General features: G+C 37.4%; 2 protein-coding genes across 8 annotated transcripts; one reads left to right on the top strand and one right to left on the bottom strand.

Moving 5' to 3' along the window:
* The first annotated feature begins 57,082 nt into the window (after window positions 1-57,082).
* On the top strand, window positions 57,083-106,539 carry PFKP (phosphofructokinase, platelet). Of its 5 annotated transcripts, XM_074868057.1 has the most exons (23): window positions 57,083-57,502; window positions 66,307-66,380; window positions 73,232-73,309; window positions 75,579-75,768; window positions 78,283-78,448; window positions 79,192-79,236; window positions 79,337-79,445; window positions 79,877-79,972; window positions 81,405-81,497; window positions 81,852-81,977; window positions 82,562-82,626; window positions 84,792-84,861; window positions 88,326-88,472; window positions 89,343-89,413; window positions 89,865-89,952; window positions 90,867-91,019; window positions 96,705-96,857; window positions 100,572-100,736; window positions 101,882-101,943; window positions 102,960-103,071; window positions 104,569-104,668; window positions 105,322-105,427; window positions 106,006-106,539. In XM_074868057.1, the coding sequence occupies exons 1-23, from the start codon at window positions 57,418-57,420 to the stop codon at window positions 106,157-106,159; spliced, it is 2,508 nt and encodes an 835-aa protein (XP_074724158.1). In that variant the 5' UTR covers window positions 57,083-57,417; the 3' UTR covers window positions 106,160-106,539. The 5 variants fall into 5 exon arrangements, 4 of the variants coding, with proteins under 4 accessions (XP_074724158.1, XP_074724134.1, XP_074724124.1 ...); XM_074868033.1 differs by lacking the exon at window positions 90,867-91,019; XM_074868023.1 differs by lacking the exon at window positions 96,705-96,857 and having other exon boundaries at window positions 57,085-57,502.
* A 671-nt stretch (window positions 106,540-107,210) lies between these two features.
* On the bottom strand, window positions 107,211-137,568 carry PITRM1 (pitrilysin metallopeptidase 1). 3 transcript variants are annotated; one of them, XM_074867998.1, is made up of 27 exons: window positions 137,445-137,568; window positions 136,979-137,081; window positions 136,024-136,130; window positions 134,939-135,090; window positions 134,394-134,508; window positions 134,185-134,281; window positions 133,620-133,780; window positions 132,219-132,345; window positions 131,381-131,469; window positions 130,689-130,817; window positions 128,861-128,974; window positions 128,341-128,437; window positions 121,835-121,969; window positions 119,735-119,873; window positions 118,502-118,618; window positions 117,229-117,361; window positions 116,424-116,544; window positions 115,574-115,650; window positions 115,085-115,250; window positions 114,860-114,960; window positions 113,794-113,914; window positions 112,920-112,991; window positions 112,013-112,125; window positions 111,335-111,460; window positions 109,948-110,093; window positions 108,252-108,354; window positions 107,211-107,642 (listed from the first exon to the last, which is right to left on the bottom strand). In XM_074867998.1, the coding sequence occupies exons 1-27, from the start codon at window positions 137,489-137,491 to the stop codon at window positions 107,549-107,551; spliced, it is 3,102 nt and encodes a 1,033-aa protein (XP_074724099.1). In that variant the 5' UTR covers window positions 137,492-137,568; the 3' UTR covers window positions 107,211-107,548. The 3 variants fall into 3 exon arrangements, 2 of the variants coding, with proteins under 2 accessions (XP_074724099.1, XP_074724107.1); XR_012628880.1 differs by lacking the exon at window positions 109,948-110,093; XM_074868006.1 differs by lacking the exons at window positions 134,394-134,508; window positions 134,939-135,090.
* Window positions 137,569-144,179: the final 6,611 nt, after the last annotated feature.

The following is a 144,179-nucleotide window of genomic DNA, read 5'->3' as shown; positions in this document are numbered from 1 at the left end:
AGGTACAGGGTTCAGCATGTGGAGAGATTAAAGCCTTGTGCAATCACTGCCAAGAGACTGCATGTCATTTCACATCAATTGGCATGATGAATCTTTTACATAATGTGAATCACAGTCTAATTGTGAGTTTGATTGCATCTACTGTTGTTCTGATCACACAACCTCAGCACATAGAGGCGAAAAGGGAACTAAGCTATTGTACAGAGTTAAAGGAAGAAAGAAAAGCTGTGTAGCATGAAATGAAAGTGACATCTCACAGGATATATATTACTAAAAGTTGCTGAGCAATTTAACAGCTACATGTAATATATATATTGACATCATCAAAAAAGGCAATTAGAGGAGCATGTCTTCCACCAATAGAAATATATCATTTCTGAAATCAGCAGGCTGCTGCCAGAAAACTCAGACTGGAAGCCTTGTTGCCAGTGAAGATGCATTTAAGACAATAAACTCTCCATTAGCTGCAATACAGGCAAACTGTAGCTAACACAGGATTCTCACAAGAGCTGGCAGATAAAAATGGTACAGTGTGCTTCCAAGATATTTCTAAAGATCTGGTTCAGTCATGGATTTGTCATAAATCATATTGCAAACTAAGGCAAAAATCAATCCCCTATGGAAATGATATTGCTTCTATCACCATAGTAGCTGAGACATAAAAAATCTCTAAAGCATTTATTTCCCAAAACAATTACAACTTTATAAAAGTAAAATAGAATATAATTTATTTAAGGAATTTGTCCTGGGCACTACAGGAAATCTACAGAATAGCAAGTGATGTTATCCAGATGGTCAGGTAGTAATTTAATACTCTAGTTACTGGATAGGTGCTGGAATCTAGCCCCTACTTGCTTGTCAGTGAACCATCTGGATATGGGATACAGGGCATTATTACATTCAATACAGAACTATTCTATTCTCAGTCTCACGGGAAGAAGATCTACCATCTAGGACTACCCAAACTTTTACCAGGGTCAAAAAGAGGTATGATCATCACAACTGAAATGGTGACACTTTTTTCAGATTTTAGGTAGGATGCTTCACATCCAAAAGCATTTCAAGGTTAGTCTTTGGATGACAGTCTATATAGACTAGATGAAAATTAATTGTGGTTAGTACTGATTAGCTCACCTTCATAGACCTTAAAGCATGAAAAAATAGTGAAGAAATTACTGGGTTTGCCCAGTCAATTGCTATAGTATCTAGCTCACTGTTATAGTATTTATTAAAGATTTGCCTAAATCCTTCTCTGTATTTGCATGGAACCCCAAAATCTACAGAACCCAGATTTGGGAATGACAGGAGAGTCAGCAAGACCTTGTAGGGGAACATCTTACAAATCTTCATGAGGTGGGCAAGAGGCATGCCCTGGAGAGCTGTGACCATAATCCTGCTTTTCCTTGAGAGAAATTAACAAAATGGCAAAATAGCATCAAAATTGGCTTTCACAAGAACATGTTTCTGATTTTATTATGAATTATAACATTCAAGAAGGAATTCTCAGTCCCACAAGAGCATTATTGAGACTAAATTTGGCTGTTACCCTCTTCTCTTTTAAATACATTATATGTTTGAGGCAACAGCATTTTTTTTTTTTTTTATGTATCTCTTGGGGGTTTTCTACAAGGCAACTCACTTTTTCTCTTAAAGTCATTACAGCTAAAAAACTAGGGAGTCATTTCAAGCTTGGATTACGTGTAGGTGGTTGGTTATGGGTTTATGTTGCTTCAGTTTGATTTTAGATGAATGTGTAACGCACTTGAAATATTTCTAAAACAAATGGATATCAATAGAAATAAATACAAGTCAAGAGCTGGCATATTAGTTGACATAAATCATAACTCCAGTGATGGAACTATGCCATTATACCTCTGCTAGACAACTGTTCTGAGGATCCTGGAAATAAACTAGCCCTCAGTGCAAAACTTTGCTATGTCAGCAAATTTTTCTTTTATAAAGATTTGATAGCTTAGCTTTACAATCTCTAAATGTTTATGGGGTCAATAAAGGTATTTGCACTAAATTTATATTTTTTTAAAAAAAGAAACTCTGATCTAGGATCTTTCTGATAGAAACCTCTTCTAGGAATCTTTCTAGCCTACATTTTAAGGTTTTTGATGTGCTGACAGTCAACCATACTACCTTGCTCTTAACACTTTCTGACCCACGACAGGGTATAATTCAGTGTAATTAAGTTGTGTAAATCTGAATATAGAATTACCATTCTTCCTTGGGGATTTGGAGTCTATTAGTTAACAGGAAATTAAAACTAGCACATCTCAGTTGTCACTACAGTGCACATTGATGTTTACTTGGGAACTATTCGGCAAGAAAAAGTACACTGAGCTATATTCACTGTTTAGAATCCAAATATTTAGCCGATGGAACATACAAAGTCTTGAAGATAATTAGTTTCTGAACTCTCTTTTTCTGATGTACTTCAAGAGAGGTCAGAAATAAATCTGATTACAGTGAGGTCCCCTTCTCAATTATCGTACTATGAGGACTTCTTAAAACAGAGGAAAATACATTAAAAAATCGCAGGATTTGGTGAATACAAAAGTCAGAATTTGGTCATGTAGACAGAGAGAAGAAAAAATTCTGGAACTGGGTGATAAGAATGCCATATGAATTTCCCCTTACTTGATATCACAGATAACAAGTGCCAGCTTGGGTACTGTGGTTTAGAGATACGAAAAGAATGTGGTTAAGGAAAAAAACATTGCTGGTAATGTGGATTTCAACAGACCAACAGCATTGTTCCTCAGTAATTTCATTGTCTCTTGAAAGGATTCAGTATCATGATGAGAACTGAAAGCACAGTCTTTTATCATGAACAGAATAGGCTAATAGGTAGCATAAAAATATAGGTCTGCCAAAAGTAATGACCTGAACTTCCAGATTTTAAGAAAGCTCACATTTCCCTGAGGCAGCCTCCACTCTCCTCACACTAATGAAAAACTTCACTACAAAAGACTCAGAGAATCATAGAAGTATACCCTACAGAGCCTTATCATTCAGAAAGATAATTTCTACAAAAGATATTATTACTTGTAAATACCATTTGACTTGTCAGGTATTGAAGGAAGATTCATACCTCCAGCTGTAAACAAAGGGCACTCATTAATTAGTTTCCTAACACAAAAATACAATGAGATGGAAAGACAAGTCAGTGGCTCATGCCAGACACCCAGGTAACAAATCATAGAGCTGGACACATCTTGAACCATTCTTGCTGGTATAAAAGCCATGGAGCTCCTGAGAGGTAGCCAGTCAACCCAGACAGGCTCATTACTGCAAGTAGCATTAAATTAAACAGTGGCATAAAGAGCCACATGATATCTGAAAGTCTAACACATTGATAAGCTGATTACTTAAGCAAAATACTGCAGAGGGCTCTGTGTGCCAGTGTGCATGCATTTAAAGTACTACACATGCACAGGTCACTCAGATACTGCATTAAATTCAATAAATTAAACATGAATCGTTGGGCACGTTAAATGAATTGCAACCCATAATCATCTGAGTAGCAACAAGGCATTCATTTAAACTGACCTAGATGGATTGTTTAAAGAGTTATTAAATATAATGGGAATACAAATTACAAGTTAGAATCTCTGGAACTCTTTTCTGGTTGAAGGCGTTTTTATAAGAAGTCAGTAACTGAAACTATGCATATGTCTGATATTTTGGGACCTCCTTCACTAGATACTGGTTTATTGGGGCAGTTTATATGCAAATAAGATAATGTGAGACTGTAAATAGTGTACCTGTGTGATGGTCCACTCTGAAATCCTGTCCCTTGTCTGGGATAATAGGGTGGTAGAATACAGAATAGTATTGAAGATGAATATACAAAACAGTCAGTTGTGTCATGTATCTCCAGAATTTCAAAGCAGCCATATTAGGCATGACTAAGTGAAGAAGAAAAGGTTTATTTGAACTTACTCTGGAATGCACAGCAGTTACTTATATTTGCTTTATCTTCTTACTCAGAATGATTTCATGGTCCAGAAAGAAAAGCACTGTTCCTTTAGTCAAAAGATTTAGGGTGGAATTCATCTGACTAAATGTAGATATCTGCTCTTTATCTGAGTCACCCCAGTCTCCGTGTATAATCAGTAGATATCTAGTCACTATAGACTATGAAGTCTAAAACTGAATTCCTCTAACTCTAAAATAGACACTTTAAATACATCAGATGGATTGAATCCTAAAAAGGTCTATTTCTCTACAATTAATATAAAGGGAGGTTCAGAAATAGCTGTCTATGTGACATATGTCTAAGGAAGATGAGGTGACTACAATTCCTAGAATTTGCTCTTGGCTTTCCTGCTAACCTGCTGTATGGCTCTGGAAGTCTAAATGCTAAATAAAAAACCCAAGAATGTTATTTTAGACTTCATAACTCTATTGATGACATCTATTAGGCAATATCTGTACCTTTCAGACATATATATTTACTCACAGTGACTCCACCTTCCATTTTTTTGTACCTGTGTTCTGCCTCCCATTCTGGCTGTTTTATGTATTTACGTGTAGTCTTTAAACAAGAACTGACACGTTTCCATACAGGATGTAATGGGACAGATATGCCTCTTGGCATAACACTATACAGGTAGTTAAAAATGAATTTTAAGTGTCACTGGCATCATCTGAGGTTAGAAAATTTTTCTTATCAGCTAATGTGAATAGGCCATGAGATTTAAAAACAAAACAAAAAAAAGAACAAATCGTTCTTCACAGTGGTATAACAGAAAAATTCAATGCCTCACAGTATATCCCCAGCTGCACTAGGGAGGTGACAGTGAATATGAATTTCATGGGCAGATTACCTGAAGATAACAAAAATAGGAATAATATAAAAATCCTGCCTAAGCTTACACTTGGAAAAGCATATTCTGAAAAGGATTTCTAAATTTATAAAAAAATCCCCCAAACCCAGAGTGGAAAAACAGGGGATATTTTAAATGGAACTATAACCTTTTTTAATAGAAGCTTAATTTAGTCACCAATTAATAGCTGGTCACTAGTAATACTGTCCAGAAAATTTGAACATTCAAGAGGCAGAATACCACTCTAAGGTGTAACTGATAGGCCTGGATTATAGCACAAAGGTATTATATCTTAAAAGAGATTAAGAAGTGTTTAGTTTTAATTAATTTGCAAGAAAGTAAATAAAATATGAATTATTAAATTTAGGAGAGTTACCTGAAATTGAATATTGCAAATATAAAAGACAAAAGGACTGACTGAGGATCACTGAAGGAGCATATCTCTAAATTGGTTACTTTTTCATTTCTGTGACACCTTACAAGAATGTTTTTACTTTTATAAATTCAATGAAAGGCCAAATTAATCTCCAATGAAAAATCCCTGAATAAAAGAGAAATCAGTTTTGTTACAGAGCAACAAATAAAAGAGAGGGATGTTTAGTTAATTTTCAAAACTTCCTACAGTTTTTCATTACTAAAACAATTTACATTATTAATGTTTTAGAATTCAAATATAAAAATATTCGTAGAATCATAGAATCACAGAATCATTCCGCCCCCCCTGCCATGGGCAGGGACACCTTCCACTAGACCAGGTTGCTCAAAGCCCCATCCAACCTGGCCTTGAACACTTCCAAGGAGGGAGGATCTGGGGAACCTGTGCCAGTGTCTCACCACCCTCACATTAAAGAATTTCTTCCTTATATCTAATCTAAATCTACCCTCTTTTAGTGTAAAACCATTATTCCTTTTCCTATCACTACAGACCCTGGTAAAAAGTCTCTCTCCATCTTATAAGTAATGACAAGCTGCAACAAGGTCTCTCCAGAGCCTTCTCTTAATTAATAATAGAGAGGATTATAAAAAAAAAAAGTTATTCAGAAAGGTATTCAGAAAGGTTACCAAAAACAAGCATGGTGGGAGATGAAATGTTGTGTCAGTAACTGTAATGTTGCACATTTAAGGCAAGAATAAGTTTGACTATTTGAATGCACTATAAGTTATTATTTAACAGAAGCCAGACAAGCTAATGAGCTATGTGTCACTGCATGACCTCAGTCAAGTTCAATGTCCATGCAAGCTAATGAAGCAATATTACACAATAAAAAATGAAATAAAGATTATTATAATGTCATTATAGTTCATCATTCTTTCATCAAAGTGACCAGGATTTCACCAGATGAATCCATTCTATATCCCTAGCACTAATGCACAAGGAATAAATATTTTTTGCATCAAGGTTGCATAGCACAGCTTGGTAAACAGCTTGTTTACCAAATAACATCCCATTTAAGTCAATTCTAAAACTTTTATTACCCAAAGTAAATTACTGCAGGTCTCCAAAATAGCCTATACTGTAGTCACCGTTCATGGCAGGATATTATTCTGAGCAAATTCTATGTTGCTGCGAAATTAGATTGGACTTACCCAAGCCAGATAGTTTAACGCTATCTTGGGTGCTTTTTTATTACAATATAGTCATCCTGAGTGGTACAGCTCGCAGATTTAGACATCTAAATTTAGATGTTTACATGCAAGCTAAGCTCCCATTACAATCAATAGAGATCTAATCAGATAAATTTAGTGAAACCTAGAGATCTATTCAGTTGACCCTGAAATAGACAGTTAGTTTTGGACAATTATTTTAGGCTACCCATAGAATTTTCCTCAGCATAATATGAGCATAGGCATTGCCTGTGCAACACAGTCTCAGGACCCTTAGTTGGGTGATCCCTAATGTAACTCCAATACTATCACTCTGTTATCTAGGCTTCAAAATTTCAGTCTTCATGGATTGAAATGCTTCTCTCTTAATTTATACCCTTGATTTGATTGCCATATAGAGCACTAGAAAGAATCAAGCATGCAATAGTTATTCATTTCAATCTCAATTTGAAATCTCAGACTTGAAGCTCAGTTTATGCACGATATCAAGAGAAAGGCAAACAAAAAGTGGGGAAGTATAACACTCTTTCCTGACTGAATGTATCACTAGATGAGACATAGTCTCCTAAAAAATTTGGTGTATAAACCAAAGCCTGACATTTAAGCTAGTCCTTTACTCTCCTGGCTGTAGAAAACACTGTAAATTCCCTCAGTCTTTCACAGTAGACCAGGCTGCCCAGAAATTACTTTCAAGGTACCAGACTGGTCACAGCAAACAGTAATACATCTGCATGTGTTTGGCTGACTAAGTTCTTATTGTACGGAAGGAAACTAAGAGATGGAAGAATAGTTAAATGGAATTAGAAGTTAAATTGATAGGAAAGGAAATGTATTCATAATCCAAAACAAAGATTTCATGACTTGCTCAGAACCCTCAAACTGCAATATCATCTTCTCCCTTCACATCTTTTTTTGGCCTAGGAAAATGATGCAGAGATAATGGAAGTCATGGTCACAGTAGTAATGTTATTAATACATCCTGCTGTATGTGGGACTTAGTGTAGGTCTACCACAACTGATCACCAGTGTGTATATTCTACCTTCTGCATTACACATGTATAGATGTTGCTATAACAATTCTTTACCATCCTCTTGATCCATTAGACTTTCCAATAAATAGTGTCTTCTCTTGTGAGAAACTTCTGTCTCTTTCTACCTTCTCTGACACCTCTCCAGCTGTCAGCGTAGTAGCACATGTACCATGGTCAGCATACCATGGGCAAATTCTCTGTACAAATCTGTACTCTCTGGAAGACTGTGCAGATATCTATAGATATGTAGCATCATCTATTGCACAATACAAAGTCTGAACTGGCAAAGCTATATCAATGCATACTCCAGACAGATAAAAAAGTTACCTAGTAGCTTTAAAAGAGTCTCTATGATGTGGCTTATGGATGGTATGTGAATCTTTTGATCTACTTGCTCATTTTAAATAAATGACGGCATGAAATTCAAGTTTCTATGAAACCAGTGGCATAGAACTTTGTAGACACTGATAGGTGAATTAACTTCTACATTTTAACTGTCAGGAAAATTTGGAATGGCTATCTGGTAGTTAGGGAGATTAAGTAATTTTAAAAATTTCAGTCTGGAGAAAAGCCCCTACTAACCTATAGCAAGAGTTTCAGAATTTATCCCAAATAGAGTGTAACATATTAGAAAATTTTAATACCATGAAAACCACTTTTATGTGAAATTTGAGAGGGAATAATTAACTATTTTCTATTAAAATTTATCATTCTCTGGTATTACATTTATATGTTACTGTTTAAAATAATGCATATTTTTCTTATATAAATATACCTATAAATAATTTCTAGGTTGATAATTTATTACAGATAGTACATTTCACAGAATCACAGTATAGTTGAGGTTGGTAGAGACCTCTCATGAGTGTGTAGTCACTGCTACTCACCAGAGGGTCAGCCAGAGCAGGTCCCTCAGGATCATGTCTGGACAGCTTTTGACCATCTCCAAGGATGGAGACTCCACAACGTCCCTGGGGACCCTGTGCTAGTACTTGCTCACCTTCAGAGTGAAAAAGTGTGTCCTGATGTTCAGAGAGAACCTCTTGTGTGTCAGCTGATGCCCATTGCCTCTGGTCCTGTCACTGGGCCTGGCTCCATCTTCTTTTACACCCTGCCTTTCGGTATATACGTACATTGATAAGATCCCCCTGAGTCTTCTTTACTGAATGGAATTCTGCTTAATATTAGCATCTAAAAGTTATACTTCTAGACTGTGGTGGTGTGCTTTGCTCTCCCCCTACCTGACCTGTATTTCCCATAATGCTGCTCAAGTGATAACCACCCCTGGCAGTCGTAATGGATGCGTTTGGTTGTGATGGCTGCACCTGGCTCAAAGTGGATTTGAGGGAGACAGGTAACAACACAGTAGCCAAGGGCTGATTTGAGCAGTGCGCCCACCTAACCACAGGTCAATGTCCATCTCAAGCCAAATTTAGAAGAAACATCTGTAGTCGGTATGTAAATATAAGTCAATTATCCTACTCCACAAATAGTGGACAGCCCAGGGCCTGTTGAGCTCTCCTGCATGACACTGGGCTGCACACCAGGATCTCCCCTTGATCAGGGACGCCTCTCAAGGTTAGTCCTTGAGGCTGAGACAGTCCTTGCCACAACAGATACTTAGTAAGTGACTAATAACATGCTAAACTTTGAAATCCAACTAAGTGATATAAAGGATTGATTGTGCACATATAATCATTTAGACATAAACCGTTGACCACATCTGGGACTAAGTCTGGAACCAGATGCACCTAAATTCCCCTCTGAGGTGTAAAAAATACAAGGGGCTCCTTTCTGAACTTCATGACTCAACAGGAAGGTCTTCCTGACAGTTTTGTCTGATACTGTCCTCTATGCAGTAAATGTCAACTGTACTTTGTCATCAAATCCTGCTAAACTACTGTCGCATTTAGGATCACACTTTGTTAAATTGCTGGTTTGTATCAATAAACATATTGCTACTTCTCTCTTACAAGTGAAGTGTGTCACTTGCCTGTGACAGTCTAAGCAAGCTGTGTAGACGCTGAGTACTTAGGCCTCCTTTTCCCTGTTAATGTATTTCCTCAGCAGGGCAAAAGCTAAAAAGCTGAAATGAGAAACTAAACAGGAAATAGTGACTGAGCAGTTTATACAGGCTTGCAGCATTTAGGAATGGTAAATGCCTGTCAATATTAATTTTGGCAGAAAATAATTTCATTCCTAGAAATGCAATAACTTTATAATAAGATCAGTTTAAAAGAAACCAATTTTGATAGCAGATTTGAAGGCTGCTGGAACTAACAGACCACAATCCATTTTCAATAAGCATGGGGATAAAAAATCTTACTTTCCTAGAATTTCTTTCTAGATACTGCAAGAAAATTAGTTAGAGAAGTGACAAGTTATCAAGTGATTATAAGTTAGCAGGTGATTATCAGGTGAAGAGTTTTACCCAGTTAAGTCCAATGCACATTTCTCTGATTATGTTTGAAGCAGCAGATTGTGCATATGATTGCCTGCCAATGATTCCACTGGCAGAAGGATCAAGTCCTAATTTGCTTCAGAGGTCTGCCAACAGGATGACAATCTAGCCTTGTGTTTTAGCATTGGCTAGAAAATTAACCTGCCACTAGAGAAAGGTATTTGACTAGCTGTGTATGAATCATTTACAATGCATTTTAAGCCACATTTATATATATATTATATACTTTATCTCCCTGATTCATTCCTCCAATTTCTCTTTGTTAGAAATCATGGCAGCATTTTGCCTCCATCAGGGAGAGCAGGTGAACAGCTCCAGCCATTCTGTGCACCTCCATTAATGCTAAATCAGCTCTCATGAATTGTGCATGAGATCAAATATGTTATAGTCATTAACTCTGGCAAAAAGTAAAAAAGCTTCTTTAGACAAGACTTTCCTTTACCATGTTAGGCCAGAAATAAAAACTACAGAAGGTAGTGAATCAGACCTTAAAGATTTTTTCCTTTTACTTGTACTAAATAAGAAACATTTTTAAATTAGGAAACATCATTTGTAGGATAAAGGAAGAAAAGATGGAACAGTGACGTATAAGCACTACCTGCAATTAGTTTAATATATAATTCGCTTGGATGTCCATGATCCACAACAGTAACTGAAGATTTAGAGTACATTTACATACATTACAGGAAGAATAAGCCTCATAACCTACATTCATTTCCTTAGTCCACTAATTGTTTTTTCTCCCTGAAAAATTTTAATGTTGCCATTAAATGAAATCAGTACAGTGAAATCAGTACGGTGGCCGTTCCTAGTTTTCTCTTCGGGGCCATAAACTGCTATAGCTCGGTTAAGTGCTTCCCTCTAGTGGCCACATATATCACATACACCGAATGTTTAAAAGCAGGGGGTATGAATTCAGTTAGGGTAATTTTCGGTGGTGGTTACATACTCATTTTCCTCAATATCTCAGACTGAGGCTCCTGAAGATAACACGATCAGTTTCATAGATTAAATACTTCACTCACCCAATTGTAATGTAATATTTTCCCCCCTCTCGTATCTCAGTTATATCAAAATTTAACCACTATTCATCTCTTCTCTGTTTTTTTTTTACTCCATTTTATTTTAGTGACGCCAGACAGACAGATTACATCTTCTCCCTTAATTCTTCTATGCTAAGTTTGTAGAGATCATTTAGTATGCAGTTATAGATACAATTAACATCATAGGCACCTTTATATAGCACAGTTCAGTGGTCAGGTTATTAAACAGCCATGCTAACCAAAGTAGTGGACTGATTTTCATTTCTCCTGATTGAATATCCCCCCAGGGAAATCTGTATTATTCAGTTTCAGAAAAAAAAAAAAAATAAAAGAGACTTGTTTAGATTTATTGAATCAACGTGTAATGATTAATTTTGAATCGGTTACATAACAAAATTATATGCTCTATATTGGCAGTTCATTTTATCTGAATTTTAGTTGGAAGTTCCATGTCCCACTTTTTCCTATGTTTATTTACATCTTTTATTGAGCATCATGCAACTCAATGGTATCTGTGTGCATTATTTCAGCTATCATTCTCCAGAAAGACTGCCATCAGAACAGTCTGGAAGCACGGTTAATAGCAGCTCAAAGGCAGTTTGCTGACAGAGCAATGTAATTGATTCACGTATTTTGCAACTGTTTTCTCGAATAGACTTAAAATTAAATGCATTAGCTGAGTTCAACAAGTTGAAAAATATTCTGAATCAGATCAACAAAGTCAAAGCAAATTATTACATCTACCTTTTCCTTTTAGAAAACAAAAAGTATCTGGAAATTAATACTTTTTCCCTAGCAGAAAATTTCAACTGTGTATAATTATAATTTTCAATTGCAAAATTTGCTTTGGCAAAATACACTTGTGCACTTGAATACCACAATCCTCTCGGTAGCCATATATATTATGACCTCTTTTATGTTAATGATTATTTAGCCCCCTAGGAGTTCTCAGCCAGCATACTGAGGTTCTTTAGATCATAGTGTTCCTTCATAGTCATAGTCTACAGATACCAAGTTTGTGATGAACGCATGTGTGGATGTGTGTGTGAGAAAGAGAGAGAGAATGTCTTTGAAAATGTGACTTGCCTTTAGGTAACACATTTCTGTCTTATTGGCCTTTCCTGTTTCTTTGTGCACTTGTCTGGGAATTTTATGAAGCCAGTATTTTCCTGTACTTGCTGAAATAGTGAAGTTTCAGAGCTTCATAAACCATAAATGTTATTGCAACTGAAAAATGGTAAAAATGGGTATAAGAGGCAAGGAATTTAAAGTCCCAGTCCAAGTACCTAAGTTTTATCCACTCAAGGATATGATGCTGTGAGAGATGGAGGGAATAAGGGGAAAAGAGAGTTTACAACTTTAGGAAAGATTTTGCTTCTCAGTGATTCAACTGAGTTTCAGAAATACCACTGCAGGCCTAAGAGGATTCAGAACCGAATTTTTGCAGGACTAGTTTCAGTTACTTTTATAAACATTATCTTTCTATCTACAGCACAGTGCAAGGTGTGCTGGATGAAGAGCTATAAGAAAACTACTATTTTCCTATGTTTTGTGTGGTTTTGGGGTTTTTTTAAAGCATCACTTGTTTCTTCCTCACTTCAGAAAGTGAGGCTTATGTTACTCTACCATGTGCCAGTGCATCTGTCCATGTGGCAGTCCTCTGATAATCATTTCAAGCTAATTTCAGCTAATACAGGAAAAGAGACCTAAAAGATATGAAGAAATCACAAGCATGAAAAATCAGTGGCTTGAAAAGGAGAAGAGAAAAATTTAATATCCTTATAGAAGGAAAGACTTCTATGTACCAACATATGAAATCATGAACACAAAATAAATCTTCAAACAATCTACACGTGCAACCCAGGTCTAATGACAGTATGTATGCCTAGACAGTGGCTAGACAGTAGCTATGTGGGCAACTAGATATATGGCAGAAACTCAAGGTACTCTAGAACACTGGCAAGAAAGTGATAAGTGTCATGGAAGAGCTCAGAGTAATTATGAAAAAGAAAATGCAAAAATTTGTAAAAGATCATGTTTCCTTAAATCTGGTGCTTATGGAACAACTCATTAGCAATTTGCTAATTTCAGAGGAAAGCTCAGTGAAAGACCTGGCTTCTAGTGTCATTCATACTGCTTTCTTAACTGAACAAAATTGGGTTTTTTTCCACAGTCTTGAGAAAAAAATTAGGAATGTACCAAACCAAGTCTCATTAAGGCCGTTATACAAGAATAGATTTGACAGCAGTTACTTTTATTATCCTTTGTATGGAGCTGTGAAATTTCATTCCCCTAGCTGCATCCATGCAATCAAGGGCAGGAGAAAGCACAAGAACTACAGCTCCTCTGAAAATGAAAAGAACAAAGGAGAGGTGTCTGTGTGTGTGGGAAGAAGAGATTTAGTGTTTAACATGGGATGTAGAATCCTGGTTCAGTTTCCACATGACTTTGGACAAGTCAAAAGTCTCTAGTTATCTATTTCGTTTAGAATGGCATCTAGTTACACTCCTGCAGTATCTTTGAGGAGCCATGATTAAGATACCCATCCCTAAAATCAGAATAATAGCATTTCTCTCCATCACAGGAATTATGTTTTAAAAAATGTATGATGATGAAGCAATCAGGTACTGCTGTAATCAGTACCTCAAATTGTATTTGGGGTGGCTGACGTAGACACTCCAGAGGCAAGTAACAAAGAACTGTGAAAGATGTTCTCTGTAGAAAATTATTTTTTAAAGCTACTGTTGGGTTTCCTCAGGCAGGAGGTGATCTGAGTCTCAGTCTCAGACTATACATGCTTACAAAGAAAGCCATTAAAGCCCAGTTTCCTGTTAAGTGTTTCATTTCCTATGTCCCCTTCTAGTTACAGTAGCTCAAGTAACCTAACTCCAGTTCTCCCAAGCTTTACTGACATCTACACAAAGCACCACCTTTCTTCTCTGCCCTGCTGGCATCTACACACAGAGACTGGTTCAGAGCTGTGCACACATCGAATGCCTGACAAGCACACGTGGGCAGGCTAAGGAGGACACATATTTTTGTACCTCCTATATAATCCTTTCCTCACTGGGTATTATTGGATTTGTCACTTGTCATGTTTCTGAAGTTCTAACCTTCAGGTTGAAATTCAAAAGATAATAGGGGAAGGTCTTTGTAGCCCAGCAACCCCATGAATATATCACTGCCATTGCTAGTAACAGGCTACAGGCCTTGACCTGTCTTTTCAAGGTCCCAGGACTGAGGCTTAGCAGACTTTCTTTGAACCTGGCCTGCCTGGACTTTTGTTTTAGCTTTTTCTACGTGAATTTTTCTATGTTATGCTTAATTAGATTTATTTTTGCTTATCTTCCAATGGTACAACCATAGCTTTTCTATAGACAGAGTAACAAGTAATTCCTCTGTGTAGAGTGAAATATTTACCACTCCAGTATAATAATGTAGTGGTAGAGCAGCACGGGGATGGTAGTATAGCACTGAGAACACAGGATACAGCGTAGAGGAGTACAGGCATGGGGGTGGTAAGAAAGAGGCCACAGGGCAGCACTGAAGACCTTAGGCTTGTAGACCATTCATCAGTGGTCAGTTAAAGAAATGGACACACAGAGCGGGACAAAACTGGTTTTAGGGGTCAAAAAGAGAGCAAGGAAAAAGCATCTAATATCTGTAAAACAGTTTATATACAAAATTTGGATGCCATATGATGTTGTAGGCATTAACAAAGAACAGTGTGCAAATCTGTGTCAGAAAACATGAAAACAGCCCAAAATGAACCCAGAGTGAAGAAGAAATCATCAGCATGATACTTCCTTGACAAAGGGGAAGAAACCCCACCACCACCATCACTCCTCCCAGCAAAGAACGTGGGACACTGAACCTTTCTGCAACCCCCTGCTTCCTGCCTTCTTTCTGAGAAAGACTGCACTCACTGATCCAGGCAGAGGGGCAGTGGATGGGTATGCATAACAATTTACAGCATATTATTACTACTGAGAGCTATTTGTAGTAATATTCTTTATTTTCTTCCCTTTTTTCTGCATTAATTAGATATAACAGTTCATTGAGATTTCAATTATATCAACAGTAAATTCTTGGCTTTACTTATAAGGTGTGTTTCTTTCTTGCATTACAAGATTTTGAATTTAGCAGAGTGACAGACAAACAAGTACAATGATTACATAAATGCTCTTTCTTTAGATGCCAGGCTTGGAATTGAAGTCCAATTGCATCAACAGAGTAGAACCCACTCTCTTCTATCTTCTCTTTCTTTTTCTTGATCTTGATACAACTCTGTGCTGCTTAAGTCTTTTGTAAAAAATTACAAGAGCTAAGCCTTCCTTTCACAGCATCAGTGTAGATACTTTCACATCAATAATCTAAATAGCAGTATTAATTCAGCAACAGAATAAGAAGCTGGTAGGTTATTATAATTTATTTAAAACTGAATTAAGGAAGATTTACTTCAGAACGTAAGAGAATAGTTGAGATTGGAACAGATTAGATGTGGAGGTTGTAAAAAAGTTTTGTAATTTCAGCATTTTAATTATAAATTAACCAGGCTACTATGAATGAATAGTTCAAATGGAGTCAAGCCCGAGTTGGGGCAGTGGGATGGAATAGATGGGCTCTTCAATCCTCTTCCTGCTGTATTTTCTCAGAAATTCTATACATAATGCATTAACATGTATTTCCTAGTTCACACTTTTCCTTTATTGTCGTGTCTCAGACTAAGCCTAGAAGTTTTTTTGTTTTGTGGCACAGAACGCAAAAGAACATGCAGAACCACAGTGCCAGATACAGAAAATATCTCACTGAGTGAAAAGCAGTAGCTAAAGCTTCTGTGAATGCCTAAATCAATCAACTACCCCTGGATGTACAATTTCTTCATTTCATTTCATAGGACCTGATGGACTGTAGAATTTCTGTGATTTCTTTGAGACTCTGTGCAAAGAGAAAGAATTTAGTCAGGGAGTTTCTTCTGCAGTGTATGTATGGCTGAAATGCACAATGTAAGGTTATCTGGATTGTAAGGATATCTGATTCAGAAAGGTAGTTAGTTAATGGCTATTCAGCATAAGAGACAAAGACAAGGAACAGAAAAAGTTATAAATCGAAGACAGAGGTACACAAACCCTAAAGAGCAACAGATAACCAAGACAATAGCAAGGACCAGAACTCTCACTGACCAATGGGCCATTTGGCATCCATCTGCTCAGCTGCTAGAAGGGTCAGCTAAGACTTTGTAACTGATACGAAGGCAAACACCATGATCAGGGTGTCATAGAAAAGACCAAATGTCTTATGGGATATTTGAGGAGGCTTTTGGGACTGTATGAGACTTATTATGGGGTATTTTGAGGAGATTGTAGAAATGTACAGATCTTACTGTGGGATGTTTAGGGAAAAGGACAAAGGTAGAGTCAGGGATCAAGGTAGATTGGGGAGGAGCAGGCATGGAAAATTGAAGAAGAGGAGGGACTAAAAGAGGGCAGGTCACAAGTAAGCAGGCTGCAGGTCAGTACTGTTTTGTGGCCAAACTCTGTACCTGGCTTTTCCATTGAACTCCATTTCTACCTATTTGCTGTGCAAGCATGCTCTCTGTTCTGTGTGCGTGTGTGCATGTGTATGCTTGTGTGTGCGTGTGCACATGCTTGGCTATTGAACTGCAGGCTTGAACACCTATCAAATATAAGGTCAGCATCTGAACAGACCCAAGGACTGAGCGGTTGACAGCATGAATGAAAGAATTTCAGTGATGGATCCAGTATGTTTAGGATTTAACTGTACTGGTGAAACAACAAAAAGCAGCCTCAAAATGTCTGAGCATCCTATAGGTCTCACATTAGTCTTTTCCTGCACTGAACATAAGTACCAGTGTAGTCAAAATACAGTATACAAAGAAGCTTGTAGAGTTACTAAAATTACACATAAATCAGTAGAAAGATGTTATATACTTCAGGTTTAGGGCAATATCTTTAGTGTCTCCACAGGCTCTGCTTTGATCTGATTAAAAAAGGTTTGAAATAGTATAAGAAAATACTTAAAATATGCTCAGTAAAGCTATAGGAATAGGTTGTTACCTAGACAACTTGACTCATCTGCAGTACTAAAACCAAACATTGAGTCTATCACAGCTGGAAGAGGTGAGACCAATATAAATTCTTAGGGCTTTCTTTTAAAATTGACACTTAAAATGTAGTTTCTAGATTTCAAACTTGGAAATATGCAAAAAAAAGAAGAATGGTCTGACCAGTGGGTAAAGAAGTAGTTTTTATAATTATTTATAGACCTGATAGTTTTTCTTTGGTAATTTTTTGATGCTCTAAATTATATTTCCCTAGAACAACACCCTTTGTTTTCCATTATTTCCAATTTCTCCTAAGACAACAAAAAACCCTAAACACTTTTTTAACAAGTTACATGCTATTTTGAAGTCCAATGTTTTATACTACTTTTTATGTAGACTGAAAAGTCAAAAATTTCTGTGAGAACAAAATACTCATCCAGGAGCAAAAGACTCATACAAACACAAAATGTGCATTATAAGGTATGAGGGGTCCCTCTGCTGGAATTTTATGTTATTCCAGTCCTGAGATAAAATGCACACAAAAGTTCACACTGCATAGTTCAAACTATTTCTGAAGCATGCAGCAAAGAAATTCATACTTCTGCTAGTCTAATTACATTAATTCTTAGATTGCTGTAATGTGTACTGATATGGAAGACAATAAACCATATCACAGCCATTTCTGAGGAAAATATATCAGCCACATTCATGTACATTTAAGCTATTGTAGAGGCATCCAGATTTCAACTTCAGGAAAAGTTATACCAGTTGTAATACTTCTAAGCCACCATTTTCAAGGAGTCTATGCTAGCTGAGCACTGAAGATATGCCAGTCAGATATTTAGTATTCAGTTTTTCAGAGTGTTATAAAAGCCCATAAAGAAAAACAGGCTGCAAAGTTTCCTTTCAAGCTACTCAAAATATTAATGCAGATGGAATTTCAACATTACGATGCTAAATCAAACAGTTCTGACAATAAAATGGAAGAAACTTAGGAAAGTATGAAATGGTCAAATAGCAATCATAACTGGAACACAGATGTGTAAGAACAAGCAATCTTCAGAAAAAAATATAAATAAGCAAAGTAAGATAACATGGGTAAAGACAATCTGTGTCAAAATTATTTTCTAAGCAGAATTGTAAAATAGATTCTCCTGGCATAGTGCTACACACAGGATTGAAAATAGAAACAGAGAGATATCCTGCCCATAATGGTATCAAATAGAGCAATTCTGCTAGAATTGTATCATGATGGGAGGCAAGAAGACATAATAGAAATAATAAGCAAAAGTAGTCAAGTAAATAAGATTATTTACAAATAATAAATTAGTTCATGGAATTAGTCAAACTATGGACTTCAGACACCTGAAGGCAGAGGTATCTTGTAGTTTCTGGTAATGATCAGGAATACACTAGCAACAGATCTAGAAAGACTGAGAGGTGTCCAACTGCTATAGCATATGCTGTCCAATGTCTAAGAGTAACAGGTACAGCACAGAATCGACTGAATCCCTGTAGCAAGGGTCCATTGCTAGCAGTGACAAGTACCTGAAAGTATACATTGAATAAAAAAATTAAAAAGTACACATTTGAAGCAAAGAATCAAGAGGAATTCTTTAAACTGTTCTGTGTATATCTGAGTTCTTCCAGATAGTGATAGTTCCTGAAGTGCATCTCCACAAAAACCTACTGATCTAGAGCATGATGAAATATCTTACAAGGTCTCATTTCCTGTGGATGTTGAATGTTTTATTCATTTCAGCTTGCACAATTTATGCAAGAGAAACAAAGTGGAAAGAAAGACAAACAGAAAACCTGCTGGATGCAAGTGAAAAGCCCTCACTTAAGATCTGGACTTAACATCGTACTTCAGTACCACTTTGATGTCTTTTTTTGGAGTTGTTAACTTCACATCAACCTGTTACCAACAGATGTTTGTTTCTAGGAGTCACAGTGCATGTGACAGGAATAGGTCTACTCTGCCACTGGTGACAAAGTCCTTGAGAAAATGCCATTTAAGCACAGCCTGGTTTAAAAAAGCATTTTTCATGGTTCCTATTCAGCAAGAAAATGTCCTCTATTCCCTTTTCCTTTTCAGTCTAGGACAGCTAGAGAAAAGATTTGTATTTAAGTTGGATTCTTTATAGTAAAAAATAGCTTGGAGAAGTCTTTAGGTCAGTACATATTGTGTCTAGGGTGTTCAATACAGGACTAGTTTAGAGAATAAGAAGCCTTATTTCCTGAAGTATTTCACAAAATGTCAAAAGGAACCTACTGCAGAAACAGTCTTGGCTGTTTGCTGGGCAGTTCTTGTTTGGACTGTTACCAGTGTACCTACTGAGGTTTACTGCAAGTTACTTCTTTTCCCACATATGTATAAAATGAGTTTTGCAATATTCAGAAAGACCTATTACAGTCCAGCTTTTTAGACAAAATATATTCTTTACTAGACCTATTCAGAAATATCTAGGGTTAAAAATGTCAAGAGCGGGAGACATGCTCTACCACAATAAACAATCACTCACATGGGGTCTGATAATGTCACTGCACCAATAGGGCAAATGAATGCAGTTTTAAGGCATGCTGGATCCTCCGCTGACCCTTAATACTGTTTTGGCTTCTGTGAATGCATTTTCTTCAAATGGGAACAACAGGACAGAAACAGGAAGGGAAATGGTGTTGCCTCATCCCAGCAGATTCATTTCTTGTTCCAACATGGTTAGGGCATGCACTAAGAGGTAATAGCAAATAATTGCTCTGAGGTGTCTGAACACAGCCTAACAGAAAAAAAGAGCACAAGTTCCATGGAAAATTTATCCACCTGAAATATAGAATAAGCTTTGTAAATACTACAGCTTTTGCTTGTAAATTCAGTCTTGTACTCTTAGATAATCTGAGGACCTTTACTAAACCACATGGTACATTGTCATCTTTTTAATTAATTAAATATAAGAATATCCCAGCATGGTGAGATTTAAGCCCTAATTCACTAGATCCAAATATAAAAGAAAATTATTTCCTGACTGAAACTACAGTGCACTCGCCATGAAAGTATATTCCACCTTTAACATATTCAGAGACGGGAAAACAGCTGTTATGCAAAAGAGTATAACACTCAGAGTAAATATTGGGAGCGGCAAGATGAGACAAGTATGAAGATGAATCATCAGGAATGTTTTGTTGAGCCTTTGTAGTTGTATTCCCATTTATCTAGAGCACTCAAATGGCAAAAAGCACAATGACCATGTGATAGTTTCAGACTCTGGCTAGTTGCATTCAGAGTTAAATATTTGACCTCGTATTCTGTGGCTGTCTCTGATTACACTGTTGGGCTTGCAGATTGCCAAGCCTTTGACTAAAAACTGTTTCTCCACAGTTTTGTAACTCATTCAACCAATTTTAATATCTTAGCAAGACTTTTAACATGGTGTTCCAAGGTAGCCTTTAGGCAAATTGGTGAAATACAGTTTTGATACAGGAGCTATAAGATGAGTGGAAAATTGGCTGGGCAGACTCAAATGGTTGCAATCAACAGCATAAAGGGCAACCGACAGTGAGTTCCTAGCAGTGTTTCTTGGGAGTCTGTGCTGGGGCCAGTACTTTCAGCGTCTTTTTTAATGACCTGAAAAATGGAAGTGAATATACTCCTAGCAGGTTTGTAGAGAATATCAAACTGGAGAGAAGAGGTCAGTACTCTGGAGGGTGGAGGAATTTCATTCAGAGGATTTTCAACAGACTAGAGATATGGACTGATCTCAAGTTCAACAAAGGCAAATGGAAAGTCCCATACTTTGGATGGAATAACCACACTCAGCTGCACACGCTGAGTGCTACCAGCTAGAAAGCAGCTTTGAAAATGGACCTGCGGTCATGGTAGGCATGAAAATGAGTCAACATTGCATCCTTCCAGTGAAAAAGCCATACTGGCCTCTATTAGTAAGAGTTGGCAAGCAGGTCCAGAGAAATGATTATTCTCTTCTATTAAGCATGTGTGAGAACTCACCTGGAGTACTGTATCCAGTTTTGAGCTTCCAGCACAAAAAAAGATATTGCCATACTGGAGCAAGTTCAGCAAAATGGTCACCAAGATGATTAGGGGGCTGAAGCACAAGATATATGAGCAGAAGCTGAGAGAACTGTGTTTGTAAGCCTGAAAGAAATCTAAAGATCTACAACTGCTTAAAGAGAGGGTATAGAGAAGATAGAGTCAGACTCCTCTTAGAGGTGCAGAGTGATAGGACAGTTGGCAATGGATACATATTGCAATAAAGGAAACTCAGAGTAGTAAGAAAAAACATTCACAATGAGGGTAATCAAAAATTGAAAAAGGGTGTCCAGAGAGGCTGTATCTCTTCATAGTGGAGATATTCAAAACTCAGCTGGACCTGGGAAACCCTGTGAAACCTGCCCTAAGGCTGGCCCTACTTTGAGCAGGGAGTTGGACCAGGTGACCTCCAGAGGTCTTTTCCTATCTATTTTATTCTGTTAAGAAGAGAGATTCCTCTATAGGCCAATTTATTCCATCTGTTGTAGGATGAGATGACTTACCCTAAGGCCTTCTCTCTTCATTGCCTAGAGAAGCAGCATAGAAAACTGCTTATGTAACTGCTAACTTGTAGGTGGTAAATATTACACAAAATAAATTGATATTTTAGTATTCCTCATCCAGGAAACTGGTCATAAAAAAACCCTACACAATTAGTTTGTTAGTTATTTAATGCCCAGAAGAATCTATGAACTTAAAAGAGAAATCCTGGGAAAAAAAAAAAAAAACCCAACCCAAAAAAACCCAACCAAACAACCTAATCCTTAGATGAGAAGTATGAAGATTAAGAAAATGAAGTAGCAATAATTCTATAAAAATATACTTATATACAAAATTTATTTTAGATATATAAATCCATAGGCTAATGAAAATCACAAGTTACACTCCTCAGTCTATATATCATAAATTTTAAATGTGTTACAGAACCACTCAACAATGGTCTCACTAAGTGTCTTTAGACACTTAAGCTTCTGAATAGATCCATTAGGAGATGTCTTTGGCTAAAAATCTCAAACACTTGACAGGTGAGATTGATCAAACAAGATTGTATTGATCAATTTGAGAATAATGGATTTATTTCAACTGTTAAGGTGATCTTTTTTTGAAGCAACTAAATAAGATGTTTTAAGCAGACTGATATCATTTATATATTAGTGAGGCTGGATCCTAGCCCAAAACTACAATTTTAGCTGGTAAGATGTCTAAGCCTGAGCTACTCATTGTAGATTCCTTTTATATCAATAAATAAATAAACATTTCAAGATATCAATCCTGAGAGAGCATCTAAGTGCCAATAAATCACATTCTGGTGTTCCCTATTTACCTTCATTGATTGTTAAAGAAACCTCAGATGACTAACTGAGGGCATATTAGTGTTCTGGGCCAGGAATGTGTTTCTAAAACAAATCTCCTGATCGTAAGTGGGGACAATGCTTTCATCTGCGTCACAGAGTCATCTTGCAGCATGGGAACTGAATTCCTCTAAGAAGAAAGTAAACCAGAAAATGCATTCCAGGATCACAGCTGAATACGTCTTTGCTCATTATTTGACAGAATGACACTAAAGTTAATCAGGAATAACCCCTCCAAAACTTGCCTAGTGTAGATCTCCACTCCTCAGAATCAATTGTTTTGGTTCTACAGATTCATTCCTATTGCTTGCATAATTTTCTAATGAAGATATAGACCATGACTGTGTTTTAGACCAATATGTTTAACAGAGACTAGTATCATTTTAGGAATCCAGTCACTAACAATTCATTCATGTTTAAGACTACTCCTTTATTTCACTATGAGGGTACAGCTTACCTTCTAGTTTTCAGAATCAGATGTCAGTGAAGCTCTTCATCAGTTTTGTGATTTAGAATTTGTCTTCATTTATTGACTTAAAAAACATTGACATAAACAGTTTTATCTGTAAATATTATGGGATGTACAGATGCCTTCTACTGACATTTGGAAGGTCCCCAAGAATATCATTAATATGATATTTACACATGAGCTTTAAGAAACAGTTGCTTCCCAGAAGACCCTTGGGGAAGGAGTACTTTTTCATTTTTCCTCTCAAGAGTTCTTAGTTGTCCTGTCTGCCGCTTTACAGGGAATTTGAAAACAAAGTAATTTTCCCATGACAGGCAACACAAAAGACTGTGATCTTCTCTAGCTCCCCACGTTCTCCAGTGAAATCCTGTCTTGTAGGCATAATAATTCTAATGAACTATTAAACAGGTGATTAAGCTTCACTTCAGGGAAAACTAGTCAATCAGGTCTACCAGACTTGAAACAGAGTTTCAAAAGTCACAAACTCCTGGCATCCAATCCAGATTAAATGATTGAATCAAAATAATTTTACCTACTGGAAATCTCACTGGTGGATCACAGGGAACAGATGGGGACAGAACTCACTGGTGATGGATTTAATAATTAATTTCCTTATGGCTTTGCTGTATGTTTGTATTTAAATTATTGCTTATATTTTTGTTATAGTTTGCTTGATTTTGTCAAGGTTTATTCAAGTCCTGGTGTTCTTTTTACCTTCACTGTATCATAAATTTGTATAATAAAACAAAACAACTCCACTTAATAAAGATGTACTAAGCTTTGTCAGGTGACATTATCATTTTAACCTGGCATGACATAATTTTAAAATGTATTTTTTGTTATTTTTAGTATCCAGGGGAAAGTATACACAGCAATGGTGCTAGACATTGTAAGAGTTTTTCTGTCAGACTACATAGGCCATTGAGAAGACTATGCAAAGTCCTGTGTCTTAGTACAGTAAAACCTGAGTGACTTACATTTTCAACTCAGTTATATACTAGGAATATGAAGAATAGCCATTAATTGCAATTTACAAGATCCCCCAGGTACAACAAGTGACAAACACATCAGTCCTACATGAAAGATAGTGTTTTGGAATGAAGTCTTGAAACCAAGTTTGTGATGATCAGTAGAAACTATGAGTACCTTGTAATGCCATACCTTGCCACTATTCAAAAGATATTCTCTGGGGCCTTGAATCCCTCACAGACCAAATTAGGCAGCTGGCCTAAGGGTTACAAGGCTTTCTTTCAGGCTACAAAGCCCAATCCAACCTATTGAATTTAGCATATAGCAAGAAAATGGCCAGAAGTATGCTAGAAGAAAAGGAAAGTAAATGTGTCAGACTTTATCTCAATGTAGAGTCATGAAGCGTGGGGTGGCTGTGAAATTTCCCAAGTCTCCCTGTTAAGTGACAGTCAGAGAAGTTCTACTTATTGACAGGAAACTTACTAATGGAATTCGGTGGATTAAAAAAAAAAAAATCAACCCAATCTGGAATTGGCAGGAATGCAGTGTAAAAACAGTAAGTCCATTTCATGAAATGGAACTATAAAACAAAACAAAAACTGAGTTGGGCATTAAAAAGCTTTTGCAATAATTGTAAACTGAGGTGTCTAATTTGTAGGAAGGGTGGAGAGTATTTTCCAGCCACTGGTTAGAGTAAAGTGAAACCATTCAGTGTTACTCTGAACAAGAAAAATGAAAGCTAGGAATTAAACGTTATGATTTTGCACAGTGAAAAATAAAGTCCATTAGGCAACTGGAACAACCTAAAGCATAAGAAATTAGAAAGTTTGCTATATAAAATGTTTTAGCTATGTATATATAGGAAGATTGCATACAACTATCCATGTCACACTGATGACACTGCTTTTAAAACCCACGGTAAAGCTGACTAAACATTTATGACACAGACATAAGTTTTTCTACTCAGAATTAAGGGCTTTTTTTTAAAAAAAATGGTTGCTTTTTCAACCTTATTTATTGTTTTGCTTTCCAGCTTCAGGCTGTATTTATCAACAAGTTGTGACTTAACAATTTTTAAGATCTCATTTTCCTCTGTAGTTCAAAAAAACCAATCACTATAAAAGTTTGGTTTAAAAAATTATAATAAATGCCATTCTCAAATCTTCTTACAAATTACTTATTTGTTCTGTATAGTAAATCAACAGTGCAACTATTTTTATGTATGTGCAAATATTTATATACATACATATCTGCTTATCTTGCAATTGTATATTCACCATTTAAAATATCTTCCTGAATTCTGGTATCAGCAAGAATGAAAATAAACATATATCATTTTATCTTTGATTAAGAGATGGGTAAATCTGTCATTTTATGCTGCTTTGAAAGATTCTGGGATTTGAGGAAAATTGTATTTGTAGTTAAGTATGAAAATCATAAAGCTTTTAAAATACCTAATAATTAAATGCTATTTCAAATACATCTTCTAAAAAACATTAACAACTTTGTGCCAAAAATTTAAACTCACTGGAAGTACATTTGTTATATACTTTCTATTCAGAAATAAATGTTTCATACTTTTAAGTTCCTAGGTTGTGTGAAAAGTCCAGTATAGATTTCTAAGGCCAGACTTTGTAAAATGCCTTTGTAATGATGGTGCATTTTCCCACAAGTACCCTGCTTAAAAAAAAAAAAATGAAAATACAATCAAACTTGTGATTGTTACTGCAAGTCAAGACAGAGCTCCTAATTACTGACAATCTAGAAGATTAACTATACATATCTTCTAAATGTCCATTTCTGGGAACTGAAAATAAACTGCCTTTATTCTCTCCACATTTTCTACCTCCTCTTCCCATTCATTTTGCGCTGAAGTTAAGCTTTTCTAAAGTACAATAATTTCAAGGAAACAGAAATTGCAGAGTGCTTAATATATATAGCAATTTAAAAATAATCTTCTACAATTTTGCCATCTGCAAATGACTAAAAATATTAATGTTTATGAAAATATCATTAATTTAATTCAGTCTTGTCATACAATCAATGGGTGGAGGTAGTCCAAAATCCTGTATTAACAGTTCCCAAACTACCTTGGTTCACTTATCACATTGTGAAAAATCTGTTTTATTATACTAATGTACTTGCCCTGTGTGCATTGCTCCTTAATTTAAGCATACCTGCACGAGCATTTATCTCATGTTTAAGCATGGCATGGATCCAGTGTCTGAAACCCTCAAGGGAGCCAGTCTAATACTTTGGGAAGACAAAATGGATCAGCTCTACTTTACAAAGATAAAATCAGTTGGTTTTCTACAGAAGTCAATGACGTTTGCTTTTAAAGCATATCTGGGGAAGAACAGTAGTGCCTCTTCCCCTTTTTATGATAATAAATGAAACACTTATTCTTGAATTGGAAGGCTATGCATCTCTCACATTACTTGTAACTGCCTTAATAAGCAGTTGGGGCAGGCAAAAGACTTACCTAAACTTAACAGTTAACACAAGTTAGATGGTTATTATGTTCACCCCTAGCTGGTACAGACTTCCTTAATCACTGGGTTATAGTTTATTCTAAACTGAGGGACATCACACACGTTTCTGGCTGTTCCTTTGTACACATATATTTCTTTGGAATAGAGATATCACTTTAAAATTATGGCTAACATTCCTAGTTGGATGAGGGTGAAGTTCTGTTATAGCATCTCCAACAGTTTACTCCAGTTCAAGTCCTCTGAGCGTCCCTACTGTCTAACCATCACAGGTCTTGGATGTGCCTCACCAGTGCTGACTAGACAGGAAGGTTCACCTCCCTTGACCTGCTGGCAGTAATGCTCCTAATGCAGCCCAGGACTTGCTGCAAGAGCACTGTGCTGGCTCATGTTCAGCTTGGTGTCCACCAGGACCCCCAGGTCCTTTTCTGCAGAGCTGCTTTTCAGCTGGGTGGCCATCAGCATATCCTGGTGCATGGGGTTGTTCATCCCCAGGTGCAGGACTTTGTATTTCCCTTTGCTGAACTTCACAAGGTTCCTGTTGGCCCATTTCTGCAGCTTGTTGAGGTGCCTTCAGATGGCAGCACGTCCCTCTGGCATATCAGTGCTCCTCCCAGGTTGGTGTCATCTGCAAACTTGCTGAGAGTACACTCTTGTCCCATCATCCAGATGATTAATGAACATGTTGAGCCAGTATTGACCCCTGGAGTACTCTGCTAGTTACTGGCCTCCAACAAGACTGTGCGCCACTGATCACTGTCTCTGGGCCCGGCCATTCAGCCAGCTTTCAATCCACCTCACTGGCTGCTCGTCCAGCCCATACATCAACAACTTCTCTATGAGGATATTATGGGAGTCAATGATGAAAGCCTTACTAAAGTAGACAAGATTGCTGCTCCCCCGCCCCCATCTACCAAGACTTCACAATCCTTCACATGGATTTTAAAAACTGCCTCTTCAACTTATATTAAACTATTTATTTATTTATTCAATGGAAAGCAACAGAACTTGCTGTGTGTCTGTGAATCTAGCTGCCCATGCAAGCAACTGCTGTCCTCCAGCTGCAGGAGTAAAAGCACAGCTCAGTAAGTAGCAGGTACTACCCATCTCAAGGAAGAATGCACAGATTTCCTTTTTAGCTTAGTCTCTCAGTGTACCTAGTGTTTCAGATCTGTTTTAAAGCAGCTGATTTTTCCAGGTATCATTTCTGGAACCTTTGTGCAGAGCTCAAGAGCCCAGACTTCACATTAGAAATCATGTAAAGACAAAGAATATGATGAGGCTTAAGAAGTTTGTGAAGATTTGAAAACTGGTAGAGCTTTCCTATTAATAGCTTTCCTCCTTGTTTTACTTCTGTTTCCATATTTTATTGGCCTTTCTGCTCTTTTATGAATTCTTTCCCAAAGCAGGAATTTCATCTGCCAGTCACAAAACATTAGGTCTTCTGATCAGAATTCATTAGGTTTTCTGATGAGAATTTAGTGGTTTTCCACCATTTTTATACTCCTGTATGGCAGTATAGGTTTTTCATGTATCTTCTCATAAACATTAGTCATTTACATTTTCAACACTGAAGTACATAGCTAAATCCATGTTTTAACTGCATTTACCTTTAAATAAGTGAGAAATCCTACAGAATTTGATGGGAATTAAACAGTTAATTGATCAGGATCTTAATTTTAAATTTTGAATGATGGACTGTCACACTCTACTGAACAGCTGAACTGTACAGCTAATTAACAGATTTTCCAAAAATTAAGTGCTAGCAGGGCTTATATTCATGCACATTTTCATAGAAACAGGGTGAGTTCAAAGTAAGTTTTACGAAAAAGTGCAAGATTAGACATGGCCATGATTTTTTAAATAATTGATTATTTTTAAAATTTTAATTATTAAAAGCATGATTTTCAGACACTGGGTGATCAGCACTTCCAGGAAGCCAGGCCTTTTGGTAGTGCGTCAGTCTGGATGCCAAAAAAATGACAACTAAAACGCTTCATATTACAATATTGGTAAAGAGATTACATAAACCACGAACTTCTTCCAAACATGAACTCAGGAATATCTGGCACATAGAGCTCAGTCATTGCATGGAAAATTGTACACAGAAAGAAATGAGTGAGAATTCTAAAACAGATGCATAAACTTCAGGAATAGAAAGCAGTGAGTATTAAACTATGGAAGGAAATGATACCAAAAGTGGTAAGGATTAACCATTCTCAAACAAGGTTCAGGTCCAACAAGAATGTCTAACTAATCCAATACTCTATACAATTATTTTAATTAGGGAATGATGTGGTTGAAAGAAAAAGAGGCAGCTTTTATTTTACTACCATTTTCTGGCTTTTGGATCACAATTTAATCTGGCTGAGTTAAAACATTCTGAAGGATGTTTACTCTAGCCCACACCTTATTAAAAAAATATGAAGAAACTTCTAAAATCACAAAACCCAGCCTCCAGCTCTGGCACACATTGGATTACATTATACTTTTCATCAATTTATAAAGTTTGTATGTTAATACAAAATATATTTTATCACTACTCCAATTAGAAAATTGTTCCACAATCCAAGAGCTCCAGAGGTTGGGAACTTTCAGAATGACAATTAAATACTGGTATGTTTAAAATGGTCCCTCTATAGTGGAGTATCTCTCAAAACAGCTGTGCTAAGTACCCTGGAAGACATGGCCTTAATGAAATCAGGAAGCCATCGGTGATATTTCGCTGTGATATTTCTCTAAATACAAGGACGTTCCTTCAGCTTCCTACAAATATGAAGGCACCTGACCTGAGATCTAGGGAGTAATGTCTTCAGGTCATGTCCATAACTTTCCATATCCTACCCCTGCCACCTAGTGATGCCAAATACTCAGAACTTCAGTATTCAAACATTACCTTGCTTTCAAAAAAAATGAAACATTGGTATGCAATTAAAATTTAATCACATTTGCCTTTTCTTCTATACTAACATGTAGCATGTTGAATCAAGACAATACTGATGGCTAAATAAAATAGAATTAAAACCCCATAATGTTAATGGCAGGTTATTAAATCACCATTGGTCTTCTCCATTCACCCTCTGTATTCTTGTAGATCTAATGTCCTAATAGTCACCAAAAATATTACAGCCTGTTTACAAAATTTCATTTAAGTTAAACAGTGAGACGACTTAATAGCTTTTTTAAACAACCTGAATTTATTACCCATGAAGCATCAGGTACCTATAGCTGTCACAGAATACCAGTATTCTCTCCCATTCCTGGTAAATATTTTAGTTTTAGGATTTATCATTCCAAGCTATGATGAATCTGTGGGACAACCACCTTGTGGAAACATAAAAAGAAAAATGTATATTGTGTAAACATGTCCATGGTTTACATCATGCTGCAGCTGCCTCCATTAGGAATGGTACAAATGGTTAAATTGCAGTCGGAAAGAGTCTATCCATGTTCACATTGCTGAGTCTCCAGAGAGCTTGCTGTTCCTGGCTATGCTACTAATATAAGCTCTCACCTAGGTTTTTCTGCTTTACTCTGTAACAATATTAAGGTCACTTTCTGTTGACATCAAGCCTTCTGTTAAACTCTTCCAAGTCAAAACAATCCTAAATTTCCCTATGGACACTCTTCTAGAGATAAGAATTAAAGTACTACAGAAAAAAGTGATTGCACAAAGGTCACCGAAATAAAAAGTCTGGATGTCCAGATCTTCCAAGTTCCATTTTGGTGCCTTAAAGATGATTTATACCAGGCCTAACAAAGGTTAACATTTCCTCACTATCCACCTTCTTGAACTAGTGCAAGTAAATTTTTTTGAGAGCTATGATGGTATTATTTCATTTACAGGACTCAGTTTGAAATTCTAAGCAGTAAGGTTAGATGTTTAATTTCCAGACTTCTGGGTTTACTTCTCCTGATCAGCAGGAAATGACTTTCAGATGTGGCTTTCACTTTCTGCAGATACACTTTATACAGTAAGGTATGCCTTTTCAAAAAAACTAGTTCACACCCATACTGAAAAAAAAAAGGGGCGGGGTGGAGCGGAAAGACCTCTCCCACACTCATCCATCCCAAACAGAATGGGATCTTCTAGCACAATAAATTTTTATAGTTACATAGCGATACTGACAGTATTCAATTACCTCACTTTGAGAAAACGAGCTGCTATTTCCTCTGGCAAACCAGCAGAAAGGGGCCAAAACACAACAATGACTATGGTTCTTATGTTCAATAAATATTCTATGAACTATTTTTCTTTAGTTAATTCTTTTACAGGTTGTTTGTTTGTTTGCAAATGTTTTAATTAGAAACATAGCAGAGCAAAAGTTTAACCACATCACTGCTGAGCATCTTGTAAAAGGAAAACCACAATAGAGGGAGAAAACATTAAAGGAAAAAAGCTAAAGCATTTCAGATGCCTAGCCCCGGTCACTCATGGAGTTCCAGTGCACAAAAGGAAATGACAATGTTATCCTCAAGTGTGAAGCCTAATGTTGAAAGCTAAGCAGGGTGGAAAAAATGAAGTGGCAAATTTTCAAACACAGACATCTGGCAGTCATCTTTCAGACCAAGAAAAGTCTATCACTCTAACAACAAACAAGTAGTATCTATGTTTTTCTCACTAAGATATTCTAATTTTAAAGAGAAATAATTTTTTTTTTAAATCTGATATTGAAAGATTTGTAAGTTCAAATAAGGTTATTTACACAGCTAGAAAGAATGTATCATTTCCTCTCTTGCTTTTCTTGCTTTTTTTTTTTTTTTTCTTCAGAAGAACATATTTGAATTCCTATGTCAGACAAATTATTACAAACATTCACAGAGATGAATTGCAGGCTCACAACATGGTTATTTCATCAGTCTTCTGAGAAAGCACCTCCATTAGCAAACATAACATAGAGAAATATCTTTTGAAAGCTGACTTGTTTTAGCTGCAGCCCCACTGCACTGCTTCCTTGAATATTCTCTCCAAAGTGGTCCAACTGAATTTTATTGTAGGTACAATAAAATTATAGCAAGAATAGTTATGATTTGGTCATAAGATACTACACAGCAATTGTGCGTCTTCTATTTGGTAGCCTTGATCTCTCAAGAAGCCACAATTGGAAAAAGAAGAAATGAAAAGACAAAGATAAGGAGTGTATGCAATTTTCATGCAATTCTCCTCCTCTCCCAAAATGCTTCTCTAAATTTTTTGTATGGAAAGTCCATTGAAGGTGTACTATATAACTTATATTTTCCATTTCTTACTGTTGTTGAATCAAAAGCAAACCTGAGACTAAACATCACATGAAAAATTTAGGGTACCACTGTTTAGAGATATTTACATTAACATACATAACACACATGTTACAACCTGAAACTTAAGCAGCATGGTTAAACATGGAATAATATATATTTATCATCATGCAGTCTATTTAAAACATTTTACAAAGTTACTCAGTTCAAAGAGAAAACAATATATTCAATCCTACAAACAGGATCCTGAATTTTAGAATTTCAGAACTGTTCCTTTATATGGTTGTTCATTGAAACTGAGTATCCATCTAGTAAGCAATTTTCTGCTCTGAATGTTAAGAAACACACAGAGGTTTGCACACAACTTCAGTGGTCTGAAATTTCATTCTTGAAATCTAAATTAGTAATCAGTAAATTATCACCTTTCTTATTTTTTGTTAAGCATTGAAAAGTCTACACATCTCAATATCAATGAATCCCTCAGATTTAGGTCCACATCTGTAGCATCAAGTTAGGTATCCAAGTAGCTCACACTGAAAGGTGTGATCACACTGAAATGGGCCATCAAGTCCAAAAACGTTCCAGCTTCCAGCACTACACTGTTCCTGATGTCCTCTTTGCCCTATTACCACTGCTCTCAATTCAGTCTTGACATGGCATTATGCTAAGACAGCAGTACCCTGAATTTTACCCTTCCTTAGTGGCTGCATGTATCTTAAGGTAATTATTTACATCCTGTATCCAGACTCTACTGCGTAAAAGATGTTCATGAAACATCTCCAAGACAAGATAAAATGAGGTCTGACTTACCAGACCCATCTAGCTACTTATTCTCAGAAAAGTGGCAAAAATTACCCATAATTCCAGATGTTAGGTTTCTTACTACAATTCCTGAAGAGTTATGAATGGCACATAGAGAATAGATATCCACTAGCATTAGTAAAATTATTAAAGATGAGGAGGTATTCCCTAAAGGGACAAATTGACAAAATGTTACAGATGAAAGAGACAAGTACAATCTTAATGAGCTTTCCAGAAGTTGGATGTTAGCTGTCTAAGGACTTTTAAAACTACAAACCAAGCCATCTGAAAAAAACCTTTAAAAACCTGGTGCAAAATCCTTTCTGTCTGCAAGTAATGCAGTGCTTAACATTTGGACAAACTATCACAGAGAAACTTTAGGCAGTAAGATGAAGGGGCTCAGACAGGTATGAAGTAACAGGACCAGTACATTTGGATGTTAGAGTTGCTTTTGGTTTTAATGGGATTGAAAAGCCCCAGAGAGAAAATTTAACGAAAATATAATATTATTAATATTAAGACATTTTCTGATTTCATAGGGATTAGCTCTCTTGGAAGTTAACTCTCTTCCGTACCGCCAATCTACAGTCAATGAAAAACTTACACTGATTACTTCATAGTACTACACTGATTACTTCATAGTACTTGGTGTAACTTGGGGAAGTAACATATGTGTATGTGTATGACCTGTATGTATATGTGTGCACATATGAGTTTGTATTTTACATTTGAAAGTAAATATAATAGTTACAGAACTATAAAGTTAGATGTTCACATAGAATGAGTACAGTTATACTTTTTAACTGTTATGTTCAATACTACTTATACAAGTATAAATCACAAGGAGTAAGTTATATGAAATTCTACATAATGTAAATACAGAAGGCAATATTTGTTCATATTGAAGAACAGTGGGTTCTATATTTTATCACCTGTATGTGAATATTTACAAGCTGTTAACTATAATATTGTTGTAAAATCAAGTAAGATTAACATTTTGTTCTACAGACTTCAGACATCTAGTTTTTATCTGTTTAAATAAAAACTTTAAAATGTGGCCTCTATGCCACCCACATATAGCCTCTCTATTGCCTGGAAATCAACATACCTGAAGAGATGGAATACTGAAAGAAGGAAGTTTCACTTTGCATCATCTGCTGAGAGGAGGTGGTCAGAGATTTGTAAAAGTGCGTGAAGAGCATTTAAAAGGGACTGAGATAGCTGACAGAATGGTACCCCAGGAGCCCTACAGAATTGCATAATCAGGAGCTGAATATCATCCACAAGGTAGGCTTCTTTGATTTTATTGCTGATTTTTCTAGATGAGATTAATTTACTTATTTCATTTTTCTTTTTTAATTTACTACTGTAATGCCAGTATGAAAACAAAATCTTACTAAAATATAACTTTACATTTAGAAGCAATCGCTTTAAATCATGTTATGAGTTACAGGTGACAAGGTTACAAGTATTACTACTCAGCAAACTGCTGGGGAAAAAAATGTATCTTTTAAGTCGTTATTTAGTAGACAATAGTTTACATGTAGTCAAATTTACTATAGCAAATAATGCCAGTTTTCTAGATAATGTATTTGTTTATCCATGTAGAAACACTGGGAAAATAATTATTTCAGGAAATTAGAATAGGATTTTTAAAAACCTATACAACCATTTACATATTATATAAATAGTATAAAAAAGGTTTTCTTATATATTTTTTTTCTTTATACATTGGATAAACATAATTAACTTTCAAACATTCCACCATAAAATCTGAACTCATTAGGCCTATCATAGCACATCAGTAAATACAGAGTAGAAGTGAACAAGCAGCAGCAAATGATCAACAGCACTTGTGTGACTTTACAAAACTGTAAATCCATCCTGATTCTATTAAGCCTTCTGTCTTCTTATTATCATTGTTCCAGAACTAGACAATGTATTGCCCAGGGAGCTTCTTCTTCCTCTCAACTGTTTGCCTCATTGCTACATCCCTTGGCAATCACCAAAGCAGCAGTCATCAGTGCTTTGAAAGTGTGCAGTGGAGTGAGCTTTTAAAGGAGATTGAGAAACTGGTAAGTCAATGTGTAAAATATTGTCACAATCTATAGATGTCATTTTCAATCTTTTTTTCAGTTTAGGTGTAATGAATTCTCAAATGTGTAGGAATTGCCCGATTGCAATTTTTTTACATTATTAACCTGTTGAATATATGACATTTGTCTGTCTTCCCAAAAGGAGCTCCACATCCTCCACACAGAAGTCACGTATTTTACAGTCATATGGGATTCCTGCTAATTGGCATCAACTGAAACCATAACACCATAATTTACTTTACCATGACATAATCCCGCCCAAAGAAAAGGGCATTCACAGTCACAAAGTTTTTAGTACAAATACTTTCCGAAGGTGTTTTTGGAAATCAGCTATATGGAAAGCATGCTTCCTTTCCCAATTTGACTTCTGTTGTGGCCTGCTCTTTTCTCAACACCATACAGACTGAGATCCCTGGAATAGTTGAGAAAACAAACAGCTATTTCTTCTTTTAGATAGTCTTGGGAACATGTAAGCAAATGAACCTTCACACAACATCATGAGATATATAGTGTCCTCTATTGATGTAGTCATCCATACACTTCATAATTAAGAGAGCATCTGACAAATGAACTCTTTTACGAATTGTTTCCATAATAAACCTGGCTTTGTTCATGCTTAAAATTTCTACACTGATGTTTTCTTTAAGAATAAAAGAGGCTTTTCTTTGGAGTGTGAGGAAGTGAGCAACGAAGATTTGTGTTTCCCTGAGCAGATGCTAAAAGCAGTAAGTAGAAAAAGATATGTACTTGACATTATCTCATTGTTAGCAGCTCTGTATGACACAGCCTATGCACCTTGCTACGATACTTTTACATTAGAATTATGACATACTAAATTACAAGTTTAAATGATAAATCTGACTGTTGTCTTTTCAGTCCAAATTCCTTTCCCTGAGAGGTTACTTATGGACATCGGCATTTTCTTGCTTTTCCTATTATTTCAGTTACAATGTCACTTTTACAAGAAAAGGGTTAGATGTTTTCTTGTTAGTCCTGCTGTTTAAAGTGGAAAATTAGTTGGAATCAATCTGGTAGCCTGGAAACTACCAGAATGCCAACTTCAGTTTCAGTCAGAAGCAGACCCCATGAAAGTAGTGCAGGGGTAATTTTATGTACTACTCAGCACATGCATGAACTTCATGTTCACAGTTCACTTTCAGTCCAGGTCTGCAATGCCATAAAATAAGGTGGTACTGGGTTGAGAGCGTGCTACTGCACCAAAGCAATTAATTCAGCCCACTTCCAGCTCATCTCTTCAATGGAGCTTCTAAAACACAAGCAGGGAACAAAAGGGACAGACAGCATTATCAGACTCTCTTGTATTTCCATCTTCTCTGAGACAGAGGGAGCTCCCCTTCATCAGATATGTGCTGTGCTTGTGAAGAAAGAGCTGTACACTTTTCGTCTATTGTCTTGGGTCTTAATTCTAAAGATCTGCTTTTGACTCTTGGCCTCTTACTGACTATTCCTTGTACATTGTATATATCCAAGAATATCAATGCAGTCCAAAAATGCAAGATATATTTACATTACAAAATAACAGTCTGTCTTATGAAAGCAAAAATTGCAGCTGCACATACAATTCCAAATTTTCAAATAATACCATTTTTTCAATGCATATTACTTTCTTTACCAGCAGAAGCAGGGAGGTGATAGTCCCCCTGTACTCTGCACTGGTGAGGCCACACCTTGAGTATTGTGTCCAGTTTTGGGCACCTCAATACGAGAGAGATATTGAGGTGCTGGAGTGAGTGCAGAAGAGGGCAACGAAGCTGGTGAAGGGCCTGGAGAACAAATTCTATGAGGAGAGATTGAGGGAGCTGGGACTGTTCAGTTTGAGGAAGAGAAGGCTAAGGGGAGACCTCATCGCTCTCTACAACTACCTGAAAGGACATGGTAGAGAGGTTGGTGCTGGTCTCTTCTCACAGGTGATTATGACAGAACAAGGGGGAACAGCTTTAAACTCCAACAGGGGAGGTTTAGACTGGACATTAGGAAAAAATTTTTCACAGAAAGAGTGGTCAGACAGTGGAATAGGCTGCCCAGGGAGGTGGTGGAGTCACCATCCCTGGATGTGTTTAAGGGTCATTTAGATGAGATGTTGGGGGATATGGTGTAGGGGAGAACTTTGCAGAGTAGGGCTGATGGTTGGACTCGATGATCCCAAGGTCTTTTCCAACCTGAATGATTCTGTGATTCTGTGATTCTACAATTTTTGTACTAAAAATTTAGAAGAGCACAAGAAACTGGTGAAAATCATTTAAGAGTTTATGATAACCAGAATCAGGCAGTGGAAAAATGTACCATTAACTGAAACTTAAGTGCAAACTTCAGAAAACACATTTGTCTATGTTTGGTTTTTGTCATCACAGGTTAAATATGATAATGCAGCCATTGCTCATATAGTGTATGAAATTGCTGAGTTTTTCAAGAAAGTAGACACTCCTTTTCAAAATAAGAATGTTTTTCTAAGAGGAATGTATGAAGCTCATGCTCAGCTCAAGACTTGTGTAAGTACCTTTTTTTTATTACACTGCATGGTATTCAAGTCAGATATTCATAGTGAATAAAACTGATAATATGTATGCTGAAAATGCAGTAGAAAACTTCAAAGACTACATTTTCAAATAATGGCACTGAAAACATCTGTATGCAACTAATGACAGGCATCTTTCAGCTTTTTTATTGACCTGTATGATACAGGCAGTTTCAAATTTACACATACATATTTGTGGGCTTATTCTGAGATGTGATGTCTAAAAATGTGGCTGTCACTATTTAACTTGCTTCCCCTTAAAGACTGCACTAGTTCTACACAGAAGTACTTACTATTCTCACTAAGTATCAATTTCAAGTGCTTTTCTTCAACTAATTATAGCTTCTGTCAACACAAGCTAAGTAAAGAATTACATGCAAATTGTACGCAAAACACTTCAGGAAAATATTTAGATCTGCATTCAGTCTATTTCAGCTGAGTAAACTACTTAAACATGCAAAAATAGTTCATTCAGTTGGGGTCAGTTTAAGAACTATTTACAGAGGACAAAGCCTCAGATTTACTATAGCTTGCCTTGCAACTAATGCCTATGCCAGGCACCAGATTTGCTAACAAACCTGCAGGAGAACAAACCTAGGCATACAAATGTACACCCTAATACACCCTTCTGTGCTGCCATGAAGGGAACCCACTGCAATTTTCTGCAGGAGAGAGAAGTTTCCATGACTAGACATATACCTGAGCAGTAGCATATAAACACTGAGCTCCAAAACCACACTGCTGCTTCTAATCAGGCCAGACCCCAGGACATGATGTGTGCAACAAAAGATAATAACTAGTACTTACTTAATCCCTTTTTTAAAAAAAAAAATGAATGAACACAATCACATAGGTACATCCATAACATCATATTTCAAATGACCACCAATTATTCTGAAATCAGTTTCCTTCAAAGACAGTATACATAAACAAAACCAGTTTATCACAGAACAAAAAAAAAAATCCATAGACCCCTTACCTTGCTTTGAACATTGATATATTAATTTCCTGATCTCTTTGTAGACATAGCGTGTGCTACACTACCTTTAACATTAACACATTCATCAGGCTTGCATATAACAGAAGCATTGCAACGCTCTCAGTCATGACCATCTATATTATAGGTTACTGTTTTACTGAGTCATGCTCAACTTCTATTTATTTGTCACTGTTCAAACTAACAGGTTTTTTCCTTTTCCATTAAAATAATAGCTGAAGTCCAGACTCAACATTATCCATGAATCCATAGTGAAAGACTGCTTCAAAAAAATGGATAAATTTGTGGCCAAGGTAAGTAGGCCGTTTCTTTACTTTCAGCTCACCTAAAGGAACTGTAAAGATACAGAAGAGCTTCTTATACAAGCAGTCCCACTGCTGATCAAAGCTGTACGAATCTGTGGGATTGTGCCACATTACCAACCACTATGGATTTTCACTCACACAAAATCTTTTGGCCCACATCCATTTCAAGGTCACATCACAGGCTTTTAAAAAAACATTTAATTTTAATTCAGCATCAAAATCCATAGCAGTCTGTGCCTTTTTAGAAACACTTTACATCACATGGGTCAGGATTACCCATGCATTTGATATCTATTTCACCTGGAAAAACAATTATCTTTTTATATACCAAAGAACATTTGATTCTTAACTAGACTTCCTAAAACTATTCTTAGTTTTTTTGTTAAATTTCTTTTGAATAAATTATTACATGCCTGTTCTCAATTCACATTTTGCTTACCATAATATTGGATGCAATTATTTACAAAAACAGCTAATAAACCCGTCTTAATAATCTTCTCTTCACAGTCAAATGATCACTGCACTTGGCAAGAGATCCATGCACAATCCAGAGAGATGCTTCAAAGAATTGAAAACTACTCTTTCAAGAGAAGAGCAACACATTAGCAAAGTCAATTTCCACCAAATACATTGAGGATCTACTATCATGTCAAGATAAAGTATCCTATTTTTCTAAAAATTAAAGGAAGTAGTATACACATAGTTTCTATGTAAAACTAGAAATTGCTTAACTTATTTTTGTGAAGATATTTTTTCTAAACTACTGTAATAACTTTAGCCTTAATAAAAAGGATGTAAAAGAGCATGTAAATATGTTTATACTTTTTTGTTTTACCAAAAAAAGGCGGACATTTTTCATAAAATAGATATCATAGATATGGCCCTCCAAATCTTGTGGTCAGGCTAAAAGGTTACACTATTTGATTTCACACTACGTTCATCGAGTTAGAGGAATATGAACCTATGATAGCCTAATGCTTTTCCAATGCACATCTCATAGCACACATTTGCACTGCTGCATTTTTACCACTGCAGTTACAAGGCTATCTAGCCATTCATGTGTGAAGAGATATGCCTGTTTCCACAATACCATGCTGCCAGGCTTCCAGAAACATTCACGAAGAATTCTGAGATTTCACTTTTATCATCCAGATGTAAATTATATATATATAAAAAAACAACAACAAACCAACCAAACAAAAACCTCTGCATTCCTTTATACAGACGAGACCCTAAATAATGAAACACCTTTAAATGCTCACATGGTATCTAATAGGCACTGGCAGCACTGCATACTGGCACATTTTTCCAAACAGCTCACTGATTATTTGAAAGCCTGTAAAAGAAGATAACATCTATGAAACTGACAGTTTTGAAGAAGAGAAAGGAGGGGTACTTTGAATGAACAGTGTTTCATAACATCTTTTGGCAGTGAGATAAGCCTTATTCCTGTGGTTCCAGATTTCTAGGCACTGGTTTTCAACCTGCCTCTTTATAGGAATATTAAAACAAATCAGGAGACTTTGCAAAAGATTCTAGTATTTGTATTTAATTAAGATTGCACAAGGCTGAAAAGAGTAAAAATATTTGTAACACCCTGTCTGGTATGGTATTTTCAGTCCATTCTTGAACTTTTCTTTTTTTTGTTGTTTAAATCTGGTTCAAGTCTTCACAGGCAGCCTAGCACCTCACTTCAGTATGACTTTCCCAAATCCTCAAGATCTCCTCAGCTCTCCTTTCATAAATGGCTTGGGAAAAAAAGCTTATCTTTTACAAAGAAAAATGAGACTAACCAGGTAGTCAATATTAACCCTTTTAGATCTACTGCTTTGTCATCAAGTTTAAGAACAAACACAGTTCTGATGGTTTGATCACCTTTCATGGCATATTCATTACACTGCTTTAGTTATGTATCATCTGAATCAGAATCTGATCACTTAGCTGAGACCTGTGTCAGAGATCAGTGTGCAAAGACAGTGCAGACAGCGTTCCAGCAGAAAAAACCCCTTTAAGTCACACAGTAATCAATACAAGAATCAAACTTCTTGAATGAATAAATTCAACTAAGACAAACAATAAATTAAAATAATGAACAAAATTCCCACATCTTTGATCTGAGGAAGTGCTTTTGCATCCACCACGTTCTAAGGGAGATATTGATTTATATTACAGTAGTTTGGATGTGGATCCAGCCTTTCCATCATAAAAGGTACACTGTCAGTGTAAGCACATTATATATACTGATGGCATTAAATACCTAAAATGAAAAATAAAAGAAAAATTGAAAATTGTCTTACCCTGACCTTTCCAATGTGTTTCCATTAATATAATTAAACATATATCAATATATATATATTGGTTTATTCCTTAATATGTAGACATTTGTGAATTGACTTAGGGTAGGATTATTATGCTTAAACATCTGTCTGAGTATTTATTTTAACAACAACCATAACCTATTTTTAATCAGATTAGAAAGGACACCAATTATTTAAAGTATTCAATGCAGAAAATATAAGCACACAAAAGCAACTTTGAAAAAATAAAGGAGCAAAGAGATGCACTGGGATTTAAAGTCTCAGCTAATGAATCATTTGATGAATGCACCATTTTTACAATATCTATCCCAATCTCCTACTATAGAGGAAGTTATATTAGGATTAGGAAATCTTTAGGCATCTGGCAGTGATACTGTACACATCAAGTAGGAGCCAAAGACAGAGACTTCAATTCCTGCTGGAAAAGTTGGCAAATTCTGACCTTCTTAGATATTCGATGAACAAAACAACCTGCGTTCTCTTCATAGGAACACATTTTTTCTGTGTATTCGCAGATATGTGGGCAAGTTAAAGCAATATATAAAACTAAGAAGTCTCTATCTTCTATCTGGAGGAAAATAATCACAAACCATGGCCACAATACACTGTGTATGACAGATAGTGACAAAAAGTTTGGACTAACAGGTATAAGGCCTCCATTAAGGACCATTCTAAGGACATGTCTCTACAGCACATGGCAGTACAAAAATACTGAGTTAGCTTTAAAATATTTGGGCATAACATGATAAAAACTCAGGCTAGACATAATAGTATCAGTTCTTCACTTAGGCAGTGAAGAGCAGATTAACAATCAGCATAATCAGCAATCCTGATTTTATATATCAAAAATGCAACATGAGTCAAAAAATACCAATGCACTCACTATCATGAGTAGTTTATTTTAATTTTTTTCCTGAAAAACAGCATTAGAATTGCTAAAGGTTATTCCACTTTGGAAAAAGACAAAAATTATTCAGCATCTTCTAAAACACTAATCTTGTACTGAGAAAAAAAGGGGGAGGTAGGAAGCAAAAGATTTTTAAAACAATGAGGAATAAAAATATGAAAGAATTATGTTAAATGGCCTATACATTGCCCCAGAAAGCTGTAGATACAGGATTAAATATACATTGTCTTATTTAGCATATTTTTACAAAGTGTTTCACATGAAAGTATTTCAGAATATAAATAAAGCAAGCAGACTGAATACACTATGAAACAGCACTTTTGGAATAGACAAGATTTATTTTTTTCCTCCATTTGAAGTCAATAGTATGCCCACACTTAAAAATATTTAAGAATAGTTTCTTGCACCAGTTGAGTATTCACACTCAAATTTTCATCTTAAAAGCATCTATGTAAAATCTCATTCCTATGTAGCAGCCTTGATAAATACAAGATGTGTGTACTGAAGATGTGTGTAGTCTTGATAAATACAAGATGCAGAAGAACAGTATGAGGCCAAGTCATGAATGGCAGATTTTTTCTTATTGGTGATTTTATTCAGCTACAGCAACTGAGCTGTTTAGGTGACATTAGGAAAACAGTAGTGTGTCAGCTTTTTAACATGAACTTACAGCTGAAAACAAGGAGAAATGAGCATCATACACCAATTTCTATTATTCAATGACAATGCATGGCTTTCAGTTTGAAGACTTACATGGTGCTATGGGCATCCTGAGCTAACCACAGCACCAGAAGAAAGAAGCCCTGCATTCCCATTGTATGTGATTTCCATGCTGAGACATACTGACAAGAAAAAAGAAAAAAATTGGCATAGCAAGGACTGTCACAAACTAGAGAAGCTATCTGAAGCCAATAAGAAAAAAATAGCTGCTCTGAATTACAACCCAGAGAACCCTCCTTCTTCCCTGATCATAACAGAGAGCTTGTCATTTAGCTTAAGGAGTTTAAGCTTGTGTGTCAGATTCCACACTGCATATCAAAACTCTAGTACTTTATGATGCTTTGATGAAGGGATAATTTTTTATTGTTTTATTGGACTTTGTTAACAATACACTCTTCATGTGACAACCTTATTGCTATAATCATCCTAAAACAAAGTGTCTAGTTTATTTTTAGATAATTCTAAAAGATTTAGAGAAAAAGATCTTAAGGATTTTGTAACAAGAATGTTGCTCCTTCCAATTTACTTTTACTACTTCACTCACCATGATGCTACAACATTACTAAATTTCCACTTGAAACACAACTCAAGTTCAGTACCAGTTAATAGTCCCATTGTCTGTAGCAACTTCGGAATATCCAAGTGTTTCTTTCTAGTGGAAACTGTTCATAGACAACACTATTTCTGACAAACTGAACAGCAATTCTGCAATAAAGAGTCTGTACTTTATGGTAAAAGCTCTTTCCTGTCTGGCTGTGTTTTCATATTCACATCCCATCTTTCTTCCTTCTTCACATACATTTTCCCTGTGTATACCACAACTGCATATCAGGAAAACCTAGAAAAGTCTAGTTTAGATACCAAATCCTTCTCCAAGTATGGCTTTTCTTTGAGCACAGAATCTTGAAAAAATTCTATCATCAGTGATCTGAGTTCAAAACACAGGCTCACCAGAAATACTGAGTTTACCTAGAACCCCAGATTTCCCCTCCAGAATAGGGGGTTTAACAGAAGACCACTTTTAGCCTTTGTACAGCACAGCAGATTCCAGATTCTTTCTAGACTCAGCCTTGAAACTGTCATGGTAATAGGATATATGGCTCTCAATATCTATACTGCTAAAACTGCAAGTATAAGAATTTCCTCTTTTGTGATGGACCTGTCAAAGTTGTTGCCTAGAATGAAAGTATTACTCCTCCTGATATTTAACCACTTGTTTAGTGGATCACTGCTGCCTCTTAAGAAACAATATAGATAATCCAGGTAGAATTGCTAGTGAACATTATGCATTACAGATAAATAATGGAGATACTAATTATTTACACTCTTAATATAGGCAGCAGCTTGCTCTAAATTTCTAGAGGATTAAAATTCAAATATAGCCCTGTGAATGTGAAGAGGAGAAGTTCGATTGTGTTCAATGTGTTCATTTTTTGAATAAGCAAACTTAGCTCCAAAATGTGAACTATTCATAAAAACAAAACACTGTACCACTTTAATTTTTACTGAACATTCATATGGTACCTTCTCACATCTGAATTCGTGATTTCTGGTCAAAGAAATTTCCTTCCTAAACTCTCAAGTCCTTGAAAGAGGAAACCAAATGTAACTTTTATTTTTAAGTACAATATCTACATGGCAAAATTATTTAAAGTTAATTTGTAAAATATTTCAAGCTGTCTGTAAAACTATAAAGCTGTGAAACACAGAAATTTTAGAACATGTATGTGCATGTCACGGATTATTATTGGAAAGTGCAGTTGCAATTAGAACACAAGATGCAAAGCAAATAAATCTTGACAATATGATACTATTATCCTATTTCCATGTTTACACTTGTATCTTATAAAGGAAGTAGTGTACTTCTTGTCACATTTCATATACAATCAGCACTACAAATGAACAAGGTGACTTGAAAACGAACCTATCTTGGAGAGATTCCACAGGGTCAGGAACATGGATGGTGACTGAGGTTACTGACAAAAAGCTTATAGAACAGTGGTGGCCAAGTGTACTAGAAATAGTGCTTAAAATGTTTAAGTAGTCTTCAGTGAAAGAAGAATGAAGAGTAAGAAAGCTAAATCTTTTACATGAATATAAATTATTTTATAGCTTTAGATTCAAGAAGAAATAAGTATCAGTAACACAGAACCCAAATTTACATATTCAAGTCACTGATACAAACAGCTTTTCTTTAAAAAAAAAAAAAAAAAAAAAAAAAAAGCCCAGTATCCCTAATTTAGCACTGGTAAAAATACTATTACTATTCACACACATCTCAAACTAACAGTAACTGTGGGGGATGAAAGATTTCTATCAGTCAGCTTTAACAGTTATTCTTGCTAATAAAATACTAAGTTACTAGAAAGTAATGTATGGAAAATAATTTTGTATTGGGGTATCATATAGGTGGCCTAGCCAATCATTTGTACCTCAGACTTCCATGATCTTATTAAACTGTACTTCCATTGTGAGTGTCATAGGGAAAAAGGAAATAAGTATCTGACAACATCCAGGTAACTGTCTGTTATCTCATGGAAATGAAGTTTAACTTGAACTCCTAACCCACACCAGAGTAGAGCCTGCACTGCAAACATGACCATGCTCATTACAACTCATTACAAGGCTGGAATGGTTGTAAAACTGCAATAGCTCCATTATAAAGGAACAGAGTACACATGTCCCCCCATATGCCCTCTTAATGGGATCCTTGTGCTGGGCATGTGCTCAGCTGTCTCCCTATCCAACACCTGTATTACGTCTTTTCTATTAAGGACAGTTATTACACTTTGTCCAACTGTTTGCCAGCTTCTGGCTGCTCAAGGGTACCATGTAAGGCACTGCCACTCCAGACTTGGATGCCTATTATCAGACCTACTCTACAAGGTATCTTCAGTTTCATTTTCACTACTGCCCTGACTCTATAGCAACATCTTAGTGATTGATCACGTCATCTACAGCAGCACTGATGGTGGCCTCTTGCCAGCGTGCATGGCTTTCAGTAAAATTCTGGCCCTAACAATTGCAAAGAAAAGTACTGCAATTTCAGTTATTTTGGTTTCTTCATGCTTCTAACAATTCTTTACCCCAGACATCTAGGTACCCCCCTGCGTTTGACTCTTCAAACTATGAAGTGCTTCCTGTTTGCTCATTAATCACAATCTTGCACTGGCTCATGCTACTCACCCTGTCAGCTGCACAGTAGGAGTTTCCTCTCAGGATCCCAAGTTTCTAAAACTACACTGGTTCTTTCTTAAAAAATATTTTCAGAGCAGCTGTAACTCGGCTGGCAGCCTAACCATATGTATAAACTTCTTCAGGTGTTTTTAGCCTGTAGTTAATACTCTTCCTTTCATGCAAGACGGTATACCATACCCCCAAGTACTGTCACATCCTACACTGGGACACAGGGAAGGTGCCAGTCACATGGGCCTTCAAATTCCCTGGGAAAATAAGTTGAAGATGCTTGTATTATATTACTTGTGAAAGTTATGTGGTAAGACCTGTGCCAACCTTCCCTCATCAAAAAAAGTAAAAAAGAAATCAGAGTTTCACTACCCCAAATCTGTGAGGGTAGGGGAGCAACCTCTTTCTGTGTTGGCCTAGAGGAAGTTTCACTATGCTACGACGTTGCGGCACAGGACCTGATCCACGGCACTGGACATTACTGTTAAGAAAAGCTACCACAACCATGTTTCCAGCTTTTACAGACAAAAAGCAGTACTTAATTATCTTGTGTATAGGACTGGGGATTTTATTTATTTGCTTCGGACGATAAATCTCTATTAAAATTTTTCTGTGAAAGCACTGAGTCCAGTGACAGACCAAAGTCCAGTAAAATAATAATAAAACTATTTTCAGAAGGAAAGTACAAATGACAAGAAGCATAAAGAATGTGACTATGAGCAGTAGTTTTCTGGTTGTCTTGGAAAGAATTTTCTGCACTTCTATTTTTTACAGCTACTTCTTCATACTAGCACTTGGATAAAATAAACTCTGGAAACAAGAAGAAAACAATAGTTTCTGAATACTTTTAGTAACCAAAGCTTCTATCTTTCCCATTATTTGTAAATGCACTTAAAGATATAAGGAAGTAGTTCTTCACTGTGAGGGTGATGAGGCACTGGCACAGAGAAGTTGTGGCTGCCCCCTCCCTGGCAGTGTTCAAGGCCAGGTTGGACGGGGCTTTGAGCAACCTGGTCTAGTGGAAGGTGTCCCTGCCCATGGCAGGGGGGTTGGAACTAGATGGTCTTTAAGGTCCCTTCCAATCCAAACCATTCTGTGATCTGTATATGAATACTTGCCTTCTAACCCATACAACTAAGAAGGTATCACCCACATTCATCCTCTTAGCAATTTACAAAATTGAGTATAATTTAGAATTATAGAATTATAGAACAATTTAGATTGAAAGGGACCTTGCAAGACCTAAATTCAACTTCTTGCTCAAAGCAGAGTCAACGCTGAATTCTGGGCTTTCTCCAGTCAGGTCTTGAAAACTTTCAAGGTAAAAGTTGTAAGAAAAGTGAGTATTCTTTCACAGCAGTTCACATTCTTCTGTGATTCTTGATAAATTATTTTTATTGGTGGCAATATGAAGGTTAAGAAGGCTTTAAAATGTTTTTCCTAGCAGACATTATTTCTGCTGTCTCTATTCCTGTCTTCCTTACCCTTACATGATTAATTTTGTCCTACATTTGCTTATTTAACTTTCGGTAATCCACCCTAGTCTGGCCTTACATACTGGAAAGTATCAGGGTTTCCTAAAGCTTTATTTATATGGTACACGTGTGATTGTCTAGGACTTGTGGATCCCAAGATAAGGACAAGGGCATTGCAGCAGAATTGTTTCAGGGATGGGAATTCCCATCCCTCTCAGTTACCTAGCAAAATGGAAGCACTTTGCCACAGGTGTCTGTTTTGGGTTTGGTGAGTATCACCTTGTGTCACTAAATTGGAATGAAGCTTCACAGGAGCAGATCTTGACCTCATGGAGAAATGAGACTGGCTATGGACAAGTGTATCAGGGAGGAAGACTGGAAGATCTAGACCACAGATTCCCAGAAGTAGCTAAAATACTACTAACTCTTTGTGGGGCTCATCCTGCCCTGGAATTCAGTTGATTCCCCTCTAGCCCACCACACATTATTTTCCACATGCCCAATGACCTCTCCTACTCCTCTCTACTTCTTTAGAATCCATTCCAGCATGCCACAGAACTGAGCTTGCTGCTGCTGTGAGCTAACTTGCCTTTTTGGTTTTGATAGTAAAATCTAATTTCATCAAGTTCTAAACTCACAAAAGCAATAATGAAGAGTAAATACCATGACATATATCTCTTATATCAAGTTAATTAATGACTTAATTTTTCATCTATGTAGAATTTGTTTTCCCTTGTGGTAAGAAGGATTTTCCTTTTAATTTCTCCAGTGAGGTGATGTTGTTGCACCTGTTCCTTCAGCATTGCTTTTTAAAGCAAGTATTTAATACACAACATTCATATTTTAAAGACAAGTATTGTGTGAGGCATTCAGTCTCAGCAGCAAATAGAGGCATTCAACATCAAAGAAACACCGCCTTCCTGGAGGGGAAATGATGAGCCTAAGACAATTGAATGTAAACATTAAACATGCTCCATCTATGCCTGATCACAACAATTACCATTCAATTTATTCACAATATACTATTTTCACATAATGATCCTAATGTTATTACTCAAACATATCATAGAAGGACCCTGGACACTTGCATAACAATCAAAAAAAATATTTTTTTATTAGAATTCTAAGGAATTACAAGGAATTATAATGCAAGTAAAAAAAAAACAAAAACAAAAACCAACCATTATGTAAGAAGCCAGATATTTAATATGTTCGTAGCACTAGCACATACTCTTAAATACTACACTCCATATAAGCTTACAACATTATTAACTCTGTAAATAAAAGCAAAAATGTTTTTTTTTTCCTCAGCTCTCTTCCACAGTTTAAACATGTCACTTAACTTCTCAGCTATGCCTGTCAAAGTATTTCTAAACTGTAGGTTCTAGGATATGCAATATGGTTTTTGTCTGAGTTTGTTTGGCAGGGTTTTTTGTGCTACAGAACGTGAGATAAGACTTTTTCTGGTGTCACTCTGAGCAAAGGATACATACAGATGTATTTTTACAAGAAATCAATATTAAATACATCTCTGTTAACTATTTAAATTTCACAGACCAGAAGAAATGAGATGTTATTAATTCCCTTCACAGTAAGAAAGAGACTGCATTGCATAAGGCATCCAGACTGGCTTCTTGAAAATGAAAATAACTCTGCTAGTCATTGAAGACTATTTTTTTTAATTCTACAAATGGAAACATTCCATATTTTTCATCATCAGTTATGATCTCAAATCAATGTCATAAAAAATATTTAGAAGCAAGAATATGAAATTTGTACCAGTTAACTACTATACTAAAACTATCAACAGGAGTGAAAAAACTCCTGACATTCTTCTTATCTTCAGCGTTAAGAAAGGAAGAAAGAGATAGGAAGGAAGTTGCAAGTAGTGAAAGCAAGGAGGAGCAAAAGAAAATACATGGTAGAAAAATTAATGAAAGGAAGAAAAGAGACTGGACTTTGGAGGAGATTGAGTGAGAGAGAAAGTGCATGCTAGGAAATAAGAGGTATTCACTGACCAGGAAACAGTATAAGTAAGAATAAATATGTCCTCTTGAAGAAACAATCTTTGCTGTTATGTATTATTCATGACACCATAACAGAATAAAACAACAAAAAAGTCAAAGGTAAAGACTGCTTCTTGAAGTGCAAATTATTCAGACCAAATACCTAACTTTATTGCTTTCTCTAAGTACTTGTAATCTCTCCCAGAAACTGCTGGCTGCTAACACACAAGCTCTAATGATGGCCTCACTATCTGTTTTACCACCAAAATTGCTTTTCTAGTCTTCCTCAGTCCTGCAGAAAGACAACTTTGTGGCACTGTACTCTCCAGAGAGTTTGTGGAGGAGACAATAACAGCTTGTACACTCTGGAATACATTCCATTTTGACCACTTATGGTCTTCCCCCATCTCACAGTCCCCAAAATTAATGTTTCCATTAGGTTGAGGCATTTTGAATACTGAATCCTCTTTCAATCCAATAGTAAGACACCACATTGAACAAGAGCCTTTGAAGGTCTAGGGTCACAGTAGCTACAATAAAAGGTCCAGTCATACATCATTCTATCTATCTATCTGAGCAATCTATCACTAATGGCTACCCAAAGTCTGCACAACCACCTAGATTATTTTAAGCACTGCTTCCATTTTCAGGCAAGTCACAAAACTGCAAAGAAATTATGCATAACCTCTATTGTAAAATCTATCCTCAAAGGGAAAAGAATCCCATCAGAAATATATATCAAATCCATTGTTTATCAGTACTGTTGTGGTGTAACCCCACGCCTGCCCCCGTGGGATGGGGGAGAGAATTGGAAGGGTAAAAGTGAGAAAACTCCTAGGTTTAGATAAAGACAGTTTAATAGATAAAGCAAAAGCTGCATGCAAGCAGGGCAAAACAAGAAATTCATTCACTGCTTCCCATCGGCAGGCAGGTGTTCAGCCATCTCCAGGAAAGCAGGGCTCCATCACACATAACGGTTACTTGGGAAGACAAACACCATCACACTGAATGTCCCCCCCTTCCTTCTTCTTCCCTCAGCTTTATACACTGAGCATGACACCGTACAATACAGGATATCCCTTTGGTCAGCTGGGGTCAGCTGTCCCAACTGTGATCCCTCCCAACTCCCTGTGCACCCCCAGCCTCCTCACTGGTGGGGTGGGTGAGAAGCAGAAAAGGCCTTGACTCTGTGTAAGCACTGCTCAGCAGTAACTACAACATCCCTGTGTTATCAACGCTGTTTCCAGCACAAATCCACAACATAGCCCCCTACTAGCTACCATGAAGAAAATTAACTCTATCCCAGCCAAAACCAGCATAAGTACTAATAAAACTAATATAAATACTATAACTTGTGCAAAAACATACAGTAAATGGAAGTTGAGTCTTTACAATGTAATGGAGACCAAGTTCACTTGTTTAACTCATGTATTATAAAACACATAAAGCTTGCAAATCATAAACTACAGTTTCAATTAGTTTAATTTTAGATAAACTAAAATTCTCCAGTATCATGGGAACTGCTGCATATTTGGGGGAATTGCTGCATATACAAATATTTGTGGAGATTGCATTTTTAATTTGTCATATCAGTAACTGTGTAACTACATTTATATTACTTTAATTATACTGTCATGTTAATTCTGGATTATAAAATTGAAGTCTTTGTGGAAGGGAACCACCACTGTGATGTTTGTAGAACATCAGAGCTTACATTTAGAAATGAACTTACGAAACCAATTGAATTAGATTAGATTAGATCATTACTAATGGTACCATTTCTTGAAGTATAATTAAGGGCACATAATTTTAAGTACAAAAACATTTCTGTGCTCTTTGGTTGTTCTTCTTTTCCAAATAAAAATGATCCCCAAGGTCATAGAATAGGGGAAGACGTTACTCTTTTCTTAAGCAGCCTTAAGTTACACAAATCATGTAAATTCTTCTTTATCTCTCCTAGTTCTTCTAGAATTTTCTCCTTTGCAGTTATTTCCATCAGTTCTGCTGAGGGAAGAAATCAGAGACAGTGTCAGGCCAAATTGTCCATTTGGCTCCAATCCACATAAGCACTTATTTGATGCATCCTGCATTCGTGCCTTTTCGGAAACAAATGACTAAGCATTATTCCAGCCAATCTCTGTTGAGGAATACAATATAATAAATCTTCAGAGAACTCCTTAATATCATTCACTCTTCAACAGAAGTGACCTCCATGTAAAATTTCACAGTGGTCACCTTTTATATAATATAGCCTAACAATTGCAGCATATGACCAGAAAGTGACGCTCCTGAGATCAGTTTTGCCCAAGTACATTGAAGCCCTCCTCTGCAATCTGCCCTATCGTCAGGAGGGCATTTTTCTGGATGAGGACAGTCCAACACTCCTGCTGGAGTTGTTACAAGGATTCACTAATCCAGAAGTACTGTAGAAAGGATAACACCATCAAGTAGTTAGGGTACTCATCTATAAAAAAGAAGTTCTGCATTCTAGACAATGTTCTAAGGTTATTGTTCATATTTTTATATTGAGCATAAAAGTAAAAAAAATATAATTCACATCACATAAATAGTAAGTATTCTCGATATCTTAAGATCATTTGCACTTCTTAAGAGAAAGCTACAGAAGTGCCACACTCTGAGAATACCATGATTAGTCTATATCCTTTTAATGCAGACTATGAACATGTATACATGGCCCTACCCATATCCCAACCATACGTATACCTTTTGTGGCTCATAGTATGGCAAGCTTACAAATTATCCTGTGGCGCCAAATGATGGCTCACTGTGGAAGTTTTCTAGGTGAGAAAGAAAGGCTTACGTATTCTTCTCCCCCAAACCAGGAGAAATAACTTAGTCAATTGTATGATTCAGTAACCATTTAATTAGCACAATGTTTCCTTTTAATGAAGTGTCTTAGGCAGTTTTTTCTGTTTCTGAGTTTTTTAAACCTCTGAGCAATTATGATACATGTATGACTAGCATGGCTTAATTATTCCAAACCTAGTATATCCGACACAACATATCTTTCACAATAACACAAATCCTCTTTGATCTGCAATATTTTCAGGTGGTGCTTAGCTCAGTCATGAATCTTCCTACCCAATAAAACAAGAAAAATATACTTTGAAATTAAGAAGTGCACTCCAGGCCATGTCAAACCATAGAAAGATGCATTTTTAGAGTCTTAGAAATTGATTTTTTCAAGAATCAAAGTTTGAAAGTTAGATAACCTAGAAATACATGGCATGTTAATAATATTTGTTTGATGGTAGCACTGAACAGTGAATTTAGCAGCTGGCAGCAGGAGAAAGAAAATATAACACCACATAATGAACCTGCTGAGCACAAATTAGAAATTTTAGTATGTGTCATTTAAGAAAAGATACATGAATTTACCATGGAAGAAATAACTATCAAGCCTAAAGACCATGCTGACACATTTTCCACAAAACTATTTACAGAACATTTTCTGTAAAAACGTGGAGGCTTCAAAGTTAGGAAGAGTTGAACAATATTTCTTAGTTTTGAAGCTACATAACATTCCCAGTCAAAATATTTTTTGCAAATAATTGATGTGCTATGCTTAATCATGATTTACATTTAGATTCTGAGATAAACAAAAACATTGTGGAGGAAGTAACTTCTAGAAAAATACTGCTCAATCATTGTCCTTTTTTTTTTTTAATAAAGAACAGTTATAGTTAAGTGCTTTTCTTTTATACATGGCCTGATTCAAGAACCATTAAAAAATCTTGCCATTTTATTTTAGTGGGAATTTCATTAATGCCTTAGGTTAGTACCTAAACTCTCAATTGAAAAGTCAGGTACGGGAAATTCGAAGCAACAGCCATCTGACATTCAAAAAAAAGTTGTAGCTGATTTTCTTTCATGATGAACATGGTGACATTTTACATTATCATCCCTCACCAAAAATAATAAAACATCCTTTACAGTTGACATATCTTCCCTTTCCCACTTCTCATGCTGGCTTGGGCAGTTTAAATAGCTTACACTTGCTACAGTATGTTACTAAGCATTTTTGCCTCTGTGTAAAATGTGCATATTCATAAACCAGATACAACTCTCTCTCATATTACAGTGACTGAGGATGCTATCCATTTTTATAGTGAAAATTATTTTAATGTATTTTATATGACTACTGGGAAGCAACAGATTAATATTTTGATTACCTTTTCCATAATGTCTGTATTGGTCAGAGTTTTAAGTAAATTCCTCTCCAAGACTGTGCTAATTGCTGTTCTCTCCCTAACAAAATCAGTACCAACTAGAGAGGAAAAGAAGAAAAATACATTAGAAAATCTCATTTGAACATTTAGTAAAAGACTTTACCTATTCTGGATACAGTCATGTCCCCTTCTCAAGTCTGTGTTAGCTTTCCATTGCCCTTCCTTCCTCATCCAACTGTAACAGCAAGTCCCTTCCTCAGATCTCTTGGAGATTTTCCTGTACCTCATCTCATACTAGTTTTAGATTTCCTCTCATTTACACATCTAGCATAAAGAAACCCTTGTGTACGTTAGTGTCACTAGGACTGTCATTATGCAAGAAAGAAATGAAAAAAACCCCACAGAATCCAGCCCTGTACTACAAAATTTATACTGTTAGAACGACACAATTGAAGGTGAAAACAAATAGGAAAGAGACTAAAGTAGTACAAGAGTTTATATGCAACATGTAGGGCCAGTGAATATTGTAGTACTAATGGAAGAAAGCAGTCAGTTCTCTTAAAAAAGTCACTGTCACCATCTGACCAGAACTGATATCTCAGTGACTTCTTCTTTCCTTCTTTTCATGCTAATGAGTGCATGCCATGACTAAGCCTGTTTCATTTTAAAATGCTGGGGTTTCTGTAAATCATTCCATTTAATTCTCTGTTCTCTGCCTGTTTTTTAATAATATTAAAACTTTGAATATGCAAAAGTTAATTGTCTTTATGATTCATAAGTCTCATGAAAAAATGACAGCTGGGCAGAAGAGACAACTCCTATAAGCGCCTCAGACAAACTTGAAGCGTGGGCTCACGTACCACTAGATGCCAGAGAACCCACATATGAAAGAAAGGTCTAGCTGTAGAAAATAGTTTCAGTTGGCTGGAAATCCATTCATTCAGCTCTGTTACTCTTGCAATAATCTCGTTCTTTTTGGACATGACTTGTTCTTCCTAGTTTAACTTAATTTCAATGGAGGATGATGTGCTAAATGAAGTACTGGACACACTGGTGATATTTCCTCCATGGTATGAACCGTTTTATAGTTCAAAGGCAGAACGTGTAACGGTACTGGCACAGTGAGTTGAGGTGGGTAGCAATCCAAAGTATTTCTCAAGGGTCAATGAGGATTTCTTAGGTAGTGATAAGATCTAAAAATGGGCAGATAGGCTTGATCTAGGTGGCACAGGGAACAAACAGGCAATGGGAAAAGGCTGCAGCAGAGCATCTGCAATGGTCAGTATCAGGAAAGAGCCAAAACACACCCGTCCTCTCCCTATCCCATGTAAACTGATTCTATTTAGTATTACAGTAAGAGAACGAGTGCCTAAGGTAGTGTGCAAATTACCTACCGAGGTTTTATTCAGAGATACAGTTTCTTTATTATCAGTTTGCATATCTCAAAAGAGCCTATTCTCTTAGTGCCAGTATGATTTATACGTGTACCTAACTGCATTGCAACTATATCCCACAAGGTTAAATAAGACTGTTTCCCCCAACAATCTTCAATACTTAAGCCAAGAATTCACTTGTTTTAAGATTATAGGCAATTGTATTGCTGGAAGATATTTAAGCACATGGAGACAGCCTCAGGAACAAACAGTTCCTCATTCCTTTCCTGTCCTCCCACCTCTACTTTAATGACTTGACACAGACAAAATACAATTCTTTCCTGAGAGCTCTGCTGAAGAACAATAAGTAGCTATAATAAATGATGAAAACAGTGAAATCATAGGCAGCTTCCTAGTTAGACAAGGGTGAAAAAAATACATCACTTCTAAGTTCATTATGTACCTTAAGGCAACTGGAGAGAAAATACTTTCAGCAAATAATAGCTCCTTAGCATCAAGGCTGTATTTGGAAGCAAGAGGGACAAGTCTACTTCCAAAGTGTGAATGATTTAGCTATACTGAATAAAAAAAAAGTAAGGCAGTTCTAAAGGATAGCTAAGTATCTGCACCAAATCAAACAGAACCAATGCAAAGCTTCCTCAAATTGTTGCTCAGATGACAAACTATCATTGCTCCATGATCATAAAGTAGTCATAATAGTTCATATTAGCCAAAGCCCTTCCTACTGATTTTACATGCTTGGATGAAGCCCCGGATCACTCAAAGACCTTAATTTATCTTTTGCAGAGCTACTCTCTGAGAAAGCTATGTGATTCCAATTCAAACCAGAACCCTTTGAACAGAGTGTGACTTTATGGGGGTTTATATATTTCTAGAATAAAAGTTCACCTTTATTATAATCTGTGACTCAGAGCTCTCTTCAGATTCAGGAAAGAATACAGCAAATTCCCAGTAGAATCACTATTGTTCATGGTATGCAAACAATTTGGAAATGTGTCTTCTCCGTTGTCAAATCACACGCTCATTTTAGCCTCTGAGTAGATCCGCAAACGTGAGCTGACCTCATGCTAGGTATAGGCATCTATTTTCAGGTATGTTTTCTTCAAACATTTATCTATGAGTAATTTTGACTGAACTACTCAGATGACTGTAGTTCTGTGTATGTGTGAAAGTTAACAGGATGAGCGTGTATTTTTACAATGTGAGTTAAGTCTAAGATATGATGAAAATGTTGAACAAAACCAATAATTATTACAGCAATTAAAATATAAAACTTGAGTCAGCATTTTGCTGCTATTCCTGACTCTCCCTGACTTGCTTTATAACTTTGGGCAATAACTTAGCCCTTGATTCTGCAAATACTTTCACTTATGCTAAGTACCACAAAAGAACTATATACAGGATAATACAGCTTTATTTGCTTAAATTAACAAAATCGAGGTCGGAAGCTGTTTCTGTGACTACGCACATTATGATGATCAACAGAACGATTCTGTTGTACTCCAACGCGGCGTTATAATACGGCGAGTTTAAGGGAGCGCTTCTGTACCAGTACTCGGCATTCCCCAGGAAAACGCATCGGTGCGCAACAGAACAGAAGGGAGGGCAGAGAGACTGGCGTTCTTACCCAGTCATTTCTCCCAACTGCTTTACTGCTGTTGCTCCCCCGGACTCAGCCTTTGTCCCTAAGCTGTAAATACTTACGGGATGTAACCTCCTTTTCCTACGTGCACCTGAACATCTGCTCCGGCTTCCGGATGCCACAGCAGCAAGACACACCTGAGCGGGCATGAGAGGGGCCAAAGGGCAACGAACAGGCCTTTGGGCTTCCCTGACAGACAGACCCTGCGGCACAGACCCTGCCGGGCGGCGGCGGCAGCAGCAGCAGGTCTCCGCCCGCCCTGCCTCCGCGGCCGGCGCTTTGTCCTTCGCTCCCCGGAGCGAGTCTCCCCGCGCCCGAGCGGGCCGGCCGAGCCGCCGCACCAGGCTCGGGCAGCGCGCGCCCGGCACGCTGCGGGCAGGCTGCCCCTCGGGCCGCCGGCAGACACGCGTGGGCGCTCCCACCGGAGCACGCCCCGCCGCGGGGCCGGCAGCAGGGCCCCCGCGGGACAGGACGCGCCCGGACTCGCCCCGCAGAGCTGAGCCCCACAGCGCGGGACCCTGGCGGCCGCCCCAGAGCGGGCGGGGAAGGGGCTGCGCGGGATCCCGCGGCTCCACACGGGCGACGGGGACCTCGCCGCTGCCGCGGGGAAGATGAGCGAGCCCCAGCCGCGGCGCCAGCCATGTTCCCCGCATCGCCCCCACCTCCGGCGCCGCCGGGGGAAGGGCGCCGCCGGCACTCCCGCCCCCACCTGGAGCCCCGCCCTCGCCGCCGCCCGCTCCCGCCACTACCCCTCCCCCCGCTCCCTCCGACCGTAACTGCACCGCCCCGCCCGCCGCAGCGGCGGCCGCTCGAGGCGGCAGCTCGCCTTCTCATTGGACGCCTGGCCTGCCCGTCAGCCGCCGCCGGTGCTGGCGGGGCGTTGGGGGGCGGCGCCGGGCCGCGCGGCTTACGGCTGTCAGCGGGCGGGCGAGCGGGCGGCTGGTTGGTGGCGATGTGAGCGCTGCATCTCTCCTCCGCTCTCTCCACTTTTTTTTTTTTTCTTTTCCCGGGCTTTTTCCATACAGCCGCCTCCTTCCTTCGTGTTTGTTTGTTTTTCTTTTTTCTAAAGAAATACATCTGCCTGTAAATAGGCCCCTACACCGGGGTTCTTCGGGTTCTTTTTCCGCAGAGGCCGGACGTTAGACCCGGCGGAGCGCACACCTCGGGCAGAGCCCCGCGGCCAGGGGCTCCCTCAGCGACCTCGCTCCGTCTCGCCCGCCGGTGCCGCCCGCACAGCGCCATGGATCACCAGCCGAAGTTCTTCGAGAACCTCTCGGGCACCGGGAAGGCCATCGGGGTGCTGACCAGCGGCGGCGATGCCCAAGGTAGCTACGCGGGGAGGAGGAGGGGAGGGGGAGAGGCAGAAGATGAGGGAGAGGCGGCGGGGGGTGGGGGGGAGCTGCGGGCACGGTGGGGAACGGGGGCAGTAGAAAGGGGGGGGAAGGGGGGGGGACCCCTCGGGGGATGGTATGAGGGAGGCAGGAAGGCGAAGGGCCTCCCCGGCAGGCAGGCAGGCAGGCAGGGCGCCCATGCGGGCGGCTGGGGAAGGAGCCGGTGGGTGTAGCAGCGCCTGCGAGACGGGAGTAGGAAGCACGGGCCGCCCGAGGGGCGGTTACGGGAGGCCGCGCCGGCCGCGGCACATGGAGGCGGTGGAGAGAGAGGGGCCCCGGGAGTGGGGAGCACGAGATTGCCGTGGTTCTCGGGTCGCTCTTTCCCCGCTGGCCTTTGAGCTGCCTCTCTTAGTAAGATCACTGAAAAGATAACTCTGTTTTGCGGGGCCTGGGCGCCTGAGCTGCAAACATGCCCTCATCCTTCCTCCCCCCTCCCTTTCTCATTGCATTTCCTCAGAGCCTGCCTTGGCAGGGAGGAGAGTAAAAACGCTCCAGTAACTTTTGCCACCGAAATGTCTTCAGCCCCCGGGAGATGGTGGGGAGAGGGGAGTGAGGAGGGCGAGCGGGTGGCTGATGCGAGCGGGGGAGGAGGTCGTGCTGCCTCGCAGGGCGGGTGGGAGGCTGGCTGCGTGCTGGGGCTCTGCCAGCCCTCGCCTCATCTGCTTTTCACTTCAGTTTGGCACCAGGAACACGTTTATGTTCCTGTTCGTGATTTAGAGCGCTTAGATGGTAGTTTACTCTCTAGCCCCGTAGGAGTATGCTGGAAACGTGTTCCACCGCCTTAAAGCTCCTAAGTGTAGAGGGAGTCCTAGTCAGGGCGAACAAAAGACCTGGAGACATGAAGAGGGAAGTGAAAGAAAAGAGGCTTGATCGCAATATACTTGGTCATGAAGTCATGTTTTCCTCCATTTTTGTTTCCCCTTTTCTACCAGAAAATCTCGTCTATATTAACAGTTTGAAGTTTCAGTTAGTTAAGATTTCAAATGTGCAATACTCCATGCTATGTGAGAGGACTCCTGCTCTGCTTTTCCCAGGAGAGTGGCTCAGTGATGATTGCCTTTCGCTCCTTCCCTTAAATTATGATTATTTTTTTTTGCCGGGAGTGTCTCGGAAGTACTTTCACTTAAAGAAGAAACGGCACTCCTACTCGCGTTTGTGAAGAGAACAGAGAGGTGGGGGAAAGCGCCTCTTTCCTTTCTGTGGGGGCTCGACAGTCTAAAGCTTTTTACGCGGGGAGGCAGCCCGCGGCTGCGGCGTTCTGGCCGATGCACCCGGGGGTGCAGGCAGCCGCCTCCCTTCCTTTTTCTTCCCCTCCCTTCCCCTCCCCTCCCCGCGCACTCCCAGCGCGCCCACGAGGTGGTAGCCTGCGTGGACCAGTGTCTCCGCGCTCCCTCCCCGCCGCCGGTGTGTACGTGATCCGCTGCGAGTCGCTGCAGATTCCGCCTCTTTGCGTCATCCGGGCTGGGAGAAGCATCCTCCCTCCCTCCCTCCGCCCGCAGGAATAACGGGGAGCCCCCGGGTTTACCTGGGATTATCTGAAACTCTAATCACGGGTGGAGGGGATTTGGTACCAGTCGGAGAGGAAAATGTTGCAGTTCCGGAGAAAAAGCAAATTGATGCCTTTAAACGGCTTCTCTTTTGCCCCTCGGTGGGGTTACACTTGTTCAAGTTTTATCCACAGTTTGGTCTCAGTGTCACCGATTCCATTGCTAAATGATTCTAGAAGGGACTGTGAATCAAGGCGTCTCTGTTTTAAAGGTCTGCTCGCCAAATCGCCATTTTAATTTTAAAGTGTGACAGGGCATTGCCTCAAGCAGCAGTAGCGTGTTCGGCAAGAGGCTGAGCCCTGCTACTTGCTTCCGCGTGGCTGGAGATTATATAATGCAGCAGCAGATGTATCTCTTTTTATAAAGTATTAATCTGCACTTTAATGTGAATTAAAGCATTTAAAGGACTTGCAGAATCCATGGGTGACATCTAGACTTTATTATCTGGCAGATTGCAACTGTGGCATATTTACATGGAGGGATAAAAAGTAACAGCCTGTAAAAGTTGCTGTCTGAGGAGTGAGATTGTCACAAAGACCAAACAAAGTAAACGGGATGCCGTCCAAGTTGTTTTGTAGGCAGCATTGTTGTCCTAACTTAGAAGAACAAGGAAAAAAAATAATTTAGAACTTCTGAGTTTCAACTGAATCACACAACACAGTTGAGGTTCATAACCCTTACTATCTTGGTAGATGATGTGTAAAATATGCAACCTCAAGTTTGCATGCTAGGTTAGGAGTTAAACAAGGGACAGAATGAGTCATGCCCTGTCAAGGTCATTTGCCCTCTGTATGGCAAATGTGTGAGAGAAATGAAGTTGTGAAGTATAAGCAGAAGGAAATATGCTGCTATTACTGCAGAGCTGTATGAAAATATATGTTCAAGCAAACTGTAGGTGAGGCAAAACTGTTAACTCTGAAGTAGGCAAAAAAGTACTAATATAAAAAAAGAGTTCCAGTCTTCTGTTCTGGTGGGGTTTTTTAGATTTGTTAGACACTAGTTTGGATTACAGATATTCTGGAGATTTCTAAACTCGCAGGAAATTGAGTGGAAAGAACACCCATTAGTGATGTGGTAAACACATAAACTTCATATCAATAGGTGCTGTGATTTAGATTGGGCTGTAAATTTTATCCTAGAACAAAATATGCTTGAAATGATTTTAAAATAGAAGTTAATGCCTTTACTGGTTTTGTACTGTTTAATAATTTAGAAGTAGCATTATGTAAATCACACAAGCCTTTATAGGATATGTTAAGTTTTAAATTACTTCCCCACATTTGCGGTATTTCCTTGCAAGGACTTTTTTTGTTTTTCCTTTTTACTGCCTGTGGAATATTAAAGACTACAGAATGTGTATATGTCATATTGGAACTATTATGGTTTAGTCACTATATTTTAAACACAGGTTTATTATTTTTTTGTGGTGGAGTTAAAGAATTTATCAGTGATTTACTTCACAGGGAAAAGATCACTATTTCGTACACTTAATGTATGTAAGTACTAAACTTGGCAGTCCATCACTTTAGATAGCCAGCTGTTAAATTGTGAACTAAAAGAAGTACTTTCCACCATAATCACAAGCACCTTGAGAGGCAAAAGAAGTTTTGACAATTGATTCTCGAGATTTATGGCTTAGTTCGGTTTCTGGACTATTTCTAAATTGTAGTGGTTGCAGCTCAGGAAGGTGGACCTCAGGGTTTTAAGTCACGCTTTTGTCTTCGCTTTGTGGGACTCTAGCCATGGTCTGCTTCGGGTCATGAACACTGGTTGTATTTTATGCAGGTTGCCAGTGGCTGCCACAGACAATTTTGGCTGCCGTAGGTCACTTATGTTCATACAACCTCCAACCAGACTGCTTATTCTAGGACTGTGATAGGTACGGCTCAGCAGCAGGAACAGTGTCACCTGAAAGCTTCTGACAGAAGGTGTTTGTGCATTACTAGGGAATGATGTGTTTGTGGCTACTTTGAGCTGCTGCCCAATTCACTGGCTCAAGATTATTGTGTTTGAATGTGACCATGTTATTTCTGAGATAAACTCAAAGATTTAGTGTTGTGGAAGACAGCATAAGGAAGAGACTTACAGATTACGTGGTAATGCTCTGGAATGTCATAGACCATGACTGCTGAAGTAAAGATCTACGTCTCTCCACATTTGAAGCATTACAGGCTTCCCAACATTTCAAAGCATATTTAATATAGTAGTGTACATGTACTGCTCTTGTCGTGGTAACTGACATTCGAAGAAGAAATCTTGCCACTGAACAAATAAAAAAAGCTCCAACTCCTTCAGCAAATATTGAGCTTAGAAACAGCTAAAAAGAACCCTGTAGTCTCATGGATTCCAGAGTTTTGGAATACCACAGACCATGACTGTGGAAGCAAAGATCTACGTATTTCTGCTCTTGAAGCGTTACAGGCTTCCGAGGAACATCACAAGACATATTTAATATGGTAGTGCAGATGTACTGATCTTGTCCTGGTATGATGGAAAAATAAATTTTGCCACTGGACAAATAAAATAAACTTAACCCCTGCCCTGCCCCCCCAAAACCCCAAACCCCAAGCCAGAACAACCCACAGTCAATTTTTATGTCATCCAAATGACAGAGTTTATTTGTTAGCACTTGATGTAATTTGAAGATAGTCAGAAGGAACTTTTGAATTCTAACCCCCCCAGAAAAACCTTTTCCAGCAAATAAGTGTGTGTGTGTATAGACACGTATATAAAATACGTATATGTGTTCATATAGATAATATTATAAATATAATTTGCAAGTAAAATTAAGGAATGTAGTTATTAATTGCTGTGTGTAGCTATTTCAGTGCATCTAATATTTTGGAGGAACTGCTTCTATAATTAGTGGATTCTGTGATTACAACTAGCCTCAAGATGTTTTTTAAATTTTGAAGGAGATATGTGTGTAGTCTAGGTGTTATGCTATTGTATATATTTGTGCAGTAGAATGTTCTGACCCAATACAGTGTTACTGTTTAGAAAAATTGTATAGTATTTTCTTCAGGTATTGAGAATCGTTATTGTGATTATATGCAGTAAAATCTGTTGTGTAATTAAAAGTAAATAGAACAAACCCCAATTATTTTCTTAATGATTTGTTCAAGTTCTTGTATTTGACTGCTTCTCATCTTTCTTTCTGATGATTATAGGCTCTTATGGAGTTACTGATGTATCCATTTACATACTTGAACAAAGTCTTTGTTTGGTAATGTTTAGACATTTTCCTTAGTTTTTGTGTTTTGCTATATAGTCTTTTTAAGTCTGGATCTTTATTCAGGGTCGCACTTAAACATGTGTGCTAAGTCATTAAGTGTGCATGAAAGCCAATATTTATCTTTGACATTGGTGGTACTTAAATATTTCTTGATGCTTGTCCAGGCTGCATAGTTTTGATTTGGCTTTTATATGGTTAGTATTATGGTTGTTTATTTAAAGGCCCATGTAGCTGACTGAAGTGAGGAAAACTTGGCTTAAACACAAAATAGTGTAGAACCTCCTCTGTTGCAGTAGTGCATATGTATGTGGAACAGGACATAGGCACGGTAGAGGAATACTCTTTTGGGGGAAGGAAGTGTCTTTAAAATAATTTAAAGATTTCCATAGTACTGTTTGTAACCCGGCTATGAAAACTATTGCTTTCAAAGACAATTGAATAGACAGTATCAAGAAGGATAGTAAATTATTGACTCTTAAATTAATTTCAGACATTATGTAAAGCCATGTAAGTAGTTGCAGATTACTTAATCTCTGCTGAGCCCAAAAGAGCAAAAGAAATCTTTTTCTCTGTCAAAGGCTTTAATGCAAAAGCAAGCGGTAATTCAGAAAGATTTTAAATAGTTCTTATGTTATGAAAAAAAAATACTGGTTTTACTCATGGCTTTCTTTTGAAGCTGCTATTCTAATCCTGTATGTTTATCAGGCTATATTTATTATTCAGGACTAAATCCATGGTTAACCCGGTAAATCTCTCTTTCAGTAATAAGCATATAATTACATTTCATAGTTATTATGGTAATTCACAAATACTATTGTAAGACTCCACAAATAATCAAATACAGCAACATTTTGTTAGACAAGTTCTACAGAGACTCCATGAAATTCTCTGTATTTACATACTTGAATCACTGCAAGCAGTGTATTCAGATTTAGATAGCCAACATGTAAAAGTCTGAAGCTTCAATATTTTAACTTTATTTTTGTAGATATCAAATTATAACATCCTTCAGTCCTCAGTCCTTCAGTCCTTCTGAAATGTAAGCCACTTCTTCAGGAGCTTGCTAATAGACACCCAAGTCCTTTTTCTGTGTAAAGAGATAAAATACACATCACCAAATAATAAAAAATCTATATTGTATAAACTTACAAAGTTACAGTGGTGGTACTGAGAAGATATTTTCTGTCTGTAATTTGTGGAGTTTTTTCCTGGGCTTTTGCCCTTTCTTTCAGCAGGTAAATTACGAATTTTACTAATTTTTCATGTAAGACCCATGGAAACTGGAAAGTGTTCACTAAGAAAGTATATGGCTATGTATATATATATACATTCACATGGAAGGAATTAATGGATATGTCACTTTGAGAAATAAATGTTTCTATCTTACTCTGTTTTAGAAGAAGTGTGAATGTTAAGCCAAATCAACATTAGTAGGCTAATTTATATGTAACAAAGGCATGGCAGATCTGGAGAATTTGTAATGAGAACAGGGTAACTACCCTCGTTTAAAATACACTGATTAAGAGAGGTGCAAGCTAAAGATAAAAAGCTAGGATACATGACCAGTAAAGCAGAAATGTGAGCAAGAAACAGATAAAAGACAAGCATGTATCTTTGGTAGACATGTGAATGTTTATATTTAATGTCTTCCTATTTTATTAAATATTTATTTTTGATGACAAAATTCTGCTTTAGCCTGATTGGATCACAGATGCTTTTTCTTTATTTTAGTTAGGTACTTGGAATACAGAGACTACTGCTGAATGAGACACCAGAGTCTTTACAACTGAACATATACTAGATACCTGAAGCAGTCTTAGTGTTCCTTCTCAGGTGCCAAACAGGAGAGGTGACAAAGTTGAACCTCAAGAACAGAAGGTTCTTAAAAGGGCAGTTCTGACTAGTCCTCACCTGATGAGGATGAACTTTTTCACTTCAGGAAATGAACCTTTTAGCTGCTCTTCTAGAATTCTGCAGCCAAATGGATAACAGAAAAAGTTGGTTTTCTCTCTATAAAAGACGTTCCACAAACAAACCTGAAAAAACAGTGACACCACCACTCCCCCCTCCCCCCCCCCAAAAAAAAACCCACACAAAAACCCAAAACCCAAACTACTGAAAAACCTCCCTACCAACCAACAACAAAAAAAGCCCCCCCACACAATGTGTGTTGTGCATAATAGAAGCAAACTGTAGTCTTTGAAAGAAGTAGTTTGTGCTTATGTCTTCCCGATTTGAGGGAAATGGCAGTGCTGTGAAGAACCATCAGTTTTATAAAGTTAAAGGTCTTTGTCTTTGCTTTCCAGGGGACATTGTGTGTGAGAGTGGTGGGGATATTCATTTTGTTCTGAAAACTGTTTCACTGAGGAGATAACTTTGTTCTGTGTAGCAGATCTGTTTTGGTCTGAGACTTAGCATGCTAACTTTCTTTTCAGTAAAGCCTGTCAGTTGAGATTCTCTGCTTTTCTTTGGCAACACCCAGTTCATCGTCCAAAGCTGTGCTTTTAGCTGTCTTGGCATTTGAGAACTTTTTCCAGCTCTGCCACAAGGCTGACTCTGGCTGAGAGAATTCTTGCTGTTATTTCCTAATACAGCATTGATGTGAAAACACTGTTACTCTTATTTTAATCTTGAGGCTAAGTGACATCTATACAAACAACAAAGCAACTTTTGATTTTTGGCAAACTTAATTTTTTGTTTTGCATTGGGCAACTTCAGGGACTTTCTGATATGTTCCTAAGTAATAAATCTTTGAGAAAACCCCAGTCTCATTCTTTATTCAGACAGGTGAGCTTTTATAGCTCAGTATTTTTTTCAAATATATATATATAAATATATATATATATAGTAGGAATAGATCTTTATAGTTTAGTATGTTGTAAGTTTATACAGTCTAGTTACCGACTTCTTATATCTCCCAACAGGTGAACACTTAACCCCTATGTAAAACAGCGGAGCTGACCTACTACTTTGCTGTTTCGATATTAAGTGCAACAGATTTGGAGAATTGGTGCCCAATATTTTGGATTGTCACGTTGCTGGCATCCTTTTCAACTGATATGCGGAGGCTGTTTCTTTCAGTGTAGCCTAACTACTTCTTCTTTCTTCATGCTTTGCATAATCTCTTGTGTCTGTTTAAGTGGCATGGAAGCAATTAGCTTATTACTTTTGGGAACTTCCTGAATAATGAGTAAGGTAATACAGTATCTGAAGGGATGGGTTATGACAGAAATTCATTTGGCCCATGTGAGGGGACCCAGTGGAAGTCTCTCTGTTGCTTGCGAGGTTAAGTGTTTGACCATTGGATTTAAATGGAAGATTTTACATTAGTATAATTTGTAAGATGTCTGTGAGCAGAGAATTCCAATGTGAGCTTGCAGTTCTGGGAAACAAAGGGGCATTTAGGCATTTCTCTGTCAAATGAGTCCATGCAGCATTTTTTGTGTTAATTTACTGCTACTTCTATCTTTTTAAGTGGGAATCTGTCAAATGTCAGGAGCTGTGGTTGTGCTCCCCACAAAATACTGTGTATACACCTGTGTTACTTTGGAAAGCTCAGGAAAAAGAACTGTTACAATATAATTTCTCCTTTGAAGACAGTAAAATTTAACTGGCTGAATGTTTTACATTTCAGATAGAGAACTAATTATTATGAAATGAATTTACTTTCTGTTTCTGGTTTAGTAGCTGTTTCTTTTACAACACTGTTTTACAATCAGCAGCAATTTAATCTCTGATTAATGCACATACTGGCATCCACATAATTACTGGAACAAAGCAAATAGTTTTGCACCCTTCATATTCATGGGCTGATTGCGCTGTCATTAAGCAAATTTCGGTTTTAATAGATATCATCACTGGGGGTTTTTTAAGAATGAATTAATGTTTCTTTTTTTTGTAGTATACAAAAAAATATTGGATAACCTATAACAAGTGACTTTGCTTTTTCTTCCCAGGTATGAATGCTGCTGTGCGCGCAGTAGTACGCATGGGAATCTATGTAAAAGCCAAAGTGTATTTTGTTTATGAGGTTAGTTTTTGTTTTATTCATTCTGTATTTGTCTTCTAACTATACTTGAGTTTTTGTGGAAACCTCATGGAGAGTGAATAGTATAAATTAAAAAATGTTGTAGATGTCATTCCTTTTCGTCATATCAACTTTTTTTTTTTGTGTATGTAAAAAATATTTTTTACAAGGTATATGCTAAAACTATTTAATTTAAAAGTATTTTTTTAAATATATGGAATTTTTCATGTGCTACTAGCCATCAGAAGCTTGAAGATACTGAGAAAACCAGAGAGGGTTGTCACCCAGCTGTAAGCTCTGTATTTTTGTACTTCTTGTTACATGTTTGGCCCCAAATATTGTACTTTATAAATACTTTCCTAAACCTAGTTAAACTACTAATTATTAACCCTTTGACTTTCCCCCATTCCCTTTTCCTAGGGTATGATAAGGATGTGGTATCACCCTCATTTCACAGATTACACAACTTGTTTTTGGTCAAGAATGCTGTCAGGCTGGTGCCATTGTTCCTGTCTTCTAAGTAGAAAACTGTAGCCGAAAAAGTTCCAACCAACAAATAAAAAAAGACTCCACTAAAAATCCTGCACCATCACTAGCGTGTCCAGACATCAGAATTTTGTGGTTGAAGCTTATGACTGCATGTGCATGGAGATTTTAACTTTTAACAGTTTTAACTTCTGTAACAATTATTTGATATGAAAAAATGATGAGACAAGTTTAATGCAAATTACTGGAAGACTAAGCTATAGTTAGACTTCCATCTGAAGGACACTTTCAGTTTTTATAAAATTTGCAGTTTAAAAAAGAATACAGTAAATATATTTAGCAAGAAGTCATTCTGTTCACACTGGAATTCCTGTACAACTCCTTAGATGTTTGAGGTGATTACAAATCATAATAAACATTTGATATGGGGCAAAATTTAGTCAGCAATATTCCTAGCAAAATCTAATTTTAGTGTTTAATATAAAAATACGGAGTACTAGAATTCATAGAAGTGCTAGGAAAGTACTTTGGTTTTAGTTTTGCGCATGTAAAATATACAACTTAGCTTTAAAAGGTAGCTATTTATCCATTTTCTTTCCTATAATTCATTTACTAAAGAGTTGCAAAGCATATTGAAATGCAAATAAGCAGAGCACTGTGCTCCAGAATTCTTTTATACTACAGCATTATAGCAAGTAGCTCTGAATACTTAGTGTGTGCTAATTACATGGCCAATCTCTAGAATTCCTCCAGTGTTCAGCTGTTTTGCCGGCTTGCTGAAATGGGTCAGATACTTTTGTGGAAATCAGGAGGTTTTTTTGGCTGTCTTTAAAAGCCAGAACTTGGATTGATTTTTTTTTTTTTTTTTTTTAATTCTGTTTAATTTAAGAATTACCATCTTTGTAGTTCATCTTACAGTGTGTTTACTTCTGTCACCTTTTAAAAACTATTTTGTATCACAGAGTGTATTCAATGATAAATTTCCAGAGAAATTTGGATATTTCTGTTTTTCTGAATTTAGCAAAATTGCCGTATTTATGTTCCTCAGATAATTGCCAGAGTTTGCCAATGTGAAGTCACAAATATTTCTGAATGAAAACCAATCGTAAATATCAAGTTAATATTCGAGTTTCCATTATACACTGTCATTCTATTTTCACTGTAACAGCATAGTCTGGGAGAAAAATACACATTTCACTGTAAGTATGGGTAATATCTCTGAAAGAGATATTTTCTTCTAGATTAGTCCATTCATTTCTATGTTTCAGGAAGTACTGAATGATGAGCTTTTTTCCTCTCTGACTCCGTGTTAATTAAAATATGAAGTCAGTTTTCTTTCACAATGAATATAAAAGTACTTCAGAGAAACACTGTTGCAAGCTTTGAAATTAAACAACTATTCAATTTCAGCACTTTGAAATAGGAAACAGATTCAGGTGACAAGTGTAGTGGAAGATAAAAATCTTAGGGTAGGACTTGTCACTAATAATCCCTATTGTAAGCCTTTGCATGGTGTATACAGAGGAGATGTATTTTTGTATATACTTGAAGTTATTTAATACTTTTAATAAGGCCCTTCTAAATTACAGTTTATCAAATGCAGACTGAAGTGTGTTAAGCAATGAGAATAGTATGTTTTTAGCCTACATTTTGAGTAGGCATCTTACATAGACACACGTATGTCAAGGTAAAGTGATACTTGTACTGAAGCTGCTCTGAAAAAGTGAAGAAGAAACCTGAAGTGGCAAATCCAAAAGGTGAAAAATATTTTCTTATTTGGAATCAAAAATGGAGGTAAATGTTTCAGCCTTTTCAAGCCTACTTTGCTCTAGTTGTCGTACACTATTTTTCTCCTGTAACTTTCTCTGTCATAAGAGATTTTTTTGCACTGTAAAACTATCTGTCTTGTACAGTTGTGGCCAAAACTAGCTCCATATTATAAGTAAAACAATAACTTTACTTTCCTTTTGTTTCCTAACTCCATTTTGCTTCATTTTGTGATGAGAGAGTGATTACCAAGATAAATAAATAAAAATTGACAATGAACTAGATATAAGTAATTTTCTAGCCTTTTTTAAGTTGAGTTTACCAAAGCCCAAAGAAAGAAACAGATGTTTGAGTTCATGGGCTGTTTGGACCTACTTGGACTCCCAAAAGGAAAAAAAACCCAAACACCTCATGTAAAAATTAAAACTATAAAATAATTTATATAAAACCCTATAATTTATTATATTTATATATAATTTATATAGTTTATATAAAACCTGTAGTTTTATAGCTAAAAAATTTTTAAAACCCCTTGTATCTTAATTCATTGAAATTAGCACATTTGAAAATTTTGCTATTAATTCATGGAAACAATGCTTACACTATACAGTTGCCCTAGTTTCATATTTTATTCATGTTAACATCTTTCAGTATTTCATTTTAGTATATAAACAGTTTGTAGTCATCACATTATTAACATCATGTTATTCCTCAAATCTACCCCATCTGAATTAAAATTTGAATACCCGTGGACTTATTTCACTCATGCTGTTGAAAATCTAGGAGATGGAAGTACATGTAAAAGTACCAGACTGCTCTAGGAGGCTAGTTTAAATTTTTTCACTAATCAGAAGTGATTTAAGTTGATTTTGTTTTGTTTTTTTTTTTCTTTTCTTTTTAATTGAGAAGAAAAAGTGATGCCTCTCATTTATGGCAATTCATTTTAGAAACTGAGGTCTTAAATATTTATACAAATAACCTGCCCTTTTTCCAGGATTGAAGCACATAGTTCCCAGTGGATGCGTGCTCTTACTACTAAGCTATGGAACTTTTAGATTCTTCATCTTGATTAAGAGTCTTTTTCTCAAGAGGCCAGCATTGGAAATGCAATGGTACGGCAGTCACGGATTTCTGTGAGGAAAACTTCATGTCTTTTATGTGGTGGTTTGTGCACTCAGTGATGCTAGTATTTTACGTTGTCAAGCAATAGCTAAAAAAGTTCAGTAAGTAAACTTTAACTGTTAAAGCCCCAAATGTCTCACATGTAACATATCAGAAGATGGATTGTTCTTTTTCAAAAGCTTTTGTTTATAGAGTTAAGGCTGGAAGCAAGGTTTTCTGTCTTTGCCAGTCTCTCCGGGAGTTACAGTGTATATGTATGTACACCCTGTGAACATGAGACACACAGAGATTTCCTCTTGTTCATCGTTGAATATTCAGATTTTGGGTAGAGGAAGGAATAAGCATAAAATAGGCTCGATCTTCAAGTATAGTGCTTGGTGTATTTTTGACAGTTTACTTTTTTCCATTCTTGCCCCATAGTTTTGGTATCTTAGTACCCAAGCTATTTTTAGAATCCAAGATTAAAAAAAAAAACAAAACAAAACCCAAAAAACAACCAGTAAATTGACAGGTTCCCACCCTCCTTTTATTAAGGTCTATATTCACATCTGCCAGTAATTTTCAGTAACCAGACAATTGTAACAGTGTTGGAACTATTTGGTAAAATATTTCAAGTTAAATTCCACCTTCACAATGGATTGTCCAGTCCCCAAGTTAGCATCAGTGTTTAAATAACTAAAATGATAAATAGAAATCATGATCATTATTAATGCTTCAATTATAACTAGTAATATTTTTTTTTTTTCCCTATAGCTTTTCTAGAAAGCTGTTTTAATGCTATGCTTTTTGTATCTCAATGGTATGGAAGAACAGCATGGAAATTCTGGCTACACTACTTGCAAGCAGAACTGAGTTAGGAGAAGGTGTGACAGTTAAAATGGATCAGGCCTGTTCCAAAAGCTCCTTGTCCTTACCTTGTAGTGGGAGGAATTGTTAATATGGCCCCCGTTCTCACTTGTCTACACAGAGAATGTAGAACCGATGTGGACTCCTGAGCAGAATGCATGAGTTCTTTCTGCTTTAAAGATGGGTGGTGCAGGAGTCAGTCATAACTCATCCTTAGCTATAAGTTGTTTCAGTTTTCACAGAGACAGTTTCAAATAGTAGTTTATCCATTTGCTTTTTCCTGTGTTTTAGATTTGTTAATAAAATTGGGAATTTTCATCCATGACTCTCATGATGTGTATAGAATTATGTATATATTTACTGTATGTAATACTTACTTGGATGCACTTTATTTTTCCTCTCAAGTAAAAATGGAAGGTGAATGATTGGAGCAAATACATGTGTATATTTCTTTGTCAGCTTGTAGTGCAGCTTACTATAGTCAGTGTTACAAACTGAGTAAACATGTAACATCAGGCTATTATTTCAGGATTTATTGCTTATGAATCTTTGTGCTATTGTAGTTGCTGATATGAACACTGTTAGAAAAAGCTTTCAGTCCATTACTGAGTGATATAAGGAACATCAGATTCTTTGCTTTTAAAAAAACAAAACAAAACAACAAACCAGCAAATGTGTGATAAATTAACTTAGTAATTTATTAGCCTTCATCAACCTCAGTTGGATCCACTGGAATGTTTCTGTCTGAAGATCTTTGCACTTCATCTGAGAAAGATTTTTTTTTTTTTTTTTTTTAAGTTGATGTGTAAATTCGTAGATTTTAGAATTTTTTGTTAGGTTTTTGTTAGATATGCAGATTTAGTTTATATGTAGATTTTGTTAGTTGATATGTAGATTTTTTAAAGATATGTAGATTAAGCATTATTTCTTTTCCAACTTGCTCTAATTTTGAAGGAATCGTGCAAATAATGTCTTAGCTTCAAGTCATTATGTGTATACATTAGTATACAAGACAACATGTGTATATATTAGTTACATATCAAAGTCATCTTGAGAGTGTACAAAACATTGAAAAGATCTGTTGAATGACAAAAATTAGAGACATAGGTTGTTTTCCATCTATCTGTTTCTTTACTATCACTCGATCATCTTATATGTAAATTTGTTAGTCAAGTCTCACTGAGCAGAAGCTTTTATGTTTTCCCATTGGAATCTGTACTAGAATCCTAGAAAGCTTAATTTGGGTAACTTGTACTTTTGCTGAGTCCATGTTCTCTTTATATTCTTATTCTATCATGCTAGTGAGGGACTCCAAGTATAATATAGTATTCATATAATATATATGGCTTTTTATGCCAGTGTAGGCTTAGTACATTTCCAACTTACTGCTTATTGGATAAAAATCTCCATACACTCTGGATTGTGACAAAGTAAGTGTCTCCAGTTTATAATGTCAGTTCTGCTGTCTTCTAAACTCCCTTCTATTTCCAGTTCCACTTGATTTGTTATAGAGAACCCTAAGACTAAATATGTACAGTCTTGCAAGAACTGCATACAGAAGAAAGGTTAATTAATTGTTCCTCAGCATAATTATCCATATCTGCACATAATCTAAAAATGGAGACATAAACATTGTCATGTTTATTTTTGTTTAGTGTTTTTTTGTTTATGTTCTTTAACCCATAGTGGGTTTTTTTCCATTTAGATTTATACCAACGTCAAAATTTGAATGGTAACTCCGGTTTTATTCTGGTGTCTGTATCAGTTAGGTTTTCCAGGTTAGAACTTTGCTGTATATTTTTTTTTTTTTTTTTTAATCAGTGTTCACAGTATCACCTAATGGAAAAGAATCTGTAATTGTCACTATCTTTCTGCTAATATTTATTCAGTTAATAGCACCAGGCATAACAAAACCCTTCATGTGCTGACTAGATAGTTTTCCTTCTTTCAGCTGAGTATAATTCTTTCCCTATTAAAGCATGCATTGGTTTCTGAAGACCATTTGAGTTAAGGTATTAAGGATTTCTTAAATGCATCACTAAAAATTGTATTTTTTTCTACTAAATTTCTTTCATCTATTTATTTTGTAACTGCCTCCAAAAAAGAATGAAGGTTATGTAACCTGATTTCTTCCTTGTTTATGAAAAATTTTTGGTTGTTGCTATTTATTTTGTTATGCCTACCTTCGGGGAAAAAGTGTACAAAGTGTTACAAAGGTAGATTTTTTTTCTAAGATCATGACCTCAGGCTGAGATTTTGTTTTAAGGAGGCACATTTTATAATGCTTTTCAAAGTTCTTCTGTTTTTATAGTTTTTCAAAAATAACTGAGTATTTATTCCTAAGAAAGGAGAAATACATTCCCATTTTAGTTTGAGCTGTGTAATATGTGTAAAGTATTACTCTATCTTGAAGTTGTATTTGGAACTGATCTTTTAGGAATAGGGTTTGTTTTACTTTTTTTCCCCCTAATGTGATAGCTGCTTGAATGTTGTTTCATTTAAATTGAGGATTTTTTTATTGAGTGTTTTTAATTACTTAAAGTTGCATTAAAATAAAAAAGGTGAGTATTACTGCAGTGGAAATGTTGCATAATTTTTCAGATCAGACTTCTGAAATACTTTTTTTCTTTCAGGGTTACCAGGGAATGGTTGATGGAGGTGATAATATTGTAGAAGTTTCATGGGAAAGCGTTTCAAGTATCCTGCAAGTGGTAAGTGTTAGGGGGTGGGAGTGGGACCCAAACCCTCTCTCTTTAAACAAAGAGCCAAAATTCTAGATCCACGCAACCACTGTAATTATGGATTTGAATTATGTGATGACTGAGTGTCCAGTACATACCACTGTTAGCAGAACCTGATTTCTACAGTATGGATGTTTGACACTCTCTAAAGATCTTTGTGTGGTCTTGTACTTGGTGCACAGAAATAATCTTGAAAACATTTGTCCTAGATTTTCAACATTACATGCATTAGCCTCCTAAAGCCATATTGACAAACCTATATTTAATAAAAAATTCATTATAGGGCCAAAATATGAAACAGCTGTGTTTTGTAAGGCAAGTCTTATCTTACGAAACCCTGTTGGCTTTCTGTGTAAGTGGATTTAGAATTATAGTAATGCGTGTAATTACAGTATAGTTCTCCAGAGCTCAGATAATACCAGTAACTTTGTCTGTACGTTTATGTTACGTTCTGCAAGATGGCCATTTGGATCTCCTTGCACTTTTCCTCAGCATGGTAATGTTGTTACCTCTTCCAGAGCAGATGCTATGTTTGGCGAAGAGGCCTTACTGCTTGCCAAGCTTTCTGAAAACTACCTCCAGGTGAAGCGTGGGTTTCTTTGGAGCTTTCTGTAAAGCTAATATAATAAACATAAAGCAGTTAGCAGAGAGAAAAATAGATTTTTTTTTTTTTTTAAACACCGTGGAATACAGTGAGATTTTTTTGTCCACATACGTTTCATTTTTTGGTTGTTTTTTTAATCCCCTGTCTATCTCATAGAATCCTTAATCATAGAGTATCTCCAGTTGGAAGGGTCCCATAAGGATTGAGTCCAACTCCCTGCTCCTCGCAGGGCTACCTAAAACTACACCATATGACTAAGATCATCATCCAGACACATCTTATGATTAAGAGAAAATTTGAAATGTCATGGCCAAACCACATGAGCATATGCAGGAGCAGGATGTAGGCATACATACTATAAGAAAAACACCTTTCTGAGCTTGATGGCTAGAGGATGCATCTTAAAGAGTACATTTAGTTGTTTTGATAACAGTTTTTTCAGCCTAATGTATACTTCTGTTTAATCAGAACAAGTGGTAGTACATTGTTTCAAATACATAGTCTCTTTTCCACTTACAACTATGCTTTTTGAAGTATGAAAATATCTAGTTTAGATATGGGTTTTAGTCCCAATTGTTCTTTTCAGAACATCTCCATGTGTACGCTTCTACTTTTTTGTCTGTGGAGAAAGCTGAACTGTTTCTACTCCACTTTTTTTTTTTCTTCCACTAGCAACTGTTGTGTATTGCAGCGTAGATGGTAAAATAGTGCCTAGGACTGGCTTGAGAGCTGACACACCTATTGATAAGGCAAAGTACAGCCTCTACAGATTTGAAGCTCAAATTTAGGTTGGCACGACTGACTTATAAGTTAAAGTGAAGGAAACATTTATGCAAAAGTGAGGTAATCACCTCGGGATTTGTTTGCAGGAAAAAAAATGTTTTTGCAGTCTTAATTAATTTTACTTTTTACTGTGATAATAAATAAGGCAAAAATTAGACTTTTCTTGAGTGACTGAACAACGTAAATACAGAAGGTGTGTAAATAACTTGTTTTCAGCAAGATGGCCAGCAATTTTCAGTGACAGGGTGCTTCAGTCTTTTTTGAAAATAATAACTTTGATTTCTGGAGGAAGTTCTTTAAATCATATTAATAAATGCAGCAGGTGATTAATAAAACAAAATTGTGCATTAGTTTGATCTTAAGGCACTAGACGTGGATGCAATTCTTTCCATAATTCTGTGGAATGACAATAAATGATAATTTTGAGCTTTTCTGTTATTGTTTATATATTTCATGATATTAGCAGAAAAAAATGACGTGCTTTGAAGCAAATTCATCTAAATACTTAACTACTTAGTAGTAGTATCACTTTTACTACTGTCATCACATATAAGTAACAACCACATAATTTATTGGATTGCTACTGAAATTAATCCCAAATCATTTAACATTTTCCTTGAAGAGTAGCTCTTTATCAGTCATTTTGAGTGTTTTTTCCTTTTTCCCTGGTGTGTGTATCCGCTTTTGAGAACATAATTTCCCACGTTTGATAATTCTTTGGTTTTCATTAGTTTTTACTTACTGTAAAATTAAAGATGGAGGTTATGCTACAAAATAACCATTCATTAATCCATTAAAAAAATATGTAGTAAAATACTGGATTATAAATTAAAACTGTTGCACTTTTTCTAGGGAGGTACAGTTATTGGTAGCGCACGCTGCAAATCCTTTCGTACCCGGGGGGGCCGCCTGCAGGCAGCCTACAACTTGGTTCAGAGAGGAATCACTAATCTTTGCGTGATTGGAGGAGATGGCAGCTTAACTGGCGCCAATCTGTTCCGTGAAGAATGGAGTGGACTTCTAGAAGAACTGGCACAGAAAGGTAAGTTTGCGTTTAGACCCTCTAGACTTCTAGTCCAGTCTCCAGGCAAGTTATGTACCCTAACTATACATACACAAACTATATCCAGAGGATATTTCTTAAGTTTAAAAATCAAATGTATATATTCTAGGAGAGTACACGGTTCTTCACAAAGTAATAGTTTTTCATTTCTGTACATCCTCTCTTATATAACATAAAAGTTCAAAAAGGCCAAATACTTACTGGGCAACAGTCTATGTGGCTTTTTTCCCCCCATTATGAGTCATTTTCAGGGTCTGAGCTTTGAACCTTCTGCTTGAAAAGCCCTTTGCCCTCATATCCATAATTCCTCTCCTACAACAAGCTACACACTTCGTTGTTATTATATTATGATGCTTTCCTGCATATATGTCACTATTTGTTTAAGATCAAAACATTAAGTGGCTGTTGCTAAAAGTGCATCTAGCCCAGTAGGTGTCTTTGATAGCATCCAAGAGAATGTACAGGGAAGAGTAAAAGAACAGAACAACCCTAAATAATGCTGTGTTGATGCTATATGTTATTCATAAAACGTAAATACTGATAGGTTCCATCCATTTCTGTCTTCAGGACTTGCTGAACCAGATGCTGTTAGCAGTCCTTAATTAATTTCTCTTCCATGAGTGTATACAGTCTCCTTGAAAGTATACAGATTTTTTGATGAAAACATGGTGTAGCAAGGAGTTCTACAGCTTCACTGAATGAAGACTGTGAAGAATCTTCTGTTTATTTTGATCCTGCTGCCTTCTAGTATCATTTGATGTCCTATAATTTTTGTGTTAGAACAAACAGTGAATAATCAATCCTGCTTCTTCTCTGCATGCCACTTGAGATTTTACAGCTGTCTTATTTTCCCTTCATCATCTCTTTTTCTAGATGGAAGAGTCCTAGTTTGCTTAGTTGTTCCTTATATGTAAGTTCTATACCTTTGATCATCTTTGTTGCGCTTCTCTGAACCTTTTCCAGTTCTACCATGTCCTTTTTGAGGTGGGGAAGACCACAACTGCACCCAGTATTCAAGATGAGGGCAAACCATGGATCTACACAGTAGTATAATGATCTTTGTTTTGTTCTCTATTCTTTTCCTAATATTTTCTAATATTTTGATTTTTTTTTTGACCGCTATTGAGCATTGAAGCTGATTTATTAATGAAAACAGCATTATTATATTATTATGCTGAAAATAGCATTATTTTGTTTGTGATGTTAGGGTACATTTTTCATGTGTATTAGTTGACATTTATCTACAATGAATTCCATCTGATACTTTACTGCTCACTGTGTCTTGCTAGTCGTCTTCATTTCTTCTCCATACCTTTAGAACCCAAATAATTCAGTTTGGTCAGTAAATTTTGGCACCTTACTGCTTATTCCCTTTTCTAGGTTACTGCTGAGTATGTTGAACAGCACAGATCCCTGTAGAACTTCATTGGTTACCTTTCTCAGATACAAGAACTTGCATTTACTACTGCCCTTTGTTTCTTATTTTTTACTCTCTGTTTCACATTATTTATTCTATGCAAAAGACTTCTCTCTTATGCTGTGCCTACTTAGTTTCCTCAAAATCCTTTGGCGACAGACCTTGTCGATGACTTTTTGGAAATCTAAGTAGAATATGTCAACCAGATATCCCTTATTCATGTGATTATTAAGTCACCTTTGGAACTCTAGAAAAGGTTTGTAATGCATGGTATACATTCACAGAAAACATTTTGATTCTTCTTCAGAATGCTGTATTTATCTTTATGAACATTAGTTATATTTTTCATTATGGTTTCTACTGTTTTCTCTAGTATAGACATTAAACACCCTGATACATAGTTCTTGAATCCAATATTAAAAATTTGGCATTTTATTTACTACCATCCCATCCACAGATATTAAGGTAATTTTAAGCACTTAAGCAGCTAAGGTATTTCATCCTTGAGATCCTTTAGAACTCTTGGATGATTCAGTATTTTCACTAATGTCTTGGGAGACACAGACTAAGACTTAGAATAGGAGCTTTTCTATTCTATTTGCTTATTAATCATGAAATCAGAGCCTTTCAGTGTTGCAGAAGATAAGTCTTCAAAAGTTTAATGCTGGCTTTTGATTGTTCACATATGCCCGTAATCACATCCAGTTTGCATCCTTTTGCTTCTTCATTCCATGTCATACACTGAGACTACAATTTGAACGCTATTGTTTTAAGTCCAAACCATCAATTTTAAGGTTGGTTACAAAACTTAATAATCTGTTGACACTTTGAAATGGACTGAAAAGCTCTTGTTTCCTTCCTTAATGTAAGAAGTTCTATGCAGGATTCTTTTGTTTGGTTGTTTGATTGGCTTTTGTTTGTAGTTTTGACTAACCTTGTTACCTAAAATATCTAAACATAATTTAATGTTTGGATATGTTTAATTTACAAAAGTAGAGCACCCAAGCAATATGTTTAAAATGTTTTTTATTTTAAAAAATAATCTTACAGCTCTTTCTCTGGCTACTTCTTTACAGGACAGATTGACGAAGAGGCTGTTAAGAAATATGCTTACCTTAACATTGTGGGAATGGTTGGATCCATAGACAATGACTTCTGTGGCACTGATATGACCATAGGTACTGACTCAGCCTTGCACAGAATCATTGAAGTTGTGGATGCCATCATGACCACTGCTCAAAGGTAAACTGTGCATATTATAGAAAACTGTAACATACAGTTGTTCATGCTTCAAATCTTAAGTTTCCTATTGCCATACAATAGTGGAGGATATAAGTTAATTTTAAATAAAAGTTAGGTAACTGGTATTTGTAACATTTCTAGAGTGGGAATAAAAGCTCTTTTTGGCTGCATCTTTTAAGTGTCTCAGTGTCTTTTTTTCTTAGGAACTGCTTTTCCATCATTCCTGTTGTGGCAGCACTTCAGGCATCTGATTGTAGAGGCTGCATCAGCTTTAGGGGCAGGCTGTTTTTTTTTAGTATGTTTTCAGTCTTTCAGACATACTCTTCTAGAGGAGATCCAGACATACCTTGAATAGTACAAAGTAGCATCTGTTTGTATATAAGCTTTCTCTAGGTAAAATTTAAGCAATTGAATGATTTAATTTTTATTTTAATACAGCTATATCATTACAGTTCTTAATATGGGTCTGCATCATTTACATTCCTACTAAATGTTCACTGCTTCTCTCCTAACTGCCCTTACATGTTTTAGAAGAAAGTAATCGTGAAGATGAATTATGCATTGGAAGATATGTAATTTTAGATAAATTGTTTAATATGGCCTTCTGTTTTGCTAGTGAATTCTGTGTTTGGTCAGCATGGTAAACATGGGCTCTTTCCTGATACCAGGTTCTGATTTCAAGAATTTGGGCTGGATTTTTGAGTTGCAATATTACAGTTAAATTTGTTTTCTTATTTTTACAGCCATCAGAGGACGTTTGTGCTGGAGGTTATGGGGAGACACTGTGGGTATGTATTGTCTTAAGCAGTTTGTGTCTCATACAGATATAATTATGAAAGATAAAGAAATCTGAACCGTAAATGTCTAATCATTTGTTATGTTTATTAGGTATCTAGCTCTTGTTAGTGCCTTAGCCTGTGGTGCAGATTGGGTATTTATTCCTGAATACCCACCAGAAGAAGGATGGGAAGATTCCATGTGTGTTAAGCTTTCAGAGGTAATTTATTACTGTGTTTGAGATTATGTAATGTCTTTGCAGATGTTTGAAAACAGTGATTTAAGAACGTGATCAGGACTTTCAGCAAGTCTTTGCTTGTGGTGTCACAGATAGTGCTATTTGGTCTTAAACAGTTCTTTTCCTCCATTCTGCGATTGTCTTGAAGAGTGATATAACCTGCTCTAGAGATTACATAAAACTGTTCCTCTATAAGCAGTGTGTGTATCTTTCCTCATTAATTTGATATATTTCACTTCATCAGTGAAAAGACCTATATGAAGATAAAATGTGTGAGAAGTCTGAAGTGATCAAGTATAAGCTTCTAGGATTTGAGGAAATATTTCTTAATGTATAGCAATTGATTATTAAATTGTGCTGTAAATATCTTTCAGTTTTTTCATTACATGGATGTGGTTTTATTTTTGTTATAGAATCGTGCACGAAAGAAAAGGCTGAATATTATTATTGTAGCTGAAGGGGCTATTGATTGCCACAACAAACCTATAACATCAGAGAAGGTTAAGGATGTAAGTGTCAACATCCCTATGATACACTTCCTGTTTTGTTCTTAAGATGGGGCTTGTTTCTACCAATAACATTTCTGTAAAGTAAGTCTGTTCCTGTAAAGTAGCTTATCACACAGTTTGCTGGTTGTATTTTATATTTGTGCTTTATTATGTGAATACATACTCCACTTAAGGGGAAATTATTTCAGTGGCTGCTTAGAACATTTTTTCCTTGTAACATAAAGACAACAGCCCAAAACACCTACTTCATCGGGACCTTTATTGATAGAGTCTGAAATCAGCTCAAATCAGTAATTATAATCCTATTTTACTTTATATTTCTTGAAAAATTTTAATACTCTCACAGTGAAATAATATTGTCTACTTTGGACTTTTTTCTGAAGTGTTGCTTTGCCAAAAATTTCATCAATGTTCAAGATGAAAAACTTCTGAGCTGAAATTATTCTGCTTTTCTTGGAAAAGATCCCTTAGGAAAAGAAGTTAAAAAAATAGTCATTGGCAGGAAGGTTCTATGACACTTTGACTTTACCTGGGGTTTATCTGTCCTGTGACCATGAAGTTTTGCTTTCCACAGCTGTCAGTTTGAGAGTAATCTTTGACTCTTAATTCAGAATTGCAGTTTTACAAAGTAAAATTTAGCACCAAGTGGTGTTAAATGTACTTACAGCAGATAGCTGTTATGCATTTATGGAAGAAACATTACTTGCTTGTTACAAATTTCAGCCAGTTAAAACATTCAAAAACTATAAATATCAGGGATAGAAGATTTTGTAAATAATTTCTAATTATTTTTTTTTCTGCTTTATGATATCCATTACTTATTCCTAACCTTACATGCTCACTGAAGATGTATTAATAAAACATGTCTTTTTGTGACTTTAGGTTTGATAATGTAACAGACGAAATGGAAAGGAAGTCTGACTGAATGAAATAGTTTTATTATTATAATTTTTACAGCAAGTTTTAAAAGCTTCATCAATTAAGGTTAAAAATCATCTTCACTGAAGTTGTACTCAGAGTCTTTTGGGATGTATAATCTTGCACATTGATGAAACATGGAGCAAATAAAACACTGTAATTGAACTTCTTTCAAATATTCTAATTGTGATATTTAGACCTGTTTTTATAAGGCTGAGGACTGTGCATAATGAAGCCATTGTAACTGTAGTTAAAGCGTTGCAATCTAAGCTACTGTTTGCCATTACTAAATAAAATGTTCCATTAGATTAGGAATCTGGAGTTTAGCTCTAGGTCAGGAATAAAGTAAAGACTGGCTAAACTTTTGTAGTATATTCATTACTGTTGACATACTAATGTATAGTATATGTAGAATTTTATTATTCCAATAGCACTTAAAGCAGAGTAATGCTAACACATGCATATATGAAATAATGATGATAATAAACCCACTATATTTCAAAATTCTTTGCAGCTTGTGGTTCAGCGGCTTGGTTTTGACACCCGAGTAACTATCTTGGGTCATGTGCAAAGAGGTGGAACCCCTTCAGCTTTTGACAGAATTTTGGTGAGTGAACCTAAAATAATTACTAATGGCACCACATATTTGATTATTTATTTGTGGATGGGGTGCTTCTACCTGATTAACTGGACAAATCCAATTATTATCTCATATTAACGGTCTGAATACCTCAAATTCAGGATACTGAAGCACTTACTGTAAAGGAACATATATTAGGATTAAAAAGCAAAGCTGCAAGAACAATTGTCCATTCTTCAGGGTATTAAACAGCCTGCAATGTTTTCACCAAGGAAAAATTGGTTTCAGCTTTATTTACAGAGAAGTCATGACCATTTCTGTGATTAGAAGCCTTGTGCTTTTAAATGCTTGCTTGAACACTCAAACGATATCTATTTTCAGGCAAGTCGTATGGGTGTGGAAGCTGTACTTGCCCTTTTAGAAGCTACTCCAGCTACCCCTGCCTGTGTTGTGTCCCTCTCTGGCAACCAGGCTGTCCGCCTGCCTTTGATGGAGTGTGTGCAGATGGTGAGTTTCTGGCAAAAAGCCAATTTATAGTTATTAATTAACTACAACAGACCACTGTATAATAATTGTCTGTTGTCATTAAATGCTGATGGGAGTGTGTGCTGCACTTTCCCACATTTGGGAATAATGAACTTCATGTGTGTTCTCTTATGTCTTGTTGCTTATTTGCAAACTACTAATAAACAAGAAATAGATATTTTTTTAATTTGTTTTCAAGTTTCATCTCAGATCTTCTCTTTTTATTGCTATAAAAAATTCTTCAGATGCTTGCATTCATTTACGCGTTATACACAACAGTCAGGTTTCTGCACTAAAACTATTCAGCTTAAACTGAAAAAAGAAAACACAAAACAGATATATTGGTTTTTTTTGTCCTAGGGAGTCTTTAGGTATCCGCTTCTACTTTGTTCTTCTTCCGTCCACTGTAATTTATGCTATGATAAGAGGTAGCTCATTATTAATGAAATGTCAGTATTTTTTCACTTTGGAAAGTTATTTCAGAATGATCTATTTACTGGAATATGTTAAATAATCATCTTTCTGTGTTTTTTAAACTTACTGAGTAATCAACTTGTTTTTTCAAGACTCAAGAAGTTCAGAAAGCCATGGATGAGGGAAGATTTGTTGAGGCTGTGAAGCTTCGTGGAAGGTATGGCCAATAACTTGTATCAATTTATTTACTCTAGAAAAGCTGAATTGCTTTGCTGTTCTGCTGGCACTTGACATTTTATTTTTGATAATATAACATATATATGTTTTTATGTGTTTGGGAGTAATAAAGGGTACACAAGAATAATTGCTTATAGAATAATTGAAATTTTAATATTCTTAAAAAACATGCAAAACAAAACTGTTGTTCAGTACTGTCAGACTAGTTAGTGACTGATGCTATGCTAACTGGTCACAAAGATAAGAGCTGGTGTGTTGTATGAGCTGACTGGTAGCAACCATATGTTTGTTTATTCAAAATTTTGAGGCCAATCCCATGAGCTTGTAAGTATCTGGGAGTTTTCCAAGAGTAATGTTGGAAGGAGACATTCTGCACTCTTACGTGTCAACAGAGCATTTTCTGTTTCAAGTCATTTGATAATGAAGTGGCCAAGCTGCTATCCATCATATTTGAGAAGTTGTGGCAGTCCAGTGATGTTCCTGCTGACTGGGAAAGGGGAAACATAACCCCCATTTTTAAAAAGGTTAAAAAGAAGATTTGGGGAGCTACAGGCGAGTCAGTCTCACCTCTGTGCCCAGCAGATCATGGAGTGGATCCTCCTGGAAACTATGCTGGGGCACATGGAAAATAAGGAGGTGATTGATGACAGCCAACATGGCTTCACTAAGGGAAAATAGTGCATGACAAATTTGTTGTCTACGACGGGGTTACAGTGTTGGTGGATAAGGGAAGAGCAACTGATGTCATCTACCTGGTCTTGTGCAAAGCATTCGACACTGTCCCACACGACGCCCTTGTCTCTAAATTAGAGAGACATGGATTTGATGGATGGACCACTCGGTGGATAAGGAAATGACTGGATGGTCGCACTCAAAGAGTTGCAGTCAACAGCTCGATGTCTAAGTGGAAAGCAGTGACGAGTGGTGTTCCTCAGGGGACGGTGTTGGGACTGGCGCTGTTTAACATCTTTGTTGGCGACATGGACAGTGGGACTGAGCGCACCCTCAGAAAGTTTGCTGATGACACCAAGCTGTGTGGTGCAGTCAACAGACTGGAGGGAAGGAATACCGTCCAGAGGGACCTTGACAGCCTTGAGAGTTGGGCCTGTGTAAACCTCATGGGGTTCAACAAGGCCACGTGCAAGGTCCTGCACGTGGGTTGGGGCAATCCCAAGCACAAATACAGGCTGGGTGATGAGAGCAGTCCTGCAAAGAAGGACTTGGGAGTATCAGTGGATGGCAAACTGACTATGAGCCAGCAATATGCGCTCACAGCCCAGAAAACCAACTGTATCCTGGGCTGCACCAAGAGAAGTGTGACCAGCAGGTCGAGGGAGGTGGTTCTCCCCCTCTGCTCTGCTCTCGTGAGACCCCACCTGGAGGACTGTGTCCAGGTCTGGGGCCCACGGCGTAACAAGGACATGGACCTGCTTGAGCGGATCCAGAGGAGGCCATGAAGATGATCAGGGGGCTGGAACACCTCCCCTACGAAGACAAGCTGAGAGAGTTGGGGTTGTTCAGCCGGGAGAAGAGAAGGCTCCAGGGAGAACTTGTAGCAGCCTTCCAGTACTTAAAGGGGGCTATAGGAAAGCTGGGGAGGGACTCTTTGTCAGGGAGTGTAGTGATAGGATGAGGGGTAATGGTTTTAAACTGAAAGAGGATAGATTTAGATTAGATATAAGGAAGAAATTCTTCATTGTGAGGGTGGTGAGACACTGGCACAGGTTGCCCAGAGAAGTTGTGGCTGCCCCCTCCCTGGAAGTGTTCAAGGCCAGGTTGGACGGGGCTTTGAGCAACCTGGTCTAGTGGAAGGTGTCCCTGCACATGACAGGGGGGTTGGAACTAGATGGTCTTTCAAGTTCCTTAAAACCCAAACCTTTCTATGATGCTATGATAATAAAATGCTTTACCCCCAAACTATAAAACTAACTTGCCAGCTGTGTAGTTACTTTATCACTATTATCTTACAGGATTAAGTATTTTCCAGTATTCTCTCATTTCCAGTTTTTATCATGTTTTGCATTTGTAATAACTGGTGCTAATAGTACCTGTTTTTAAAAGTTTCTGAAAAATTCAGGTGTTTTTTAAAAAAAGATGAGTTGAAAAAGTTACTGTTTTATTTATCTTATTTACTTATTTATTTAGGAGCTTTGAAAACAACCTTAACACCTACAAATTACTGTCACACAAAAAACCAGATGCTGAGCTTCCAATGGTAAGGAGGTTTTTTGAGTGTGCAATGCATGTCTACTTTTGGGGTGTCTTAACTTTAAATAAGTGTTCTTCTTCTCTCCCCCTCATCCCACCTTAATACTCTCTTCAAACCTATGCCATAGGATATTTTATAAAATTAGTTAAATATTATAATGGTAGAAAGATACTTGCAACACACAACTTTATTATAATAATAGCTAACTTTTTTAAAAAGTGAAATGCCATTCTAACTAGAAAATTTCCTGCTAGGCAATTTCTTTGTGTCTTGGATATATGTCTGGTCTCAATTGCTGTAGTGTCTGGTCCTTACAGTTGCAGTTATACCCTCTGTTCCTTAACATGGAGAGAAGGAAAAGTGATTAAGAGTCTAAAAATCTTGGGATAAAGAAGGATAATTCAATGTAAAAGAATTGTAGCCCTTCCTTTTGAAGGGTAAATAAAACTGCTTAAAACAGGGATAAGTCCAGGAATTCATGGGATGGAATAGTGAAGACAGATGCATCACATTTACCTGATCTAATAAGTCACTGTGCATAATACAGCAGTGGACATTTAGTTCTTCTTTTCTTTGTAGTTTGTAAGTTGTGTGTAAGAGGGAATTTGGATTTATTAGGACGTAGACACTAAATGTTGTGTGTAAATAAATTTCAGACAGGATATTTTTGTTTTCATTAATGGTTTACTGAATAATCCTGGTTTTGACCATCGTTGTTGACATGTCACCTCACTGGTTAATTCCTTTTCTAACTGTAGTTTGTGATGATTTGATACCTTATTTGCATGATTATGTTACTGTTATGTTTTTTCTTCTTTTTTTTCCAATTAAATATTTGAGTAATGATTAAGAGTAACTTCTCAATATTATTAAGGAGAAAAAATGCATTGAAAACAGGAAGGTTCATTTGAATAGCTGACATTTGTTCAGAAATTCTACGGATAGCAAGTAACATAATCACAACTAGCCTTTTTATTTGACAAAAATTACTGTAATGTCACGGAAAACTTCACACAGTAAAGGAAACTTGGTTACAAATGAAAAGTCATAGTAAAAGCTTTCAAGGACACTACGATTAAATAACTCTAGTTTAAATTATTCTTTTACTTTTGCCTAAATGTAAGTAAAAGTAAGTACATAGAAGAGAGGGGGTTTTTTGTTTGTTTGTTTGTTTGATTTCAAACAATAAGGACCTAAGTTTGACCTTGAAGAGATCAAAATATTCAGGATTTTTTTGATGGATATAGTCAACATTTACTTTGCCAGATCAGGTGTTTGTTTGGGTTTTTTTATAAACCAATGCAAATTTAGGGCTGTTAGCATTGGGCTTTCCTATTTTGTTTTAAAATAGTTTTGCTATATCTTTTTGTGATGGATGGCATTAGAAAGAAATGTTGGCTGCTTGTAATTATTAACTACTTGGATTTGACCACATTAGCCAAATCGGTGTGCTTTAATAAAAGAGGTTGGATGGGAATTAAAAAGTAGATGAAATGTGCATGTCACAGGAACTGAGGAAAAGGCTAAGCTGATCAGATCACTAGACCTTACTGAATGCTCTGCTTCAGCAGTGTTGCTGCACACAGATATTTTGCTGCTGGTGTTTCCCTTGTGTTTTTCTACAATCGGTTGATTGTGCCAAGCTAAAAATGAAACCACACATGTTCTGGTTTTGGTCTCCTTTTTTGTTGTCTTTTTTTTTTTTTAATTAGAAGGGATTCCATGATCATTGCATAACAACTGTTCTTTTTTTCTGTTTTGTATTTTCCCATCTTCCAGGATAAAGCTAATAACTTCTAGCTCTCCCAAGTACCAGATTGTTACAATTCTGTCATGTCAATGCTTATAAACAATTTAAGGTCATCCACCTAACCTAAAGCATGATGAATTTTAGTGTACAAGCTCAGGCTGTCAATTTTTCTTGCATTTTGCTTACATAGTTTGCTAGCATTTAAATTCTGTTTGCTAACTACATACAGGGTGGTTAAATTTTCCCAAAAGTCAGGCATGTAAATTTTTATTCTTGACTTACATTTTGCTCTCAGTATTAATTTCAAAGCTGTAAAAAACAAAATTAATAAATTGCAGTGCCGCCTTCATTTTTTGGTAGTTGATTATATTTTAATCTGTTGTAAATCAACACTTACTGATATCAGTGAAACTGTATTGATTTATACTAGCTAACTGTTTCTTAATCAGACAGGGGCCTGTGATTTATATGGAAATAAGCCTTCCTTTCCAAGGAATACTTCATGTACAGAAGATCTGCACTTCATGTTTTGCAGTTAAAATATTATACAAAAATGCTTACTAGCATTTTACATGCAGTAACACTCTTTGTTTACCCTTACAGTGCACATTTATGAATAATTTTTCTGTTATATTTTTCTTTTTGATGCAAGTATTGAAGTTTTTTTCCTCTGGGAAGGAATCCATGATCTAAATGATATTGATTTATCAGTATAAAGTAGTAATTCCATTGAAGAAAGTGTTCCTAATTTGAAAACTTTTGTGGTTTAGAGTTGGGTGTGTTGTAACAAGACAGAAGTTTTTAATAGTATTTTGTAGGTAGATTGTGTGATTTTGGCCACTTGTGTTGTTCAGTCTGTAATGCTTACATCCATTTAGAGGTAGCTTTTTATCTAGAGTACAAGTGATAATAAAACAATATAAATGGGGACTATATGCATAGGTATGGAATATACATTATATATCATTTCATGTTATGTTTTACATAGAACCTTTTTTCCTACCTTGTCTGTGGTTTAAATTACAAATACATATTTGATATCTCAGACTTTTCCATCTGAATAGATTAACCACTTACCCGGGATACTCATTAAATTTTGGGAGACACTGTGTATAAGCACAGTTGCTTTGAGTCGTTAGGAAATGCTTTAAAAACTGCCGTAATCTGAAAATGTATGGTATTGTGAAAGATGCTTAGTGCTCCTGTTTGCTACGACTATGGTCAATACTTCACTACCTGGCCAATACTTTAATGTAAAAGTTGTCGTCTGTTCCACTTTTCATGGTACTGATGATATACACCTAACTGCTGTGGTGCTACAATCAGTTCCTACTCTGTTCTTGGCTATTCTGGGTGTTTTTTCAAAAAACTATTGCTTTGATAACATGTAACTGGTTGGATAACGCAGAGTATTTTATGTTTCTTGAACCTAGCTGAGCTAGAATATAAAAACCTGAGTAAATTATCCTGCAAACGAAAGGAAATGTGGTAAAGTCTTAATTAAAAACTTTCTTTTTTTAAACTGTTTGTTTCTGTGCGATATTCTGCAAATGGGGAAATATGTATATGTATCTTCTAGTTAACTTTTAAATTTTAGATGGTTTTAGGACCTTTGAAATTTCCTTTTCTACATTCCAATATTTAGCAACTGTGTGCTATGGACAAATTGACCATGATGTAGAAATTAATGTGCTTATTAAATATTATTTTTCTCTTGCAGACTAATTTTAATGTGGCAGTTTTAAATGTTGGTGCCCCTGCAGCTGGAATGAATGCTGCAGTGAGAGCTGCAGTGAGAGTTGGCATAACTGAAGGCCATAAAATGTTTGCTGTCATTGATGGATTTGAAGGTTTTGCTAGAGGGAAGGTCAGTATTATGTGTGTGCAATACATAGTAGTATGTACCCCATCCCACACCACCACCTTTGTTTATGTTCTTAGAAGGTATGTTCTGTTATAACTGTTGTGGGAACTGATTTCATAAGTTCTTTTATTTCATAAAGATATATAAAACCCAAATTGTAACTGTATTTCTCAACTATTCAAGTTTATAGATTCATTTATCTTAAGTATTGCTAATTACATGCTGCAGAACTACAAAATTAGTTCAGATGAATCCTACCTTCAGATTTGGTCAATGTTTAGCACATGGTAGGTTTTCCACAGAATAACAGAATTGCTGATTCTGTGCGATGAGCTCCTGTATCTGTGTTCCTTTGCTATAAAAAACTTTGCAGCGGTGCTTGTTGATGGAGGAAGATTTTTTTTTTTTTTTTTTTTTTTCCTCCAGGTGAGTTAGATTTTTCTGTTCCCCTATTTTAAATGTTAAGCATCAGTTGGTATACTGAGGAGGAAATGAATACAAAATTTAGGATTTCTATGCCTAGCTGGAGCCATAGGTCCCAAAACTAACTTCAGAGACATAGTTCTAGATTTTTGTGTTTCATATTCAGTAGGAGAGGATGTGAAAATAGGATCATGAAATAAGGAGGCAGGGTTCATCATGGTTTGGAGGAAGAAAGAATAAATAGAATGGAAAGGGATTGGTAAGAATTTAAGAGAAATGAAGTTAACCTCTTGATGCTGTTTTCCTTCTTTACCAAGTTCATTTTTGGTGCTTTGCCCAACAACTTGTTCCAACAACTTTACGTTAAGTAGTACCTGGTGTTTGCTGCATGTCAAGAGAAGTAATCGGATAATTACTTAACAGAATCTCCTTTTTTACTTTTATTCAAAGATAAAGGAAATAAGCTGGGGAGATGTTGGAGGCTGGACTGGTCAAGGAGGATCAATTCTTGGTACAAAACGGTAACATCAATATTTTACCAATTGATATGATGAATTCTAGTATTTTATATAACCAGTGTATGATTCCATGCTCTTTTCCTTCCAGAGAATGTTTTAAGTCCTCAATTTTTTTGTTTTTTATTTTTTATTTTAAATTGTTACAGTCCAACTTGGGTATCTTTATAGTACTGTACCTGCTCTGAAGAGAGAATTAAAATGGGAGTCAAGACCTGAATTTAAAAATTTTCTGGGGTCCTTACACTTAAAAGGATTGCAAACCTTCTTTACAGTTTCTTTACAGCTGACATGATTCCTTACTGGTTGTCAGGAAGAATTATTTATATGGATAAATATGTAAAATGAAAAATATTGCATTGCCTGCTCAGTTTACTGTTTCAGATTAATAATTAGCTCTTATTGCTGCAGAGTCTGTAAATTGTTTTTATTTTTCTTTTGGTTTAATAATTTTTAGTACTCTTCCTGCAAAATATTTGGAGAAGATTGCTGACCAGATGCGCACTAACAACATTAATGCCCTTATGGTTATTGGTGGATTTGAGGTACACTGAAATGTATAATTATGTCTAAGTAGAGTAGAATTCCTAACAAAAGGAATAGACCATTTTAATTTTCACCCAATCTTCATGTAATGCTTTTGGTTATAACTATATTTGATACACAGCACAAATAGGGTTTAGGATCAGAAGTATTGTCAATCACTGATTCTGTGGAAAGTTGACATTCAAGACAGTGACTAGTAACTGAAAACCAGGATGTGCTAAATGGATAAATAAGTTGAGATAGCATGATAGTATTTTTGTATTAAACAAAAAATAATTAATGACTTCAGTAATGCAAATTCCAGTCTATACTGTATCAATACTTAGAACATACTTTCAGAACTTCATGACCTTTAGTAGCAACTGCATCGTGATTCTTAAGTGCATTTCAAAATCTGTGATTGATCTAGAGAAGTTTTGGTGGGTTTTTTTTTTCATATTTCATTTCATTTTACCAAAATTAATAAATTTTTGAAATCTTGATTCAGGAAAGTATTTTGCCAACTCTTCCCAGAGAAGAACATGCTTATTGCTTCTTCATAAGGAATGATTCATCCGTTTTTTCCAACCTTTTAGGAATGGCGCTAGTTCAGGAATATTAAGATTTTAAATAAGGAATAACAGTACCTGAAGATTGGGAACTAGTTTGCAGTATGTTTGTGTTGTACAAAGCACTTCGTTATATATTTCCTTGAAAATGAATGTTCTATTTACTGTTTGTTTTCAAATGTATACCTGTTTTTAATGCTTTCTTTTTTGTGTGTGTGTTAGATTTTAGTGGTTCCTTAACGCTTTGACTTGCTGAAGTGTGCTGTGGTAGAAATGGCTCCCCCTGTGGCCCTTTCCATTTTATCACTCCAACTTTGTCCATATTTATTCATCCTAATTTTTCACCCAATGCCTGTGCCCAACAGGCGTACCTCGGACTTCTGGAATTGTCAGCTGCCCGAGAGAAATATGACGAATTCTGTGTTCCAATGGTTATGGTTCCTGCAACTGTATCCAACAATGTACCGGGTTCAGATTTCAGCATTGGTGCAGATACTGCTCTGAACACTATAACTGATGTAAGTCTATTCTGGTGTGTGCGCTTACTAACAAAGCAGTTCTGGTTAAAACTGACTAAATTGGCTAGAACTGGGTATTTTTATAGACCAGAACTTTGGAAATGTAATCTGGAAAATGATACAGTTACTTGATATACCCACATTCATGATACCTCTTTAAAAAGGAGAAGGTTTAGGATCCCACATGCTTCCATTATGTTTCCTCTGAAACTACAATGAAGATGGCATATATCTATTGTATATGGAAGAAAGAAACCTAAAGCTAAGACTTAATGATCATTTGGTGCACTGTAGATTATATGTAGAGTATGAATATATCTAGCTGTAACAAACTGAGTGAATGTTGTTCTGTTCAGAATGAGATCCTTATTTATGTTACAACTTTATTCCTCTAATAGAGAATGTAAGACCCATATTTCTTTCATAATAAGAATTACATATATGCTACTAATAATAGATTTAACAAAAAGAGTTGAGACATATTATGAAGGGTTTTTTAAAAAATCAAATCCAGTAATACAATATAAATTAAAAATGGATTGATTAATACTAAACTCAGTTGGACAGAAGGCATTGTCAAACAGCACACAAATTAAATTCAGGCATGCACATTTACAGTTCATCTGAGTCATTTAAGCATTAATCCATCACACTTCTTCTAAAAGCAGTTCTGTTTCTATATATTCTCACATCATTTTGTCTCTGAAATAATAGCAATAATATTACACTTCCTTCAGTATTTTTCTTTTCAGCATAATTTGCAGGCACATACATATTGCAAATACAGTTGCAGAGTGTCCAGAGTTTAAAACACAGCAAAGACCTAATAAAGCATTTATCTTCAAAATTGAATTTACATTTTCGCTTATAAAGAAGAAACAGAATTATTTCATAACTTAGTGAATTGCAGTGAATTACCATATTATATTACAGGTTCCACTTTCTGATTTTTGTCTTCAGCCATGTTGGTCTCACAATGTAGAATTTTTCACTAATTGTCCATATTGAGCTACTTTTTAAAAAATGAAAAATTATGAGCATAGTGCTCATGTAAAGAGGGAAAAAATTTCAAGTTGCTTTTGAAAATTGAATGTCAGTTCTTGTATCACTTAGATGTATTTGAAGATTTTAAATTGAAGATCTTCAAATTATTCAGAAATTTGAAGGATTCCTCAAATGCTATCAACTTCAAAAGCACTAACATAGTTTTCACCTGTTTTGGTTTTGGTTTTCTTTACTATGCCAACATAAATATTTTTATCTTCAGCAAAATAAACCCTTCAGTTAGGAAATTTCATTTTCCCTAACTATTGCCTTGGGCAAGACCATAAGGTAACTAAAATTTATCTTGAACATATTCTTTATAGACAACTTAGGTTATAAATGTTGATGTTTTTTCCAGTTCTGGTAAATAAAAATATCCCTCCAAAATGATTGATCACACATTAAGGTGGGTAAAATGATTGTGCATAACACCTACTTTTCTTCTTTTCTGTTCTTCATAAGCTTTGTTAACCTGACTTCTTTTTATAGGTTACTTCATGTAGAGGGGATATATCATAGTCAGCCTCTCTCTCCTTGTCGCTGTGTTTTGCTTTATACTTAGGTTTCTAGATATCATTTACTTTCATTAGATAAGAAAATGTCACTATGTCCGTATTTTCAATGCCGTAGTTGAAAACTTCTCAAAATGATATTTTTTTTACTAATAGCTTCCATCTTGTTTTTGCATTTTATTTTGCCTAGATTTTTTTCTCTGAAATAAATATGAAATCTAATGGCTTTTCAAGATTTAGATTCAATCAATGGAAAAATCAAATTTTGTGCTCTTTTGGGGAAGAAGCAGACTTTTGTGTTGGGGAAACATTTCTGCTTGGTATCTTTTCAGTTTTCTGCTCTGGTTATTGGAACATGATTCACTAAAACTGATAATGAAAAATGTATCCTTTCATTCCTGTGTCATATGTTCAGATCAGGTTCAATAGTGATGTTGCCCCCTGTTAAATGTGACAGAGAGGCTCAATACAAGTCATACAATTGACTGTGGTAAACAGAAGTAGCAGATGGACATGAATGTCCATTATATCTAGTTTATAGCATTTTTATTCCTACTGCCACTCTTAGGTCAATAAATTTATCATACTTTTCAGTACTCTCAGATTAGTACCTCTTATGAACACCAAAATGTCATCACACGTAGTTTTTCTGTGGTACTGTTCTTACTTATATGTTCTTAGCAACTTTTAGTAAGGTAAGTACATTTCTGCTGGGTAATGAGGCCTTGATAGTGTTTGGTATTACTAGCCACTTGTCAGTGTTAGGTTGTTTGAAACTTGTCAAGGCATGTAAATGGTACCTTGAGACATTTGCAGATAAAATCTGTTAAGATGCTGCATTTAAAAAGAAAAACAATAAAAACCAGACCAACAGATATGTGACTTCTGAATGGTTAGCAAGAGTGTGCTTTCCCCTAGGTCATAGATAGGGTGGTACATTTCTCAATAGTTAAAATTCAGATTCTATGACAGATTCTGTGACCCTCTTGAAATGTTCTATTTTTTCCATTATTGTTTTAAAATAAAGGTTTGTAAACATTTGAATAATAGAATTTGGTTTGTCTTTTGAATAGTGTTTTAAATTTGTGACATGCTGTATTTTTCACTTCAGTTTTTAGAATATTAGTGAGAACAATTGTCAGTTGTTCTCCAATATAGAATACCTGGGGAAAGCTGGATGTTTCTGTACCTGAAAAGGGTATGCCTAAGGCTTGTATATAGAGATAATACAAAATAAATTCTTTAGGACTGCACAATAAGAACATGAACTTTTGAGTTTTCTGTGTAAAGAAGCATCAGTAAAACAACTGCCATAATAAAAATACCTATATTCTCAACTTCATGTTGCTAATTTAGTGAAATGAATAGATTATTTTGATTAGCAGACCTCTGGAATGTGACAGCAAAGAAGTGTTAGGTTTTTTTCTTATATAACTATGAAGGATAGAAATTTCTTTTTTAAATGAAAGTTGGATTACATAATATTGATCAAAAAGAGACACTATCAACACACTTTGCAGGTGGAAGTAAAAAGCAGAAACCTACTCTGTAGTTAAGCAGAATGAATAAAAAGTTAGACGCTTTCAGCTACAGAACATGAAAAGATCATGAAAAGATGAAAATTTAATTTGAAAACAAAGCCTACTGATGGAAAGAGGAGTAAACCAGAACAAGGTATGGAAGAACATCCATTTGGTTTAGGAGATGTAGAAGTAAATGGGGAGATGAAAAGAAAAAGGTGTCAACTAGAGATGGAGAAAAATAGAACCTGAAAAAGGAAGAAACTAAAACTCGCTAATGTGTTTCTTTGACAATCTGCATTTTCCTTTCATCAAAGGGAAGGGTGTACAGGTTGATCAATTGGTTTTGTGAGAAAAAGAGGAGCAAACAGCCACTGAGGAGCGAAAAAAGCTTCAGTTAGATTGCCTTAATGCAGTCTCCATGCATTTCCCTTGGAAAAACACAGAGTCCTATACCCTCCAAGTGGTGGTACTAGCATATGTGGCTCCACATTAATCTGAACTAGGAAGCTGAAAATTAGCCTGGCCAAGCTAGCTAACCAATTGAATTTTCATCCACTTCAGTCCTAGCAACAGCAGGATATGGAGCTTGGGCAGTAAATCCATCCCTTTCAATGGCCATTGGCATTTAGATCAACATAAAGTCAACAAACCACAGTCTTCGCTTGACTGCATGTATTTTTATAAAGCATCCTTGGTTATGGCAATACCCTTTCTAATAACACAAATACAATAAAAGGGTGTGAAATCATTAAACCATTTTGTTGACACAGTAAGTATGCTTCTATGATCTTACTGTAGTACTTATTTTTAAAAAATAGTTGTAAAGCAATTATTAAAAGCACTGATCACTTTTTTACCCTTTATAATAAAGTGGCCCTTTATTGAAAGCATTTTTGTATTTTACTGCAGTAATGTGAAGATGTTGCATATAATCATCTAATGCTCATGCTTGGTGAAGGTACACAGTCTTTGGATATGTTTGCTGAAATCCCTTGCATCAAATAAAAGGGCAGTATTTAATGCAAGTAAAACATATCTTAACTGCATCTTAACGTATCATAAATGCAGACTAACCAATTGTGTTAGTTATTGCTCTAAATCTCCCTTCAACTTGGTTTCCCAGAAGTCTCAATATAAAACTTTGTAGACAAACTCAGGTTTTGCAGATCTCTAGGAAGCCATGTGGTTTTACCAAACCACTGTGGCTCAGTGTACAAAATTCAAGGCAGCCTGACTGAGCTGAGTTGGGCTAGGCAGTTACTGAAATTTTCTCAGTGAAATCTTGTCCACTCAAAAGAAAAAAGATCAATTTGTTGCTCTCCTGGCTATACTGCTTCTCAGAGCTACAGATCTGAAAGTTCAATCTTTCAGGCTGCGTTTCAGACTTAAACTGGAAATGCATCCTAACACGGAGCTTAATTCAAAGTTACACTTAGACTTTGAATAGTCAGTTTGAAGTTACGCACCTACTGCCATATGTCCGTCCTCTCACTGAACTAAGAGACAAAAACCTAAAGAGCAGAACTCTCACAGGTGAATTTTTTTCCATCATTTTCTCCTACATTAGTGCTTATATCAGTCACTGTATAGATATTTGTGGAGATAGCTTGATAGCTGTCTAATTTTGATCTGCAATACTATGCTTCTCTGGACTGATTTGAGAAATTGAAAAGATGAGACTTCTGTGAACATCAGCCCTTTCTGGGAGAAAGAGATTAAGAAAAACAACATACTATGTAATCAGGCTTTCTTGTGGAGAGTCATTACATAGGCAGTTTGAAGAATTGCCACACATCATGAGAGATGCTGATTAGTTTTAATTAGAAAGAATTGGAATAATGTAACTAAAAAATATGTTTACTGACTTAAACCAGCTGCAAAATCTTAATATTTAAGTATTATTTTGACATCTATTAGGGACACCTGATCCTTTTCACATGATGATTTGTTTTGTAGTGTTTGGAATCTTACCAAGGACCTACTTTTCAGAGAATCCTTGAACTATACTTGCAAACTTTATTAACTGGCAGTGCACATGTTCCTGGATTTTTTCTGGGCCTAGGTCCAGTCTATGTGCATAGAAGCAGATGTGTGATGTTGATAGAATCTTGGGAGACATAGGCAAAACTTTTTTTCCTTTTTCTTGGTGGAAATAGATGTGTGTCTTTATAGGATAACATAGTTTTTAAAAAAGCAGCTTTCTTTAATAATTTTCTTCAAGTTGTAGGTGTCTTACTAGTTAACTTTCTAAACTCCTTAACATGTATCGAACTTTGTTCTTTAAGTGGTTTCTTGTGGAATGATTTCCAGTCTACCTTTATGCTGTCTTTTTCTGCCCAGCTGCTTCAGACCTCTGCGCTGTGCATACTTCACGTTCACTCTGTATTAACTTGCACTAATCTTCTGCATTTCTTCAAAGAGCATTATGCCAATGCAACCCCAGTGCACTGTTGTGGTATGTACAGGATATCCCCCCGCAAATAATCTCACCAATTGTATTTACTTGGGCCAATGGACAGTCAAATTTACCATCACATGCAAGGAGTCATAAGCAGAGCAATCCAAAGACAAGGAATGTATCACTCATACTTGTACCACTGCTTCAGGCCTATGAAAGTTGTCTGCAGCTATACGAGGCACGTTCCTGCTTTGAGGAGTTTTGCGTACCTATCTGTGTGTTGCCTGCTACTATTAGCAACAATGTGCCAGGCACAGACTTTAGCATTGGTGCCGACACTGCCTTGAATGCTATTGTGGAGGTAAGACTGCATATCTTTTGAAAGTTAAGACAATAAAATGCATAAGATGAGGATACCTAAAGACATAGTTATTAAATAATTCAGTTACTGTATTTTTCTTATGTTTTATAGCTAAAAAGTTTTCCAAGACTGATTAAAGATTGACCTTATAAAAATTAATTTCGTTGTATGTTTAACTTCTGGGGATTCTGTTTTGTTATCTAAGACTGCTGCATTAGTGCTTAGGGCATTTGCTTTTACTGAGAATAAAATATTTTGCTTGGTTTGATCTTGTTTTTTATCTTATGTAGCTCCTCATCATTACTTAGGTGAAAGAAGAAAGCACATGTTTTATAAATAAATGCCACATTTATTGCATGGGCTGATGACTGAGCTCAATGCAGTAGAGCATTTTAAGTACATGGTTAACACTAAATACATGAATAATCCCATAGACTGTATTAGGCTTAACATATATTAAGTGCCTATAAATGCATGCGTAGTATAAGCAGTTCAGTCTGTCACTGTTGCTAACTAAACAAAATGAGGCCAGAACTTACTGTGAGTGAATTTTCCATTTTAGTCAGAACAGTCACTTTTCTAGTTTTAGTATGCCATAGCTTTTTCCCTTGGGTACAACCGCTATATGAACTCTTCAAGTTCTTTACTGTCCTACTGAGTCTGTTGTAGCCACACTAAAGGGAATTGAGTTGAGGTCTAGTGCAAACAAATGAGTAAACCTCTGAACAGCTCTGGGTTTTATCAAACCCCTCATTATCGATCCACCTAACTAATTATGAAGTAGTTGGCCAAGAAAGTCAAAATAGAGATCCAGGGCTTTGAGAAACGCAGGTTTGTTTTCCTGCTCTGATACAGCATTATTTATTTATATAGAGTGAAAAAGCTCCAGCAGATAATTGAAAGAGCTGTGTCAGAATACACTATGGCCTGGTCTTCAGGAGATGCAATACAGCATCCCTGGGGTGAAGATGACCTGAGATGTAGTGTGAGTAAATTGTAGCAATACGTTCATAGGCAGGAAACAGATACTTTTACCACTCCATGAGCTGCTACCCCCTTACCTACTTCTATAAATGTCAGGTTAAGTCTGCTGATTAGGACTGATAGCACTTCTAATAGGCACCTGTAAAAGTGAAAACATGAAAATACAATGGAGAAAAAAATGATCACGTATATTGCTGCATCCTCTCTTTACTATTAATTTTAATTGCAATTTGTACAACTTTCAGTAATTCAGTAAAAAAGAAAAGTGTATCTATTGAATTTCATTATGGTTAGAATGCTTAGTTTATGTTAAAAATAGAACACTTTGATTTGGTAAAGTTCTGAATATCAGATTTTTCATGAAGCTGGCTCAGTTCATATGAAAGCTCAAATACCAGTGGAATTCTGAAGAGTACCCAAAAACATCACCATGCCTCATGTTTAAAACTTCTGAAACTTGCATCAGGTGTTTGAGCTTTGGCCTTTCCAGCCTATGGAGTAGTATATGAATTAATGATTCATTAAAATACATCTATGTAATTTTTGTATCTGGGTATTTCTGTCTCAGTCATTCTGAGAGAGCAAGAATAGTAGAAAGTTTCTACTGTGTCTCTTGTATAGTCAAGGATAGAAATCCTTCTGAATAAATCTGAAGTGGGCAATCCCCAAAGCAACTAATGATTTACATCCTTGCTTAAAACCTGGAGCTTCTCAAAAGGCAGAAAATTTCATTCTACTACCAGCAGCTGGAAAATGTTTTTTAGAAAGCTTGGAGTTTACAAATGTTTTACGTCTCTCAAAATGAAGGAAATCTTTGCATTCTTCAGTGTCTAAAGCCAAGATTTTTTTTTTTATAACGTAAGCTAAACACGTAGTATCCATCCAGTTCCAGGCAGCTTTTTTAAAACGTCTTGTAAGTGCTTCTGCACCTGCCACTATTAAAAGTAATGGGGATTTTTATAACTTTATTACTGTTTACCATATGCCAGAAGCCAGTATTTTGCAAAAATTCTTATGAAACCATATTTGGAAGGGGAAAATAAAGTGCTTGAGGACATTGTAAAATCCAAGGCAGGTAAAAGAAAGCGTCATTTGGAAAAAATGATTGAAGTTCAAGATAAGCTTTTGTGATGTAGTTTGTTATGGATGTGCTTTCTGCTTAGGATAACAGAATGTCAATCCATATTCTGAAGAAATTTGAATTCTGCACTTGTGTGTGTACATGTGTGTGTATGTATACACATAACATGCACATATGCGAATATATACATGAAATACGTATAAATGAAACTACGTTTATCTTTTGGTAGCTGGACCTAAATAAATGCATACACTGGTTTTAGTCCTTCAATGCATTAAACATTATGTTAGAAGTTCTAGTTTTTTATTGTTTTGCGTTTTCTGACGTATCAATTCATTATTTGTTCTGTGGTCTCTTAGGTGTATTTTTAAAGACCCTATTGGTCACAGTCTTAATTTCAGCATGAAGTATTATTTTCAGTTAGCTGAATTAAGGTTCTAGTTGGAAATATCCATGAAACAGAAATACCTCAAATATTACAGCATCTGCAGTTACTCATTCAGAAAAAAATCAGTAAGGCATGGGGATTTTTTAACGTTATCATAATTCAGGTTTCAAGATGACAAACTTCCCAGGTACTTTTATTTCTCTTTTTTACTAAACAACTGGTGTAGGAACAGTACATCAGCTTCATAAAGTTCTTGTCACCAAGTGTGGTATAACTGATCTATTTATTTTTAAGACAAAGAAGGAAATAGTATCTTTTTATTTCTTATTTGCTTTCTGAAAGGAAAATACATTATCTGATTACTTTAAAATAACTGAATGGTAAAAAAATTCATTCTAGGAAGTGAATTTATCGAATAGCTTTCTGAGTATTATTAAAATCTGTAGATACATAGTAACCTAGTTCCTAGTTTTCTACCTTTTCCTAAATTTCCTAGGTCCTACCACATTGGAGATTTTCTCTGTTGTTCCCCAAGTCTCTTAGGCAGCTCTAATAAATATTGGTGTTAATTGGTGGCATGTAAGCAACAGATCTCTTTGTAGAGGACATTTGTGATGGTGGTCAGTGTAAAATGCAAGTGAAGATTGCAGTCTTTTTATATTAAGTATGTATCTATTCATAGAAAACCCAAAACATTAACAAAAATGCTCCAGTAGTGCTTGAAAGAATTATATCTATGTGGATATGATTATTGTAAAGTAAACAATAGGGCGGTACGTGCTCAGGACTTTAAGAAATTGTAACTGTTAAGTGTGGTTGGCAGTTCAGTGAATTTTAAAATCAGTATTAAGAAGAAATAAACTCTTCAGTAATGAACAGAGTTAAAGCAGAGAAACTTACTCATACCAGATCTGATTAAAAAGCTCCATTATATCTATTTGTATCTGTTAGAAAACTATCACAACTTGTAATTTCATGCACAAACCAAAATTAATTCTTGTTTTAGTATTTGCAGGAAGCAAATAAATAAGAGTTGATAGTAGCAAAACATTTTATTTTGACTGTGGTGTTCAATGTATGATTTATAAGAATTATTTTATTTGATTATTATAGTCGAATGGGTCGAATTTTGGAATTTTTAAAGATGTATTTTTTATAAAAATCTTTAAATCCTTTTACCAACACAAAGTTGCATGACATATAAAAACATAAAAATTCAGACTTTTTTTATTGAAACTTGCAATATCTTGTCTTTGACTAGACATGTGATCGCATCAAACAGTCAGCCAGTGGTACCAAGCGTCGTGTATTCATCATTGAGACCATGGGAGGTTATTGTGGTTATCTGGCTAATATGGGGGCCCTTGCGGCGGGAGCTGATGCTGCGTATATCTTTGAAGAACAGTTTGATATTCGAGAGCTCCAGGTATACATCATTAGAAATGTTTTCCTCATTTTTAGGTAGATCCTAAAATTGTTGTACATATATATAGCATAATGTGTGTATTTGAAGTAGATGTCTCATGTAACAAAATCAAAAAACCCAGTTTAGATTGTATCTAAAAGCTGCACTTGTCAGTAGCCCTTTGATATAGTTCAAGTTCTTATGCCATATTATATAAAGGAACATATACCCAGTTATTCTTGGCATCAAGTTCAGTTAAATGACAAATTTATTGTATTGGCCATTAAATATTGCTAGATGAATTGTTTCATTTTTATTCTTCTGACTGAAATTCAAATTACATGTAAATGAACAGACCTGGGCAGTTTTAAAAGAAAAACAAAAATAGGAAAAAAAAAAAGGGAATACTTTTTCTATTATGATACTGCCTCAGCTCATTGTTTTAGAAGGCTATTCAGGTCAGGAACTGAACAGTATGTAAGGTGTATTAGATACTGACTTTGATACCAGAGCTATTCAGAGCATGTTTGGAGGTGTTACTAAAATAAAGATCTCAGGATTTAAGGATTACAGATTAGAGTGTAAGCTGATATGGAACTTCTCTACTATGAGGATTTTACACTTCTGCAGTAGCTGGTGCTGGCTGTGGTCATGGACAAATACAAAGCTAAAAAGATAGAAATTTTTCCTGAAAGGAAAACAGATGTGAAACGAATCATAATTCCTCCCCACTCATTTCTCAGTGGCTTGTACTCTTCATGTCATATATGGGAGTACCAGCACAGCAGTACATCACTGTATCCATAACAGGACTCTTGCAAGGACTGGGAGTAAGGGCAAGCTGTGCTCTTTTGTGGTAATTTCTATATTTTTATGTATATCGGTGTTATCCAGCTTGGTGCTCTACCAGTATAGCATACAAAAAACAACTTCATGTTGCTGTTAAAATCAGTTATTTGTGGTGTAGAGGAAGAAGTTAGTTTTAACTGAAGGGGAATAGCCGTACACAGTGTATTATCCTGGATCTCCAAAAACCTGTTGATTATTTGAATTTGCATGCAATACTTTATGTGGAATACTTTACAGAAGTTCTCAGGATATGCAGGCTCATTAAAGTTGTATTAGAGTTCCATACATCTTGTTAAAAATACTTCTGTTGTTTCTAGGCTAATGTGGAACACTTGACTGAAAAAATGAAAACCAGTATCCAGCGTGGTCTAGTGCTGAGGTAAGCAACAGTAGTTTTAATAGAAGGTATCAGTGATGCTGAGCACTTCCAGCCACATAGGTTGTTTGGCCACTTGCAAAAACACTCTTAAGTCTGTGTTCCTTGATTATTCCTTTAGCATGAGATTTTTAGTAAAGCTGTTGCTCCAGAAGGCAATTCTGGGAGCTGTCTGGAAGCTCAAGTTCTGAACTTCCTTCTTCCTATGTAAATATATTTGCTCTATAATTTAATATTTTATCCTATCTTCAGCCTATTTTCTTATTGGCTTTGTCTTTTATTGTAGATTCTTTCTTACTAAAGATAGTTTGAAAACTAGCATACATGTGTACACATATAGTATGGCCTTTACTAGGAAAGCCCTGCTTAGATTTTAGGAGATAACACAAAATAAAATACGTTTCAAAAATCAAAACATTTTAAATATGTTGATCAGCATGTTTTAAAATTATACCTTATTAGGCAGACTGAATCAGGCTGTAGCTTCTCTTTCTTGAGCATTTATTTTCAGTCTGTCAAATAGCAAAGGGCTGAAAAGGAATACTACAATAAGATGTATGAGGATACCATTATATTTGTTCAGGTTCTACTAATTGTATGACTAGGGTGAAAAAATATCCTACGATTACAATATTGGTAAGGAAGAGCCTCAGGTACTATTCATTATCTGTGCTTTTATAAAGGGCAAAATGATGACATTGAGTGTTGATGACTTCTTGTTTTAATGCAGTTTTTCCTCTGCATAATAAACTTGTCAGACCTAAAATTATATTTTTTACTAACTTATTCAACAATGGATTTCAAGTGACCTCCCAGTGATGTCAGTGTAGTAAAAGTAATGCAGACTTCAAAATCATGACCATGTTACATGGAAGTGAACATTTGTGATTAGTTGAAAATATCCAAGCCAGGATTACTGGTATCAAGAAAATGGGAAAACATTTGTCATTCAGTAGCTGTAAAGACATCCACTACTTAATAGTAAATTTCCTAACTGTATCTGGCCTTCTTTGTTACAGAAATGAGAATTGCAATGAGAACTACACAACTGACTTCATTTATCAGCTGTATTCTGAAGAAGGAAAAGGAGTGTTTGACTGTCGAAAAAATGTATTGGGCCACATGCAGCAGGTAAAAATGACCTTAAAATTACAGACAAGCTTAACTTCGTATGAACAAAGAGCATACATTTTCAAGCATTTCAAGCATTTCAAGCAAGTCGGATTTGGGATTTAAAAAAAAAAAAAGTGTGGATTTTTGTTTGTAGGTAACTCTAAAGTTTTTCTAGTATTATATTTTATTGCAATTCCTTCCTAAAAATCTAGGGAAAAAATGCATTAGGTTCTTAATGATTTTCATTTTTATTCCTCCCCTGTCTATATTAATGAACAATTATACTTTTTAAAATAAATAACACAGCTATCTTATTATTATTGTAAGACGTCCTTAGAACACACTTATTTGCCCGTCTGTAATGAATCTGGTTTCTAAACCCTGGAAGATACGAGATTTCATTAAGAAAGTATGTGCAGATGGATTGTTCTTGTAGAAAAGACAGTAGTGAGCTACTCCTTGTGGTCTTTGTACCTTGCATCTCTTTATCTCACTATACTGCTTGTTAGTGGACAAACAGTAAGTTTCTAATTTGGCTACACTAATCACCAAGGCTGAGGTAGAGTAAAAAATACATGTAGATCTAAATTTCTTGAGTACTAGTAGTGAAATGACTCCCTCTCCTTTTAAGTCATTTCAAGTTGTATGTATATTCCCCTTACTCATATAGATTATTCAATGCCAAGGTTGGCACTTCCTCCGTAAAATTTAGCGAAGTTTATTTTGAAGGTCAAGAGCAGCATTAGTCAAACAATCTGTTTGGATCTATTTGGAACTACTTCACATATTATCTCAGTCCCATCTGCTGCATTGAAGATGGACCGAAAAGTCAGACTTTATATAGTATAGACAGAGGGTTTAAAAAAACCCAAAATGACACTTATGTTCCCAGAACTTTATAAAAGCTGCTGTAATATGTGGAATGAAAGCAGCGCCCCCCCCCCCCCCCCCCCCCCCCAAAAAAAAAAAAAAAAAAAATCAAACCCAAACACCAAACCAAAAAGCAATTCCTAGCCTAGGAAGTCCTCTAATGCAGTTTTTTTCATCCTAGTATCACATCCACAGCATTGTGGCCTTCCATGTTGTAGCTGCAATGGAGAGCTGTGCTTCCCGGATTAGAGTCAGCACTGAGGTTTCTTAGGCTCCTTCTGACACCCCTCTGTCAACAGTTTCTTGGTTTATATTATGTTGAAACCAGGTTGCCCTGTGGCAGTGTGATAGCTGGGCAGTGCTTAATGATCAGCACTAAAGGGAAGTGGAAGAAGGGAAAGCAGTGCTCTCCATTTATCAAAAGTATTATTGATTCAATAAGAATTCTACAGGTGCTTAACACAAATTTTAAGTGTTTTAGCTTGATTTGTGTGGTGGGGTTTTTGGTTTGTTTATTTGTTTTTCTGAGTGGGGGAAATGGAAATAAGAGGTAGAGCAGGCCATTAACAGAGATGACTGATGAAATAAAAAGATACAAATACTAGTTGGATAACTAAATTAACCCACACTTAAATTTTCACACAGGGTGGTGCACCTTCACCATTTGATAGAAACTTCGGGACAAAAATTTCTGCAAAAGCTATGCAGTGGATCTCCAAAAAACTGAAAGAAACCTACCGAAAAGGTGCAGAAATATTTGGTGCTCCCTCTTGTTACTGTCTTTGATTAGCTATCGATATATGACTACTCTACTATGCAAACATATGAATGTATATTAGTTTGTTAGTCAACATCCTTCTTTCCCTCATTTATGTTTTTATTATTCGGTAGTGCCTTGCTGTGCTTCCTGCTGTAAGAAGATATCCCCTCAAATGAGGTCAATAAATCAGATAGCTGTTTTCATATCTTTCTTTAAAAAAATGCTAGTGTGATTGCAGTTTTTCATGCATGAAGGAAATGATGGTTATATAGTTACATCTGTTCTTCCTTTTTGTTTCATGGTGGCTACATGGGAGACAGAAGAAGGTAATATGTCTTCTTTGGGAATTTTTGTAAAGCATTATTTACTAAAATCTAATTTAAAACTGGATGTTAAAATTCAGTCTTATTGTTGCTTAATTACACTGTATCTTAAATGCTAATCACCAAAGCTAAACTAAAAAAGTGAAGATCTCTTAACCCTATTAAAGTACTAATTGATGTTTTATTATTGCACTGAATATTCAGTAACTGGAATTAAGCTACTGTAAGCTTCCTATTCAGTTTAATTACAGAAAAAGGGTATTTGCCTTTACAAGTGTGAGTAAGAAAGATCCTGAATTATTTAATTCTTTTTAGGAAAAATATTTGCCAACACCGATGACTCAGTTTGTTTGCTGGGAATGCGTAGACGCAACCTTGTTTTTCAACCTGTGGCTGAGCTTAAGACTGAAACAGACTTTGTGTACGTATACGCTGCTTACATTTTAAACATCTCAACACAGGCTTCCTTTCACCACATCAAACGAACAACTTCTCCACAGTGCTGACACACAGCGTTTGCCAACCATTTTACTTCACTTTTCTTTGGCCTACATTCAGCCAGTGATTCACTTTGATTGTTCATTTGTCTTTTCTAACAACACCCTTCATGCTTTCTCTTCACCCTCCTTGTACTTGGAAATCTCTCATTATGAATTCTGGGACTCCACTGTTCTTTTAAATAACTTTCTCATAATTGTCTTTGCTCTAATGCTTAGAGAATTACTTTACTTCTGGTACTGAGTAGTGGGACAGCACTTTTATGCTAAATTTGGTATTATGCTTACCTATAAAGCACATCTTCCACTAAAATCTATTCATTCCTTTGGTATTCTATCCTTATTTCTCCCCATTTTGGGTCAATGTTTACATCCCACCATAAATATCAGCATCTGACCCTATTTATAAGGAAGGTCATTTACTGTTAGTATTGTCACATGTGTTTGTCTCTGCCACTGAGTAAACCACCTTATTTTTTTTTTCCCACCACACCTGGTACAGACACAGGATTCCCAAGGAGCAATGGTGGCTGAAGCTGCGACCTCTAATGAAAATCCTGGCCAAGTACAAGACTAGTTACGATGTTTCAGATTCAGGCCAGCTGGAGCACGTTGCTATGCACAGCCCCAAGGAAGCAGAAACTGGAGCCATCTAAAGACATCACTTTTAGGTTACAGTAATAGATGCACATTGTGAGTAACAATGCTTTAGAATCGTTACAGCTTTGTTTTGTAACATTTAAATTATTGTACCAGCACTTTATGTGAAACAAGACATTCAGATGTCACAGGTTTTGTCCTGTATTTGTTACATTTGAAACAAACCCTAGCATCTAATAGATAAGCACCATTTACTGATACAACCCTTTAACAGTTAAGTGCAACACTGTTCTATGCACTCTGTAAGTTACTCATTACTGCACTTTGTTTCAGAGTACTTACACCCAAAAAATAAGTGTAGATGGCTAGCTTTGTGTTAAGTTACAGGATGTGCTTAATGTATCTGAAGTGAAATAAAATACTGTTGCAAACATCATGAGTTGTCAGAAATTGTATTCACCTGCTTTTAAACAGTTGGGGAAGTCACAAACATCATGAGTTGTCAGAAATTGTAACAGTTGGGGAAGTCACAACAGGGCAAGGCCAAACTGGTTGTTGTTGCTTCTTCAGGATTAGGCTAGAAGTCAGGAAACTTTCTCCTTGTACAGGGATGATAAAACTATTTTTGGACAGGGGGAGCTTTAAGAACTTGAGATTCAGAAGGGTGTAATCTGGTCCTTGCTTCATGTTTCTTCTCAGTTTCTTCAAGACTTAAAAAAAAAAAACATAATGATGAAAAAGGATAAAACTGATTTTTTAAATTAGGCTGACAAACACAGTCAAAAATGTTTCCTCGTGCCAGCTTATCTAACTAAACCTTGACAAACAGTTAAAAACTAGACTGTGTCATATCAAAATATGACTGAATGGTGCCCAAATTGGCAAGGTAAGTTGAACTTAAAATACCCTGTACCCTGATTCATTAGTGATTTGCCCACTGCCCTGCAATTCATTACAAACTTGGCTTGATGGGAGGTGGAACGTACTGACACAAAGCTCCTCTACCTGTCGGTGGCTTACGCAAAGGAAGCTGGAATTACCACACCAAAGGATGAAATCTGTCAGTATGAGAGAGACAGTTCTTTATATATCCAACAGCAGACATGATTTCAAACAAACACAATTTAATACTCTAGAGTTTTACATATACAAAAATATTTAATTTATATAGTATTCATATGTGATTGGAGAGTGAGTCTTCAGTAAAATATTACGGTCTGTCTGCCATACAGAACATGTAAGTCTTGCTCCAAATACTGCATGGTTAAAATGTTTCACATAGTTATTTCAAGAAGGACAGCTTTTAACTGGTTTGTTGGGCATTGTTAAAAGCAGCAATGAACACTTAAGTTGGACCATAGCACTGTTAAAAGTTACTTAAAAAGCCTAATTATGTAGTCACACAGATTTGGCTTGTTTTATTTGTTTGGATGTTCAGCAGCAATTCATCGTTTGACCCATGAGGGATCTTTGGTGATATCTGCGTTTTCTGGGCCAAGTACAGCTTGACCACGAGTGCTCTTCCCAACCGCAAGATACCTGCAAGAAAACAGAAGCAAATGAGAAGCTGCTGCATTCAGTTATCCATAACTGAAGTTAAAAACATTCCCATCTCAGGAAAAAGTACTGTTTGATACCTAGCCCTTGTTTGCGTTTACAGCATCTTTTGGATTTATGTTTTTTCCCCAGTCATCACAATATAACAGCCTCCTAAGGCATGGCCCTAACTAGCTCTCTCCTTAACCTTGTATTCTTTAGTAGTGGAATTCTTAAATCTCAAGTGGAATTCAGAAATCTAAAGAAGCACGAAATGTTATGAGTCTAGAAGAACCAGCTCATACAGTCAAGAGCTGGATGTCTGAGTGCACTCTCTCTCCAGACATTTTCTGGGCCCTTCAAAAGTAAAACAATCATCTCCCACAAATTCAGGATGTAGGAGGGAGTTACACCTGCTAAAATGCAACAAGCAGGATGTAATTAACATTTCTTTCTAGGTTACAAAAGCAAATAGTGAAAGCACAACAAAAGGCCAAGGCAAGAAATCCAATATGTTTATTATGATAACTTTCACAAACTGTTTTCTTCTTCAAATTCAGTTTTTGTTCTATTTTTCCAGTAAATACTTTCTTAAATTGAGCACAGACTTACTTGTTTGATACATCAACCAGGTTATCACTGTTGACAGCAAAAAGTTGTTCTCTGTGGGACTGCTTCATTTCATCTGAAATCCCATATAAGAAGTGATCCATACCTAGGGAAAAAAACCAAAATGAGAATAGAGACTACCATCAGGCCATTGTTCTGAGACAGTATCTAACTGTTAACCGACTCTCAAAGGTTAGAACTGGGTAAATTAATTTTCTGAGGTAGTAAGTTTCCTATTTAGGGAAAAAAAAAAATCATATTCTATTCTGGCAAGTGATTTAGTTTGTGAGAAATCTAAATGTGATAGTGGTCCAGCAGACCTAAACAGGATTCATTCTAAAGAGTCTCAGGACTTTCTAACAACATTTTAGCCAAACTGCATTTCATGAAGCTTCTATTTTTATTGTGGGTTATAACAACAAACTTAAAATTTGCAATCGGTTGTAATACACTTGCAACACAAAAGTTTGATCACCTTTTTGTGCTACACAGACATCTGCATACGAAAGCTTTAATATTTTTGTTGGAATACTTGCCTACAGTATCTTAATATTAAAATTAATATTACAGGTCTGTGAACGACAAGAGAACTCCAAAATAATCATAGAAAAGCTTTTTGTCATGCAAATAATCATGGGGAAAAAACAGTAGCTTGGGAGGGCATCTGTCAACTAGTCCAACCTCCTGCCCAAAGCAGGGCTGACTTCCAAGTTAGGTAAGGTTGTTCAAGTCCTCCTGTAGGGCCCAATGATCAAATTAACAGTAGTATGAAGGGATAGGTATTTCTCTCTGCAGCACCTTCCAGGCTTACTGAACAATGTTCTTCTACTCAGTGTTTCACTAAATTTGCCAGAGCTCTGTTAAGATGCCTGTTCAAATACCACAGAACGTAAATCATTACTCTCACAAACACCAACATTCAATAAGCATGCACTTCATTCATATGCACCTAGAACTGATTACCTTTTTTTAGTTGCCCAGACCAAAACCAAGTTCTGTCAGCTTCCTTTTAAGTTTTTCTTGTTTCATAAGTTAATGTTAATACAAATACCTATTAAAATAATGCTAATTTTAACCTTGTAATTCCTTTATGTATATAGGAAGGAACGTATCTTAACTCAGGAAGTTTTGCACTGAAATTAAGCTGAGAAGGAGGGAGGGAGGGAAAAGCAAGGAAAGTAAAACAACATGTGAGCAACTGAAAAGATGGGAAGATACTACCAAGCCATCGTAGGTATGCAGATATGTAAAGAAGATAACACCCTCCTCCGTAGCAGACAGACTTTTATGCTTTAACTTCTTCAGAAAAAGTATATACAAAAGGTTAGTCAATATGCATACTTATGTCTGGAAGATAATCCTTCAGCTTTTTTTGAATCAGACCAGTATTTATTTTTATTTGCTTGCATTTAATGCCCTTTCCAAGCCTAAAGTTTCTTTAATGTGCCTCCATTTCCTAGCTGTATTCACCTGACATCAAGGAGCAGTATGAATATGAAAACTTCAGTAAAGAGACTGAATGCATGTGGTATTTATGAAAGGGAGCAACTGGAACTGACTGTTTCATTGAAACCACAATTGTCTTACATCTGCCAAGTATTAATTTTATCACATGATACAGTTGAGCAAACTATTTTCTTCCCTTTAAACTGAATTAAAAATAAATATTGGCAGTGCTGTGAGGCTGGTAAGAATATACCTTTATCTGAAGGAGCTATGGGTGCATCTACAGCAGCAAATACTGCTAGCTTAGCTTCATTGATATCTTGTTGTGTGAATTCTCCAGATTTGGCCCATTCAACTGCTTTTTCAAATGTTTTCAAGGTGGCTAATGAATTTGGGTCTCTTAGAAGAAGAAAAAAAAAAGTAAAATTAATTATTTCGGTCTTACAAAATGAAAAACTAATTGCTTTGTTCTCATTCCATTCATAGTTTACTATGCATCACACAAACATACATACATGGGGATTAAACTAAATGATAAACTTCCTTTTTATGTACAAAAAGAGGTTTAGGGTTTGGTTGGTGGGTTTTTTTTTTTCAGAAGAAGTGTTATAAGCCAGGAATAAGTTTGAATTTTAGATACACAGGTGCAGCAAGTTCAGTTGCCTAAAAGTAGTTCCAAGACAGTGTGCAGAGAACTTGTATTAGAAAAAACTGTTTACAATGAGCTATCCATCTGCTGCAACAGCTTAGTATGCATAACTGTCATTAATATCAACAACAGTAATACTTATGATACACCATATCTTCTCTAAGTCGCTTTTCCTGCTACACGTGCGTTTGCTCTCTGTAAAACAGGTGCAACAGGTTAACAATTACTGAAATACTAACCAGGACAAGTCCTACCATGCTGAAGCTTCATAGAGAGGCAAGGCTGCTCACATTTTAGCTAGGAATCCTGACCAAGTACTGTGCTAGGCTGCCTTTGGTCTAGCAAAATGATTTAAGCCAGGACTCCACGGGACATTTTTAGTGGGGATTATAACTAGTCTTTAATACCTCCCATTCAAATTTCACTCAAAAGCGCTTTGGTAAGACCAATGCAAGGTAACTGTTCTGGACTGCTGAAAAAGCGGAAAAGAAAAGGAGAAAGCAGTTCTAGCTCATCACCAGCAGTGCTTTCTGCTGAATCTCTGATGATTCCAGCCAGTCACCAAAGGAAGCTGCATACTTCCAGTCTCAGGACCTTAGGGAACAACAACATTCTAAAATTTAGAATAGTCTTGAATTCCCTTTTTTAGGGTCCCCTCAATCCAGGAAGAAACAAGTGAAAGCCAATTTTACTTAAATCTGGTACCAAGACAGTAAACTTGTAAGCACAGAGACACAACAATGGTTGCTACCAGCAAAGATAAATTAGGCTTTCCCAAGGAGAGAAACCAGAGAAAGCAAGGAGGAGTTTATTATATACCTTAAGTAATTAATCTCAACATCATCAGCACCAAGTCACTCTCCTGTTATTTCATTCTTTTTGTTTCACTTAATCTTGAAAGAGGGCTACAACTAAGTCAAAAATAAGAAACATGCAAATGCAGTCAGTGGTCCCCTCAGACACGAACAGGAAAGAAGGAACCTACTGTTACCTGTAGGAGTAGAAAGTGAATATGCCGTTGTGACTAAGTTTAGCACCTCCACCATAAGCCCCTCCTTTCTCTCTGATTTCTCTATGTAGGAATTTAGCTGTCATCAACCGTGCAAGAATTCGAAGGCTGTGATGAGAGAAATATCAACAGCAAAGATGTTAAATGAATTGGACAACAGTAATATTCTCAGCTTCCTCTAAAGTTCACAAAGATCCCCATTTGCAATGCACTGTAATCTACGGCAGTAACTGTAATGTAATTGCAATACTTGTAATCTACAACAGTAACAATACTCTATTTAATACTAGCAGAATAATGTGGTAACATCGTAAGAGTGGCACTGCTTTGGAACATTCCTTGACTATTTCCATTTATTTCACTTTAATGAAAAACTTTGTTATGTGCAATAGGATTGTCAACTCAGACACACCCAGTATGCAGGGCTGTTTATTTGCAAGTTAGAGGATAGTAGCCCCTCATTACTTAACCTCAGCATTTACTAAAACAGGGCATTTCTGAATCTAGCCATGCAAAGGTTGCTCTGTAAAGACTTTGTGGCAAATGCACTGCAAAGCATTTTCTATCGACACTCCATTTTCTGTGGTCAGTCTAACGCTTTCCATTTTGTTTTGTGCTATGCAACATATATAGAAGCTCCCTGCTGGTTCTGCATCCCACCTTGCATAGTCTGCAGCCGTGTAGGGAACTGTTCGAATGCATTCTCCAACATAGTTCACTGGGAAGGGAAGTACGAAATGGGTCTTCATCTGGCATGGTTTGAAAGTAGGATCCTAAGAGAAAAATGCATTATTGTCACAGTTAGCAGAGATGAGACAATTTATCCATTTGAGAACTCTGGCTTTTTTGAGAATGATCAAATTCTGCCAAACATACAGACATACAAATGCTAAAGCTGCCACCTGACCTACACTGCAACCACTGACATTTTGCTTGTGCCCATATTAGCAATCCAGTACACAGAATGGCCTTGGGAAACTACAGTACATGGACACTGTACCTCAGCCACCCACCCCTGCACACCAGCTTCTCAGTTGTGCAGATCTTGTATTATTACCGGAGAGTTTTGATTGGAATGCTTCCCCTGCCATGTCTTTACTTATGTCCACATTAGTACATGGTCACCACATCTTATTTCAATCCATCTACTCTATTTTAGATATTGAAAACAGATTCAGAAACTGAAAACCACAAAAAATGCAAAGTATTTATGAAGAGCTGCAGCTATATGAAATTCTGCTCAAACATCCCCTGCAATAAACTCAACCCTTCCTTACAGCCCCACTTCAAAACTTTTTTTTTGCCTGCACACATGGATGTGGAGTTACCTAAATGATCTTCAGGCCAGAACCAAAGGGAAGATAACAAAAAGGGTGACTCAGAGGAATTAAAAAGTTTGAAGGCTAGTTTAAGGAAAGAATCCAATCAGAGGGTGGAACTGAAGGGCACATTATGTTTCAGTGGCATGCTCCCTAAACAGTGAAAGAATCTGTAACAGCTTAAGATGGACCATTAGTATCAGTAATAGCCCTGTGATACCCATGTCCCCAACCAATAATGTACTTACATTAACTAGTTTTCTTGTGATCTGCAAACCAGTAAGTACTTCACTTCCCACAGGTTTGACTTCTGAAGATTTCTACAAGAGACCCAGCCCTCATATTAAAAAAGGATTTAAAATTTTAGAGCAAGAATACGACAAATGCAACCCCTACCACTCAAACCTCTTTGAAACTATCATCAGACCATGTCTTCACAAACATAAGCAAGCTACTCGGTAACTTCATTATATTTGAATTCCTAAGCAAATGCCAAATAAATTTCCTTTCAAGAGTAATTTGGCACTGAAAGACATCAAGACAGAGATTAAATGAGGCCCAGAAAGCTTCAGACTATCATTTCCCTCATGGGTAGGAAACTGGGAGCTTATTCCAGTCTCGACAGAAATCAAGACAGATCTGCATATTGACAGAGCAGACCCTTTGTCAACTCTAGTGAATCAAGCACATTTTGTGCCAAATGTCCTGAACACCCAGATAATGAACCAAATTCCTATGCAACTGAGGAACTGCACGTCATGCCCTATTTCTTTTTGGCCAACATTTCAAGTAAAGCTAGCTAAAAAAGAAATTACAGTTTTATGCAACAGAGAAAGGAAGAATTTCTTTTTCCACATCCTATGCAAAAGCAGTAACCTCAGGGTAATGCTTGACAGCTGATCTACAGGATTACTATTGTCTATTTTATTGAGGTGAAGCCAGTCTCTGTGGCAAAACATGTGACAACTTATCACAGAGCTGACTCTTGCAAATTTCTCCAGACATCTTTGTATGGACACATACATGAGTTCAAACAATCTTCTCCTGACTGCACAGTGGTCTTTACACAAGATCAAGTCAACTGTATTTGATGCCCTAGTCACAAATGAAGTGATTTCTTACCTCAATCACATGAGGACGAACAGGTTTTCTCTCTTTTTTACTTCTAGCTATGCCCTTTATAAATTTCTCTACTTCTTTAGTTGCTTCTGTTATCTGTTGAGGTGCTGCATTCACTGAACATCTGTTAAAAATACATATCAAGTTTTTGAATATGTTTTTGTTTTCAGACAATTCTTTATAACTTGCATCACTTTGTCTTCCTAAACGTTTTCTATAAAATCATCAGAACGTTACATCTGCAGTCACTGATAATCATTATCACAGAAAAAAGCAAATCATAAACCAGCATTTGATGTGGAAAAAAAAAAAGTCACAGTCCAATTGCTTTTCTTTTCCTTGCCCAAAACCACCTTCAGACCTAAACTTTAGCAGTGGCTGTCAAACCATTTCTGTGCCCAGGACAGGACTACATCAGTTTTACAAAATATATATGTCTCAGAAAGAAACTAATGCTCTCTGTATTCTCTCTTTACAGGCAGACCTACCATGGTTTTGAACAGTATAGATATTTCCATGATTTCATTCATCTTTTCATGCTTTTCAAAACAAAACTTTGCAACTTATGTCACTTCACATGGACCTATTTTTGGAACTAATGCATCTGACACTAAACACCTTAAAGTGCCCTGTTACTTTTTCCAATATATGCATAAAGCAGATTTCAGAATGTCACTACTTTCCTTTTAGGAGAAAAAAAAAAATCCAAATCAAACTGTATTCTACTGTTACAATACAATATAACAGTATTTGTCCAATGGGCACCTTTAAGGTAGAATTTTGAGTCTTTCTGTATAATCTCACAGGCCATTTACACACTTTTGGTACAACAGTTACATACTAAATTTGCTCTAAGTTTCTTCTCTCTGTTAAAAATTGAACAAAATAAGCCATAGCTACCACTCTGTAAACAAGGAGAATTTAAACTAATAACATTTTTGTAGTTTTTCCACATACCTCCTGTTTCACAAAACCCCAGTACTCTATGAGGCGCACTGAGAAATGCACATTCACAGGCCATGGCCTCTCTTTAACTAAAATGCCCCTTCTCCTTTTAGCTGGAACTCACCTGATGTTGTCACTATTTAATAAATACTTCTTAATGCGTGGTAGTTTGCGCAGTATTGGTTTAATATCAGACATTTCTGCTATTCTCTTCATCAGCTTCACCTGTGTGGGAAGAGAAGGCAGAAGGACTACAGGTTAAGCCTACAGAAAGAATTAGCAAAAATGAGCACTGCAATTGCAAAGTCAAGGATTTGGGCCTTGCTAAAGGATGCCATTAACTTTTCACCTGATCCATGCCACTGAACATTTCCTGCAGTTCTCCAGAAGGTGTAAGGTTTTTGCTGGCTCTAATAGAGGCATATAAATGCCCACAATCCGGAATCCCATTTGACAGCTCCTGAGCAGTCTTCTTAACCAGCACTCTGAAATGTTCTTCCTCCTCAAATCGGGGGCTGAAGAAGAGAAGTAGGTCTCTAGGTCTCACACAAAAGCACACCAATGGAATATATAATACTGAATCATTCATCATCCCAAGTTCAACAAAGAGCTTTTTAACTGCTGGTTCGCCATTTAATCCATTATATAGTCATCCAAATTATGAAATACATAGGTTTAGAAACAGAGAGCTACTAAAGATATAGTTATGAAAAGAAATGCCAAAGTAGGATCACTAAGAAGAGGAGGGAGAATGGTTGGGGGAAGAGGGAAAAAAAAAAAAAGAGAACCCCAACACACACGCAAAAACTACAAACGAATGAAACCCAATGTACTGTACTTGTTAAATATTTCACTCCATAAATGCATCATGTCTTGCAGATTTCTATCCAAGCATAGAGATGAAAAGAGCACACCCTGAAGGAAAAAAATAAAAACAAAACACAAAAAAACCCACTTCACACAAGACAGCCAAAGCAATGGCCTGAGAAATGCACAATAACTTTTTATGAAAGTGATGCAATGATGCCAACCTAATGCTACACATCACAAAACCACTTTAATGCAGGCTGTGCTACTAAAATCAGAGCAGACGTGAAATGTGATTGTTCTTTACACAAAGCAAGCCTGTCAATTCCTCCTTCTCAACAGTAAGTAGCAGTTCAGAAACAGAATTTCTTATGTTTCATATAAAGTACAAATAAAACTGTCCTGGCAATGCACCTTTCTGCAGAGGAGTTCCTCTATTTGAACTCCAAGACCCCAGCAAGTCTAAAAAAGTCTTAAGAAATATTGCTAGGACTGTTATGCCCGATACTAAGATCTAATGATCTTGCAAACATTCCATGTTTCTGAACCACATTAACAGTGACACACACGTTAACAGCAATTTCTATATATAACACTACACCATTCTGTCCTCTGTATCCAAATTTTTTTGTAGCACTCAAAAAATATGGTGACAGATGCTAGTGAAGCACTGTCTTAAAATGGATAACCACATCAAGCACTTCCCCTAAGACAAAATACTAAGTTACTGTAATTTTCAAATTTGTATCTTACACAAAAAGACACAAGTCCTTTTATATGCTGTTTTCAATGCACATTAGCTGACCTGGAAGCCCTGACTGACCCTTAACTACAGAGCTGTTACTGCAAGCGTAACATCTTGAAGTTTATGATTAATTTACCTGCTCATACACATCCAAGTGTGAATCGTCTGGAATGATGTGTGGGCTGACAGACATCCCACCTGTTTTTAGTTCCATTTTCTGGGCTTGTTCCCTGTAATCAAGCGCTCCACATCCCATCCTGCAAAAAACAAGATATTTATTTCCATTTTCAGTATACGCCAAACCCAAGATCCATATGGCATTTGCAAAGTAGACTGTTTAGGCCATACTAATTTAGCAGCTAAACAATCTGGGGCATTATCAAGCAGACATAATACTTCACACCTTACAAAGGCTTCACACCAAGCTTTTCAATTAAAGGATCCTGTTAATCCAAAATGGTGTGTTAAAAAGTCTGCTTTATGTACAGGCTTGCTGCCAACATTCATATGGAACTACATTAATAACATCACATAAGCTCTTATCACCAATAAAAAGAATAGATTCCTCCCAGCCCAGGTCACTTGTTCTGCTCTGTGCCACTCCTTCCCCTATGAAGAGGTCAATGTTTCTGTGACCACACGGTGAAATTAGACCAAAAATCTACCCAAGTGAAAACTTTAATTTCTGCTAGGCTATTTTTCAATCTGTTCAGGGAATGCTTGTGCTGATGCTGGGGAACAAGGCAGAGACTGATGAAGAGGAGGAAAGGAGTTGGCAGCTCTGTGGGGAAGAGGGAAGACCATTGTTTCTGCAGGACACCGACTTACCAGCATTTCCCTTCTATATTAAGAACAGATGCTGAAATTATTAAAAGCAGTATTATTTCAGTAAGCTGTATTACAGCCTGTTGCTTCAGCTTCTAAGAAAGTAAACCTCTCACTTTGTAATGACGTTGCAGAAAAGCGGCACATATGGTTTGAGCTCCTCGGGAAGTGTGTTCAAGCTGGAAACAGCTCTGAAATAAACCACCCCATTGGTTGGCTGAGCACAGTACTGGACAGGAATTTCATCAGCTAGGGATAAAAAAAACAAAAGCAAAGAACAACCAACAGCTTCCTACTACAACACATAGAAACAAAATAATTTCTTAGAAGATCTTCCCATTAAGAGTTATTTTCTGTTGGCACTTGAGCCACTTCTTGTTTAAACTTTGCACATTGCAGTAAATGCTGAACTGAAGGGGTTTTATTGTTTCTGTCCATGGTAAGGTAATGGATACCTGGAGAATTTGAAGAGAGAATTCTGTTGACAGAGGTCATATTTTAGAGTTAACATTTAAATAAATGAATGGTTATCTGCTGTTCAGGAACAAGCCAAGAAGTTTTTCTCCCTTATTTTTTGCCTTCATCATCTCAAAAGTTGAGGAAAGCACATTCCTGCACTGTACAGTCTCTCTAAGCTCAGGCATTAGAAGGTACACATTAGAATTTTCACAAAAACCAGGTCATTTTAGCATCAAAATTCTACAGTACTCGACAGCTGCTGGCAATTTTTGCAGGAAAGTGTCTATCAGAAATATACTACAGAGCCGTATTACCTGCAAGATTTTGACAGAACTGTAACAAAACTGATATCTACAATTCCTTGTTTTCTATCAATCCATGGGGTTGCCACTGGCAAAGCAGGGAGAAACTTGCACTGAAGTTATGAAGAGTGACAATTTTTTTTTCCCCATGACTCCTGTATGTTATATTCTGTAAAAAATGGGTAGGGAGGGAGAGTAGTAAGGAAGGCTTGCTGCATAAGCTGCCAGTAGTGCTGCACACTGGCTAAGTCTTTGGCAAGTGGGGAGATTGCTCAAGAGCAGCGGAGCATGCTGGCTGCAGGGCTGGGCAGGCAGAGAGTAGGCAGGTGGCAGGGAAACTCGCCTCAGGAGCCCTACTGCCAGACTCCTGGGAAGGGCGGGAGGCTGGTTTGAGCTGAGAACAGTCCCACATCGCCCCTCAGAGGCAATGGCAAGAAATATCTGCAGATCCACTGCAAACCATCTACTGAAGAGGTGGTGGAGCAGAGGAAAAGGACTGTAACTATGGGCAACAAAGAGTGAGCACGTATGCTTTGCAAAGAGCAAAAAGGAGCAACAGGTGTGCCAGCAGCTAGGTAACACTCCAACAGTGCTGCTTTTGTGAGGATGAAATAGTGGTTACACTAACCTGCGAGTGTTGTCTCCAGCACAGTGAATGGGATTTTGGGCTCAATGTCGGACACCTGTAGAGCTGGGAGACAAGAGGTATCCTGAGGTTTGCTCTGAAGAGCCATTAATTCCAAACCTAGTAAGGAGAACAGAATACCAGTTTGTCATTTTCAGCTTTTAGGGAAAGTGCTGTCAAAACCTACTGAGGTGATGCAGATTAGAAAAACTCAAGAGTTTGAAGTTTAGAATTTTCTATCAACAATTCTTTCAAATATTTTACTGAAACAAATTCTGCAGATTATCACATTGCAATAGCAAACCAAACACTCCATATTTGCGAATTCTCCTTCCAATCCCCCCTTCACATCCTGTTTACAGTAACATGCAATTCAAAGCACGAAGAAGTGACATCTGCCAGCCTGTCCTGTCACCCAGCTCTGCGAACACCAACCCAGGCAACCCAGACCCTGCAGGTAAGAAGCTTCTTTCCAACATATTCCCCCCAGTTCTTACTGAAGTGCTCTGTCAGTACACAGATGCAGCTAAACTGTTGTGTTTACATTTCTGCCTTTCAGATTCTAGCTGGTCACCTCTAAGTACTCTCCAATTTATCTTTGTAAGTACAAAGTCTCATCTGATTTTTCGCTCCACTATTCCCTGCCTAGTACCAAAGCTTCAGAAGATTAACGCCACTTTTTTGGAGGATTTCTGTGACTAGATCACTGTTTTCACAAAATTACAAAACTGACAAGGGTTTCCAAATTTCCAAGTTATCACCCAGAGTAAGTTAAACCCAACATTATTTTTATAGTTGGCTTTTTAAGTAGAAAAGATAAGAAATAAAATTACAAAATGTAAATTTTATAGGAGCATGGAGAAGACCTCACATGCTCAAAATAAACTGCTTGAAGGTAAATGGTGGAATTCATCTTGTACTTGGTGCAAGTTAACATGGGAAAGAAAAAGCAATATTTTAAAACAATTTCCTTTCATCTGCCCTACTGGAGACACTGATCATTCTGTTTTTGAGTGTTAAAACTAATGCAGTATACAACTCATACATTGTAGTGTAGACACTATACTGCATTGCCCCATAACACATACACATGCACTTCCAACAAAAAAATCATCCCTTTCAGAGCAAACACTGGAGAGTGCCTGAGAATTTATGATATTCTACAGAACACCATCTAAAAAACTGGCTGTGTTTTTAAGCAGTTACTCAAATAAAAATATGAAAAAACACGTTAACCTTTTTCAAAGATTTGGGTTTTTTCTTCTTCAGAAAGAGCATTGACCTTTTTTCCCAGCTTTTCTGCTTCCATTTTTGCTTGTTTATCATGGTAGTCTTCCTCTGGACTCATTGACAGAGTCAATCTATGTGGATTATCCTGCAGAAATATATCCCAAAACAAAACATTATTAATTTTGAGAGCAACTTCCTCCTAGTTTGCCTCAGATTATTGCTTCATCAGCAGGAGATAAAAACCGTCTGTGCATCATTTGGCTTGCATATTATCAAAAGTATCACAAACACGCAATCTGAACTCTTCATTTCATACAGAACAGTCTGATACAAGGGTGGGGAAGAAAAGCAGCTTCCCACAAGAACAAGCATGAACAACCTTCTGTGAAATTTTAGTGTAGAGTCAGAATCCCTCAACAGCACACAGTACTCATTAGTCTAATTAAATCAAGGTTAAACAACTGTACATAACACTATAGAGCTGCATGCCACAAGTTTTATCTGAAGAATGTTCTAAGGTAGGGAAACTGGTTAAATGCAGGAGGGTTTCATTAAACACCTCTTTCAACCTGCCCAAGCTTGAATGCACAGAGATCACATATGATGTAAAATGTGCATGCCTTATCCTGCTCAGAAATGCTTTTTAATCAGCCTTGCTGCCAGAGAACTCCATGCATTACACAAGTGTCACAACTGCTGTTGTGACACAACTGCGCTGTTGTGTCACAACTGCTCTTTGTTTATACCAGACTGTGGAATTTTAATAATAAAATTACTCAAGCAGCTTCCATTTTATATAATACTGGGAGGCCAGTCAAAAGACAGTGACCTCAAAAATTGACTGTTTCAAAGCAGGAGTCAAACAGCAACATCTGTCACTGACAGACACTGCCAATAATTTGGGACAATGTAAATCAGATTCTGTTTTATGAGTTTATCTCCTCTGTGCTTATGTGGAAAGACTATGGAAACCTGACTGACTACAGAGTGGAAGAGGGAAATGCAAAATTAACCAAGCATAGTAAAATGGACAGGATGAACAGCATTCTCTCCCTTGCTCCTGGCCTTCCTGCTTTATTAGCCTCCAGGCACAGTGTATAACAGTGCACAACCTTCTGCTATAAGAACATCCTACTATTCTCATTACTTCCTACTGAGTCATGTTTTTGCTTTAGCCCCCTCAGCAGAACTGCATAGTAAAAAACATTCTCAAAAATACTGCACCTGTATTTCTTCCCTACAAAAGCCAAAACGTTAACAGCTCCCTACGAGTTCCAAACACTAATAACACCTTTAGGAAAACAGATTTCAACTGATGCTGCTGTCTCTTGTTGCCTTTGAGTACATGAAAACAAGCATTTACTCACTATTAAATCAGGTTGACAGTCGCCTGTAATAGATCTGCCCTTCAAAACAACTTGAACAATTTGACTGGAAAAAAAACAAAAATCCTCCAACAAAACACCCACCACAAAAAACCCAAAAACCAAAACCCACTTTTGCACTGCTGTCACCAGATTTTTTTTCTTTCCGGCATTAGCTAATTCAGGGTTTCAGAACTACTTAATGTTATAATGCCTTTACTGCTTTTATTTCTTCAAGAACTCCAGTAGAACACATGAAGAGGAAACAATAAAAAGAGCAGAGAGCAACTGGCACTGACAGCAAAATTCAGACACCAGTTCAGTAAACATGAGGAGCACCAGAATGATCTTACTTATAACCAAAGTCTTTTCAAGGAAAAAGAGATACATCTTGCTATGCCCACACTAAGGAACACATAATTAGCTCTATAATTCTCTGTTCACATCTGAGCTTTTCGTTAGGAAACACCCATGTGCCCTTCTATACCATCAGGCATCACAATTCAGTAAAACATTAGTGTTTTATCAATGTTCTAATATGTGTTTCCAAATGTCCAACCAATTTTTTCGATTTTGAAAAGTTTTCACTTCAACCATTTAAAATTAACATGCTTCAGTCAGAAGTGCTGCTGTTCATCTACACCTAAAAATAGGCAGTATGGTTATAAAAAAAAATTAGCCTTCAGTTTAAATTTAAATTTAAAAATTAATACTGAAGATATTTTTCTATAAGTTTGCCTACCTTAAAATATGTTTTAACTTTTTCCTGAAGAAATGTAGGATTTTCTTTAAGGCACTGCCTAAACCGAGAGACCTTATCTGCAATCTTCAGAAGCTCCACTGGATCCCCATCTTGATTCCAGCAGGAGGCTATATACTGAATGTGAAAGAATAATCAGGTAAGCAGGACAATCCATCTGCATTTCTATAACTGACAGCATCTGTGCTCCAAAACCACTTTATCATTTATACTTGAATAGCAGACATATAATGAGTAGTTCTAATATATTTGGAGGGGAAAAAAAAAAAGCTGAAATATTTGTTCAGAGTAAGACTATTCAGTCATCATCTGTCCTCTGTTGTCTCTGTTCTCTCCTCTAATTTTATCATACCAAACCACATTTTTTTTTTTTTTTGCACAGGCGTGTATATCTGCATTCTGGAAATCTGTTGTAATATACTTTCCTCCCTCCCGTTTAAAATAAATTCCTTTTCAGCCCAAGAAAGAAGGAAAAAAGAAACAGACTGCAGAGAAAAAGAGTACATAAATATTATAGTCTACCCATCTGTTGTATCAGTCAGATGAAAGGATTTATAATAAGGTAACTCAAACATTTACCATAGATGGAACTTTGGACAAAGAAAATACTAAATAATCAGAAATATCCCCAGGATATTTCTTTTGGAAGGATTTTTATTCTAGTTTTATTCTCTAGTTTGAGTCTAAGTCTGCTCCAATTGTTATTAAAAGTTCTTCAAATACACCACAGGGCAAGATATCAAAACTTTCTCCATTTGTAATCTGTGTGAATGGGGAAAAAAATGAAACAAAGTAAATATGAAAGAAAAAGCATATACAAAATAAACACATTGCAACTGTCAAAACCACCTTCTCTTTTCTTACCTCTTCAATTACTAGCAGGTATCATAAGCCTTCCAGACTTTTTCAGTAATATATATTATGATCTATTCTGTGGAAATTCCCTAAAGTGTTTTAAAGAATAGTATTGTTTAGAATATGCTCAAGTAATTCTTTTGAAATAAAGGCAGTCATTCCTTATTTGAGGCTTTCGTGGGGTCATTACAACTCAGTGCTGGTTCTCAGTAAGCAACCTAAAACTTTAGCCATATATCCAAGAGCACTGTCCAAACGCTTCTTCAACACAGTATTACAGAATTGTCTAGGTTGGAAAAGACCTTGAAGATCATCCAGTCCAACCATCAACCCAACATTAACAGTTCCCAACTACACTATATCCCTCAGCGCTATGTCGACACTACTCTTAAACACCTCCAGGGATGGGGACTCCACCACCTCCCTGGGCAGCCCATTCCAATGCCTAACAACCCGTTCTGTAAAGAAATGCTTCCTAATATCCAGTCTAAACCTTCCCTGGCACAACTTGAGGCCATTACCTCTTGTTCTGTCGCTTGTTACTTCGTTAAAGAGACACATCACCAGCTCTCTGCAACCTCCTTTCAGGTAGTTGTAGAGGGCAATGAGGTCTCCCCTCAGCCTCCTCTTCTCCAGACTAAACAACCCCAGTTCCCTCAGCCGCTCCTCGTACGACATGTGCTCCAGACCCTTCACCAGCTTCGTTGCCCTTCTCTGGACACGCTCGAGTAATTCAATGTCCTTTTTGTAGTGAGGGGCCCAAAACTGAACACAGTAATCGAGGTGCGGCCTCACCAGGGCCGAGTACAGGGGCAAGATCACTTCCCTGTCCCGGCTGGCCATGTTATTTCTGATGCAAGTCACAATACCAGTGGCCTTCTTGGCCACCTGGGCACACTGCTGGCTCATGTTCATCCAGCTGTCAATCAACACCCCTAGGTCCCTCTCTGACTGGCAGCTCTCCAGCCACTCCTCCCCAAGCCTGTAGTGCTGCTGGGGGTTGTTGTGGCCAAAGTGCAGCACCCGGCATTTGGCCTTATTGAAACTCCTACAGTTGGCCTTAGCCCATCGCTCCAGCCTGTCCAGGTCTCTCTGCAGAGCCTCCCTACCCTCGAGCAGAGCAACACTCCCACCCAACTTGGTGTCATCTGCAAATTTACTGAGGGTGCACTCGATCCCCTCGTCTAGATCATCAATAAAGATGTTAAACAGGAGTGGCCCCAAAACTGAGCCCTGGGGGACACCACTCGTGACTGGCCACCAACTGGATTTAACTCCATTCACCACAACTCTCTGGGCCCGGCCATCCAGACAGTTTTTTATCCAGCAAAGCGTGTGCCCATCCAAGCCGTGAGCAGCCAGTTTCTTCAGGAGAATGCTGTGGGAAACAGTGTCAAAGGCCTTACTGAAGTCAAGGTAAACAACATCCACAGCCTTTCCCTCCTCCAATAAGCAGGTCGCCCTATCGTAGAAGGAGATCAGGTTTGTCAAGCAGGATCTGCCTTTCATAAACCCATGCTGACTGGGCCTGATCATCTGGTTGTCCCACACGTGTTGTATGATGGTACTCAGGATGAGCTGCTCCATCAGCTTCCCGGGCACCGACGTCAAGCTGACAGGCCTGTAATTTCCCAGATCATCGTTCCGACCCTTCTTACAGATGGGCGTCACATCGGCCATTTTCCAATCTGTCGGGACCTCCCCAGTCAGCCAGGACTGCTGGTAAATGATGGAAAGTGGCTTGGCGAGCACCCCAGCCAGCTCCTTCAGCACCCTCGGGTGTATCCCATCTGATCCCATAGACTTGTGTGTGTCTATGTGATGCAGCAGGTCACTGACTGTCTCCTCCTGAAATGCCGGGGGGGTCGTTCTCCCAGGCTCTGTCTTCTGGCTGAGGAGGCTGGATTCCCTCAATACAGCTAGTCTTGCTATTAAACACTGACAGGCTTGGGGCATGACCACTTCCTTGGTGTCATGGTTTAACCCTGGCCAGCAGCTCAGCCTCACCCAGCCGCTCTCTCAGTCTCCTCACAGTGGGACATAGGGCTGGCGGGGGGGGGGGCGGGGGCGGGGGGAGTGGAAATCAGAAGAGTAGAAGTGAGAAGCCTGGGTTGAGATAAAGACAGTTTAATAGGTAAAGCAGAAGCCATGCACGCAAGCAGAGCAAAACAAGGAATTCATTCACTGCTTCCCATCAGCAGGCAGGTGTTCAGCCATCTCCAGGAAAGCAGGGCTCCATCATGCGTAACAGTTACTTGGGAAGACAAACGCCATCACTCATATCGTCCCCCCCTTCCTTCTTTTTCCCTCAACTTTATACACTGAGCACGACACCGTACAATACGGGATATCCCTTTGGTCAGCTGGGGTCAGCTGTCCCGGCTGTGTCCCCTCCCAACTCCCTGTGCACCCCCAGCCTCCTCACTGGTGGGGTGGGTCAGAAGCAGAAAAGGCCTTGACCCTGTGTAAGCACTGCTCAGCAGTAACTACAACAGCCCTGTGCTATCAATGCTGTTTTCAGCACAAATCCACAACATAGACCCATACCAGCTACTGTGAAGAGATTTAACTCTATCCCAGCCAAAACCAATACACTTGGGGACCCTGTCCCAGTGCTTGACCACCCTCTCTGTGAAGATCTTTTTTCTAATATCCAATCTATACTTCCCTGACACAGCTCAAAGCCACTTCCTTGTGTCCTCTTACCAGACATGAGAGACAAGAGATCAGTACCTCCTGCTCTGCTCTCCACCACGAGGGAGTTGTAGACAGCAATGAGGTCACCCAGAACTTAAATCTATCAAGATGTCTCTATAAGGCCTCTTTACCCTCGAGGGAATCAACAATAACTCCTAATTCGGTATCATCAGCAAACGTACTTATTGTGTACTCAACTTCTGTGTTCAGGTCACTGATAAAAACATTCAAGAGAATTGGCCCTACAATTGAGCCCTGGGGAACACCACTTGTGACTGGCCACCAGTCAGATGTTACCCCATTTACTAAAACTCTTTAAGCCCCACTCTTCAGCCAGTGGTTCACCTATTGTCACGTGTTTTCAGTAAATACATCACACAGAAGAAAGTCCTTCTAATTGTAAATCTAGCACAGCACTGGAATACAGCATGGAAGCCAAAGAATTCTTACGACGTGACATTTAAGATTACACAGGCTGTCATCTGCGATAGCCAACATGGCTTCACAAAAGGCAAATCGTGCCTGACTAATCTGCTGGCATTCTACAATGGAGTGACTGCACTGGTAGATAAGGGAAGAGAAACTGATGTCACCTATCTTGACTTCTGTAAGACTTTTGACACAGTCCCACACAAAAACCTTGTCAGTAAATTGGAGAGATACAGGTTTGATGGATGGACTATTCAGTGGATAAGGAATTGGCTGGACAGCTGCATGCAAACGGTTGTATTCAATGGCTCAACATCCAAACGGGGATCAGTCACAAGTGGCATCTGTCCCTCAGGGGTCCACATTGGGACTGATACTGTTCAATACCTTTATTAATGACACAGATAGTGGGATCGAGTGCACGCTCAGCAAGTTTGCAGATGACACCAGTTGTGGTGGTGCAGCTGATACACTTGAAGGAAGGGATGCCATCCAGAGGGATCATGACAGGCTTGAGAAGTGGGCCCATGTGAACCTTATCAAGTTCAACAAGGCCAAGTGCAAGGTCCTGCACCTGGCCTGGGGCAATGACAAGTAATCAGCACTGTCTGGGTGATGAATGGTTTGAAAGGAGCCCTGCAGAGAAGCGCTTGGGCATATTGGTAGATGAAAAATTGGGTGTGAGGCCGCAATCTGATCTTGCAGTCTAGAAAGCTAATCAAATCCTGGGCTGCATAAAAAGAAGCATGGTCAGCACATTGAGAGAGGCTATTCTCCTCCTCTACTCCACTCTCATGAAACCCCACCTGAAGCACTGCATCCAGCTCTGGGGCCCACAGTACAGGACAGACATTGACCTGTTAGAGCAGACCCAGAGGAAAGCCATAAAAGTGATCAGAGGGCTGGAACACCTCCCCTGTGAAGAAAGTCTGAGAGAGTTGGGGTTGTTCAGCCGGGAGAAGACAAGGCTCCGGGGAGACCTTATTGTGGCCTTTCAATATATGAAGGTGGTTTCTAAGAGAGAGACTTTCTACCATGGCCTTACTGACAGGACAAGGGACAACAGTTTTAAAATGAAAGAGGACAGATTTAGATTGGACATAAGAAAGAAATTCTTTACAGTAATGGTGATGAGACACTGGCACAGGTTGCCCAGAGAGGTTGTGGATGCCCACTCCCTGGAAGTGTTCAAGGCCAGGTTGGACAGGGCTTTAAGCAATTTGATCCAGTGAAAGATGGCCCTGCCCATGACAGGGGGTTTGGAACTAGATGATCTTTAAGGTCCCTTCCAGTCCAAACCATTCTACGATTACTTCAGTTATAACTAGGGTCCCTTTCAGGCCCTCTTCAAGATCAACTTCTAAAACATGACCTCAGGGAAAAGAACTGAAATATCACCCTCCTCTACGGGAGTATTAACACTAAATGCTGCATGACTGGTCTTTAAAAGCAAGAATTGTTTAGGAATTGTTCTAGAATTAAGTCCTAGCAGTTCAATCAACTTCAAGGCCTAAAAATGGTGAAAGATAAAGTACATGTGTAAATATTTCATCAGACAGAATTACTCACACAATCTGAAGACATGCTAGAAAGTACTGGCTGTCAAAGTCAGGCACATTTTGCCAGATCATGCTATGAAACATGACAGGCAATTAGATATCCACAATTTTTCTGTTTCACTGTATAGCAATGATTTAAAACAGCTCTTGGTTGTGCTCTCCCGTTTACAAGGCTCATCAATCCAGGGCTCTGCTTCCTTTGTATGCCTAAGGAATAAACTCCTGTTCACGCTAAAGATACAACACTTGAGAGACAGATCACAAAAGAGCTGCAGCAACTTCAGCTGCTTAGCAGAGTAGAAAAAAACAGGATACTAGAGAAAGTGGCAGCAGGAGGCCCTGATTTCCAAACTGACTGCAAATACTGCAGCTAACTCATTCCCAAATTTACGACAACTTGCAAACTTCTCAAAGACACCACATTCTGCTGTGAAACATATTTTCCGTAACAGCTTTGTATCAGAATTTTGATATGGCTTTGGTATCAAAATTTGAGGCCAAAGATAGAATTAGTGTATATTTTCACTTGTGAATCTTCAAATTAAATTACAACAGTACAACCCTAAATTCCACAGAAAAGCACAGTCCGTCTATTTGATTTTTAAAAATACATAGGCATCTAGCCAAAACATACAGTTCCAAGAGCCAGTACGGCATGCCTCTCTTACAGAAGTAATCAGTGCTACTGCAATCAAAGCTACTATTCAGGCAAAGACAACAGGCTCACTGCCTGATTAGGTCATACAGTGTGGAGTCCAGCAGTAGTTTGAAGCCTACTGGAAAGAAAGAAGAAAGATGTACATAAGATGACAAAGGAAAAGCCCTTAAATGAAAAGTTTTATGCATCAAGAGCCTGCAAAGTGACAACAAATTTCATAAACATGTAAACAGTAAATTTCTTACCCATTCCTAAAAAAACAGCACACACAGGCAGACATAGAGACTTACAGATGTCAGTGCAAGTCCAAAACTTGTAGACTGATGCTTCAGCTGGATTTCAATTTTGTGAAGTAGAGCTTCAATCCTATCTTCCTCAAATCCTTTCCTTTGGGAAGGGGTGATGAGAGAAGGAAATCGTATCCATTAACACTAATCACTTTAAGTGAAGTTATGAAAATGAATTATAACATTGATAAAGGAAGCATTACAACATAACGTCTTCCACACTGAATAAAAATTGATATGAAACAATCTTATCATGCTGTGTCATTTAGTGAAACTGCATTAATATCATTAAATTGCTGAAGGTTATGCTGATGAATATGCTGCAATAGAGGAAGTAGCAGATACAAGTTTTAAGAGTATTGAACAGTATTACTGCTTCTTTGGTGCATTTATTTTAATCTGATTTTTTAAGGCGTGTTATTATACATATACCTGTATTATTACACGCCTATATTATGTTATTAATATCTAATTGTAAAAGACTATGAAAGAACAGTACTCTCAAAAGTTTAGCATTACTCACACAATAACTTCATCAACTGTTCTAGCAATTATCTGTTTCACAGTATCAATGTCTCTTTCAGCAATACCCTGTAGACCGACACTGAAATAAGCTTCTCTTGTTGAGCCATTAAACCTAGAATAAAACATATTCAACTCAGTGACAAGTACTAGAACTTAAGCCTTAAACCTGCCAGCAAAGGCAGAAGGGTAAAAACACCCAGCATTTTCACATACACACACAGAGGATTTTAAAAACTACACAGAAAGAAAAATAATTACCAAAGAGGCAAGAAATGGAACTTAAAAGCATTTTTTTGTTCAATTTCAGTAGTAGTAGCCACTGATAAGAAAACATATGGCGTATGATATTAGAGAAAGAAAAACAATTGCAGAAGAAAAGCTGGTCTTTTCTGTTCATCTTCCCATTCACCTCTAAGTACCTTCTTTTTTAAGGTGAACATTTTAGCTGTTTGTAACACCAAACATACATTCTACTTAAGCAGGTGAATGGAATGCTACTTTTAAATTTGTACTTTTAAAGCAGTATTTGTAAAGTAACTAGTGAAGTGTTCCATGTTTGTTGCAATTATTTTCATTAGCACTTCAAAAAAAAAGATAATTTTGCCCAAGCTGTCAGTCAGGGTTAATCATAAGAATCCATCTTTAGCGAGACAAATGGACACTTGCAGAAATACAGAACACCTAGCAGTTTGAACCAAACCCAACAAACAAAAACCAGTAGGTGCTCATTGCCTCTAAACATCCACTATTCCATGTCTAAAAACCATAGAAGAAATTCAATGGCAGACTCAGGTGTTGAATTCCAGAATACTGATCTCTGAACTCAAACTTACTCTTCTAGACTGATTCATCAGCACAGTCACTAAGCAAATTAAAGCCAACCCACTCTATGGTTCAACACCATGCTAATATAGTCAACCTGGAAAAAGCTCAGCTGACAAAACATACAACCAAATCACTACTTCAGTGTCTAAAGATGGATATTAAGATGTCTGCATGGCACTGGCATGCATGACAGAGGACTCACAGGAAGCCCATGACTGTAGAGACAGTTCAAGCCAGGCAGAATACTCTAAGACATTAAAATCATAGATTAGTATATTAAGGTTTCCCACTCAAACATCTGAGACAGTCAGTGGAGACAAAGGCATGATTTTTGTCATCGTCAAGTCTAAAAATCAGTCAGATGAATCATGCCCTGAGAGCGCTTCTTTCTTTCCGACAATAAAGGCAAATTATGATGAGCAGCTGAGCCTGTAGTTAGGTGAAGCCAGTCCACCCACCCTTTGTCTGCAGGACAGAGCAGACTCAGAAAACTGGCTGCAAGAGCTACAGTTTGAGTAAGCCCTTTTGGTACTGAGGTGATGGCAAGTTAATGGCACCGAATTGCCCAAAAGCACATTTGTGTGAAACCTACCTACTACTAAATCACAGATTTAAAGCAAAAAAAGCAAAGGTAACACAGTACAGAGAAGAGCTAGCAAACTTTTCTGAATAATACTAAATGGCCAAGATGAAAACTCCAAGTAAATTAGGGCACTGAAGCCATACCATATTTTTATCTACCCATTTTTCTTGTTCATAAGCTTTAAACAGTACAACTCTGTTTAAACTAAAACAGCTTCTACCAAATTATTTTGACGAGCCAAAAATTACAGCTGAGAATGCTTTACAGTTTATCAGTAGAAACTCTTAAGATGTTTTAATAGTGAAATAGGATTATTCTGTAAATTGCCTGTATGAGAGATGACTTCTCCCAACTTAATAGCAGTTTGTAACTTTTCTAATATTGGTTATAGTGATGAAATATAAGTTGCAACACTTACCCAACATCAGGAGAAAAATCTGTACCAACACCAGACTCAATTAAGGCTTTGTAGAAAGGAGAATTCGGCCCATCAACCAACAGTGAAGACAACAGACTTAGTGTGAACGTTTCAAAAGTGTCTGTAATACTGAAGAAAAATTAATAGATCTTAAAAACCATCAAGCTACAAATATGTGACACCCAGCATCACTGAGTTAATTTCAGAATAATTACTTCCACAAAACAATGTAGAGGGAGCAAGGGAGAAATAATTGTCAGTTATGAACACTGCATCAAACCTTAGGGAACTAAGAGGGTTCTCTGCATCTTACACTTGTTACAATTAGCAGCAAAGCAAGTTAAATTAGGCTGCAATAAAGTTAGTAGTAGGGTCATACAGAAAAGCTTGCACATGGCAGGAAACTGAAAGACAGGAAGCCAGTGTTCCCAAAGGTCTAATTCACTGAAGAGCTCTTTAAGATAACAGCTGATTTTCCTTATGTCTATCTGCTAAAGAAAAAGACAGGAAAAATTTTGCTTAGCAATTAAACTTTCATTTACTAAAGCAGGATTTGTCTAGCTTTCCCATGGCATTATTTACCTTAAAGATTACATTTATGAAGAGGGACTGGGGGACATGCAATATGCCTGCATCTTGCTTACAGTTCCAAAATGAGCCTTTGATTCAGAATATCATTTTGATATACTTACTCTGTCAATAAGTAGCTGACGCTGACAGTTGTCTGCTTGGAGGGATCAGCAGCAAATGAGTCTAAGCCACATGTTACACTGTGTTCTCTCTGTAAAGTATAATAAATACATCTGATGCAGACTAAAGTTAGAGCAGAAGTTACAAATAAATAAATAAAAAAAAAAAAGTATCTTCATAGCATCTTCCTTCCAAAGATTTCAAATAATTTTACAGATACTCAATATTCACGAGTAAATACATAAACACAGGATATCTTGAAAAATGAGTGCTATCTGAATTTTTACAAGTGGAGAACAGAGGAAAGGATCAAGAAAATCTGGCCATAATAACACTCTGAGCTGGGTTTCAAAGAAATGCTTACGCTTCTGGACAAGCCAGGGAGGAAAAGGGGGAGGGGAGAGGGACAGAATGGAAAAAATTACTTTTGACACCAATGTTTGGAAGTTTAGGCACCATTAGAGGGCATATTTCCTGACATTTAGTATCCACCTTTCTATCTGTAGCACAAAATGGTTTCCATTAATAAATGCTTTAGTGCTTCAAATGATGAGGGACTTGAAAACTGGAAATAAGAAAAATAAACAACTGCACACAATCATTACATTACTGAAACTCAAAAGTAAATGTCGTTTTTCCCCACTGTAGCAAAAAATAAAAATAGTTCAGCTCATTTACACACAAACACACAACTAAACAAAAAAGTAACTCCAGAAGGGTGGGCTAAAATACTAACCTGTTCAGTTTCTGCAATTCCAAGATTGGACATGCACTGTTTCTTTTTGTTTGTTTCCTTTTAATTTTTTTTTTTTTTTTTTTTTTTTTTTTTTTTTTACTTACAGGCTTTTCCCAGAGCTTCTGTTTCGGGATGTCAGTATTTGATTCAATTCTCTCAAATTTTATCAATGCTTCCTCATGTATTTGTTTCAAATGTTGCTCCAGTGGAAAATTACCGTAAGTGAAAAATCTGCATTTCAAATGAAAGATTGGGATTAAGCATCAGATTTTACATGAAATTTACAGTAACAGCTTTTATTATATTCTGAATTTCATGTGTTTTCCACTGATTCTCTGAATTTCATGTGTTTTCCACTGATTCAGTTACATCTAAAATGGAACATGCCTTTTAAGGCCCCTAGGTTAAAGACTCAACAGTTTGCCACATACATAAACCTCACAGATCTCCTGGTAAAATTCCACATTTTTCAACTTCTGTTTCATGCTTCAGGGGCCACAAAAAGCTAGAATTTGTTTAGTTGCAGCAATATACAATACTGCAGAGAAAATACTACTAGTAATTGAAGCCAGAATCCCAATGCTCTAAAGTTTCAGAAGACAGAATTCTTACGGTCCTCACACATAACGTATAAAATATGATGATCCATGTCCCAACTGATCACAGCCGAGTTCTGCAGGTCAGTCTACCAAGCACATTCCTATACCTACAAGAAACACTGCTGGCTTCCGCTGGATTAAATATGAGCGTGAAGTATGTCTCAGATAAATCTTATTCCCCAATTAAAACCTAAACACAGGTACAGTAGAATACTTGATAAGAAAAACAAAGGATGGTAAATCCATTATCATGACGCAAGCTGATGTTCCATAAGTGAATTAATCAGACTAACAGATTGACCACAAAATTGGTACAGAAGAAACGATGATACTATAGATTTCCCTCCACATCACTTTCAAATTGACTTTTAGCTTAAATATCTTATTAGTGCCAACAGAATTAGTACCTGACTTGAATATCCATTATTTAGAACCTGATACAGTAATGTGTGATCCAGGAGTAAATGATCAGCCATTCATTTGTAACTTCTTTTTATATTTTAATCTGTGTTGACTTCAAGGAGGACAGGAACCCCTAGACTCATCTACACTACTTGTATCTTAACTCCCTACCGTTATTGCCAAATACTCATAGTATGTTTCATTTCCCCCCCACCCACCCATATGAGTTCAAGGTAAACATTGGTAAACAAAAATCCCCAAAACAAATCCTCACAATCAAGCAGATAGAAAATCAATCATCTCTCTTTCCTGCCTCCAATTCACCCTTCACTGCGCTTCCTAGAGCAAATTCCTTGCTTCAATGCTGTCCTAGCTGCTGTAGGGCATAGGTTATCTAAGTTGCTAGTCGTGTGAATGGAAACGCTGGTTCTCCCCTCACAAAAATATGAACAGAGTGCTAACACACTATATAAGCTAGAAAAGTTAGTCGCAAATTTCAGATACCTGGAATTGCTTGGATGATAATGTGTGGCATGGAACTGTTTAAGCTGCTCCCATGTAAGATCAGGAATACATAATGGATCTCCACCAGATACTACACCGTAAGTGTGATCAGGAAGGATTTTATTCTGCAAGTGCTGTGCAAATATCCTCTCATTATCTGTCTTAAGAGGAAAACACCACATTTCAGTAAAAGCCATCAAAACACATTTTAAAAATAAAATGTGCTCAATAATAAGACCTCAGAGATCTAACTTACACAAGAACACCCCCTCACATAAGCATTTTGTTCTGTAGTGCCACATGCTTTTGTAAAACTAGCTACGTTATCACATCAACTTAAAAGATTATTTAAATTCTATAATAAAATCCATTAACAAGGTGCTTTTTATATGTAAACAAATTTTTGACAGACTAACTTTAAGAATAACCATGTAACAGATTGCTGACTTTACTGAGGATTTAAATTTCACAAAGGAGGAATGAAAATCTCTACTGCAACAATGCCACTGATAACCTTCCACTTCACTGTGTATAAGATTTTAAACCAAACAATCACAAAACTTACAAATGCCCCTTTCATTTCATTAAAAACAACTCCTTTGAAGACCAGAGGTGTCTGAGGATCAGCTGGGTTCTCATGTTCTAACCTCCAACCTTCTTGCCTGAAAAAATTAATAACAGGAAGTATTGGGAGTTTGAAGGTTTTGGTTTTATTTTGGTTTGGTTTTTTTTTAATTTAAGGTTTGCATACATCTCAGGCTGTGCACATCTTACCAGAAATCTAGTTGACGCAAACAAGGAAAGAAAGCTGCATCCAAGTACACTGACAAGAGATTCTGAAAATCCTTGGGATTTTGTGTTGAAAATGGATAGAGTGTGTAATCACTAGCTGCATATAAATAAACATAAAAAGATTAGAAATTTAGAAAGTCTAAGATGCATTTTATTTTTAATTTCTCATCCATATAACTGGAAGAGAAGAAACTTACTAAATGAGATATATTTTTGCTGAGGAATACACAGAAGTTTAACACCGCAATTATTTTACCATGAAAACTTTGCTTTTTGCTATATATATATAAAAATAATTAAATGTATTGTTGCATACTATAAAGATCCAGCTCTATTGGGACTTTGTAACCTCCAAATGAACAAGATCTGTTTTGATGCCTTGCCTTGTTAGTTTTTTAATATCTCACTCACAAAATTCACACTTAATAATAATGGCTTTCCAAAGGGAAATTAAGGAGAGCCAACAGACAGCTCTACTGCAATAAAACCACATGCATTTTGAGGGTTATTATTTACTTTGGGCTCACCTGTGAATGCATTCATAAAAGTGGACAGAGACCTGTTCAACATTTTAAAGAATGGATCTCTGCAAGGATACTTTTGAGAACCACATAACACTGTGTGCTCGAGAATATGCGGGACCCCCGTGCTGTCCATTGGAGTGGTTCGGAACTGTACACTGCAAGACAGAGCGCACAGAGAGGAACGCAGTTTATTTGTGACGAGAAGTCCACCCACCTCCTGTCTGCAGCTGTGATTTATGGGAACATTATCACTGTCTAGTAATTAACATGACATACAGCATGATGCAGAGTTATTGAGTTCTTAAGACTCTTCAGTGCTCAGCCACCTCTTCCAGAGGGTGTACACTCAGCACTTCTATATCTGGAGGTAGCACAGAAGTTTTCAGCACATAATTAAACAGATTTCTTTTTTACCCAAAAGGCTCAGGAAAAAACTTCATGGAATGTTATGGAAAAAAGAACTGGTTTACATCTTGCAACTATAGGGCAGTTTATCAGAATGTCCAGTTTTCATCTTACCAATACACAAGAGATGATAATAAATTTGAAGTAGTTTAGCGGAGAGCCATAAAGATGGCTGGAGCCATGCCCTGCAAAAAGAGGCTGAGGAAATAGTGCTCATTTAGTCTGGAGAAGGAAAGGCATCAGGAAACTCAACAGCTGCCTTCCGATCCCTACAAGGAGGTTATGATGAAGATGGGTTCTTTGTACAGATACACACGATGGAAGGGTAAGAGACAATGTTCATAAACTGAAGCAAAGGAGGTTCCAACTTCGTATTAAAGAAAAAACTCCCCCCACATAGACAATTAAACATTCAGAACAGGTTGCCCAGAAAGGTTGCATAATCTGTCTTTGGAAGTTTTTAAGGCCCACCTGGATAAATGTCTGAGGAACCACATCTGACCCTGTTTTGAGCAGCAGACTGAACAACAGACCTCATGACATCTGTTCCAACATGAAAAACTCTAAGGAAATTCTATCCTCTTTGTTATCACAGAAATATCCAGTTAAGAAGCTGAACTACAAGTTAGAAACCACAAGGTGATGCCGAGATGGAATGCGTTATACATATATTAATGTTTTACCTGAACAGATTATTGGAGTCCTCCCGAGCCACATGTAAATACCTGGCTCCTGTACCGTCATGACTAAGCTTCACTGCAGTCAGGAACAGCTCAGGAACAGCTGTCACCTGCATTGGGAGAAAACATCTGTACTACAGTGTGACTGCAACTAGGCCAAATCAATCATGGATGATGTAGCAATGATCAGTTTGTTGATCCTGTATATAATACTGCCATATGCAGTACTTAAGTTCTTTGTCCTATGGTTGGGGGGGGGGGGGGGGGAAGGGGGAGTAGCCTGCAAATGGAAAATAAAGTTTAAAGAAACAATTAAAATACCCTATGACCAAAGAACTATACTCTTCTGGTACATTAAGACATTAAGACCAGAACAATTCGCTTAGAAATACAAAGAAAACGCATATATTCAAATGCCAGTGATTAGGTCAGCAAAGAAAAATCAAGGAACCCCGTTCTACCACTAGCTCTGTCACTAGCAATCACTTTTTGCAAATTACCTTCACTCTGCCTCTGCCTTTTTCTTTAAAAAAGTGAAAAGAAATTCGACATATTATTTCCATCGCAGGATCTTCACAAAGGCATTAAAAGCAGCTTAGAAGGTAAAATATTACTTGAATGCATTTCACAAAGCAGCATGCAGTATCCGGTGAAGTTCAGTTATCTGTCAGGACTTTTAGAAGACTCAACATCTCTAACAGACACACGAACTCCCGTGGTGCGTTATTTACTCCAGAAGAGTTAACTCCCTATAGGAACATGTGTTAATGCTACCTACAGAATTCGGTTGCAGGGAGATAACTACAAGGAACTACTGTATCATTTTTTAACTGACCACCCAAAACATCTGTGCCAATATTCAGTGTGTAGACTCCCGGCCTCACTTAGGCGCTTTCCAACCAAGGGCAAACGCACCTACACAAACACAGGGGAAGCGTCAGCGAAGGGCGATGCTCACCTGCTTCACAGTGAACCCGTGGACCTGCTCGCCCACCCGGTATCGCAGCGCTCTCTCAGGGGCGGGAACGCTCTTCCACCTCCACGACGTCTGACTCAAAGACCTGAAACAACACCTCCCTTTGAAACAAACGCGACCCCCCGCCCCAGTGCCTCAGCAGCGAGCCAGACACGGCCCCTCACCCCCGCGCCCAGGGACGCCGCCCGCCCCGGGGCCCGCCGGCCTCCCGCCTGGAGCTGCCCCTGGGGCGCGGGGCCTCCCCGCCCGCCCGGGGCCCTCAGTCCCCGCCCGGGGCACGGAGCGACGATCCCCGCCCTTCGGCTGAGCGCGGCCGGGCCGGCTGCAGCGCGGGGCCCGGGGCAGCGGCGGCAGGCGGGCCGCCTCCCGCGCGGAGTGCCGGCAGAGGGGCCGGCGCCGGACTGGCGGGACCCCCGCCCGCTGCCCCCAGCTCCCTCCCCGCCCTCACCGGCCGCGGCTCAGCAGCCCCCCGGCCGCCCGGTAGCGGCTCCACATGGCTCGGCGCCTCGGCAGCGGGACGGGCCGCACAGCCGGGCCGGCGCAGGCGCCGCGGCCCCCGCCCGTATTGGCGGCGGCGGGAGGCTCCGCCTGCCCTGCCGGAGGCCCGCCCCGCGCTGCGGCGGCCCGGCGGGGAGCGGCGCTGCGGCGGCGGAGCGGGGCCGGGCCGGGCCCTCCCAGCAGGGGGCCGCAGAGCCCCGGGCGACGGGTCGCAGAGCGGGGCAGAGGGCCTTGGGGGGAGGGGAAGTCACAGCTCCAAAACATTACACATTTTGGGGAGGATTGACGTTGGGTGGGGTGAATGTCTTGGAAGTGTCTTTACCTGTTCGGGAAGTTCTCAGGAAAATGAAAAGCTGCGTTGGTGGTGAAGGGACCGACCTTTGAGTAGCGCCCATTGTTTGCTTTTTCAAATTAAAAAAAACCCCACAACACCCGAGATAAATGTGCTTCAAGGACTGCATCTCTCCTTGCTCATGTCTTGCCAATGCATCATAATATTTTTATGCAAAGATTCTGTGAGGAAAATGAACATAGTAAACAGGAATAAGGGGGAAACTAAACCAGGCTTTGATCCTGCACTTTTGTCTGTGCGTGCAGAGCCTTTATCTGCTGCACAAGGCGGTTCACACGGGGCTGGTGCAGTTTAGATAAGCTAGCAGGGACGTAGATGTACTTCTCCCAGGTAGTGCTGTAGCAGGGACCTTGGTGAAGATTCACAGGATGCCGTTGTACCCTGTACAGGAAAGTGCAGGTACATGCCTAGACTTTTACTCTTCCGTTTTGCAAACTAATACGATTTTTAGATAGTACCTTGTAACTGGTTGCACATCGCGTGTTCATGAGGTTTCCCAGAAGGCCAGCACCTGTGAAGTATGGACACCAAATTGCCAGTCCCTCGTTTCTGAACGTAAGAGTGCTGTTATCTATTTAGACGTAAGAAGCCTGATGCTGAAAGAGGAGACTGAGTGGGATTTTAAACAAAAACAGAGCGAATAACAGGTGCTTGGCATGTCTCAAGCCACTTGTGTGTTCTCTGGGTATGATGTTACCTGGAAAAATTGGAATTTAAAGTATCCTGGGAATTTTTGACTGTGCCATCTCTGACCTCTTCCCATATCAGACCTCTTCCTCCTCTTTGCTGTCTGGCATGTGGTTGTCTGCCTCCCGCTGCGCCTGTGATCAGTCTCGTTAGGGATTTTACCATCTGTGCCTGACTCAGCCCTTTCCCTGCCCTTCTGCCCTCCCCACCCCTGCTACCCAGCACACTGCCCTAAAGCACGTCCTCCATCTCCCCGCCAGCTGCATGGCTCCTGATCTCTCCAGCGCCATTCATTTCCTCTGTTTTTCTCATTTGTGTGTCCCATGTAATTTCCCCATTTCATTAATTTTTGAATTAAATAAAAAAGCCAATAACTTGCTGTAGTTAAAGTCTGGATGTTGTGCATTAACCTATATAACCTGTCACCGATCTTAATTACATTTCTCTTTTTTTTTAAGGCTAGTGAAAAGATCCAGTAACTTCCATGGAAAGCTTAGATGCTGTTTACTAGCGAATGCAATTTGTTTGCTCCCTATTTTCATTATACTTGATTTCCTCCCTGTTTTCTACCATTTCACCTCCAGTGTTTTTTGGCCTTTTTTTCTGTATTTGTTTCAGATTAGATTCAAGTCATGCCACTTTGATAGGAGCTGCTTCCAGTATATGTTTCTTTTCAGTCTATGCTTCAATGTATGTTTCCAGGAACTATATGTTTCTAACACTATGAAGGACGAGTCCTGATGGGAACTTCTACATTTTTTCAAGCTAAAAACAAACAATGACAGAAATGTATAATAAACAATGGTCTCAAAAGAATAAACAGTTGAAAAGAAGTACTTCTGAGACTCAAATAGAACCATGAGTTTACACTGCATGGTTCAATTTTCAAGTATTTCTATGTATTTTCATATGCTTGCGGTTTATTATTTGTCCCAACAAGGTTAACTTACAGCAATTTTTATTTTAAAAAGCTATACTGTTTTTTCTGTTGACTGTTCAGTTCCTTAGTTTTACTAACAATTTCCTAATTTGACCATAAGCTACTGTCTTTTTTTTACATATTTCTTGTCATCAATGCTTAGTTTGCTTCATGGTTTCTAACATTCATCTTAATGGAACATCAGTCCGGCATTCTGCTGTAGACATTTATTTATTTTTAGTTGATGTTTATATTTGAGGGATGATTTACTGGCTGTCTCTTTTCATATCACTGACATAGCGTTTGACAGGCAACCTTTCACAAACTTAACCAATCTGAGTGGGCAGAGTTTCAAAATACGTCAAACATCACTCCTAAACTTAAATTTAATCACAAAGTGGAAGTCTTTTATACTACGCCTTAGACAACTTTAAAATATCTTTTCTTTCTCCTGCTACATTAGTACATTATATTCTTTGTGAATGTACAGGCATACATGTGTATATATATATATAATTTTGTAAATGTCTTTTGCATCTTAAGAAAAAGATACTTCAGAAAAACCTCACTGCCATGTAAAAACATAACAGGTATAAAGTTATCTTTGCCAATTTGTCTTCATAAATCACATAAAACTGTTTGGATTACCATGACCAGATTTTGCTTTCAGTTATTTAGCGACAAATTCTATGTAACTGCATTTACTTCAAAGAGTTTTTCCACTGGTGAAAATAAGATGACAATTTAATTCTCAGTGTTATACTAGAGAGATACCTTTACTTAGTGTTATTTTCCTTCAAAAGATTTTGGTTTTGACACAACTTTATCTAAAGTAAATATTTGGCCTAAAGTGTCCCATGCCTGCACAAGCTGCTTCTTTCAAAAAATTCAACTAAAACTGTTCAGAAACCAAAATGTGTGTTTAAGAAGTTTCATTCTTTATCGTCTGCATCAGAGGCTGGTCCCTCCCACTTGTCAAGTGCATATCTTCATGGACAATAAGGTCCAAATTTTGCCATGTTAAAATCTCTGAAAAATATTTGTTACAGCTGGAAAACTATATTTTCTATGGTGTATGCTTGGATCTCAATATTTCTCCCTCCACAGAGCATAGACTCTGCCTGCACCTTTCTTCCAGGATTTTCTCAGGGCTAAAGTTAATAAAAATTATTTCCTCTGTGACTGCTTCACCCTCCCAGGGGAGAGACCGGTGATTTTCTGCACAGCCCTATACTACATGTTGTCAGAAGCAACATAAAACTCCTTATGAAAGTCAGCAAAAGTTAAAGGAAAAAAGGCTATGCTTAAGGTCTACTGAAAGATAGAAATTTACAGTTGGTATGTCAGAAATTGTGCTTTGTCAGTGAACAAAATAATCTGCCTGTCAACCCTTTTCTGAAGGCCATGAGCAAAGACTCTGTGGAGGAAGTTCATGACAATGATGTGGCAGCTGGTGAATTGAGAAGAATGAACTTTCACATCCCAGATGCCAGCCATGCTCTTCCCCTGTTCCCTGCAATCACCACCCATCATCTTCCTGAGAGAGGGTCTGTAAGAATCGGTCTTTGAGAGGATGTGAGCACGACCCCAGCCTCAACTATATCTTGAACATCACTGAACCCTATTAGTACCCTTTGCTTGTGTATCAGTTTTGTTTCTAAAATTATTTATGTGCATTCCTATTTTAAAGTATAATCTCTTTGATAGCAAAACACGAGCAAGCCAAGGGTTTTGCACCATGGGTGTAAGTGGGGCACTGAAATCAGCATTTTACAAAGCCACGTGGAGAGAAAAGTTTCCCAGGCCTCAGCACACCTCCTAATTTACTCTGTCCATGTTTTCTTCCAGACAAGATTGCAAGTAAGAGGCAGAGACAGAAGGTGCTCCCTACCTTCACAAGCATCTGTTTAGCCTCAAACTTAGGACTTGGGGGTATCCCAGAGATTGTCTGCCCATTATCAGGACTTCTGTCCCTGGCAGCTGGAAGATTATTAAATGAGTACATGGTAGTGTGAAAGAGAGGGACATGCTCCCCACAAAGATTTTACACTAGAAAATGGAATGAGAACCGAGCACAATATTCAGTGTAGTGAGTTTTGGACAATTTATCTCAAAGAGATCCCACAAGGTGGAAGTAGGCTCTCCACCAGGCTATGTGACCCCGTGCAGGACTGAGGCTGGCATGTGCAGACCCTGCTTTGTATTGTACTGTCAGAGAACAGGATACCTCCCATCGCTACAATGCCAAACAATGATTTGAGAGAAGGAAAAAAGGAAAATCTTATGTCTTGCTGAAAGCCTGGGGTGCTGTAGTGTATCAGAAATGCTTCTGTGTTTTAGGATTGTCTTAAGCAGACCAGAATACCTGGTTACAGTCAAGATGAAAACCTTGCTTAATAGTTTACATTTCAAATAATTTTACTACCCTCCTTCACATCTTTTCCTGCATCTTTATTAAATGTTTTGGTTGCTTCCCCTGCTAACAAATATTGTGACAGTGAGGAATTCAGTGACAGGAAGAAGAGAGGAAGGTAAAGGGGAGATAGAGGTTGGGTCAAGGTTGACAAAAATTACATGTTTCTGTAATATTATGCATACGCATAAAGTGAGGAAAACTAAAGTCACATCAATATCATTTGTACAAAACAGGGTATTACAAAAGATTACCACTAACTGAAAAGTGTTGCTACAGAATATCACAAATTCAGGAATGGAAAGTTGTTTGACATCTCAGTTTCTCAGGGGTTAAGGAGAACTTCATGCACAACTTGTGTGCTACCTCCAAATTGCAATTTAACGCTATATTCAGACTCTCTGCGAGTCACTTGTTAACGGTGACAGCAGAAGGAGTATGAATCTCAGGGATAACAAAAACAGTGAATTAGCAAAGTGGCAGCATTTTATTCCACGGAGTATGGCTTAAAAATTTATAACTTGCTTATTTTCTAAGGTGATTCTGTTTGGAAGAATCTTCCTTTGATGGTGGTTTATAATACCCAGAAATATTCAGCTGTGCGCCTTACATATTCTTATCAGTTTTTTCATTCATCCTTTTACAAACTCTGGGAATATCGCCACTTTAACCATTAGTAATATTACTTGTTGTAGGAAGATAGCTGTAACATAAGTAATCATGAGTTACATCAGAGTCCATTTTTGCCAATAGAAGAGAAACAAAAGCCTCGCTGCTGAGGAGTTCCACTGTTGTTTCAGATTCATTCGTAAACTATAGTCCACAACACCAAGAAGAGGATAAACAAGTTCTTTGATACTGCAGAGTGATCCACATGTTATGAATTTTCTTTTAGCCTTAGCTGGGTTATATTTAATTTCTTAACTTCTTTGTTGCACCGGAGTGAGACAAGCCAGAATAGAGATTAATGCTGTGCAGATGTGGTCTCTCATGTAGCTCTAACAAGGTACCTCAGTCTTGCTCCTGTCACCCTGTTGACAGAGAGCCTGCATTAAGTCCTTAACAGTGCAGATACTCATATACCACCAATATAGGCCAAAGCGTACTCACTGTGTGTGGGAAGAACAACATCTGCATTAAGGAGTTGTAGAGTTTATGTAGAGTTAAAGATTTAATTCAACTGAGCTCGCTGCCCGTATCTGCAAAACCACATGCTAGATCCTGTGGAGCTGTAGTAATGGAAAAAACTAGGAATGTATCCCTTGATTTAGTACAAGTGAAACACATTTTGAGAAGCGGTGGGATCTAGTCCACGTCTGATGCTGTCCGGGGTAATTGGAAAATTGCTCTGCATCTGTTTACATTCCAGCTGCTGCATGCTGGAAAGGATTTTTTCTTGTTATCTCTTACCTTTCATTTTGGGGGGAGGAGGAAGGGAGAGGAAAAATAGTTAACCCTCAGATTTCTTGCATTTTTTTACATACTTAAGTGTCAAGGTAACAGGGCATCCCCATGATAAAAAGCATCTTCTAACAGCAAATCCAGAGAAAGTTCATAAAAATGAAGGTCCACACTTTGCCCTTGGTCTCCTCTGGTCCCTATGTGGCCCTAAGACATAGCTGAGGGGAGGGGAATTTCAGTTTAAGTTACCTGAAGTAGTGAGAGAGCTGTAATACAGCCTACTGGGGCAGTGATTTTATAACATGAAACTGTGCAGCATCCCACATCTGTGTGTGGGAAAAGGGCCTTGAAGAAATCTGAAGTGCAAAGCCCCAGGATTAAGTCGGATGTGTAAGGTGATGGCAGCCTAGCCCAGTAAAGTCTTGTTCCAGTTGCCTTTTAGAAAGGTCTTTGAGCAAATATATCTATAATCTTACCAGACTTTGTTTTAAGACTAGGTTATTCATTCCAAAAGAGAGCCTGAGGATGAATTAATGTTTATGTGATCTGAGCCATCAGGGGATGGTGTAGCCAGGGTCTGTACTCCAGTGGCCAGAGGACCAATTCTTTACTAATCTCCAACTTTCCTTATTTGAATGCTTGTTTGAACGCTTAGTGTACTCAGCTGGATGTATTCTGACATGCTGAAGTAGTAGCAACAGTAAAAATGCCGTATTTGCATCTGTGACTACCTTAGGTATTGGAAGTTTGTTATGTGGAGAGGTGGGTGTTCAGACAAGCTGTCCCATGACCAGCAGGTATAACCAATTATTGTTTCTTGTTGGCTACATCCATTACATTGAAGTAAAGCAATTCCCCATTATCTGGACCCTTATTGCAGCGCCCTCAGGAGCCTCGCATCCATACTGTGATT

The sequence above is a fragment of the Strix uralensis genome, chromosome 1 (genome assembly GCF_047716275.1).
Source record: "Strix uralensis isolate ZFMK-TIS-50842 chromosome 1, bStrUra1, whole genome shotgun sequence".
NCBI classification, from domain to species: Eukaryota; Metazoa; Chordata; class Aves; order Strigiformes; family Strigidae; genus Strix; species Strix uralensis.
Note: the sequence above shows the minus strand (reverse complement) of the source record. Positions and strands in the feature narration are given on the sequence as shown.

What these genes read in the sequence shown, in the direction of transcription:
- PFKP (XM_074868057.1), top strand. Translation starts at nt 57,418, where the DNA reads ATGGATCACCAGCCGAAGTTCTTCGAGAACCTCTCGGGCACCGGGAAG. An exon ending in TGTGTGTTAAGCTTTCAGAG is followed by an intron (nt 79,446 to 79,876) that starts GTAATTTATTAC and finishes TTTTTGTTATAG; the next exon opens with AATCGTGCACGAAAGAAAAG. An exon ending in GAAAGAAACCTACCGAAAAG is followed by an intron (nt 104,669 to 105,321) that starts GTGCAGAAATAT and finishes AATTCTTTTTAG; the next exon opens with GAAAAATATTTGCCAACACC.
- PITRM1 (XM_074867998.1), bottom strand. Translation starts at nt 137,491, where the DNA reads ATGTGGAGCCGCTACCGGGCGGCCGGGGGGCTGCTGAGCCGCGGCCG. An exon ending in AACCCAAATCTTTGAAAAAG is followed by an intron (nt 118,619 to 119,734) that starts GTTAACGTGTTT and finishes TCTCCTTACTAG; the next exon opens with GTTTGGAATTAATGGCTCTT. An exon ending in TTCTGCAACGTCATTACAAA is followed by an intron (nt 116,545 to 117,228) that starts GTGAGAGGTTTA and finishes TGTTTTTTGCAG; the next exon opens with GATGGGATGTGGAGCGCTTG.